This window comes from Salmo trutta, chromosome 33 (assembly GCF_901001165.1).
Source record: "Salmo trutta chromosome 33, fSalTru1.1, whole genome shotgun sequence".
Taxonomy (NCBI): Eukaryota; Metazoa; Chordata; class Actinopteri; order Salmoniformes; family Salmonidae; genus Salmo; species Salmo trutta.
In genome coordinates this window covers 33591231-33735409 of record NC_042989.1, presented here as the reverse complement: position 1 = coordinate 33735409, position 144179 = coordinate 33591231, and the positions used below count along the sequence as shown (strand labels likewise).

The window sequence follows — 144179 nt, the reverse complement described above, 5'->3', positions numbered from 1 at the left end:
CAAACACTGCTATTCAATGTATGTATCAATATTTGATGCACAGTAGTACTTTATAGCATAGGTTTGTAAAGTTTAAGATTTTAGTGTAAGCCTGTGGCACATCAATGTCAATACAGTTCAATTGACTGTTCCTCCTCTCCCCTTAGGCAGTGTGTATGCAGGAGTCGCAGGGTTGGTGCTGGTTCTCCTTGCCGGGGTCTTACTGACCTTGTTGCTGCTGTGGCTCTGGAGGCAGCGGGCCAAAGAGAGGGCCGGTCAAGAGACCTTGGCCACCAATAGTGCACCGGCCAAAGGTGAGTGACACTGTCAAGTATACTGCACTGTATCAACAGGTCTGCCAAGTCTTCAGCTATACTGCGGAGTTATTATTATAACATGTAGGCTACTGTAGTTAGAGGAAGTAATGTGTTGTTGTAAATGATCAAAATATAGGACTATAGTAGGTTTCTGAAAAGCCTACAATGTTCATTCAGACATTGTGAGTGTTGGTTTGATTTACTGTGATGTATTTTCCATGTACTTCCAGGATTTACTGGACCTGCAAAAGCACCAAAGTAAGAGCATGATGAACAAATCATATTTGTATGTTTTACATTTGTCTTCCTGTGTATGAGATTATAATTAGCATTATGCTGGTCACTATGCTGATCGCTATGCTGGTCACTATGCTGGTCACTATGCTGATCACTATGCTGATCACTATGCTGGTCACTATGCTGATCACTATGTTGGTCACTATGCTGATCATGTGTCTGCTGTCACCACTAGGGGGAGGAGTCAGGCCCAGGCTGGGGATGAGGGAGAAGTCTACATGAACTGTGGTGAAACCAACCAAGCCTACAGCGACCTGTCCCCCGCCTACATGACAGGGGATGATACCTATGCCACCTTGGGATGATTCCTACGCCACCTTCAAATCACATCAAATTTTATTAGTCACATGCTTACTTACTTACGAGCTCCTAACCAACAATGCAGCTCCTAACCAACAATGCAGGATGCTCTCGATGGTGCTGATACCTACGGGATGGGATGATTCCTATATTTTGTCATGAGAGAGGGTGATGGGACTTACCCAAGGACAGGAACAACATATGCATATGTGACATGAATGTAACACTAAAATAACCTGCTTGATAAATCACATACTGTAGATAACAGAAGAGTTAAATCATCCTTTGCTCATTCTAAAACACTGTGGGGCAGTTTCCCAGACACAGATTAAACATAATCCTGGACTTAAAAACTATTTCAAGAGATACTCTATTGACCATGCTTTTTCATCCAGGACTGTGTTTAATCTGTGTCAGAGAAACTGTCCTTAAGAGAGTTAGAGTTTGTTTAATATTTGAAGAGAAGCTAGACTTGATTTTTAAAAAGTAGAGGTTTGAAAAGTATTTTTCTTATTTGTCTGCATTCATAGTGATATTTGTCAGAATCTTTTAATGGAAGCTTTGAATAAAAAAATTATTGTGAAACAAAAAAACAGGCATTTCAATAACAATATATCTGTTAGTTCATATTTACATTGAGAATGCAGTACAGTGTATTAAACAATATGTTTTAAATGCATCACATACATAGAGATACAGTTACTGCAACATTTATACCGGAGGTCTAATTAACTTCATAACCCACACGTCTCTGTTAATACTTCAGTAGCTGGCAGTTGAGAAGTCATCAAGTTCATCACATGGTTACCAGCCTCATACAAGGACCGTGAAGCGTATTATTCCCTCATTCTTTACTATAACAATAGCTATAACAATAACCCACTGGGCAAAAACTGGTTGAATCAACGTTGTTTCAACAAAACATTATTTTTACATTTTTTTTTACATTTGTTGATTTCACATTGAATTCACGTTAGTTGACAACTCAACCAAATGTTAATCAAAACTAGACGTTGAACTGACGTCTGTGCCCAGTGGGATAGCGATGTTCACATATTTAAAAATGCTCCCAGGATTTGTTTTGCTATGTTACAAAATTAAATTGCGAAACAAATACAGTTTCACATCTCACCACACATGAAAAGTTTTGCAATTCCATAAGTGGTGAAGACCCTGTAGGCTAAAATCAATGCAATTCTTAGTTTCACAATTACAGTTTCAGTTCATTACAAAAGGTTAGTTTATCACAACATGCATGAACTTGACGGCGAGCAAGCATCCTGAAAAGCTAACTGATATTAATATGTGTCCATATTAGGTGCTCAAGACCAAGGATTTTTTTATTCCTTGCTCACGACCAGCTATTGTTCAGCACCCAATTTAGAAGGATCCAACAGTGAAAGGACTATCTGACTATATGCACCATATCTATTTTATCTAACCATCTAGTCTAGTGGCTTGGAACTGAGTTTATAGAGCTATTGTTCAGCACCCAATTTAGAAGGCTCCAACAGTGAAAGGACAATTGTTGGTTAAGGGCTTGTAAATAAGCAATTCGCTGTAAGGTCTACACCTGTTGTATTCGGCGCATGTGATATTTAAAATGTAAGTTGATATCTATTTGATCTAAGGATCTAGTCTAGTGGCTTAGGACTGAGTTTATATAGCTATTGTGCAATCCTTTATAGATGTAATGGTCGTTGTACGTAGTGGACCAAGGCGCAGCGGGTTGATAGTAATGTCACTTTGGTTGATCTACAAACGTTGGGCTATATGTTTTGATTTTTAACGTAAGGCTGCATGATGCGACTCTAATGATGATTTGAAAAAAGTTGCTTGAAAGGGCTCCGCTTTGTTTTTCGCGCAGGCTGTACGCACTTCATCAGTCTCTCATTCACAATTTGACAAGCACTTGATAATGCCTCTAATTTCACGGTGGCATCCCCTTTGTGTGGCCGTAATGCACCCTAAAAAAATCCATTACTTTTGCGACCAGTGGCCGTTGTGCCCTTGGCCAGGAGTGTTTTGCGTTGGGCTTTCTCCCTGAGTGCTGCGCACTCCAAAGCACCTCTCACTCACATGAAGAAGACAGGCTACAAGTGAAGACAGACACGGGGACGCAACTGCTCGCGTCCTTATCCAATTCCGAGGTGCATATTGAAGATATTGGAAAAACTGCCTACATTTACTTTCGTCAGCCAACAAGATGAGTAGGCCTAACAAACAGCAAAAGCACTAGCCTATGTCAATCTACTATACCCCATATTACAAAAGTTGACCTATTCTGTGCGAGAAATAAATATTCCAAACATAGTCCAGGACAGTTGTGGGATGCGATATATCTCAAATTAATACACTAACAACATAAACTGTTTTATGCAATGTGGCTGACAAAATAGTTTAGCTTAAAATGTTGATCAACTATTTGGCTATTTCTTCACATTATAAGCGCAGCAATGCGCACACTACAGTAGGATAGAAGCATGAATGTTCCATTAGCAGGAAAACACTATTTTCAAAAGTGACCGCAAATGCGATTATGGATGTAATGCTTTAATTTTAAAGGTGCATTTTTATGGTGAAAATGATCTTCCCCAAACTTGAAACTCATGCACTGCTTATGTATGCCAGTTAGGCTCTACACGCCTTGTAAAGCAGATTAATGTGCTTAATTTTAAGAAGTTATTTGGCCACTTTGTTTGTATCACAACTCTTATCAAAACATATAGGCCTATGGGCTAGGCTACATGAGGTGTGCGAATATGATTCGAAAAAGTCACACAAAAAAGGCATTGTTTCTTAAGCTGAGCATCATTCACAAGTGATAACATATAATTAGCTAATCTTGTCACCCATCAGACTATTCTTGATTTAATCTTGTCTTTACATATACTAAATAATATATGTGTGACATTTGTTTTGATTTAGAATGGACCATTATCATGCACCTGTCTCAAAACAGGGCCAACAGGTAAAAACACATGTCATCTATGCACTTAAATAGTGAATGGAGGATGCTTTTCCCGTGGTTCATTTTCATGCCAGTCAGGTAGACTATACTGTTGTAAAGATAAACAATGTGCTTAATATTAGTAAAGTTGAGAAATAAATATAGTAGGCGGTCACGTGTGCTCCCTCTCCGGCCTCTAGGTCACCAGGCTGCTCGTTATGGCGCACACAGGTCACCATTGTAACGTGCATTTGCGCATAATGACACTCACCTGGACTCCATCACCTCCTTGATTACCTGCCCTTTATATGTCACTCCCTTTGGTTTCTTCCCCAGACGTCATTGTTTCTGTTTCTCTGTCATGTTGGTGCGCTGTTCGTGTTTCTTAAATGTATTCACTCCCTGAACTTGCTTCCCGACTATCAGCGTACAACGTTACATAGGCCTAGCCTATAGAAAGCTGATGGGATCCTCTTGTTTGAAGAGGCCTTCCCTCTGTTTTCTTGTCCAATTACATAGCCTATAGAAATGTTGCGCAACATGAGCTCTTGGGCTCTCATGAAGTGTTTGATTAGATTTTCGATTGCATTTGCATTGATGTCAGAGTGATTAGAGGGACTAGAGTGCTGAGTAGCAGGCAGTTAGCAAGTTTGGTAGGCTACTCATGACCATCAGCAGCCTCAGAGCTTGGAGAAGCCTAATTACTGTGACTAAAGGGTCACATGGAATTTGGCTGCCTTCATGACTCGTGACTGCTGGTGTAACGGTAATATGGTCACCTCAACAGCCCTAAGTGGGATGAAGAAATCGTCCCAGACAGGACTTCTAATATGCACCGCGACAGTGAAGCCGAGGAACATTAGAGCTGTTTATTACTGTGTCAGTGTGAAAAGTAGATAGCTAGCTACAGAAACTGACAGATCAATAACGTTACATTGACATACTGACTAATACAACTCACATTGCACTGAAAAAACATCAGAATATCAATCTTCAATCATTTGGCTGATGGTTTCATCGTTTAATTAAGGTCTAGTTTGATTGAGGCAAAAATAATAGATAATGTAAGCCAACTTTTGGCAAGCTCTCTCTCTAACGGTACGTCAACTGGCAAAAGCTTGCCTTTACTTCTGAAACAGGACAAAACAAAGTCTATAGCACATTTCCATAAAAGCAACTGCTGTTAGATAGTAATAATAGCAACCTCATATCGCTATCTGACAGATTGCTAGAGCTGACCTGGCTGTGGTACCTACTCACTAGCATAGCTTATTCCTTCATCTCAGTTGAGAGGGGATAAAACATTACCTAACGTTACATGTCAGTTGCAATACTAGCTCAGCACTGCGAATAAACACTCGTTTTTTTCTCCTGTTAAGTTAAACAGCAGTTACCTTGCCAGCTACAGTGGGAAGAAAAAGTATGTGAACCCTTTACAATTACCTGGATTTCTGCATAAATTGTATCTGATCTTCATCTAAGTCACAACAATAGACAAACACAGTCTGCTTAAACTAATAACACACAAACAATTATAATTGTTCATGTGTTTATTGAACACACTGTGTAAGCATTCACAGTGTAGTTTGGAAAAAGTTTTCAAACCCTTGGAATTAATAACAGATTGACCCTCCTTTTGCAGCAATAACCTCAACTAAATGTTTTCCGTAGTTGCGGATCAGACCTGCACAACGGTCATGTTGGACCATTCCTCTTTACAAAACTGTTTCAGTTCCACAATATTCTTGGGATGTCTGGTGTGAACCGCTCTCTTGAGGTCATGCCATAGCATCTCAATCGGGTTGAGGTCAGAACTGACTGGGCCACTGCAGAAGGCGTATTTTCTTCAGTTCAAGCCATTCTGCTGTTGATTTACAGTGCCTTGTAAAAGTATTCATCCCCCTTGGCGTTTTTCCTATTTTGTTGCATTACAATCTGTAATTTAATTGGATTTTTTGGGGGGGATTTCATGTAATGGACATACACAAAATAGTCCAAATTGGTGAAGTGAAATGAAAAAAAGAACTTGATTAAAAAAAAATACAAAAATGTCAAACGGAAAAGTGGCGCATGCATATGTATTCACCCCCTTTGCTATGAAGCCCCTAAATAAGATCTGGTGCAACCAATTACCTTCAGAAGTCACACAATTCGTTAAATCAATTCTACCTGTGTGCAATCTAAGTGTCACATGATCTCAGTATATATACACCTGTTCTAAAAGGCCCCAGAGTCTGCAACACCACTAAGCAAGGGGCACCACCAAGCAAACGGAAATATGAAGACCAAGGAGTTCTCCAAACAGGTCAGGGACAACGTTGTGGAGAAATACAGATCAGGGTTGGGTTAAAAAAATATATCTGAAACTTTGAACATCCCACGGAGGACCATTAAATCCGTTATTAAAAAATGGAAAGAATATGGCACCACAACAAACCTGCCAAGAGAGGGCCACCTACCAAAACTCATGGACCAGGCAAGGAGAGCATTAATCAGAGAGGCAAAAAAGAGACCAAAGATAACCCTGAACGAGCTGCAAAGCTCCACAGCAGAGATTGGAGTATCTGTCCATAGGACCACTTTAAGCCGTACACTCCACAGAGCTGGGCTTTACGGAAGAGTGGCCAGAAAAAAGCCTTTGTTTAACTTGTTATGGATAGGGGGCAGTATTTTCACGGCCGGATAAAAAACGTACCCGATTTAATCTGGTTATTACTCCTGCCCAGAAACTAGAATATGCATATAATTATTAGCTTTGGATAGAAAACACTCCAAAGTTTCTAAAACTGTTTGAATGGTGTCTGTGAGTATAACAGAACTCAAATGGCAGGCCAAAACCTGAGAAGATTCAATTTTAATTCCAGGTTGTAAGGCAACAAAATAGGAAAAATGCCAAAGGGGGTGAATACTTTCGCAAGCCACTGTACTTCTGTCTTTTGGATGGTTGTCCTTTTGCATCACCTAACTTCTGTTGAGCTTCAATTGGCGGACATATAGCCTTATATTCTCCAGCAAAATGTCTTGATAAACTTAAGAATAAATGTTTCTGTGGACGATAGCAAGCTGTCCAGGACTTGAGGCAGCAAAGCAGCCCCAAACCATGATGCTCCCTACACCATAATTTACAGTTGGGAGGTTTTGATGTTGGTGTACTGTGCCTTTTTTTCTCCACTCATAGTGTTGTGTGTTCCTTCCAAACAACAACTTTAGTTGAATCTGTCCACATAATATTTTGTCGGTAGCGCTGTGGAACATCCAGGAGCTCTTTTGCGAACTTCAGACGTGCAGCAATATGTTTTTGGACAGCAGTGGCTTCTTCCAAGATGTCTTCTCATGAACACCACTCTTGTTGAGTGTTTTACGTATTGTAGACTCGTCAACAGAGATTTTAGCATCTTCCAGAGATTTCTCTAAGTCTTTAGCTGACACTCTATGATTCTTCTAATCCTCATTGAGCATTCTGCACTGTGCTCTTGCAGTCATCTTTGCAGGATAGCCACTCCTAGGGAGAGTATCAACAATGCTGAAATTTCTCAATTTATAGACAATTTGTGTTATCGTGGACTGACTTTTAGAGATACTTTTGTAACCCTTTCCAGCTTTATGCAAGGCAACAATTCTTAATCTTAGGTCTTCTGACATCTATTTAGTTCGCGGCATGGTTCACATCAGGCAATGCTTCTTGTAAATAGCAAACTCAAATTTTGTGAGTGTTTTTTTATGGGGCAGGTCAGCTCTAACCAAAATCTCCAATCTCGTCTCATTGATTCGACTCCAGGTTAGATGACTCCTGACTCCAATTAGCTTTTGGGGAAGTCATTAGCCTAGGGGTCCACATACTTTTTCCAACCTACACTGTGAATGTTTAAATTATGTATTCAATATAGACAAGAAAAAGTAACTAATAACACACAAATTATTGTAAGCACACTGTGTTTGTCTATTTTTGTGACTTAGATGAAGATAAGATCAAATTTTATGTAAAATTTATGCAGAAATCCAGGTAATTCCAAAGGGTTCACATACTTTTTCTTGCCACTGTACATTAGTCAACTAAAGAGTAGCCAGTTTCTGTTCATTTTACAACTTGGTGAAAGAGCGCAACGCGTAAACACGGAACTATGCTCAACTCTCTCGTCCTGGATACTTAGCTGACTCATTCAAACTATCTGCACACTTCCAATCAGATGCAAATGTACTTTAATAGAAGCTAAGCTTTTGGTCAGATTACCTTCATTAAAGACCCACTCCAGCTTCCATAGAACCTCTTTTATCACCTGATTTCCTCTGACATAGCACAAGTGGGGTGGGGGCCTTTCCGCGCTTTTGTCCTGAATTGGTCCTCTATTGTTCCCACAAGGAATGCGGAGGGCCAATTACGTCAGAGTGCACCATCAGACCAACTCCTTGAATTGGCAAACACTTGCATTTCACGATTGTGTGTAAAAGAGACTATTTTCCTGAAAACATATTTTTTTACCCTTCATTGTGTGTACTTTACTGTAGTTATACTTGGAATCTCGTTTTTCAATAGGAAAAGTAAAACAATATGTTCCTGTTTTTCCAGATTGGCATTTTGCATCCAGCACCTTCACTAATCATTTGTTTGGGGTGTATGGAAGATTCTGCCAATTATGCCTATCTGTGGTGGCAGGTAACCTAGTAGTTAAGGCGTTGGGCCAGTAACAGAAAGATTTCTGGATTGAATCCCTGAGCTTACAAGAAAAACGTGTTGTTCTGCCCCTGAATAAGGCAGTCAACCCACTGTTCCCGGGTAGGCCATCATTGTAAATAAGAATTTGTTCTTAATTATTATTATTAGCAACAAAGAGGTTACCCCACCACTTTTTTGGTAAACAGCTGAGGGATGTTGCTGGAAAAATGAAACCCCTCTCAAATTCATTAACGGAGCTATGGATGCAAGGACTTACCATCCATGAGATCAAAATGATATTTTAACCATTTGTAAAATGTTACAAATACAGTAGTGTTTTATTCCATTGTATACAAACAATGGAATAAAACATGTTTAGGCAATATTTTGGGTTTTGATGGGGTAGGAAAGTTGAACTAAGCTCATGAGTTATTTATAAATTCTTCAAGAATGAATGTAATTCATGTAAAAGTCCATACATGGACATACCAATCCAAGATTTCCCTTTTAAGAACGGCTTGTTCAATGTTTTCTAATACTGTATGATATCATTTAGGTTTCTTGGCGTCAACTCTGGCTCTTGTAGAGACTCATTATTAGTGCAGTGAAAGACGTTAGACGTGTACATTTGTTTAACATTTTTAAACACGAAATACTTGTAAAATAACGGAAATGTTCACAGGTAGGCTAATAAAGAAAAGCTAAATATATTTTAAATCTCAATCAGAATGTTAACGCGAATCCTAGTCTGTGTAAAGCATATACTCTATTTAGCTACTTTTCCTGTAAAAAATGAATACATACATTTTCTAAGAAAACAGCAAGAAATGTGCTCTTACCTGAGCGCGTGGCTCCTTCCTCGATGCGTTCTGTATTTCTGTGTGTGTGTTCTAGAGATTAACGCTATTAGGTTACCTTGAAACCAGCATATGTTAGGCTACATCGTAAACATCTCTTTAGCCTAATACATGTGCGCGAATGTACATACTATGTAATCCACCATGAAGAACGGAGGCGCGCGTCTGACAACTCCGGCTGTGTGTACTAGACAGACGCAATGAGGTTCAGGATATCCTGCCCTACCCATTTAAGGAGGTGTGAGCTTGTGTCAACTTTTGCACCACTGGTGGAACTTGGGAAGCCCATGAGCATAGACCTACTGTCAGTGAAGTAAAGTAACTAAGTATAAATATTTGAAGCAGTACTTACATAGTTTTTGGGGTATCTGTACTTTACTATTTATATTTTTGACAACTTTTACTTCACTACATTCCTAAAGAAAGTACTGTATTCACTTTTTACTTCCAATACATTTTCTCTGACACCCAAAAGTACACATTATTTTAAATGCTCAGATTGGACAGAAATATGGTCCAATTTACGCACCTCTCAATAAAACGTGTTTCATCCCTAATGCCTCTGATCTGGTGGACTTAGTGTGACTGGGTCAACACAACATGACAAATGACAGCTGCACCATCCACTCCAACTCAACAGTCAGGAACCTCAGTGTTACATTTGACCCCACTCTGTCATTTGAAACCAACACCCTCTCTCACTGACCCCACTGCTGAAACCCTCATTCACGTCTTGGTTTCATCACACCTGGACTACTTCAACGGCCTTCTCTATGGACTCCCTGCCTAAACACTGGACAGACTGGACAACATATTAAATATTCTGCTGCACAAGTCCTCACACACACCAGACCTTGGGACCACATCACCCCCACCCTCATCAAACTCCCCTGGATCCCAGTTCAATACAGGATCATATTCAAATAGCTCATGCCCACCTACAAAGCAATCAATGGACTGGCGCCCTCATACCTTACTGACCTCCTGCACTCCCACCTGTTCACTGCGCTCCTCTGACACTGAACCCCTGCAGTCCTACACTAGAGTGGTGTAGTCCTATCCCTAAGCCACATTTCAGAACAAATAGCTTACTTGTTTCACTGGTCATTAATGGCTATTACTCTTCTGCTTCTCTGGGGAATAATTCAGTGAAACATCAATGGCTTAAAGCTACAGTCTGTGATTTGAAAAACAACAAAACGGACGCCCCTCTACTTCTTTTGGTAAACAGCTGAACTGAATAATGGGCCTAGGTAAAAGTAACCCTTCTAAAATTCATATACAGAGCTCTAGATACAAGGACTAACAGTCCATGGCATATAGAAAACAAGTGTGCATTTGGGTTCTGATAGGGTGCTGCTGCACCACCTGAACAATGAGAATGTAAAAAATGACCAGAAAAGTAGTGCACTGGGCCTTTACTAATCCTGTATTACCGGACTGATATAGCAGTCTGTAGCGCGGACAACAAAACAAACTCATCAGTTAAATGCAACAAAACATTTCTACAAATAAATCTATTCATATGTTTTTTAAACACTATAATTTGTTTACAAGCATTAAGGCTGTACTTTTAGATTGAATGCATCCAACTGGTATTTACAACTTCACAACTGGTAATTACCATCTTCCCACTTGGTTATGAATGCAGCATCAGGTACATTAAGTAATCCAGGATAGGTACATACATTTTTTTACTTTTAAATTGATGATAATTAGCCATGGATTCTTAGAGAACATAACTTAGAAATGCATAATGAGCTTAGTTCAACTGTCTTCTCAGCAGATTGCCCTTTTAATATTTGTTTATGACCTTAGTAATATTACTAACATTCCAAGAGTCCCTCAGGGCTCTACAGATGCACTTTGCAGCTGCCTTTCTCTGAACACACGTTTTAATGAATTAGTCCATTGTGGTAATGGCTGCCATTCCACATTATAACCACAGGGTGGCTCAAAAGATTTCAATACAAGCTCTGTGACTTCATCTTTTTTTTTACTTTCTCTCCTCAAATAAACTATATTTGAGTGAGCGTATGGTAGAGTGAGTTTGTGAGTACTAATGTAACCAGTGTGTGTGAGCGTTACACTACTTCTACCCAGAGGCTTGGGCTTTTGTGGTGTAGTCCGTATGATGCTTGGCTCTGCGTTATAGGAGTTAGGTTCGAGTCCCCGTTACAGCTCTAACTTTCTCCTGCTACACTATTGCCTGATTGGCACTGTAGAACCGACCTGAACTCTACTGTGCTGGCTCAGATACTGTCTTTTCACCTTGACCTCTTTTAGCATGGTTCCAGCAACTATGATGTATGCTTAACCAGGCCAGTCCAGTACAGCTCTGCTTTGAATGGCTCGTTTGGCCCTAAAGTCTGAATCAGGCTTATGACGGGGGTTATTGTTTCCCCATCCAGATCACAATAAAAGCAGGCCAGATAACCTAAGACTAAGTGGTAGCCATTTACACTTATTGCCTTCCCTGGTGCCTGCCTACAATGTAGTGCCGAGTCACAACAGAAATGATGAAATGCTGTGTGTCCCGCTGTGTGAAGTCCTGTTTTATGACCCTTAAAACTGCCTGGATTTCTCTCTGTGGTTAATGCCAGTCTCTTTGCACTGCTTTCCCCTGGTTTCATATCAAAGTCTATGTTTAACTACATGGGTCCACACAGGCACCATATGTACCAATATGCCCAACATCGCGGTGCCCAACTGCCAACAACATCATTCCTGAATTAAGGTTAAAGGTGCAATGCAGCCATTTTTATCTCAATATAATTTATGGGTAACAATTAAGAACCTTACTGTGACTGTTTTCAATTAAAATGGTCCAAAATAGCTTCTTAGCAAAGAGCAGTTTCTCAAGCAATAATTTAGCTAGGACAGTCTGGGAGTGGCCTGAGTGAGGGGCATAATTGGATGAGCCTAATGGGAGGGATATGTAACCAGACAACTGTCTGTTATTGGCTTAATTTATACTGCCAGGTGATGTTACCAGGCAGGCCAAAAATCCATCCCACCTAAACAGGCAGACATTTCAGGTGGTCTTTTCAAACAACTTTTACACTAAAAGAGAATTATCATCAGTTTTAACAATTTCACAGTATTATTCAACCTCATATTGTGGAAATATATATAAAACACAGTTTTTTTTTGACTGCACTGGGCCTTTAACGATTGGCTCTAACTATATTGCTGTTATTAAGGTTTGCAGAGAACACGATAAAGAGACTTTGTGGTTATCCAGGCAGACATACTCAGAAGCTTGACTGTATACAAGTGAAAGTGCTGTGCTTACTACGTCTTGAGAGTGAACATTGGGTGTGGAGCGACATTTTTGAAGGGAGTTAAGATGGGGCTTGGAGGGCTTAATGTTTTTGGTGGTTAGGTGGGAATAGAATTATCTACCAACACTAATGCTTTGAGGTCAGCTCTGTCTGATGATGGTATGCATTGTTACATAGGTCAACCTATGGAATTCACCATCATCTCCCAACCTCCCAAACCCTTTGGACAAGTTGAGGGCGCCCCAACTGGGCCCAGGTGTGCAGCGCACCGGGAGAATGTTGGCAGGAGCCCAGAGGTTATATGGGCTAGCGTGGAGACGGTCGGGAGATGTTTGGGGTTGCATTCCAGAGGGAGGCTATTGGAGGCACCTGGTGAACACCTTTTACGGTTGCTGCCGTTTCATCCACAGCCTTTCCTTACTGAAAGACATGAATGTCTAGCAATACATTTTATCTCCACGGCCCTCGACATAAGCGCAGGCCCACTTAAAACGAAGGAAGAAAAAAAACAAGATAAATGGATAGTACTTTGCTTTGCCTGGCAGTAGCACTTCTGGGCCTGGGATGAAATGTTTTTGGCAGGCTATATACTGTAGTTGCCAAGACAGATTTACCACAATGGAATGTGCTTCAATAGTGATAGGGCATGCGAGGGCAAACTGTTGAAGACTGATGTGCCTTCATCTCCAGATAGGAGCTGACACTGAGGTTTACTGTACATACCTCAAGAGTAGCCAGGCTACATATCTACATATGTACAACCCCGGAGTCAGAGTTCAATCCCCGCCTTCCAACCTTCCCACTGTTTCTCCCGTAGAAATAGAATGAATAGAACGGGCGTCCACATTCAAGTCAATGATGGCATAATGGGTGGACTGGCGGCCATTGCGAATGTACCCGTAGGAGCAAAGCAGGAAGTGTGTACACATCAGTGTGTGCTGTGATTGGATAATTAAACTCAACTGACATGACCTACAATACATTCCATTGCATGAGCCACACAGTTAACTTCTTATGGCCATCATCCAGTGAAATTGCAGAGCGCGAAATTCAAACTACAGAATTATAAATATTTAACTTTCATAAAATCACAAGTGTAATACATCAAAATAAAGCTTAACTTCTTGTTAATCCAGCCGCTGTGTCAGATTTCAAAAAGGCTTTACGGCGAAAGCACACCATGCGATTATCTGAGGATGTACAAAAGCATGAAAAACATATTTCAACCATGCAGGTGCGCCACGAAAGTCAGAAATAGCGATATAATAAATGCCTTACCTTTGATGATCTTCTTCTGTTGGCACTCCAAAAGGTCCCAGACACATCACAAATGGTCCTTTTGTTCGATAATGTCCTTCTTTATATCCATAAAAACTCAGTTTAGCTGGCGCGCTTCAGTCAATAATCCACCCAGTTTCCCTCCATCAAAATGCATACAAAATGAATCCCAAACGTTACTAATAAACTTTTCCAAACAAGTCAAACAACGTTTATAATCAAACCTTAGGTACCCTAATATGTAAATAAATGATACAATTTAAGACAGAGAATCGTTATTGTCTTTACCAGAGAAAAATACCAAAGAACACGCTCTCTTCCACACGCTTGGAAACACTACAGCCAAAATGGGAGCCACCTAGAAAAACTACAATTTCTGGCTCATTTTTCCAAAAACCAGCATGAAACTCTTTCTAAAGACTGTTGACATCTAGTGGAAGCCCTAGGAACTGCAATCTGGGAGGATTTCGACTTGTAATAAAAGTGACAGCCATTGAAAACAGTGGTAGGCTGAATTTTTCTTTTTTTTGGGATGGTTTGTCTCTGGGGTTTTGCCTGCCATATCAGTTCTATTATACTCACAGACATCATTTTAACAGTTTTAGAAACTTTAGAGTGTTTTCTATCCAAATCTACAAATATATGCATATCCTAGCTTCTGGGCCTGAGTAACAGGCAGTTTACTTTGGGCATGCTTTTCATCCGGACGTGAAAATACTGCCCCCTATCCTAGAGAGGTTAATTAACATAATTTGAATGAACATTCTACATTACCATGGGAATTATTGCATTACATTACCAGGCAGCCATTGCGAGTGTACCCATGAGTTTATCAGTCAATTTGCCAGGGTTAGAGGTTCCAAGCCCATTCTATTCATTCAATTTCTATGGTTACTCCCACTTGCTTATCTCCACCTTTGCGTTCATAAAGCATCCAAATACGAGAAGGAGAGCAGAATTACAATCTCCTTTAAACTAAATAAGATAAATCAACGTGCCTTCAACATCCAATTCAACTCGTGGCCTATGTGAAATTATCAAAGCTTTAAAGTAAGGATATGATTTTACTCCATTGCTGTATTACAGTGCCTGTTGGAAATATGTTGAGATTTCCTAACACAAATGCATGTTTTGCCTATGTAATGTAAATACATGAGCGCATTTAAATCCTGAATATTTAACAGTGTTTGACTGCAAAGTACATTTTAATCCTTTTAATCCTCTATGATGACAGGCATACAGAGAGCAGAGTAACAGAATCATGTCCTCTTTCTACGATATCGCTTAACCTAGCCTGCAGGAATAACGCATCATCATGCAGTTATAATATATTACATGGTAAGACTTGTGCAACCCACTTACAGTACCAGTCAAAAGTTTGCACACCTACTCATTCAAGGGTTTTTCTTTATTTTTACTGTTTTCTACATTTTAGAATAATAGTGAATACATCAAAACTATGAAATAATACATATGGAATCATGTAGTAACCAAAAAAGTGTTGCTGCTGCAGAGGATAAATTCATAAGAGTTACCAGCATAAGATTGCAGCCCAAATAAATGCTTCACAGAGTTCAGGTAACAGGCACATCTCAACATCAACTGTTAACAGGAGACTGCGTGAATCAGGCCTTCATGGTCGAAATTGCTGCAAAGAAACCACTACTAAACGAAACACCAATAATAAGAAGATACTTGCTTGGGCCAAGAAACACAAGCAATGGACATTAGACCGGTGGAAATCTGTCTGTCTTTGTGAGACACAGAGTAGGTAAATGGATGATCTCCGCATGTGTGGTTCCCACCATGAAGCATGGAGGAGGAGGTGTGATGGTGTAGGGTTGCTTTGTTGGTGACACTGTCTGTGATATATTTAGAATTCAAAGCACACTTAACCAGCATGGCTACCACAGCATTCTGCAGCGATATGCCATCCCATCTGGTTTGCGCTTAGCAGGACTATAATTTGTTTTTCAACAGGACAATGACCCAAAACACACCTCCAGGCTGTGTAAGGGCTATTTGACCAAGAAGGAGAGTGATGGTGCTGCATCAGATGACCTGGCCTCCACAATCACCCGTGCTCAACCCAATTGAAATGGTTTTGGATGAGTTGGACCGCAGAGTGAAGGAAAAGCAGCCAACAAGTGCTCAGCAAATGTGGGAACTCCTTCAAGACTGTTGAAAAACATTCCTAATGAAGCTGGTTGAGAGAATGCCAAGAGTGTGCAAAGCTGTCATCAAGGCAAAGGGTTGCTATTTTGAAGAATCTCAAATATGAAATATATTGTGATTTGTTTAACTGTCACGTCCTGACCATAGTAAGATGTTATTTTCTATGGTAGAGTAGGTCAGGGTGTGACAGGGGGTGTTTTTCTATGTTTTGTATTTCTATGTTCAGGTTCTAGTTTTGTATTCCTATGTTGGGTTTGTTTGGGATTATCTCCAATTAGAGGCAGCTGGTCCTCATTGTCTCTAATTGGAGATCATACTTAAGTTGGGTTTTTTTCCACCTGGGTTTGTGGGATATTCATTTTGAGTAGTGTCTGTTTCACCTCTGCGTCACGGTTTGTTGTTTTTTTGTCATTGAAGTTTATTTATGTATTGCATAGTTTCACAGTATAAATAAAATGTGGAACGACACACACGCTGCACTTTGGTCCGCTCATTCATACGACAAACATGACATTAACACTTTTTTGTTTACTACGTGATTCCATTTGTGCTATTTCATAGTTTTGATGTCTTCACTATTATTCGACATTGTAGAAAATAGTAAAAATAAACAAAAACCCTTGAATGAGTAGGTGTCCAAACTTTTGAATGGTTGTAACGGGTGTCGTAATGATTGGACCAAGGTGCAGCGGGAACGTGTATACTCATCTTCTTTAATTGGTTAAAAGAAGGAAAACAAACAAAACATATACAAACGCCACTAACAGTCCTGTCAGGTGCTCAGACACTAAACAAGGCGACAACTACCCACAAATACCATAGAACAAACACCTCTCTTAAATAAGACCTTCAATTAGAAGCAACGAGGAGCAGCTGCTTCCAATTGAATGTCAACCCCATTAACTAAACATAGACATAGAACAACTAGAACTAACATAGAAATAAACTAACAAGAACATAGCCCAAAAACCCTGGAATACTCTAAACAAACACCCCTCTTACATAATTACATAACCCAACAAACCCCGAACCACATAAAACAAACACCCCCCTGCCACGTCCTGACCAAACTACAATAACAAATAACCCCTTTACTGGTCAGAACGTGACAATGGTACTGTATATACAGTGAATTCGGGAAAGTATTCAGACCCCTTCCCTTTTTCCACATTGTGTTACATTACAGCCTTATTCTAAAAGGTATTCAATTACATTTTTTCCTCATGAATCTACACCAAAAAAAAGAATTATCCAAAATATTACAAATAAAAACCAGAAATACCTTATTTAAATAAGTATTCAGACCCTATGCTATGGATCTCGAAATTGAGATCAGGTGCAACTTGTTTCCGTTGATCATCCTTAAAGTTTCTATAACTTGATTGGAGTTAATTAATTTGATTGGACATGATTTGGAAAGGCACACACCTGTCTATCTATATAAAGTCCCACACACAGTTGACAGTGCATGTCATAGCAAAAATCAAGCCATGAGGTCGAAGGAATTGTCCGTAGAGCTCCGAGGCAGGATTGTGTCGAGGCACAGATCTGGGGAAGTGTACCAAAAAATGTCTGCAACGTTGAAGGGCCCCAAGAACAAAGTGGCCTCCATCATTCTTAAATGAAAGAAGTTTGGAAGCACCAAGACTCTTCCTAGAGCTGGCCGCCCGACCAAACTGAGCAATTGGGGGAGTACGGCCTTGGTCAGGGAGGTGACCAAGAACCCGATCGTCACTCTGACAGAGCTCCAGAGTTACTCTGTGGAGATGGGAGAAACTTCCAGAAGGACAACCATCTCTGAACCTCTCCACCAATCAGGCCTTTATGGTAGAGTGACCAAATGGAAGCCACTCCTCATTATATGGTTTGCCAAAAGGCACCTAAAGGACTCAGACCATGAGGAACATTCTCTGGCCTGATGAATGTTCTGGTCTGATGAAACCAAGATTGAACTCTTTGGCCTGAATACCAAGTGTCACGTCTGGAAGAAACCTGGCACCATCCCTACGGTGATGCATGGGGGTGGCAGCATCATGCTGTGGGGATGTTTTTCAGCCACAGGGACTGGGAGACTAGTCAGGATCAAGGGAAAGATGAATGGAACAAAGTACAGAGAGATCCTTGATGAAAGCCTGTTCCAGAGCGCTCAGGACCTCAGACTGACGCAAAGGTTCACCTTCCAACAGGACAACGACCCTAAGCACACAGCCAAGACAACGCAGGAGTGACTTAGGGACAAGTCTCTGAATGTCCTTGAGCGTCCCAGCCAGAGCCTGGACTTGAACCAGATCGAACATCTCTGGAGAGACCTGAAAATAGCTGTGCAGCGAAGCTCCCCATCCAACCTGACAGAGCTTGAGAGGATCTGCAGAAAGGAATGGGAGAAACTCCCTAAATACAGGTGTGCCAAGCTTGTAGCGTCATACCCAATAAGACTTGAGGCTGTAAATTGCTGCCAAAGGTGCTTCAACAAAGTACTGAGTAAAGGGTCTGAGTACTCATGCAAATGTGATATTTCTTTTTTTTTTATGCATTTGCACAAGTGTATTAAAAGCTCTTTTTTCTCTGTCATTATGTTGTATTGTGTGTAGAGTTTAAATCCATTTTAGAATAGAATAGGCTGTAAAGTAACAAAATGTGGAAAAGGTCAAGGGGTCTGAATACTTTCCGAATGCACTGTATAACTTAACGTAATTTTTTATCAGTTGACTTTTTGATACATAGAGATATCACATTTTACAGCCTCATTTTAAGACATTATAAAGGCTAATTCAGGCTTATAACAAGTTATAAAGCATTATACCGGCAGACTTTCAGTATTGTTATCAAGGTTTTTTTGTCTTCTACCTCTCTCCAGTCTTACTTTCACTAACCCTCAGTCTCCCTCTCTCTCTCTCTCTCTTTTTTCTCAGTAATTTTCTTTCTCTCTATTACTGTTCTGCTTTTCTTTCTCTCCACCTCTTCTCTCGTTTCTACTGGGCTGTCGTCCTCCCTCCTTTAGCCCTCTCTGACTGTGGAGGACACCAGTCCCTACGGATTTTGATGGATATATGCCCTATCTGATGATTTTATTTCCCTCTACACTCACATGCACATAAACACACATATGCACACACACAGTCTTATACTCATATACCATAGACACACACTCATGAGCGAGCATACACACACACACACACAAAAATTCTTTCCTGCAATGGGTGTCTGGGTATGCCTGGTGTTTCTCATCCAACAGTTTATAAGACTTAAAATGGGATTTAATTTCTTAATTTTTCATTCAAGGCCTTTAAACCTATTTGGTGTCTTCAGCATACACAGCTAGTCAGCTAAAGTATGAATATTGCATTCACCTCCCCTTGTGTTAAAGAATATGATCACTCGCAGCAATTTATACAATCTACCGAGAGCATCTCATTTATACGGGGTTGAATGCAGCTTGGATTCTCTGAGATTCTATCAAGATGTTTATTACACAATAGTATAGTCACCGCAGCCTCGTACAAGATCATGGATACGTGGGGACTGTGGATATGACATTTTTTCCACCCACTCTGTTTCACAGATCATAATGATGTCCAACCACTGGTTTTTAATTACACTAAGCTAGAATGAAAGACTTTGTTTTTTTCCTGTTCAGGTGAACAACGATTTGAAGGAGAAAATAAATAGTGCTCTTCCCTACTCTGCTTTGACCTCTGTTTGAAGCCCTGTTTGAAGCCCTTACATGAAAATGACTCAAGAAATAAAAACTCCTGATACACAATTTTTGATATACATCATGTCTAGTCTACATATCCAACTGATAATTCCTGTTGGCTGAAAAGTAGGATGTACTGTTGAAATAAGTCAATATTAAATGCTTTCCACAGATAAAATACTTGATCTACTTTATTTCCTGGTTAAGTTACGGTCAGAACAACTGGACCTTAATTAGAACAAGGTGTAGCCATCTGGTGCTTTTGGTTAATAAATACCCAATCAAATGCTTGTGGTGGTCAATACTTGAGCCAAGACTATGGGCAGCGGGAGGAGTCAAATAACACTTTGTGGTCAGGTACATTGTGATTGGCCCTATTGTCACATAATTACAGTGAGACACAGATGTACTTTGGCCTCTGCTGTGTGATGACAGTTGTTTATATAAGTCTAATGGAGATGACAGTGTTGGGGAAGTTACTCTGAAAATATAGTTTACCAAGCTACCAACTACCTCACACTGGGAGAAGTTAAGCTACACAAATCAAGTTAAATCAAGCTTTATTTATACAGCAAATTTCAGACATGGAATGCAACGCAATGTGCTTTACAGGAAAAAAAATAATAAAACAAATATTTACTACACAACAAACATAAGATAATAAACAAAAGAATGACACTAAAGCTACCATTAAGAAGCGTATAGTTTACTTAACTAAAGTTACTTTGAAAAAGTAGTTCACTACATCCAAACTACTGTGTGATAAATGATCATATCTACATATGAAATGTCATAGACTACAAATTGCAAGAACAGATCCCTCTGGTGTCATATGTTAACGTAATGTGCGTCAATCTAAGTAACATAGTTTTAAAAATCCCACCAAAACCTGTCAGTTTAAGCTAAAGTTATCTGTTTTTTTTGTTGCATGGGCTGCGTCTCAATCCACCTATGGTGGACTTTCTGCATCTGTAGCCGGAGGTGGCCGAACTACAGCATCGTTTGTCAGACCATGAAACATCCCGAAAATCGGTCTTCTCATGAAAACATCTGTATCGTACACTCTATGGAAAGGGGACATTCTCACAAACACAATTTTTATTTATTTCTACCTTTATTTAACTTCTCTGGGCTAGGTGGGACGTGACTGTCCCACTCTATTCAACAGCCAGTGGAACAGCGTGGCACGAAATACAAAAACCTCAAAAATGCAATAATTTCAATTTTTCAAACATACGACTATTTTACACCATTTTAAAGATAAGACTCTCATTAATCTAACCACATTGTCCGATTTCAAAAAGGATTTCCAGCGAAAGCAAAACATTAGATTATGTTAGGAGAGTACATAGACCAAAATAATCACACAGCCATTTTCCAAGCAAGCATATATGTCAATAAAACCCCAAACACAGCTAAATGAAGCACTAACCTATGATGATCTTCATCAGATGACACACCTAGGACATTATGTTATACATTACATGTATGTTTTGTTCAATCAAGTTCATATTTATATCCAAAAACAGCTTTTTACATTGGCGTGTGATGTTCAGAACGTGTATTCCCACCAAAAACTTCCGGTGAATTTACAAAATTACTCATCATAAATGTTGACAAAATACATAACAATTATTTTAAGAATTATAGATACAGAACTCCTTTATGCAATCGCTATGTCAGATTTTAAAATAGCTTTTCGGCGAAAGCACATTTTTCAATATTCTGAGTACATAGCTCAGCCATCACGGCTAGCTATTTTGACACCCGCCAAGTTCGGGGCAAACTAAACTCAGAATTAGTATTAGAAATATTGTATTATCTTTGCTGATCTTCGTCAGAATGCACTCCCAGGACTGCTACTTCCACAAGAAATGTTGTTTTTGTTCCAAATAATCCATAGTTATGTCCAAATACCTCCGTTTTGTTCGTGCGTTCAGGTCACTATCCAAAGGGTAATGCGCGAGCGCATTTCGAGACAAAAAAAGTCAAAATGTTCAATTACCGTACTTAGAAGCATGTCAAACGCTGTTTAAAATCAATTTTTATGGTATTTTTCTCGTAAAATAGCAATAATATTCCAACCGGACAATAGTGTATTCATTCAAAGAGGAAAAGAAAAAACAGCGTGCATGCGGGAACACGCATATCTCTTTGTCCCCAGGCAGACCACTGAGAAACTGAGCTACTATACTCTGCCCAGAGACAGGAGACGGCTCAATCCGCTTTCTGAAGGCTTTAGACAGCCAATGGAAGCCTTAGAAAGTGCTACGTAACCCCACAGATACTGTAGTTTCGATAGAGAATCAAAAGAAGAACTACAAATTCTCAGACAGGCCACCTCCTGCTTGGATACCTCTCAGGTTTTTGCCTGCCATATGAGTTCTGTTATACTCACAGACACCATTCAAACAGTTTTAGAAACTTCAGAGTGTTTTCTATCGAAATCTACTAATAATATGCATATTCTCATTTCTGGGCAAGAGTAGTAACCAGTTTAAATCGGGTACGTTTTTTCATCCGGCCGTGAAAATGCTGCCCCCTATCCTAAACAGGTTTTAACTAGGCAAGTCAGTTAAGAACAAATTCTTATGTACAATGACGGCCTAGGAACATTGGGTTAACTGCCTTGTTCAGGAGCAGAACGACAGATTTTTACCTAGTCAGCTCGGGGATTCAATCTAGCAACCTTTCGGTTACTGGCCCAACACTATAACCACCGCCCCACAATGGTATTCTATGTTTTTGCTCTACAACCCCCACAAGTGTTACGCCATCCTCTGAAGGTAACCAATAACGGTTTTAAAAATAGATTGAAGGTCTGGAGGTGGTTTTGTGACTAAATATGTCAAAAAAAGAAGATATATTTCTTGAGCTTTCTTATATATATATATATATATGTTCTTGTTGAGCAAAATCCACAATCCACCCCTCCAAAGAAAGCATGGCTCGGGGGCTTCTCCAAAATGCCACCAGACCCCCAATCGGAGCCAGGGCCGATGCGTCACATTTCAGTTTAGTTGCTCTATACAGTAACAGTGACCTCTGTCTTGACCAAAACTACTCTTTCCCATAGGCTTGCACTATTTATAATATGACAGCATCCACTTTGAGAAGCAACTTCTTGCTGAAGCCCTCCTTCCATTGTTAATTAATGTTGAAGTTCTCAAGCATGAAATGTGCCCTGCAGATTGATGAGTAGATACCCCATTTGCCCGCCTTATTCACACAAATGTATCCCACTTTCTTTTTTTCTTTATTTTACATTTTATTGTGTGATGCTGACCGAGGGGCGTTGTGGGATTGTTTCTGAAGTTAGAGCTGATTTGAAGAAAACCTCAAACCCAACTTTTACAACAACATCATAATGTTTGTAATTTGGGAATGTTTTCTTGTGGTGCTCTAAGTTACTAGCATTGAGAAATGGTGCTACAAAACTTTTAAAAATCTTCTTCTCATGGACTAAAATTAAGATTCCCCCCAAAATGTGGTCTTTGGACTCATCAAAATAGTCCCTTAAGAGTTTAAAAAAATAATGTTGATGCATTCAAAAATGGCCACACTATACCAGTAGATGTTTATTAGCACATACGCTAATATGCTAAAATATGCCAAAAATACTTGAACAATCTTCTTCTCATGAACCATAGGCGCAAATGACACCAACTTTGGAATGTAGGCCCATGGTACATGTCTTTAGATTAGTTTGGGATTGGTCAAAAGATGGCAGAGTTATTGACAAATCAGAAAATCTGATTTTACATGTTCTTTTAAACCTCTGTTAATCCACTCAACAGTGGCCTATCAACTTGAAACTTGTGATCGCTTTCATGGACTTCCCGAAGATAAACCACACTGAATGTGGTATTGCAATCTCATAAAAAAAGGAAACTATATGCATTCTTTGCATGTGTAACGCTAATGCTGAAAATCATCTTCTCCTCATGAACCATACGTCAGATTCACTCCAAATCTTGTATTTAGACTCATGACTGTACATAGAGGAAGGGAGTGCTAACTTTTCTGTCACCCTGTGAACCCCGTTCTTTTCTTTTCGCTAAAAAAGTAGTGTGTAGTTAGCTACACAGCTACATGGCTAAAAAGTAATAAACTACTGAAAACACTACAAAGATAGACATTTAGTTCAGCTACCACCAAGCTACTGCAAAATGTAGTTCAATTACTAGTTGAACTACATGTAGTTCCATACTCTCCATGGTCCTCTTTTGGGTCCAGATTGCTTAGCACTGTAAATAAATATATAGATACAGTACCAGTCAAACGTTTGAACATACCTACTCATTCAAGGGTTTTTCTTTTTCTTTTCTTTTTTACTATTTTTACTATTTTCTACATTGTAAAATAATAGTGAATACATCAAAACTATGAAATAACACATATGGAATCATGTAGTAACCAAAAAAGTGTTAAAGAAATCAAAATATATTTTTGATTCTTCAAAGTAACCATCCTTTGCCTTGATGACAAATTTGCACACTCTTGGCATTCTCTCAACCAGCTTCACCTGGAATGCTTTTCCAACAGTTTGAAGGAGTTCCCACATATGCTGTGCACCTGTTGGCTGCTTTTCCTTCACTCTGCAGTCCAACTCATCCCAAACCATCTCATTTGGGTTGAGCACGGGTGATTGTGGAGGCCAGGTCATCTGATGCAGCACCATAACACTTCTTCTTGGTCAAATAGCCCTTACACAGCCTGGAGGTGTGTTTTGGGTCATTGTCCTGTTGAAAAACAAATTATAGTCCCACTAAGCGCAAACTAGATGGGATGGCGTATCACTGCAGAGTGCTGTGGTAGCCATGCTGGTTAAGTGTACCTTGAATTCTAAATAAATCACAGACAGTGTCACAGGCAAAGCACCCCCAAACCATCCCACCTCCTCCTCCATGCTTCATGGTGGGAACCACACATGCGGAGATCATCCGTTCACCTATTCTACATCTCACAAAGACACGACGGTTGGAAAATCTCAAAGTTGGACTCATCAGACCAAAGGACAGATTTCCATCGGTCTAATGTCCATTGCTTGTGTTTCTTGGCCCAAGCAAGTCTCTTCTTATTATTGATGTCCTTTAGTAGTGGTTTCTTTGCAGCAATTCGACCGTGAAGACCATGAACTTATCCTCTGCAGCAGAGGTAACTCTGGGTCTTTCTTTCTTGTGGCGGTCCTCATGAGAGACAGTTTCATCATAGCACTTGATGGTTTTTGCGACTGCAAAAAGTTATTGAAATTCTCTGCATTAACTGACCTTCATGTCTTTAAAGTAATGATGGACTGTCGTTTCTCTTTACTTATTTGAGCTGTTCTTGCCAAAATATGGACTTGGTCTTTTACCAAATAGGGCTATCTTCTGTGTACCACCCCTACCTTGTCACAACACAACTGATTGGGTCAAACACATTAAAAAGGAAAGAAATTCCACAAATTAACTTTAACAAGGCACACCTGTTAATTGAAATGCATTCCAGGTGACTACCTCATGAAGCTGGTTGAGAGAATGTCAAGCTTGTGCAAAGCTGTCATCAAAGCAAAAGGTGGCTATTTTGAAGATAGATTTGTTTAACACTTTTTTGGTTACTACATGATTCCATTTGTGTCATTTCATAGTTTGATGGTCTTCACTATTATTCTACAATGTAGAAAATAGTAAAAATAAAGAAAATGCTTAAATGAGTAGGTGTGTCCAAACTTTTGACTGGTACTGTATATAAATATATATATATATATATATATATATATATATATATATATATATATATATATATATATATATATATATATGTGTGTGTGTGTTTTATTGTCACATATACCAAATATGTGCAGTGAAATGTGTTGTTTTACAGGGTCAGCCATATTATTACGGTGCCCCTGGAGCAAATTAGGAGTAAGCGCCTTGCTCAAGGGCACATCGACAGGTATTCAAACCAGTGACCTTCCGGTTACTGGCCTGACAGACTAACCGCTAGGCTACATGCTGCCCTGTACTGCAACAACTTGCTGTGAGATATTAGCCAGTACAGGGGGACTTAATACATAGGGACCTAAGGGACCCTATTTATGGAAACAGCCTAATCCTCTTCCCAAAAACCAGATACAAATATTTGTATCCTTTCATAAAATAAATTGTTTTATTATATGACATACCATATTGTCCATTGACCGTCCAAATTCAGTCAAGTTTTTTCTGCAAAGTTTTCTGAAACGGCTGACTTCTTTAGGTTACATTCTCTTTACTGCTCTGACATTAGTTTTTTAGGTCATTGCAATGTGCGGAAACCTACGCTCTAATATTCCGAGGCTCATGTCATTTTCTCTCTGAATTCGACATATTTCGTTCTACGTCCATGAGGAGAGGCGGGACTCTACAGCAGGGAAGGGCGTTCTTGCTGCGGTCAGACCCAGGCTCGTCACACAAGGGGTGGGTCATCCGGCGCAAAGGAAAACCCACCTTTTTCATTGTTAGGGACAAGGTGGAATGTGTTGGTTTGATCCTACAGCTCAGGCGGGGAATAGAGGGAAGAAACAACGAACGCAGTTAAGTAGGAAAAAAAAAGCTTTCTTCCGATGGTGTACCAGAAATCTGTGAAATAACTTGTGTCTTTGGTTCAAACCTAGTCATCTTATCGGCACTAACCGAATGAATTTGGGGACTATCGCAGATTCTCTCATCGCAAGGTAGGTGAACTAGCTATTGTTTTGATCAATGTAAAACTCCACATATTACTATATGGAAACATTTAACTGTGCTAGGATGCTGTAACTTCCTGAGTTCGACACGGGAAGACTCCGAACTGCGGCAAGTTTTGACCCCTCCTCCCCCTGCTCTTCTGCTGGCGCAGCCAAAAGGAAGCCTCCACGAAACACCAGACTGCGGTTAAAAACCTGGGCCACGTTCAGTAGGAAAACGGGGTGGAATGTTGCACAAATAAAATATAACGACGAATAAGAACTGACGTGATTCCATATTCATCAAGTCAGACATGTTTGTCCAGTGGTACATATTTCCATAGCCAGGTATTTGCATATTACTATCTGAACTTTCTACAACGTTGTCTTGCTGAGCGGCCAGGTGGTTAAATTGTGTAACAGTTTGAAGTTTTCCTCGTTCGTAGCTAGTTAGTTGACCGTTTCAAAATATTACGAATAGCTAGGCTACTTTTGCGTTCAGTGGCGACGTAACGTTACCGCTATCTGGACGGTATGTTGGGGGTTTCTGAACTGGACATTTTGATGTTTTCCTCGAGAACAATGTATCCCGATAGAACGATTTCTTGAAATGAATTCGCAACACTATTAACCACCCACCTTAACACAAATCGAAAAAGTCCACTTTTTTTCTTAGTCAACTACACAGTCCACTGTCACCTTAAATATTTAGTGGCCTAAAGTAGGCCGCTTTTTTACAGGTCAACTGTCAAGGTAAATAACGATTGCAATGTTCTGAGCAAGATGGCAGTAAAAACCCTTTCTATATTGATACTTGACAGATAATCTTTTAGCTGGCTCCCAAGTAGTCTGTGTTGACACAGCCATGGGTAAGGTCCTTCAACTTGATCTCTATGGATAAATCATCAAATGCATTTAGGTCAATGCTGAAATTGTGAATACAGCAGGGAATGAACAGCCTGATACAATTGGAGATTGCCTTGATTGTTGGCATTATTTTTGCAAAGATCCATTTGACATGGGAAGGGAGTTTCCCCAAAGATAGCTAGTGTTAATTTCACTGCACCAATATGGAAATTGGGCAGTGTTACAGAAATCTGCAGGTCTCATCAAAGTGAACACCTAATGGCTTTTTAACACAGTACATTTGGATAGTCAAGCTTGATTTGCCCTCCTGTTGGCTCATGTTGGTGCGTGGAAGCAGGTCAGGTAGTGCTAGGTATCTACAGCCAAGCCAGTAGGGGCTGGAAATTACAGTGAGCTTTGTTTGGTCAATAGCAACATGATGTCGCAGAGTATTTGCATAAAGTTCAGCTTTCCCCAATTTTGGTCCCACTCTTTTCACACTCCGTCGCCCAATGGTCTCCCACCCACTTTGCTTCAGTTGTTGGCTCCGTTGTTTCATTGCCCCAACGTTCTAGGTGGATTTCCGGTGAAACAGCTGAGATCCACAAATCATGTTGGGGGTGACGAAACAACCATTGGGCGTGAGCATGGGCGAGAGAAGTGAACAGGGAGGGACCAAAACTGGGGAAAGCTGAACTTTATGCAAATACTCTGACTTTGCTTTGCTATTGACCAATCGAAGCTCACTGTAGTTTTCAACATGCCCCGTTCCTTATAGACCTGGTCAGATCGAGACCCGGTCCGATCCGAGTGTGGGGAAACGGTAGAAAAGCACCATTTTAAAGATGCGTTATTAACCGGAGCTGAAAAAGTGCCAGGGAGAGGAGGTAGAGGTGATGCTCTAGCATGGGCCGTGCTTTGTGTGTAGGCTACTGTGAGCGAGTGACGTGAGAACGGAGAGCAGGGAGGAAGAGACCGCAATCAACCAAGCCGACTCGTGTTATAGTAGACTAATATCTGCCATAGCTAGGTTATTTATCATTCAATATGATTACTAGTACCTGTCTTGACTGCATCAAACCGGGAGAAGCTAGCTAGCTAGGCTGAGGTTGCATGCTCTTTCTGGTCTTACACAGTTACATTATATTCTGAATGGAGTTGTTTGTAACAGTCTACTTGTTGGGTCTCGGTTGTTGTACCCTATCTTTCTCGTTTAACTTTTAATTCCGTCTTCCATTGATTAGATATCTCCTAACTTTTGCCCCACACGGAGGCTCTTTTACTGTAGCCTATTGCCGCTTTGATGACTTATGATTGGCCAACAACAAGCTACATGTGCCCCTCTCGTAAAAATGTCTCTCTATCGCTCTCCCCCGCAGCAGTCATGTTTGGATCTACAGTATATAGGTCCTTCCAGACAAGTCAGTTAAAATTACACATACCCGTGACAATCATATCAGATCCGACCCGCTCGGTCCCGAATCGGATCTCAGGTATCTGGGTACAGGTGGATCTGTGAAGACCTGTAATTGGAATCATGTAGACAATGTAGGGTGCCTGTGAAGTTAGCCATTCCAAATGGACTTTTTATGATCAAGAGTGAAAGCAAGCAAAGGCGCAGAGTTTGTTCAGTCACCAAAGTAATAATTCCCACCACCGCCCTCTTGTTTTACGACCTGAGTTTACACATGATTAATTTTCCACTCGAAGGAAGCATGCAATGAAATGGCATTTGCTGCCTTTGGCTGAAACTAAAGCGTAATCATTATGGGTGTCCAATAAGTGTAAATATCAGAGTTACTATGTGGACCTGAGAATTACAGAGTGGCTAAATGACTAGTCTGCAGATTAAATGGAAAATGTTCGTTTAAAAACCATCGGGCAGGTCAAGTGTTCCGGTGTTGGTGTATTTCATAGAACTGTAATGGCCTATAGCCCTAGATTTTATGTCTAAAAATTGTATTTTAGTGAAAATACTTTCACTCTTCCGGGATAGCGACGTCAACGATGTAGAGAATGATGTTCCAGGTTTCTTTAATAAGGACCCCGTTGAAATGGCGCAGATGAGTCCAATTGCGTTTAGTGAAGCACACAGCACACATTTATTGTGATAATGAAATAATGGCCTGAGTATTCTGGACAGTGACTCGTGTTGATGCCAAGCAGGCCAGATGGACACTGCTGCATGAGCTCCGGCAAAGGGTATGTACTATAGGAGAGTTCTAAATGCTTCTATGGAGTTTGCTAACACTAGCTTTGCCTTTTTGAGGTGTGTTTATTGGTGTTTTTTCCCAATGCTGCCTTTGTTTAAGACCCTGCAAAGTGTTAGTGGTCCTCAACCCTTTTCCCCCAGCCGCGCTTTTATCAGTGGTGGGTGGGTGACGGTCTTGTCTCTGTGATTTCAGCTGGAGTTCAAACCAATTGTGCGCTGTCTGTACTTTTCTTGCAGCACCACTGATCTGATATCAGTAAAGCGTTCACAGTTCACACTGTTCATGCTGTTCACTCACTCATTAACTTCTATGGGCTAGGTGGGGCGCTAGCGTCCCACCTGCGGGACACAGCCAGTGAAATATCAGGGCGGCAAATTAAAAAACAACAAAATGTCATAATTCAACTTTCTCAAACATACACCTTTTTAAAGATGCACTTCTTCTTGATGTAACCACATTGTGGCGAAAGTAAAACATTAGATTATGTTAGGACAGTACATAAACACAAATAATCACACAGCCATTTTCCAAGCAAGCATATATGTCACATAAACCAAAACCACAGCTAAATGCAGCACTAACCTTTGATCTTCATCAGATGACACTCCTAGGACATTGTTATACAATACATGCATGTTTTGTTCAATCAAGTTCATATTTATATCAAAACCAGCTTTTTACATTAGCATGTGATGTTCAGAACTAGCATACCCACCGAAAACTTCCGGTGAATTTACTAAATTACTCACGATAAACGTTGACAAAATACATAACAATTATTTTAAGAATTATAGATACAGAACTCCTTTATGCAATCGCGGTGTCAGATTTTAAAATAGCTTTTCGGCGAAAGCACATTTTGCAATATTCTGAGTAGATGGCTCGGCCATCACGGCTAGCTATTTTGACACCCACCGAGTTTGGGACAACCTAAACTCAGAATTACTATTAGAAAAATTGGATTACCTTTGCTGTTCTTCGTCAGAATGCACTCCCAGGACTTCTACTTCAACAACAAATGTTGTTTTGGTTCCAAATAATCCATAGTTATATTCAAATAGCTCTGTTTTGTTCGTGTGTTCAGGTCACTATCCGAAGGGTGTTGCGCGAGCGCATCTCGTGACAAAAAATGTCTAAATATTCCATTACCGTACTTCGAAGCCTGTCAAACGCTGTTTAAAATCAATTTTTATGCTATTTTTCTCGTAAAATAGCGATAATATTCCAACCGGGCAACGTTGTATTCAAAGGCTGAAAGAAAAAATGGAGTAGTCTCGTGACCGCGCATCTCCAGTGTCACTGTCCCCAGACTGACCACTTACAAATTCTGCTGCTGTTCTTTGCCCAGAGACAGCAGACACCCCATTCCACTTTCTGGCGGCTTCTGAGAGCCAATGGAAGCCTTAGAAAATGTCAAATACAGCATCTGTGCTGTAACGTTTGATAGAGATGCAACAGAATGACAACAAATTGTCAGACAGGGCACTTCCTGTATGGAATCTTCTCAGGTTTTGGCCTGCCATATGAGTTCTGTTATACTCACAGACACCATTCAAACATTTTTAGAAACTTTAGAGTGTTTTCTATCCAAATCTACTAATTATATGCATATTCTAGTTTCTGGGCAGGAGTAGTAACCAGATAAAAAAACGTACCCGATTTAATCCGTCCGTGAAAATACTGCCCCCTATCCCAAAGAAGTTAAGTCCTCCATTTTGGGCAGCACACGTAGGCTACAGAGGTGATTAAAACACATTGCTTCAGATTAGAGGTCGACCGATTTATCGGCAGGGCCGATTTCAAGTTTTCATAACAATCGGTAATCGGCGTTTTTGGACGCCGATTACATTGCATTCCATGAGGAAACTGTGGCAGGCTGACCACTTGTTACGTGAGTGCAGCAAGGAGCCAAAGTAAGTTGCTAGCTAGCATTAAACTTATCTTATAAAAAACAATCAATCATCACGTAATCACTAGTTAACTACACATGGTTGATGATATTACTAGGTTAACTAGCTTGTCCTGCGTTGCAAATAATCAATGCGGTGCCTGTTAATTTATCATCGACTCACAGCCTACTTTAACTTCGCCAAACAGTTGATTTAACAAAAGCGCATTCGCAAAAAAAGCACAGTTGTTGAACAAATGTACCTAACCATAAACATCAATGCATTTCTTAAAATCAATACACAGAAGTATATATTTTTAAACCTGAATATTTAGTTAAAAGAAATTAATGTTAGCAGGCAATATTAACTAGGGAAATTGTCACTTCTCTTGCGTTCATTGCACCCTGTCAGGGTATATGCAACAGTTTGGGCCGCCTGGCTTGTTGCGAACTAATTTGCCAGAATTTTACATAATTATGACATAATATTGAAGGTTGTGCAATGTAACAGCAATATTTAGACTTAGGGTTGTCGCCTGTTCGATAAAATACGGAACGGTTCTGTATTTCACTGAAAGAATACATTTTTTGTTTTCGAAATGATAGTTTCCGGATTTGACCATATTAATGACCAACGCCTCGTATTCCTGTGTTATTATTAAGTCTATGATTTGATAGAGCGGTCTGACTGTGCGGTGGTAGGCAGCAGCACGCTCGTAAGCATTCATTCAAACAGCACTTTCCTGCATTTGCTAGCAGCTCTTCGCTGTACTCCAAGCATTGCGCTGTTTATGACTTCAAGCCTATCAACTCCCGAGATTAGGCTGGCAATACTATAGTGCCTATAAGAACATTCAATAGTCAAAGGTATATGAAATACAAATGGTATAGAGAGAAATATTCCTATAATAACTACAACCTAAAACTTCTTACCGGGGAATATTGAAGACTCATGTTAAAAGGAACCACCAGCTTTCATGTTCTCATGTTCTGAGCAAGGACCTTAAACGTTAGCTTTTTTTAAATGTTAGCTTTTTTACATTCCACGGCCACAGTTCTTTTGTGTGTCCCTTGAATCTTCTGGACAGGCCAGTATTTCTCAGCGTTGGCTCCCAATGATTCTTATCTACGGCTTCTCGACGAGTCCCTCGGCTGTTCTCACACTGAGTCCTCCCTCCTCTCCGGCCCGCTGTTTTCACATGAGTCCTCTCTCCTCTCCGGCCTAGTTCCAGGGGTTCATAGGGTCCTCTTCAGCCCAGTTCCAGGGGTATTTTTGGAAGTTAATGGGAAGAGAGATCTGAAGGGCTTAGGGATGTCTGGGTCAGGGTGGAAAGTTATGTTGTGTGTAACATTGTGTGTGTTGTACCAGTATTGAGAACACTGGAATGCCGTGGGTTAGTGGGCTGGAAAGAGTGGGGGTGGGGTGGACACATGTTTGGAAAAGGGAGAAATATTTGGCGTTTTTCATTCCAGTTTGGTTCAAGGTGCATTCTTCATGTGGGGGAAATGACTAGTGAGGAAGGTGAACATCGGACTCTAATTCGCAGGATATCTCATCTATCCACAGCAAATTCTTATTACAGGACTGTACCTGTCTACATTACATAACCTGTTTTTGAATGATCGTCTCAGATGACTTCATGTAACACACTCACTGGTACTTTACACAGTAGGCCTATCTCTGAAGTCAAAAGTATCTCAAAATCCTTTAACATTTACCCCTGAGTATTTTAATTCAGAAAAGTAAACCCAATTCCACATTTTCCTCATTGAAAAGCATTGGAAGAGAATTGGAGTTGGAATTTCATTGTACTTTCTGAATTGAAATGGAGCTGACTCCAACCCAGCCGTGTATTTTCCAGCCGTTTTATACTCGGACCGTTGTACTACGTTGAGTATTGTAATGGGTCTTTCAACTCCTGTACCATGGTAGTTGAGCTAGACACATTTTCCTAAGCATCTTTTTCTTCACTCTCAGGATTTAAGATAAACCTCTTATTTTCTGTTGCTTTTTCGGTCGAGACGGTCCTCTGTTTTTAGTTCTCTAGGCCTGTGGTTGGCAGATGGCCGGTTGGTCCAGCCTGGCCTCGCCAGCATACCACAAGCTACAGGAGTTCATCCCAAGGGCTCTTGTTGACGTTTGGTCTCCCACAGCGCTAGCTTGCTGCTGTTCTAGGAACTCTGAGATGAGAAGACGTTGACAGCAAATGTGTGGTTGACAGACTTTGCCAGAGGTGTCTCTCGTACTCACACTTCAAAGTGTGTGAGGGGAGGATGGATGATGATGATGAATAGGGAGAGACATGGGTAAAATGTGTAATTTTCTATTCTTGGCAGTTTATTCTTAACTCGTAACTAGCCTTGCTGCTATGTTTTGTGTTTTACTTCTCAGGCAGCTGGATTCTAGTCTTAACCAGAGAGAAAGAGGGAGTGTTGGAGTGCGAAAGAGAGGTTATGGGGGAGGAACCGCAGGCTGCTTGTTAAACATGACCTCTAGAAGGATCGGGAGCTGTGATTAGCGTATTTGGTGTCAGTAAGAGGGCATCTAGGCAACAACCTGGAGCACCTAGCAACCAAACCCACCTCATTTGTTCAGAGAGTGACAGCCCTGCCTGCTGTAGCCAATTATGCCATAAGAAATATAATCTAGTCATTTTATTTCTGAGGTAAGCCAACATAAGCACCAGGCATAAGACTACTGTAACCTAACTGTCCAGGGCCAGTATCCACAAAGCATCTCAGTAGGAGTGCTTATCTAGGATCTGTCCATATAATCTTATTAAACTAATAGGTTAAACTGATCCTAGATCAGCACTCCTACTCTGAGACTGTTTGTGAATACAGGCCCTGATCTTACACTAGGAGTGTGAACATTTAAACGGTAAAATATTTTAATGAAATTGGGACGTTAAGCTTAAAAAAAATCCCTAACTGAATTTATTTTTTTTTCCTTACATGTTGTTTTTTTTTAATCACAGTGCAGTTATCACAAAACTACCACTAAAAGGGCCTGATCATCATAAAGGGAAAAATGTAAATTCGACCAATACCTAACGCAACAATGCTGTAACGTTAGAAGGAGATATGGATCTTTCAAATGATTTGCCACAGATGTAAAGCACTCCACCTCATCTTAGTTTGAAAAATGGCAGAGAAAGGCAAGTTGTCAAACTACCGTTAATAAGTGACAAGTGACACGCTGTTTATCAGTGCCGTGCCCAACATCCTTAACTAGCTAGCTAAAATTCCATCCTTGTGTTTATCAGTATCGCAGGGTAGCAGCAGGCAGGCTACAACAAGCTAAATCAGCTGATTTAAATCACTAGCGACCAATATACTTGCACATAATTTGTGCAGGAGTCATGCCTGGAATTTCATGATATTAGGGGCAAGGACATTTGGTCCCAATCTAGTGAGGTGCCCAATCTGCCAGCGCGCCAAGGCCATTAACCAAAATAGCCAATTGCAAAAAAACACTAGCTATTCTGTTAAGAAAAACATGTGTATGTAAATGTACATAAATAATTAGCCTACTTTTTAGTTTTTATTGTTTTTTGTTTTATCCTCTTATGTTTTGTGTAGTAAATATTTGAAAATAAAACCCGTTTTTTTTCCTTTTTTCCTGTGACGCACATTGCGCTGCAATCCATGTCTGAAATGTTCTGTATAAATAAAGCTTGATTTGACTTCAGTGTAGGTGATAGCCTGTGTGTATTGGCTACAGTCGGTCATGTCCAGACCGATACTGACAGGAGGGAGGTGCCAGAAAATGTAGCCAAACCGCACCACAACATCACCCACCTTGCAATCTGAGCGGAGGCGGTCAACATTTTGAAACTATTTAACCATAAACACAATTGTTTAAAATCTGGATGTTTTTATTTATTTATGAGGCATGTCTTACGATGTTCTGACCATAGGATTGTTAAGGGGATTATTTTAACACTTCCTCATATGCCATTGAAACCAGTTTCTCTCGTGTTCTTAACTTTCTTTTGTTTTACAGCAGCCAAAGACACCTTCCTAGTCATATTAACAACACATGCGGTGTGCTTTGGAGAACGGTGTTTGCCCGCTAATTGCATTTTGGAACATTCCTGCTTATAGCCTTAATGCCGTGTGCACATTGCTGTGCTCATAATGTGAAGAAATAGCCTAATAGTTTATCATCATTATAAGCTAAACTTTCTGATCTGTTGCATCAGCCTCATTGCTTTTAAAAGGTGTTTTGATTTACTGTGGTTGTATTAATTTGGGATCTATCGCCCCACAACTGTCCCAGAGTCTGTTTTTGGAAGATTTATTTCTGGCACAGAATGACAAACTGACCAATAGAATAGGTAAACTTTTGTAATATGGAGGAAAGTAGATTGACATAGGCTAGTGCTTTTGTTGTTTGTTACTCATCTTGTTGGCTGACAAAGTAAATGTGGACAGTTCATCTACCATCTCCAATATGCACCTTGGAATTCAACGTGCACTGTTGCATCCCCGATGTCTGTCTTCACTAGTTGCCTACTTCGAAGTTGCGATTCCTGTGAAAAGGGCACGATCACGTGACGGTCATTGGCTAATAAGAATTGCGATATCTGAGAGAGCCATGTGAGTGAGGGGTGCTTTGGAGCAGGGCGATTTGGCAGCCGGGAGTAGGGAATTATAATTATTATATTCAGGCATGGATTTTTGTTGTTGTGGGCATTACGTCCACACTAGGGGGCATCGACGGCCATGGCAATTCGAGGCCTGGCAGAAGTAGAACTATATATATATTTTTTGTTTTTACAGATTTCTCACTGTCTATTTCTGCCCCAGTGCCCGTGTTTCATAGAGCGAGTCAAGTCGGGCACGGCAGACCATGTTTCATAGAGGAAGTCATGTACAAGACGGGGCGTGGGAGACCATGTTTCATAGAGCGAGTCGTGCACAAGACGGGGGCGCGGGAGACCGTGTTTCATAGAGCGAGTCGTGTACAAGACGGGGCGCGGGAGACCGTGTTTCATAGAGCGAGTCGTGTACAAGACGGGGCGCGGGAGACCGTGTTTCATAGAGCGAGTCGTGTACAAGACGGGGCGCGGGAGACCGTGTTTCATAGAGCGAGTCGTGTACAAGACGGGGCGCGGGAGACCGTGTTTCATAGAGCGAGTCGTGTACAAGACGGGGCGCGGGAGACCGTGTTTCATAGAGCGAGTCGTGTACAAGACGGGGGCGCGGGAGACCGTGTTTCATAGAGCGAGTCGTGTACAAGACGGGGCGCGGGAGACCGTGTTTCATAGAGCGAGTCGTGTACAAGACGGGGCGCGGGAGACCGTGTTTCATAGAGCGAGTCGTGTACAAGACGGGGCGCGGGAGACCGTGTTTCATAGAGCGAGTCGTGTACAAGACGGGGCGCGGGAGACCGTGTTTCATAGAGCGAGTCGTGTACAAGACGGGGCGCGGGAGACCGTGTTTCATAGAGCGAGTCGTGTACAAGACGGGGCGCGGGAGACCGTGTTTCATAGAGCGAGTCGTGTACAAGACGGGGCGCGGGAGACCGTGTTTCATAGAGCGAGTCGTGTACAAGACGGGGCGCGGGAGACCGTGTTTCATAGAGCGAGTCGTGTACAAGACGGGGCGCGGGAGACCGTGTTTCATAGAGCGAGTCGTGTACAAGACGGGGCGCGGGAGACCGTGTTTCATAAACTGCAGTTGATGTCAAGTGCGCATTGTCTCAATGCAAATTTTAGCCAAAACACTTGCAAAACTAGTGTGATCACTATCGAACACAACAGCAAGTGGCCACTCGATAAAGGACTTTATGGGCCAGGTGTTCAGTAATGAGATTCAGCCTATGACTGCGGTAGTTAGAACTTAATTCCCCCCTTAGTGGTCATACGCAGTAGGACAATACTCTGCATTGTGAATTCACATGGAATTTTCAGATTTTTAACAGAAAACGTTTTTATTTTTTTTAAAGGTTTTTAAACAGCACGAAAATAAATCCATTTTTCACATGCCTATCTTACAGCCACTCTCTCTGTGTTATCAGCGCGAAGGGGGAGGGAGAGACCTGCTGGACTCTGTTATCAGCCCGAGAGGGTGAGGGAGAGAGCTGGACTACATGTGAATGAGTCCTCACTGAGTGATGTCGCTCGGACCCTGAGATAAGTCTGTCTAGCCTTGGTATCCATGAGCGGGGGCGGGGGAGTTTTATGACCCGTTGGCTCACATTTGCTGTGGCAACCACCCGTCATGTTTTACACATCCCTCTCTGGCCCCCTCTCTCGGTGTCTGACGCTCGACCATAACGCATGCGTGTGAAAGAGAGGGAGCGCTCCTGGATGTCTGCTTAGCCTTTCTGAATGACAGACAGATCGCCTCCTCTCTGGTCTGCCCCCGCAGATAGAGGGAGAGAACAAGAGGAAATGGAGGGAGAAGGGGAACGAGGAGGAGGGTGAGAAAGAGAGGGATGACGGACACCTGTATCCACATCTCTGCTGATTCACAACTAAGTTTTGAAATGTCACCTTGTGTATTCTGCTATTCCCGACTGTGTATTCTGAGTCCCCGACTGAGTTGCTAAAAATCCATTCAAATTTTAAAAAACGAGGTCCGGACCTTGGTGTTCTCATGTGTAGTTATGGCCCTGCAGGCAGGTACTGTGGTCTGTGTGCTGGTTGCCTGGAAGTGTGTGGGGCAGTAAGTAACAAAACACTGAGAAAGCACAGGGGCAATTCCATGCTAACAGAGTGATGCTGAGACAAAAACCAATGATTGCTAAGTTAAACAAAGCATACAACTTTATGCACAAGGACTACTTTTAACAATTTCCACTGAAAAAGGAAGTGTTTATAAAACAATCCCTTTAACAATCCTATGGTCGGAACACGGTAAGACATGCTCATAAATAAACAAAAAGATCCAGATTTTAAACAATTGCGTTTATGGTTAAAAAAAATTACAAAAACACATTTTACTTGAACAGAGCATATGCAAAGCTTGGTAACAGAATGACGGCACCAACAGCACCAAACTTTGCATCTGCACTGTTTTTCAAGTAGATGTGTTTTTGTAAATTTTTGGGTGGAAGTGTTCCTTTGCAATCATCGGTTTTTGTTTGACATATACAGTACCAGTCAAAAGTTTGGACACACCTACTCATTCAAGGATTTTTCTTTATTTTTACTATTTTATACATTGTAAAATTATAGTGAAGACATCAAACCTATGAAATAACGCATATGGAATCATGTAGTAACCAAAAAAGTGTTAAACTGTTGGAAAAGCATTCCAGGTGAAGCTGGATGAGAGGATAACAAGTGTGCAAAGCTGTCATCTAGGCAAAGTAGGCTACTTTGAAGAATATCAAATATTACAATTAGTTTGATGTTTAACATGATTCCATAAGTGTTATTTCATTGTTTTGATGTCTTCACTATTATTCTACAATGTAGAACATGGTAAAAAATAAAGAAAAACCCTTGAATGAGTAGGTGTCCAAGCTTTTGACTGTTACTGTATATTTTTAAAGTGGAAAAATCAGTCTCAGCATCACTCCGTGACCATGGAATTGCCCGCAGCACCTTTAAAGATTGAATAGGGCCTTCCCTCTTTCTTCCCCTGTCATTCGTAATACTCCCACTCCAAAACCACACATTTTTATTCTAGTCTGGATGTGAATGGTCTAAAACTACCTTTGAGTGATTGTGTCCGTTATGTTTACTGTTGACTTTGGCCGTGCTTCTGTAATTCTATGTGGATAATTGCTTTGGGCCTGTATTTCTGTCAATCTCCCTTCTGCACTGTACTGTAGAGCATACATGTGGAGTCACTGCTCCCCTCTGCTGTCTCTCTCTCCTGTGTCCTAAACCTAGGATCTAACAGGCGGCTTCCAAAACAAAATTCCTTCTCTGGATTATTTTTCTTTTGATCAGTAAATATACATGTTCTCAGGGTGACGAATGTTTAGACGCTAGGCTTCCCTTTCCTCCCTTTCCTCTATTTTACTCTATTTTCTTCTGATGCTACCAAAAAAGTGGCTTCTTTACTATTTTACTTTCCATAATCATATGTGCTAACATGTCTGGATGGAAGCTTTCGTCAGTGTTATTTTTCTGCCCGATCCATCGCAAACTCCATCAGCTCTTTGAAAAGGGCCAGTGCGTAACGAGTGGGTTGGGTGTCTCTCTCGCGCTCCCCCCCCCCCCCCCCCCCCCCCCCCAGCCAGCCGGTTGCTTTTGGAACTCCATATGCTAGCAGTCTCGTGACGCAAAATAGCTGTAAAAATAGAAATGTTTGAAGAATTTTAATGAAGAATTTCGAAGCCTCGTTTCAAGTCGCTAGGTCCCGTCTGACTGCTGTATCCAGGCGTTGGGGGGACAGAAATAGGGCCGTCATCACTGTGTGATCCGTTCTCTCTAACCTCTCTGGTTGGAGTGCCGTGTTGTCTTTGGCCTGGTCTAGCGAAGGAGTCTGCTGAGGAGACACACACACTGCCCATGTGCGAGGCATCATCGTCCTGCCATCTGGAAGGCCCTCATGCAGCCTCATTTATACCCGTCCTTCCTTCCCTTGTTTTTCCATGCCCATCGGTTGGTCGCTCATCACAGCACATATGCTGTTTTAGGTTCCATGTAAAGCTTCCAATGTCCTACTTAACCCAGAGTTAAGTATGAAATCTCTGTTTATAGGGCTGGTTGCCCGGATACAGATTTAAGCATTTAACCTGGACTAAAAAGGACATTTAACTAGAGAATCCCATCGAGTTGCAAGAGCGATTGTGTGTTTTCTTCAGTCGTCTTGCTAGTAGGTTTGAAATGCTTACCAATCACTGTTTTCCCTGTACAGTAGGCAACTTTCAACCTGTCGCAAGGTGATTTACTCTCATTATGTAAGCATTTCGTTAATGTATATCATGCATGTCCCGTACGACTAATAAAACTTGGAACCTTTATTGGACCTGCATACAGCCATAATAGGATAAGTAAGGCACTTCCTTGTCTGGTGTTCCTGCCTCTCCCTGCCTGCCTCGGTGACATGGGCCTTCCTTTGTCCTGACTAATAATGCTACAGGAAGACCTGGCTACTGCGGCAGCTCGCTCCACAGGAATCCTTAACACTCCTAGACCTGACTAGCTCATTTGTGTTCTGGAATACTCTGCTTTTATTTTTTTAGGATCCAACATTCTGGCCTTTTTATTTTTTCTTCTTGTGTGTCTGGATGTATTTGTCCAGCTAAGCTGCCCCTCCTCCCCTTTGCTGGGAACTGAACCATGCCTTGTCATGGTTCTACACGTTGGGTTCAGTTACTTGATTGAGCCACAGTTTGCTCTTTCTCATTTTCTGACTGGCATTCAGCTTCACTCAGCATCCTCGGTCCTTCCCTCCCCACTGACAGAAGTCAGCTATTTTACTGTGTTGGTGCTCTTGATAACTTTGATAAACATGCCTCTAAGTGCCAGATGTGAGTATTCCCCTCCCTGGTCAAACAAGGGCACAACAGTGACTGTGGCCAAGAAAATCCTTTGCCCACCCACTTGGACCGACCAACTCATTGTAATTCTCCCTTTTTCACAATCTCCCTTCATTTCCCTTTCTCCTTCCCTCATGCTGGTCTGAGGATGGGTGTGGATAGGTGGGCCCCAGCGTCGGCCATGAAGAATGCAGTTAAAGTCCTGTTTTATCTGCTCTCCCTCCGAGCTGGAGGTCTAAGAAGCATCTGGCCCCTCCGACATGCCAAACACAAAAGCCCTTAATGGGCAGCAGACCTTATAAGGAAGCAATACGAAACAATTCAAGTCCAAGAAATACCTTTTTTACCCAAGTGAGTCACCTTATTGTGTGGGTTGGCCTGGAGAATGTTCTGTAACTATTTTAAAATGAAGAGGAGCAGCAATAGCAGGAGGCTAATATTACTGCTTTTTGGGATAACGATGACAATTGTCAAGTAACTAACTGTACATCGTTTTGCTGCTTTTACTCCCTTCTTTCCATTATGGGGTGTACAGTGCAGAACAAAAGCTTTTTGAACAAGAGGAATAAAAGAGTTCTAGGTATACTTTAGGATTTTGGCAATGAGATCCATACTGGACGCAGATATAGAAAATACTATCCACGAGTTCCTCTGACTCTGGGGAAGTACATCAAATCCTGAAGTATCCCTTAAAGATGTCCTCCTGCTATTTTTGAGCTTTTACTTTTGAAAAGCAATATCCCAAGTATAAATACATTAAAAAAATAAAAAATACAATAAAGTGTACACACACACACACTAAAGGGTAAAACGCATATGTTTTCAGGAACTGCAAACTTCAAGGAGTGGGTCTAATGGGAATCTGTGATGTCACCGGCCTCTCCCCTTGCTTCAAGAAGAATAGAGGAACAATGGAGAACAAAAGAGGAAAGCCTCCCCACTTGTGCTTTGTCATGACTGACTTTAAAAAAACAAAAAAGTAAAGCGGGTGTTAAATGAGGTGAAAAGGAGACTGGAGTGCCACGTTAAGGTTGCTTTTCATCTTGGGATAAAATATTATAATACATCAAATCAGTTTATTGGTCGCATATACATTTGCAGATGTTATCGTGGCTGCAGCGAAATACTTGTTTTTCTAGCTATAGCAGTGCAGTAACACCTAGCAATATATACAAAATCCCCAAATAAAGAAGTTAAGAAATGTAACAGTACTCCAAATGCAATATATACGTATCTACACCTGATGAATTTACACAAGATATACTTGGAATGATATGTACAGCAGTAGATATATTAGTGAGCTATGTTAAATCCAGTGTATAAATATGCTATGTGTATTAACAGTGTAACTAAAATGCAATGTACAGTAGTAGAAATATTAGAATGAGCCATGTAGCATACAGGGTATTCGGAAAGGTTTCAGACCACTTACATTTTTTCCACATTTTGTTACATTTAAAGCCGTATTCTAAAATGTATTAACCTCTCTGGTATCATTGGGACGCTAGCGTCCCACCTTGACAACAGCCAGTGAAATTGCAGGGCGCCAAATTCAAACAGATATCCCATAATTAAAATTCCTCAAACATACAAGTATTATACACCATTTTAAAGAAACTTCTTGTTAATCAAAAAGGCTTTATAGCGAAAGCACACCATGCGATTATGTTAGGACAGCGCCTAGCCACAAGTAACCATAAAGACATTTTCCAGCCAAGGAGAGGACTCACAAGTCAGATATAGCGATTTTTAAATGAATCACTAACCTTTGATCTTCATCTGGTGGCACTCCCAGGACTCCATGTTACACAAATGTTTTTGTTCAATAAATCCATCTTTATCTCCAAAAACCTCAGTTTAAATTGGCGCGTTATGTTCAGTAATGCATTGTCTCAAATAACATCCGGTGAAATTGCAGAGAGCCAAATCAAATTACAGAAATGCTCATCATAAACATTGAAAGATACAAGTGTTATACATAGGATTAAAGATAAACCTCTTGTTAATCCAGCTGCTGTGTCAGATTTCAAAAAGGCTTCACGGCGAAAGCACACCATGCGATTATGTTAGGACAGCGCCAAGCCACAAAACACCATACAGACATTTTCCAGCCAAGGAGAGGACTCACAAAAGTCAGATATAGCGATTAAATTAATCACTTACCTTTGATCTTCATCTGGTGGCACTCCCAGGACTCCATGTTACACAATAAATGTTAGTTTTGTTCGATAATGTCCCTATTTATGAAATCACATTTACAAGACTCTTTACTCAGTACTTTGTTGAAGCACCTTTTGGCTGTGATTACAGCCTCGAGTTGTCTTGGGTATGATGCTACAAGCTTGGCAGACCTGTATTTGGGGAGTTTCTCCCATTCTTCTCTGCAGGTCCTCTCAAGCTCTGTCAGGTTGGATGGGGAGCGTCTCTGCACAGCTATTTTCAGGTCTCTCCAGAGATGTTCAGTCGGGTTCAAGTCCCGGCTCTGGCTGGTTTGCCGCAACAAATACATTTTTGTAAGGGTTTCATCTATTCTGTTTCAGTCAACCAAGACTACAGCAGCCAATCAGAGCCTTGTTCTATCCCATGCTTACCACACCTGTTGTTGGCGGTTCTCCCAAGTGATGTTGCGAGTAGCTTAGTTCATTAGCTGGGGGATATGAACTGAGATGAAGAAAATGAAGTACCAGAAATGCAAGAACAGTTACTGCCAACGAAATATGCTGTGTCTGTTGTTTTGGCTTATGTTTGTTTTAAACCTAGTAATATCGAGCAGAATGAGGCGGTGTGCTTGAACTGTTGCAAAACTATAACAACCACTTGTAGTAACACAAGCAACTTATTCTACTATTTGAAACACAGGGATGTAAATACAGCATGACGAATGCATGGCGAAGAAAAATGAGGTCTAGGCCAACAATCGTCATCACGAGCAAAGCCCAGGCAACAATCCATTACGGAATCGTTTGCACACACAACTCCCTATGCAACACACTCACCGACGGAATGAAATAACAGGTGCCATATCACATTGCAAGCAAAAGACATGGCCCTAAATTCAACAGTTGAACACAGTAGGTTCCGAAGATGCTCCCTTCACCACACTGTGTAAAGGGACCATTTCAGTCATCTGTGATTTGCACACTGAGAAACTTTTCACCCTCTCCACTGGGGCCCCATCGATGTGGATGTGGGCATGCTGTCTCCTGTAGTCCACAATCAGCTCTTTCATTTTGTTGACGTTGAGTGAGAGGTTATTTTCTTGGGACCACTCCGCCAAGGCACTCACCACTTTCCTGTAGACTGTCTTCGTTGTTGGTAATTAGGCCTACCACTGTTGTTGTCAGCGAACTTAATGATTTAAGTTGGAGACGTGCGTGGCACCACAGTCATGGGTGAACAGGAAGTATAGGAGGGGACTGAGCACACACCCTTGTGGGGCCCCCATGTTGAGATCAGCGTTGGGGAGGTGTTTCTTACCTTCCTCTTGGAGTTGTCCCATCAAGAAGTCCAGGACTCAGTTGCACAGCAAGATGTTCAGGCCCTGAGCTTAGTGATGAGCTTGGAGGGCACTATGGTGTTGAAGGCTGAGCTGTAGTCAATGAACGGCGTTCTTTCATAGGTATTCCTCTTGTCCAGGTGGGATTGTGCAATGGAGATTGCGTCATCCGTGGATCTGTTGGGGCTGTATGCAAATTGTAGTGGGTCTAGGGTGTCGGGTAAGGTGGTGATTTGGTCCTTAATTAGCCTCTCAAAGCACTTCATGATTACAAAAGTGAATGCTATGGGGCGATAGTCATTTGGTTCAGTAACCTTCGCGTACTTGGATAAAGGAACGATGGTAGACACCTTTACGCAAGTGGGGACAACCAACTGGGACAGTGAGAGATTTTAATATGTCTGCAAACACACCAGCCAGCTGGTCTGCGCATGCTCTGAGGACACTGCTTGACACTCTCTGGCCTGGTAGCCAGAAGGTGTTTAGATTGTCTGTCTGGAAGTGAGGCGTCAATTTACACGAAGTGGCTGGCTTTCCCTTTGTATTCCGTCTACAGTCCCTACAAGTTGTTCAGGTTTTGAGTGAAATAAAGGATCTCGCGGCCTCCTTCTGGTGGGGCATATGACTGCTCTATCAACACTATACAACATTCCTGTGCACCGTCCCTATCTGATGGAATGTGAGTATGAGTGGGTGGCATTGCACTTGCGGTTTGTTAGTTGCCTGAAATTGAAAAATATATTTGGTGTTCTATTCTTTTCTTTGTTGTTTTCCGCTTCCCTCCCTTCACCCCCCTCCCCCTTCCACCCTTCCCTCTCTTCGCCCCCTTCCACCCTTCGCCCCACCCTTCCCTCCCTTCTCCACCCTTCCCTCCCTTCGCTTCTCTCCCTTTGCCTCCCTTCCCTCCTTTCGCCCCCCCATCCCCCTTCCACCCTTCCCTTCCTTCGCCCCCCTCTGGGCATCCTGTTCAGCATGTTTAATTTGGGCATTCCTTTCCTTTGCTCGCAGACAAAACAATCCAAGAACTCTCAGAGCGAACCACAGCCCCCTCCTTATCCACTTCCCTGCTAATCACTCACAGGAAATGGGCTCCCATGCAAACTAGCTCCAGCGCAGAAAGAACCCTGCGTGTATTTTAATGCCCTGAAATGTTGCGGTAAGGAAATTGAACATGAGCTCTCCCCCCGCTCACTTTCTTTCTCCCTTGCTCTCTGTGTCGTTACATAGCTGTCTGGCTTTCAACCCTGTCTTTATATACATTTTTCCCCCATATTGTTTTGACTGATCAAGCCTTTTTCTCCATCTATTTCTTGTCTCTAAATGAAATGAGTGCTTTGGTACTTAGCTGTTTCAGTCATTTGTGCAACCTGAAAGGATAGTTTGCATACTCCGCGAAGCAATTACGGATCAAGTGCCCATGTCAGTGTTAATTGTAGCTGAAACCTCTGCTTCACAGGTTCAATCCTCTGCCTTTCTGATATCCTATCACTGTTACCATCACTCCATACTGCAGGCCCTCCATAACATACCCCGACTGGCATGTAGAACGCAACTTCTGTTACATCTGTCATGGGCTGATTACTTTGGACTCCAGAGATCTGCCCTTTACCAGTAAGAAAAAGAGGGTACTGATCCAGAAAGATTTGATCACATGATATCAACAAATATGTCTCCTGGTTTAAGCTAAAACTGTACAGTGTCAGATGACCAATGAACTAGGAGAGGTCATTTTATAATGGCCACCCACAAACTACATGAGAAGATGTATTCGTTGTTACGTGTAAATTCTTTGTGATTTGCTGCTCTGTACTCGGAACACAATACGACGAGATTAGAAACCAGCTTGCTCTGAGGGAGGTAGGGGTAGCAGGGTTTGCACGTTTGGTAGTTATTGGTACCAGCCATGACAATATTTGGGTCAAATCTCTCCCCAAAGGACTCACGCCAGGTGGGTCAGAGGGTCTGGCTGGTTTGATGTGCACGGAGAAGTGTGTGTGTGGGAAAGACGAGGTGCTTAGAAATATACACACCGGTAGAGTGCTTTATCAGCCTGGATTTGACTTGAGTCAGAGGCCAAATGTTGATAAGTTCTTCAAGGCGGCTCAATGTTGTTTATTAAAGGTCCCAAAATGGGGTGATTGTAGCTCTCTGCTTCGTGCCGTACTTTGCCCCCTTGCGTAATCATAGAAAGGGAACATTTTGTAAGAAATGTGGTGTACTTTCTGAAGCTGTCTTTCCGCTAGTGGTCGTAGTTTAAATTGTAAACAGCATGATAATACTCCCTTCTATTCAACTGACGTAGAGGGAGGATCCATGTCTGAGTGTAAAGGTAGCAAGGCCTGTTGAGCCCCACAACTTGGAGTCAACGTTGAGACAACGCTGTGTGGTCATTTGTGTGTTTGCTGGGCTCCTTGTGACAAACTGACCTGATGCGTCACCTTACAGTTAAACAGAATGTCCAGTATGCGTGCCATTATTCAGCAGATCTGTTTGTTTATTCAATGACTACTGTGTGAGAGCTCATGAATGTACCATGAGCTGCCCAATACTAAGGGTTTATCCTTGAATTAGCAACATCCTTGTAGTGAAGGGTGTACTGGAATAGTCCTACTGCAGGCACGGTGGGGGTTTACATTAAATACGTATGTCTGCAGTTACCAGTGTGGCGGGGGGGGTCCTGTTATTTCAGTCTCTCTTTTGTCTGTCTGTGAGAACTTGTGTTCCTTCAATCTTTCCTCTCTTCTCCATAACATATTTTCCTTTTCTATGTCACTAAAGGGATGTTTCCCCCCTCTTCCCCACTTGAAAATCCATACCAAACATATAGTCTTAACGGTGGATTCTTTGTGCTTAATGAAACATATGGAATGCTACTGCACAAAAACGGTTCATGTGTCAGAAGAAAGAAAAGAAAATCTCCTGGTCTTCTGTGGCAACCCATGTTTGAGAGGAGAAGTAGTGCTCGACGTCGGGCCAGAATGGAATGAATGGAGCACTGTTGTTGAGCCAGGCCAGCCAAAAACGATTGTCTGGTCATGCATGAGACAATTGCTGAGCAACGAAATGTGGCACATATCTGACTGACTTCTCAGTCCTCAGACCACCTCAAGTCAATGGCTGCATTTGCACAGGCAGCGCAATGCTGATCATTTGCCCAGATCAATTGGGCTACCTGTGTAAACACAGGTAAGATGCCTTCGTATGAACGCATCTTTTTACACTGATCCCATTGTCAGTTGACTACCAAGCGCAACAATGGTGAAAGGATGCTATGAATCATTACTAACTCATATTATGGTTTGCCCTGTGTGTCCCTCAGGTTATAGGGTTTGTGGATAGAGCTTCATGGTGAAACCACCTGGAGACAGAGGCCTTGTTTACCAGCTTCTTAGCACCCAAATAAGCAGCAGGTAAATTGTCTGTGTCAAGACTGTGTACACTTAAGATTACAGTATCTACATCCTAGTTCCTGTATTTGTTCAGTGTGTGTGTTTGTCAAGACTGTCTTTCGTACCCTTACCGGATCTACATCTGTAGAGATTGTATTTTTGTGTGCGTGTGCGCACTGTAGCCAAATGTTTGTGTATTGGCACTCCTGTGCCCATATGTGTGCGGCAATTAGTTTTTTTTTGTCCAGCTGGTCAGTTGGAAGAGGAAACGCAGTGTGAATTTGGTAGGAAGGTTCCGGATTCCAAGGCCGGTTCTTACCTCTGAACCCTTTGTAAGCCTGTTTCCTAGCGGGCCTGGGCAGTGTTGCACTAAAGCCAGCGTTGTGCTTCCTTCCCTATACCCTTAGGTCAGCGAGGAGTGGCACACATACACACGCAGTGCAGGGTTTCCAGGTCAAAAGCGCATAGCCCAAAACCCACAAGGCCTGAAAACTGTTGCAACATTTATCCAATCCTGTTCTCATAACTTTATCGAGCTAATTAAGAAGCAAAATTTGGTTTTCCATCAAAATTAATAATTATTACGAGCTACAATAAATAAATCCCTTTTGCCCTTGTACATAATTCTAGATAAATCTGACAGGAGGGTTTGTGATGAAAGTTGGACAGAAGATCTCAATCTCTGTGCAAGAAACACTTGGACGAACTTAAAAAACGAATGTTAGGAGGTTTTGTGGCAAGTTTGCCGTTATGTGTCAGATGTTAAGACTACAAAGTACAAACTGTTATAAATGGCCTATTTGCCAGATTGACTTTTAATAGGCTACTAAATCTGGGTTTATGATTGTAATTAAACGTTGCCATGGTTTGCTTAGCTAGATGCAGGTAGCCTATGTATATTTTTTGTTTATTTATTTAAAAAACACAACTGTTAATGTTATGCCATGTATGTTTTTTCTGAAAAAAGTGGCCTATCTAATTTCAGATAGCTTAGTCTAGGTAAGATGTAGTAGGTAAGCTGAATGACTAGGCAGCTTGCTTAGTTCAAATTGGTAGACAAATTTATTTCACATGATTAAGCGAGGCGATTTCGAGGTAAGAAGTGCTTGTGTTTCCCAATAGCCTGCTGGAATAGGATACTGAGGATTGGGATGTAATTTCAGTCACTGAATTATATATTAATATGTACAGTACCATTTTTCAAGGCTTTTTCTTAATTATTTTACTGTTTTCTACATTTTAGAATAATAGTGACGACGTCAAAGCTATGAAATAACACATGGACTCATGTAGTAATGAAAAAAGTGTTAAACAAATCAAAATATATTTTAAATGTGAGATTCTTCAAAATAGCCACTATTTGCCTTGATGACAGCTTTTCACACTCTTGGCATTCTCTCAACCAGATTCATGAGGTAGTCACCTGGAATGCATTTAAATTAACAAGTGTTCCTTGTTAAAAGTTGATTTGTGGAATTTCTTTCCTCTTTAATGCTTTTTAACCAATCAGTTGTGACAAGGTTGGTGTGGTACACAGAAGTTAGCCCTATTTGGTAAAAGACCAAGTCCATATTATGGCAAGAACAGCTCAAATAAGCAAAGAGGAATGACAGTCCATTACTTTAAGACAGGAAGGTCAGTCAATCTGGAAAATTTCAAGAACTTTGTAAGTTTCTTCACGGGCAGTTGCAAAAACCATCAAGGGCTATGATGAAACTGGCTCTCATGAGCACCACCACAGGAAAGGAAGACCCAGAGTTACCTCTGCTGTAGAGGATAAGTTCATTAGAGTTAACTGCACCTCAGATTGCAGCACAAATAAATGTTTCACAGAGCAACAGACACATCAACTGTTCAGAGGAGACTGCGTGAATCACGTCTTCATGGTCGAATTGCTGCAAAGAAACCACTACTAAAGGACACCAATAAGAAGAGGAGACTGGCTTGGGCCAAGAAACACGAGCAATGAAAATTAGACCGGTGGAAATCTGTCCTTTTGGTCTGAGTCCAAATTTGAGATGTTTGGTTCCAACCGCCGTGTCTTTGTGAGACGCAGAGTAGGTGAACAGATGATCTCTGCATGTGTGGTTCCCACCGTAAAGCATGGAGGAGGTGTGATGGTGTGGGGGTGATTTGCTGTCTGTGATTCATTTAGTATTCAATGCACACTTAAACAGCATGGCTACCACAGCATTCTGCAGTGATATCCCATCTGGTTTGTGCTTAGTGGGAGTGTCATTTGTTTTTCAACAGGACAATGACCCAACACACCTCCAGGCTGTGTAAGGGAAATTTGACCAAGAAGGAGAGTGATGGATTGCTGCATCACATGACCTGGCCTCCACAATCACCCAACCTCAACCCAATTGAGATGGTTTGGGATGAGTTGGGCCGCACAGTGAAGGAAAAGCAGCCAACAGGTGCTCAGCATATGTGGGAACTCCAAGACTGTTGGAAAAGCATTCCAGGTGAAGCTGGTTGAGAGAATGCCAAGCATTTGAAAAGCTGTCAAGGCAAAGGGTGGCTACTTTGAAGAATCTCCCATATAAAATGTATTTTGATTTTAACTTTTTTTTGTTGGTTACTACATGATTTCATATGTGTTATTTCATGGTTTTTATGTCTTCACTGTTATTCTACAATGTAGAAAATGGCAACCCTGGTGCAGTGGCACACAGACACAGAAGCTCACACACGAAGTGCCAGTTCACACGGATGCCCTCAATAACACCCTCCCAGTAATGTGCTCTCTCCGTAAAACTTACTCAGCACTGGGAAAAGCCACAGAAAATGTGTCACTGACTGTCCAAGTCAAGTCTACTCAGGCTGCGGGCACCGTCTGCTTTAGCATGCTAATAACTTTGGATAGTATCTATGAACACTTATCTATGGAGATTGGTACATTTAAGCAATTTAGCAAGAAGGGGTGTGGTATATGGCCAATATAGCACAGATTAGGACTGATAAAAATACCTGTGATGTACGGTCTGATATAACACTGCTGTCAGCCAATCGGCATTCACGGCTCGACCCACCTGGTTTATAAAATCAAGTATCCAAAGGAGACTGTTTAATCCCATAGAGGCTTGATGAATTGCTTCCCATTCGGTTGTATTCTTTCTTCTAATGTAAATTATAACATGGTCAATGTGGGTCGTTGTCATGGTAAAGGACGTCGACTGCGTATTGTTGTAAATACTGCATATACAGAAGTTTAAGAAGAGACTGTATGAATATGATATGCTGTATCATATCTCCCAGTGGTAGTGGCTAGAACTACTGTATCCATTCCAAACATACAGCTACTGTCACTCTGACAGTAATGAGTCAATCAACAACCCAGACATTTTATCGGTCTTTCTGTCTCTGTAGACTCAAGTAGCAGGCACATACACTGTAAGATGAATCCTCCACCTCCTCACTCTCTGTATAGTTCCACCCCTGTCCTCTGTTTATCTCCATGGGTTTATTCCTTTGTGTCTTTTTAAATACCGCTGCATTATAAGGTAAGGGGAGGGGGAATGAGGCACCAGTCTCTGCTCTGTGACAGAGCCACGCTGGCCGGTGTGATGTCTATTCCCCTGACTGCAGGCTGGATGCACCTCCATCCACCACCCAACCTCTTCTGTTTATTCTAAACAACATCACATTACTCCTGCTCTGTTTCTCTCTCTCTTATCACTTCTACTGCCTCTTTTTCTCCTCTGCCTCACTTTCTCCATTTCTCTTTATTTCTCTCCTTCCCCCTCTCTCTCTAGCCTATGATGATGATGATGATGATGATGATGATGATGATATGTGCTGCATTCCTGCTGCATTGTTCCGGTCTGGCAAAGTCCTGCTCAGCATTCTGTGGGCTCACTCCCCATCGCTTTGTAGCTCTTTCTCTCTTTCTCATACCCTGTCTTTCTCATACCCTGTCTTTCTCATACCCTGTCTTTCTCATACCCTGTCTGTCTCATACCCTGTCTCTCTCATACCCTGTCTTTTTCATACCCTGTCTCTCTCACTTAGTTACTCATCCCTCTGTCAGCCTCTCACACAAGAGATGCAGTGATTCTGAAGCTCCCACAGTGCCGTCTTGCAGCCGCTGTGGGTATCTAATGCCAACACTCGCTGCCAGGCTGTGCCAACGGGAGAGGGCTGGCATCCAGACGGACTGATGGGAGGGAGGGAGAGAGAGAGAGGATATGTTAATCAATCTTTGAAGTATCTTTGACTAGTGCCCGAGGGCATCTGTTCTGGCTGTTGCTGACACACGAGAGCACACACACTCAGACATGCATACTTACCATCTACTTGAGAGACACACACACACACACACACACACACCGTCTCAACAGTTGTGCACTGTACTACACTCATATGACATGCCCCACAAATGTTCCATCAGAATTCAATCTGGGCCTTGGTCCCAATAGCCATTTCACTGGGCTCTTACTAGCAGGGGTGGGAAATGCAAGTCCCCGGGGGTCTGATTGGTGTCACAGTTTTTCCCCAGCTAACACACCTGACTCCAATAATCATCTAATCATGATCTTCAGTTTAGAATGAAATTTAATCAGCTGTGTTTTGCTAGGTATGGAGAAAGTGTGCCCCCAATCAGGCCCCTGAGGACTGGAGTTACCCACCCCTTTTAGAGGGTCCTCTCACTGTCCTATTGTATTGTCCCTGACTCATGTATTGTGCTGTAACCTTGAACTGGTGGAGTGCTTTTGGGCATTGGTGCCAGTGTGCATACCCTCCCTGTTTTTTCTGACCTTGAAAGTGGATGGTAGTCAATAGAGGAGAGAGCAGAGATAATTCTTGGAATTAGAAAACCAATGGAACGTCTCAGTTTAAGGAATGTATTTATTTGACAGGGACAGTAGACATTCCTCAACAGCATTTCAGTCTTCGCATTAAGTCCAGGATACTAAGTACCAGTTAGTATTGTTATAGCCCACTTAAGTTTTTTTTTTTTTCTTTTTACAATTGGAGTTAATGTTTTATGTGAAAATGCTTGTGTATTTCATTATAGTGGATTTATGTTCCATCTTGTAAGAGACGTGTAATTTTGGAGCTGTGTGTTTTAGTCTGATTCTATGAGACCTAATGGTATGGAGCTGTGTGTTAGGTTTCATAGAATCAGACTAGATACTAACACACAGCTCCATACCATTAGGTCTCATAGAATCAGACTAGATACTAACACACAGCTCTAAACCATTAGGTCTCATAGAATCAGACTAGATACTAACACACAGCTCTAAACCATTAGGTGTCATAGAATCAGACTAGATACTAACACACAGCTCTAAACCATTAGGTCTCATAGAATCAGACTAGATACTAACACACAGCTCTAAACCATTAGGTCTCATAGAATCAGACTAGATACTAACACACAGCTCTAAACCATTAGGTCTCATAGAATCAGACTAGATACTAACACACAGCTCTAAACCATTAGGTCTCATAGAATCAGACTAGATACTAACACACAGCTCTAAACCATTAGGTCTCATAGAATCAGACTAGATACTAACACACAGCTCTAAACCATTAGGTCTCATAGAATCAGACTAGATACTAACACACAGCTCTAAACCATTAGGTCTCATAGAATCAGACTAGATACTAATGGTATGGATGAGTTTCAGTGCATGCTGTAGCTTGGAGCTTGGCATGTTCATGTATGTGTGTTAATGGTTGTCGGGCAGTCTGTGTGGGGGTAGAGACTGAGTCATAGTTCTAGAGTCTGGGGGGGTAGAGACTGAGTCATAGTTCTAGAGAGTCTGTTCTACCCCTCACAGACTCTAGAGACTGAGTTATACAGTAGTTCTAGAGAAGGGGGAGAGAGAGAGGGGAAGTGCTCCCGATTGCTTGCTGCTGACCAAAGTAAACAGTAGGTTGCCAGTTGGAGTGGGACACAGTGTCTCTCTGTGTGTTTGTTCACGAACGATCATGTGAGTGTATTAGATTGTACATTATATACAGTCTGTTCCAAGCATCTGTACAATGTGCTCAGACAAGTAGCCAAATGTAAGTGATGCAGGACAGGAACATGCTCGGTCTCCCTCCCTCTGCCCATCTGTTCCCACTCAGTGAACCTGCCTGTTGCCTAAGCTCTTCTCTTTCCTTTTATCTGCCCAAGGCTGCCTGTTTCTGATGACATCATTACTTAGTGAAGGGGAGGGGCGGGACTCACAATGGCTGGCCCATGTCCTCTAAATACTAGTTTCACAACAGGACTTCCCTCTGATCAACACACACACGCACCTACATTCCCAACACTTCCATTTATTTTTATTTCACTTTTTATTTAACTAGGCAAGTAAGTTAAGAACAAATTCTTATATACAAAGACGGCCTACCCCGGCCAAACCCGGACGACGCTGGGCCAATTGTGCGCCGCCCTATGGGCGAGTAATAAAAGGTATATCTTTATTACTCAGATCATCCTCATTTGTTACAAAGGCAACACACACACAGGAGCCCTCCTCTAACGAATCATCAGCTATAATATGAATGGTCATCACACTTCTTCCTTCTCGTAATCGATGACCACGTTTATGTGCACATACTTTCCATTATTATTCAGGATACTCAACTGTTCTGTGTTTGAGTTAAGGCGTGAACATCATGTCCTGTTTACAATAACCTGAAAAAGCTTTTATCCCGGTTATGAGAAATCCGGATAAGATGCCTGGGATATGCTGATCTTAGACAGGATACTGTGGCAGGTAAACATCCTATCCCGTTTATTGTTGTTTTTCACGGTCTGCTCAGGCTCAGTTTCGCATATCATGGGTGTTGTGTGCCGTGTTCATCTGATTGTCAAATAAATCATTTTAAAAAGTAGGCTACGTGAGCAGTTCCATCATTTATTTTCTTGATACTCCATACAGGCTACTTTCACCTGTAAACTTTCTGCTTATAATTTCCGACATTTGGTAGACTATTTGTTTGTCAACTATAGTTATATACATGCAGCTTCTCTTCTGTCATAACTTGTTGTCCCAGAAGACTAACTAAAGTAGTGCCCACCAGAATAGTGTCTTACATTGATAGAATGAATTAGCAATGTAGTTACAACTATTAAAGTTGTCTGTTTTTTTATTTAGAGACCGGGGAGAGAACTCTAACTCCAAAACTGTTTGACCGGTTTTAAGGAAATGAAAAGCTGAGAATTATGAAACGTTTCTGATAAGACGACTTGGACTTGGGTGCATATTTTATGTGGTTGAAATACTGCCTGCTCAGCATCTGCTTGCGTCAGTGTCAAAGATAACACATTGCACTAGGGTTGGGTGCTATTGAGTTTCATATCATACCGTTTTTCTCTCATCTTGGGATTTACGGTATTACCGGTTTAGTACACAAGCGGCGTGAAAAAACAGAAAAAAGCCCCTTGTGTGCCGATTTACCAGAATTCTAACAAAATTAGCACAAGTAATAGCACATTTTTAATGGAAACTGCTAGCTAAATATGCTAAAACGCACAAACGAAAATAAACAAATTGCAAAGACAGGCATTCCAGCTCATGAAGTTATACATATAGAGTACCAGTCAAACGTTTGGATACACCTACTCATTCAAGGGTTTTTCTTTATTTTTACTATTTTCTACATTGTAGAATAATAGTGAAGACCATCAAACTATGAAATGACACAAATGGAATCATGTAGTAACCAAAAAAGTGTTAAACAAATCAAAATATAATTTATATTTTAGATTATTCAAAGTAGCCACCCTTTTGCCTTGATGACAGCTTTACACTCTTGGCATTCTCTCAACCAGCTTCACCTGGAATGCTTTTCCAACAGTCTTGATGCAGTTCCCACATATGCTGAGCACTTGTTGGCTGCTTTTCCTTCACTCTGCAGTCCAACTCATCCCAAACCATCTCAATTGGGTTGAGGTCGGGTGATTGTGGGGTCCAGGTCATCTGATGCAGCACTCCATCACTCTTCTTGGTCAAATAGCCCTTACACAGCCTGGAGGTGTGTTGTCATTGTCCTGTTGAAAAACTAATGGTAGTCCCACCAAGCGCAAATCAAATGGGATGACGAATCGCTGCAGAATTCTGTGGTAGCCATACTGGTTAAGTGGGCCTTGAATTAGAAATAAATCACCGACAGTGTCACCAGCAAAGCACCATCACACCACCACCTCCCTGCTTCACGGTGGGAACCACACATGTGGAGATAATCTGTTCACCTACTCTGCGTCTCACAAAGACATGGCGATTGTAACCAAAAATCTCAGTTGTACTCATCAGGCCAAAGGACAGATTTCCACCGGTCTAATGTCCATTACTCCTGTTTCTTGGCCCAAGCAAGTCTCTTCTTCTTATTGGTGTCCTTTTAGTAGTGGTTTCTTTGCAGCAATTTGACCACAAAGGCCTAATTCATGCAGTCTCCTCTGAACAGTTTATGTTGATGTGTCTGTTACTCTGTGAAGCATTTATTTGGGCTCCAATCTCTAATGAACTTATCATCTGCAGCAGAGGTAGCTTTGGGTCTTCCTTTCCTGTGGCGGTCCTCATGAGAGCCAATATCATCATAGTGCTTGATGGTTTTTGCGACTGCACCTGAAGAAACTTTCAAAGTTCTTGAAATGTTCCTTATTGACTGACCTTCATGTCTTAAAGTAATGATAGACTGTTTCTCTTTTCTTATTTGAGCTGTTCTTGCCATAATATGGACTTGGTCTTTTACCAAATAGGGCTATCTTCTGTATACCACCCTACCTTGTCTCAACACAACTGATTTGGCTTAAACGCATTAAGAAGGAAATTCCACAAATCCACTTTTAACAAGGCACACCTGTTAATTGAAATGCATTCCAGGTGACTACCTCATGAAGCTGGTTGAGAGAATGTCAAATGTGCAAAGCTGTCATCAAGATAAATGGTGGCTACTTTGAAGAATCTCAAATTTAAAATGTATTTTGATTTAACACTTTTTCGTTACTACAGGATTCCATATGTGTTGATGTCTTCATTGTAGAATAACAATGTAGAAAATAGTAAAAATAAAGAAAAACCCTTGAATGAATAGGTGTGTCCAAACCTTTAACTGGTACTGTATATAGAGTGCATTCAGAAAGTATTCAGACACCTTCACCTTTTCTTCATTTTGTTACATTACAGCCTTATTCTAAAATGGATTTACTTTTTTTTTTATCCTCAATCGACACCCAATACCCCATAATGACAAAGCAAAGACAGGTTTTTAGACATTTTTGCAAATGTTTTAAAACAAACTTATGACATTTTACATAAGCGTTCAGACTTTTTACTCAGTACTTTGTTGAAGCACCTAAGGCTGTGATTACAGCCTAGAGTCTTCTTGGGAATGACGTTACAAGTTTGGCACACCTGTAATTGGGGAGTTTCTCCCATTCATCTCTGCATATCCTCTCAAGCTATGTCAGGTTGGATGGGGAGCGTCGCTGCACAGCTATTTTCAGGTCTCTCCAGAGATGTTCAAGTCCGGGCTCTGACTGGGCCACTCAAGGACATTACAATTCCGAAGCCACTCCTGCTTTGTCTTGGCTGTGTGCTTAGGGTCATTGTCCTGTTGGAAGGTGAACCTTCACCCCAGTCTGAGGTCCTGAGCTCTCTGGAGCAGGTTTTCATCAAGGATATTTCTGTACTTTGCTCTGTCCATCTTTCCCTCTCCTGACTAGTCTCCCAGTTCCTGCCACTGAAAAATGTGATGCCGCCATCACCATGCTTCACCATTGGGATGGTATTTGCCAAGTGATGAGCGGTGCCAGGTTTCCTCCAGATGTGACGCTTGGCATTCAGGCCTGAGTTCAATCTTGGTTTCATCAGACCAGAGAATCTTGTTTCTCATGGTCAGAGTCCTTTAGGTGCCTTTTTGACCATCTCCAAGCAGGCTATCTTGTCTTTTTTTACTGAGTAATGGCTTCCGTCTGACCCCTCTACCATAAAGGCCTGATTGGTAGAGTGCTTCAGAGATGGTTTTCTTTCTGGAAGGTTCTCTCATCTCCACAGAGGAACTCTGGAGCTCTGGCAGAGTAACCATCGGGTTCTTGGTCACCTCCCTGACCAAGGCCCTTCTCCCCCGATTGCTCAGTTTGGCCGGGCGGCCAGCTCTAGGAAGATTCTTGGTGGTCTTCCATTTAAGAATGATGGAGGCCACTGTGTCCTTGGGGACCTTCAATGCTGCAGAAATTGTTGGTACCCTTCCCTAGATTTGTGCCTCGACACGTGGACTCCCAAGTTATAGAAACATCAAAAGGATGATCAATGGAAACAGGATGCACCTGAACTAAATTTCAAGTCTCATAGCAAAGGGTCTGAATACTTATGTAAATAAGGTATTTCTGTTTAAAAAATATATTTTTACATTTGCAAAAATTCTTAATACCAGTTTTCGCTTTGTCATTATGGGGTATCATTTGAACATAAAAGTAGTTTAATTCATTTTAGAATAAGGCTGTAATGTAACAAAGTGTGTTTGTGGGAGGGGGTCTTAATACTTTCCCGAATGCACTGTACAGTAGGTAGGAGCTTAATGTTATTTTTGGTGAGTTTTGACATTTACTATCAAAATGTAAGTGAGACATTGTGCAAATGAACAACATTTTGACGCATGCTTCTCTTAAGGAAGAATAGTACTGACTCTGGAGCAGCACGTGTACACGCTGTGCCTGTTTGGAGTCTGAAGACTCTATAGGGCAACAAGCCTGCCTGCTCTGCTCGGGGGAAGCTGTAGCCTACAGATAACTCATCCAAAGAGCTTTGACTTCTCAAACATGGCAGAAAGTTAACATAATGCCCCGTCACCTTATTAATTCAGCCACTTACTTAGATAACTAGCAATTTCATTTACTTGTGTGGCTGCTAGCCAAAGAGCGTTGCACTTCTATTTTCAGCTGAATGTGCTGCACTAATGTATTTTCTGTGTAGGAAAACTATATTTGCACATCCCTGATCACTCTATTGAATAAAATACTTGACATTCAATATAAAATGTAACCGGAGTCAATACACAACTGGACTCACCTGCTCCCGCTTTCTCACGTTGCGCCATTTATAAACAAACATGAGACTGGCTCAGCTGTCTTGGGGAACTACAGTAAGCTTCATAATGTAAAATGTGACAGGTGAAATGAAGAACACGATCTGCTTTGTCTGATAACGTATTGCACAAGTTAACTGCAGGTATAAACTTAACCTCTCTAGGGTATGTGGGACGAAATCGTCCCACCTACTCAACAGCCAGTGGAATCCCGTGGCGTGATATTCAAATACCTTAGAAATGCTATTACTTCAATTTCTCAAACATAGGACTATTTTACACCATTTTAAAGACAAGACTCTCGTTAATCTAACCACACTGTCCGATTTCAAAAAGGCTTTACAACGAAAGCAAAACATTAGATTATGTCAGCAGAGTACCCAGCCAGGAATAATCAGACACCCATTTTTCAAGCTAGCATATAATGTCACAAAACCCAGAAGACAGCTAAATGCAGCACTAACCTTTGATCTTCATCAGATGACACACCTAGGACATTATGTTATACAATACATGCATGTTTTGTTCAATCAAGTTCATATTTATATCAAAAAACAGCTTTTTACATTAGTATGTGACGTTCAGAACTAGCATACCCCCCGTAAACTTCCGGTGAATTTACAAAAAATTTACTAAATTACTCACGATAAACGTTCACAAAAAGCATAACAATTATTTTAAGAATTATAGATACAGAACTCCTCTATGCACTCGATATGTCCGATTTTAAAATAGCTTTTTGGTGAAAGCACATTTTGCAATATTCTAAGTACATAGCCCAGCCATCACGGGCTAGCTATTTAGACACCCAGCAAGTTTAGCCTTCACCAAAATCAGATTTACTATAACAAAAATGTTATTACCTTTCCTGTTCTTCGTCAGAATGCACTCCCAGGACTTCTACTTCAATAACAAATGTTGGTTTGGTCCCAAATAATCCATCGTTATATCCAAACAGCGGTGTTTTGTTCGTGCGTTCTAGACACTATCCGAAATGGTAAATCAGGGTTACGAGCATGGCGCATTTCGTGACAAAAAAATTCTAAATATGCCATTACCGTACTTCGAAGCATGTCAACCGCTGTTTAAAATCAATTTTTATGCAATTTATCTCGTAAAAAAGCGATAATATTCCGACCGGGAATCTGCGTTTCGGTAAATAGAGGGAAAAAAAGAAAGACGGGGCGGCCAGTGCACGAGCCTAAGCCCTTTGTCCTCTGATCGGCCACTTGACAAAGGCGATAATGTGCTTCAGCCTGGGGCTGCAATGACGACATTCTGTTTTTTCCCGGGCTCTGAGAGCCTATGGGAGCCGTGGGAAGTGTCACGTTACCGCAGAGATCCTTTGTTTTGGAAAGAGATGTCAAAGAAAGCCAATAAATGGTCAGACAGGCCACTTCCTGTAAAGGAATCTCTCAGGTTTTTGCCTGCCATATGAGTTCTGTTATACTCACAGACACCATTCAAACAGTTTTAGAAAGTTTAGGGTGTTTTCTATCCATATCTAATAAGTATATGCATATTCTAGTTACTGGGTAGGAGTGGTAACCAGATTAAATCGGGAACGTTTTTTATCCGGCGGTGTAAATACTGCCCCCTAACCCTAACAGGTTAAAGTAGATACAAATATAAAAATATATTGAAAAACTTAAAAAAAAAAAAAAATTGTTTCAACCTTATTGACGTTTTTGAAAAACCATCCCTTGGCTATTTCCAAATACCCCGGTGTACAGTATAGAACTCACAACTTCATTACACACGCATTTGTATTTTTTCAAGAGATGCTGAAAGAAAGAAATCATATTTTTCCACTCCTGTTCCCAAGAAAAAATGAACGTTTGTAAAATTCTACTGCAAGAAATACATCATTCTGCAGGAGTTCATATTACATTATGCTACAAGGTGAGAGGTTATAGGCCTACAGTCAGTGTCCATATTTTAGTTACTATTCCATTTAACCCATATGAACTTAAATGACGAATGTTATGTTTTCATGGATACAGGGAAACTCGTGAGCGGGATATCAAAGATGCATGTAAACATCGTTTCCCGAAATTAGACCTTAAGCGCGATATGAGCTACTATCCAGAATACTGTGCACGTGTAAACATGGTCAATGTGTCTGTCCATGACTCCAACCTGAGGACAAGGGCCTAGTAATTGTGTGGTTTTTAAGTTGTCTTTCACTGGCCCTTCAGCCCCAGATGGTGTCAGAGTTGTAGAGTTGGGCAATATCTCAAGAGACACTAACGCCATGTCACCCTGCAGCACTGTGAATAAGTCTAGGATTTATTCAGATTTAAGCACGGACCCTTACTGCACCCCAGACAGTGTGCTGGTACGTACAGTTTGTCCTATCCCACGTACTAACTAATTAAGTGTTTACTTTGTTAATATTACACTAAAGGGCTGACGCTCAAGTCACTCACTCCAGTTGCTGTTAGTTTTTCAGCCCAATTCCACCTGACAGTTTAAGTTTTTCGAGCGCCTTGGCTGTCATTTCAGACATGGTTAAAGTATGGGGGAACAAATATTTTGAATTGCAGCTGCGAGGCCCTGGGAAACGGTGGCCATTGTTGTCGCTGGAGGAAGCTGTGAACACATCCTATTAGAGACTACAGCCATGACGGCTCGTACGGACCGCATGTCGCCTGCAGACGCTCACAAGCGGCTGGGACTGGCGTGCGAACAGGAGGAGTGGTGGTCGTGTCAGTGGTATTCATATCCTCCTCATTTGATCAAGATCAGATCTCCATATCTCTTCCCAGTGTTTTCCCTAAGGACATGGAGTAGCCAGCCAAATAGTCTACTCTGTTTTTGCCACAATAAATTAAGTTAAAAAATCTAGTGTACTCTTTCAATTTTAGTTTGTGGCAAAAACCTAAGAAAAAAGTTTGTTCTGTCAAGTAAACATTGATTCCCTGATGAGACACTATATATAGAATTGCAGGAAAATGGTTTTAGAAATGCAAACATTTTCGTTAGCTTCAATCTGTTTTATTTTATCATTTTGGAGCGGAATGAGGCGCTCCACTACCTATTGATCAGCAGACAAAAAGCAGCAGTAGCCTACCAGTATGCAAATTATGGAGCCACATGAACTGCTCGCTCACCGATGCGGTTGCCGACATTGACCTCAAAGATCCGTTCAACCCATGACGAGTCACTTTAGCGGTCACTGGCAAGTCGTGACAGGAGCTTAGGAAAATACAAACGAGATCTTTGGTTGTCCCGACGCGATACCATGGATGTATAACTACGTTGTAAGATTTATGAATGACAAAGGGATAGGAGATTGACTTTATTCCGTCATTTCGACACCTTTTTATGAACTTGTCAACACTTGCTGTTCGGTCGTCAGGCTATTTACTGTGCTTTGACTGCGCCCCAACTCCTTGGCTGGCTATATGAAACATGTGAATGAAAATAAATGAATGTGCCACAAAACAAAAATTATTATATGGATTTCAACTCATCGTTACCACTTACAGGATATGACAAAGAATCATCATGCTCTCCCTCCGCCGTGAAAATAAATTTGACTGCAGCCAACCACAGCGCACACAAATAACATGGGTACCGGGAGGCGGGACAGAGTGTCGACTGACAAACCAGCAGTTTCCTTGTCATTGCTTGTTTTTAGACTGACAGGTGCCTTTCCTATCACGAGAAGATGCATATCTTAGCGGGAGAAAGCTACAGACTTCTCACTAGCGGATTGACACTGAAATGAAAACAAGCCTAGGAAAAGGCACTTAGCCTCTCTGGGCCAGTGGGACGTTTGCGTCCCACCTAGTCAACAGCCAGTGGAATCGCGTAGCGCGAAATACAAATACCTCATAAATGCTATAACTTCAATTTCTCAAACATATGACTATTTTACACCATTTTATAGATACACCTCTCCCGAATCGAACCAGGAGAGGTTCAGCAAAAGCAAAACATTAGATTATGTTAGGAGAGTACCAGGCCAAAAATAATCACACTGCCATTTTCAAAGCAACTAGCATGCAACACAAATACCCAAAACACAGCTAAATGCAGTACTAACCTTTGACAATCTTCATCAGATGACACTCCTAGGACATCATGTTACACAATACATGCATTTTTTTGTTCGATAAAATTCATATTTGTATATAAAAACAGCAATTTACATAGGCGCGTGACGTTCAGAAAATATTTTCCCTCAAATGCTTCCGGTGAACCAGCGCTACAATTTACAAAATTACTATTCGAAAACATTTTAAAAATGTAATATTGTCATTCAAAGAATTATAGATTAACATCTCGTGAATGCAACCGCATTGCCAGATTTAAAAATAACTTTACTGGGAAATCACACTATGCAATAAACAAGATGCTATGCTCAGAAAAATAGGCTAGGCGATACAGGTTAGCGCCATCTTGGAACCATCTAAAATCAAATATATACTATTGTAAATATTCCCTTACCTTTGATTATCTTCATCAGAAGGCACTTCCAGGAATCCCAGGTCCACAACAAATTTAGTTTTGTTTGAAAAAGTTAATAATTTATGTCCCAATAGCTCCTTCTTGTTAGCGCGTTCCGAAGGCTACTCATAATGTATGAGGCGCGCCGGACTTGTCGTCACGAATGTGCAATTTTTTATTTATTTACGTTCGTTCAAACATGTCAAACGTTGTATAACATAAATCTTTAGGGCCTTTTTCAATCAGAGCTTCAATAATATTCAAGGCGGACGATTGCATTGTCTTACTAAACGTTTCGGAACAAAAGGGTACCCATGGGCGCCCGCGTCATAGTAGTAATGGCCCTCCCCCTGTGACCAACTTTCCAAGCCTCTCTTTCGGTCAGTTTCTACCATAGAAGACTCAAACCACTTTGTAAAGACTGTTGACATCAAGTGGAAGCCTTAGGAAGTGCTAAATGAATCCTAACTCGCGGTGTGTTACATAGGCAAAGTGTTGAAGGTGATTCCACAAATCAGATTTCCACTTCCTGCATGGAGTCTTCTCAGGTTTTGCCCTGCCATATGAGTTCTGTTATACTCACAGACACCATTCAAACAGTTTTAGAAATGTTTGTGTTTTCTATCCATATCTACTAATTTTATGCATATTGTAGTTACTGGGCAGGAGTAGTAACCAGATTAAATCGGGTACGTTTTTTATCTGGCCGTGCAAATACTGCCCCCTAGCCCCAACAAGTTAGAGAAAACAACACTTTCTTCCTCTATGGTCTTCTACTGTCAGAGGGCTAGCTAGCAACAGGATAATGTTTTGGTTCTGTCTTTTGATGGCTAATATTGTTTCTGTTCAGTTGCCAGCCGTGCTGCTAGGGACTCTGAGTTATATTGGTGCTGTTTAAAGTCATGACCTTAATCAGGTCGTACATTTCGGATGGACAGAATAATCTCTGGCATGAAAGCTGACGTGGCTCTTGTTATAAATCCCCCGTAAACCCCCTCTCCAAAGCTCCCCTGTACATACACTCTCTGTTTTCATCTCTCTTTTGCTCCATTTCTTACCCGCCTCTGTCGCTCACTCTCCTGCTTTTACTCACTGTCTGTCTCTGTGAGTGATATGCTGCTGGCAGATGGAGGCAGTGCCTGGGTGTATCTGTGCCTGGGCCTTGGCCATAGACATGGAACACAGCAGGGAGGCTGCATACCCAGATTTATGTGGGACCCAGAAAAGGCTCTGTTTTGCTGGGGAGGTTTTGGAGGGGAGTGATGAGCCTGGGGCAAATACATTTCATCCCTGATCATTATAACCATGTAAGGACTTCACCAGGCTGTTTTTGTGTCTTTTTATTAAATTCATTTTTATTTCTTTGATTCTGCATTGGTCTGTAGCACGGACGGACCTGTGACGATGTGAAAGGAGAACTTATTTTGTACTTTTTCCCCCTGAAAAGGCAAAGCGAATACTGTAACTAAGGCTGGCACAATTATTGTGTAATCGCGTAAACAATAATTATGGACTATAACCGGGAACATAAAACAATCCTCTTAATGCATTTGTTTTAGTAGAAGAGGGATTGAACTTTATATTCAAGTAGATATAGTTTACCCATTGGCAGTTTTTCACTTCTATATGAAGTGGGTAAATTTGATCATTTTATGGGCAGAACGTGCATGGTCAGGAGGAGAAGCTTAAAACCATTCATTTCTGAGACCGGTGTGTCACTAAAGTTGTGTTGGATTCATTAGGTATGTCATAGCTCAAAACATGTTTTTACAATTAATAACCGTGGCTATTTTCATGACAATTAATCATTACCTAAAATTCCATAATCATTACAGCCCTAACTGCAACATTGCAGTTTTAACAATTGCTGACATTGCGCAATCAATATTGTTAAGGGACGTGTCCACTCTTGTCTCCCCTACAGGCTGTTATCAAGTCTTGATGTTACCAGGAAGGAAAGAAGTAAACATGGTTGATTTGTCATTGATTTTCAGGTCCATCAAGTTTGTTTTATTCTGTCGGTTGGTCCGTACTTTAGTTAACCTGGCATATAACCAGGGACAGAAAAACATAGTTAAGTATTTGGCTCATTCACAGAAACATTTTGGATTTCCAATAGGGTACGAGAAAGCCACAAAGACTTGACAGAAAGCTTGCAATTAAACACCTGAGTTGGTATTGATGTCAACCCAGAAAGGGGCATCTGCTTTGTCGCCATGTTGCTATGTGGTCAGACTAAATTTACTTAAGTATCAACAAATTCTTGAGCGACATTTTGTTTACACAGTATTACACCACATTTCTTTACTCATACTAAGCAGTCATTTCTCCCATTTCTCAAGAAGGAAAGCAAAGAACATGTATTTAGTTTTTGTTGTCCAATTTCAGTTCCCTTTTATGAACTGCTACTACAGGCTTTCAGTTTGAGTTGTGGCTCTATTGAAACGTCAAACTTCCTTTCATTTATTTAACATTTTTTTGCCACAAAAAAAGAAAGCAAGGAAAAGTGACATGACAGGAAACGACACAACCGAACATTATAGGATGGTTTTCTTTCTTGGAAAAACAAAAAAATGCAGCACAGGCATCAGGTTGCCGCCATCTTGTGGCTTCCACTGGCCTGCCAGTATCCAGCAGCAAAACTGAGGACAGCCAAGAGTCCCACAGTTTGAGTCCTCAGTGTCTTAGCTAATATTACAGACACAGACAGACCATCTAAAGATGAGGTTGAAGCCATTGTCATTGGCTAGGGGCACCGAGCCGTCGGAATAAGAACCCGAGTCTAGACTTCCAAATAAGGTTGCAATATTCAAGAAACTTTCAATAAATTCCCTGGTTTGCCCGAAATCCTGGTTGGAGGATTCCCGGAATCAGGAGGGAATAAGCAGGGAATCTGGATCCTCCAACCAGGATTTGTAGAAAACCAAGGAATTTATTGAAAGTTCCTGGAATTCTGCAACCCTACTTCCGAAGTAACTTCAAGTGCAGGAGAAAGCTGTCCTTTTTTTCTCTCTTTCTATTCTTCCCTCTTTCATGGAGGGAACAGAATGTACTGGGATCTGCAGGCAGGAAGAGTAGCTAAGGCCCTAATGATATGGTGCATGATTGTAACCTTGGTACAGCACAGCGGCCCACTTTAGTTTACCGGTGGCTGGGAGTGCTTTCACTTCCAAAACGCTTTGGCGTCGTTGGCGGCAGTACCCGATCTGGCCCCTCTCTCTCACTCGTCTCTCACTACTTCTCTCACTTTGTTTCTCTGTCCCTTTCCTGGTCTTGATGACGCTCTCTTGCTCCTCCAGTTTTGGTTTCTTGTGTGTTTTCTACTCCCCACTTCTATCTTTTATAATCTCTTTGTCCTGTTCCCTCACGCTTGTTTTCACTTTTGGGTGTAAGCAGCCGCCTCTGATTCCAAAGGTAGCATGTTCAAATCCAGCATATAGAAAGTTAACCATTTTGGAGTTAACTCCAGATTTTTAAGGTTAGGCATTAATGCCCAAACATGAACTTAAACACTTTGAAATTTGGAATAAATTTAACGTTTTGAGAAACATGGATGAACATCTCATTTTGATCTGAGACTGTGAGAGCTTGTAGTGGAGAGTCAGTGCATATGGTCAGTCCAGTTCAAGTGTTCAGCAGTCTTGTAGATACCAACAGGCTCGGAGACAGTTTCTATCAGACCTCATGCTCCGATACCATCTGCCCGACAGTAAGGGAGTAAACAAATAAAATAAAACATTTGGTCAAACATATTTAGCAGATGTTATTGCGTGTGTAGCAAAATGCTTGTGGCTGGGTTGTGTAGGTTCCTTGATGATGCTGAGACGGTCTTGTATTGGTTAGAAAATTGCCCTAGTGATGTACTGGGCCATCTTCACCACCCGCTGAAGGGCTTTTTGGCAGTTGCTCGGTGCCCCCTTCCCCCTAGCTCCCATGCCGTGACCTTATTCATCTCAATGACAGTAATTAGAGTTAAAAAGGAGGTGAGGTGATAAGTTATGCACTGCCCCTCCCAGATTTTAGGAAATGGAGGGAGCCTAAGCGGGAGCTGAGTACAGGTGACCCATTTTCAACTTTTTTCCTTTTTCCTCTGTTGTTCACGGTGCAGAGTACAGTAGAGAAGCAAGTTCTGGACATGGTTTTTCTAGAAGGGTTGTGAGAATGGATGCACTTGTCGATACATTGACCGGAAATGACTGTCAATCAAATGCCCGGCACAGTAAGGATGCTCGTTCTGTCTGTCCCTCACAGGCTCCCATCCCTCTTGCTGCAGTGCTTTGGTTGGTTCAACACAGACACATTTGTGAGGAATGTGTTCAGGAATACTGGCATTTGTCGCTGCCCCCCTCCAGGTTTTTCATAATCGACAAACAAAGCAAAGCTTTCTTGGAAATGAAATGGGGTGTTCCTTTGTCTCACCACCACCTCCTTCCAAACCTGTTCTTGCCCAAACAACTCCACACCTGTGGAATTGTGCAAAGATAATGAAGACACTTTTTGTGATAACATTCGAGCAATCATTCAGAATGCTTGGCATTTGGCACAGGCATCAAGAGAAGCCAACATATGAAAGGGTGTAGCTCCTCTCGTTCCTCGTGGGTACCCAGGGGTGTGCAGTCTTGTGGTTTCACGTTGTGCCTGAGACTCATTCCTTTGCCCCTCCATTGGACTGGCATGATGCAGCTAATGAGGCCATGGCTCTGAGCGTAGGTATGTTGATTGCCTTGGCAGAGGTCGCCGTGCCAGAGTCGCTTTGCACGCACTGCTGGTTCTGAAGTCTTTCCCTGGCATGGTTGGCATGCGTGTCTAAGAGAGGAGGCAGGGACCGACCTGGCACCGCGATGGGGGGGGGGCGCGCGCGCGCACAACTGCCAAGATGGGAGTCCGGCCCCTGGGGCCATTTGGACCAGGCCTGGACCGAGATCGGAGTACTTTCATCTGTCCTGACCTGAGAGACTTGACTTTATGAGAGATGCTCAAGAGGGAATGGCATCAGTGAATACCAGAATTAACAGGTAATGTTAAATGAGAGTAAATGTGTTTTATTTCGTAAGGTGTTTTGGCACAGGACAGGCAGTTCTCGGAACCCTTGCTAATACATTGTGCCTTATTTTCAATTTGAAAGCTAAAATGATTTTATAGACTCCCAACAATCCCTAAAAGATTACAAAACAGCCAGACCTCATGAAAGAGGAGAATAATTAAACCTCGGTAGCGAAATGCTTTGATTTTAAAATGTGATGTTTTATGAAATAATCATTGCCATATTTACACTATGGGAATGTTGGAACAAGCCGTTTAATGAAATGTGGGCGGAGTGGTTGTGGAGCATTACACAAAATGAAAAAAAAAAATTGGTCTCTGTTGAAATGGGCCTTTTTTAATAAGTTTTACAGTAGGCCAACATTCAAAAGACAGATGGAAGGATTCAAGTTAGGCCTAAGAGTGTTACTCCTAAGGGTTATTGTAGTGCGATGACTAGTTTGTTGGATAAAAGGCATTCACGGGTTTTCGTCATTGACCTTGTGGGATTCACAAACTCAATCCCTCTAGTATTCATTTTTCTGTACTACCAAGTTCAGCCCTCTTATTTTGACGTATCACTTTCCTTCTCCTGGCTCCCTTACTGTTAGGAACAGCTGTGCTTTTAGAAAGGCTAATTGAATCGGGAGGAGGGGGCGCAAAGGAAAGGTATGGATGTGGGTTCTGTGGAGTCGATAAGTGATTGTGTGCGCAGATGACGTCCGCTCCTAGTTCGATATTCCCAGTGGGGGAGGGGAGGTGGTTTTAGACAAGCACCTGAGTCATGCATAGGAGGAAAGCATCAACGATTAGATTTATACAAGACGTGCTGCCTGACAAGCTGGTTCTTTGTGTTAATGTCCCACATTACCATCATCAGAGAGGGTTACCATTACCAGGTGCCTGTACCAGGTGCCACCAGGGGGTTACCAGGTGCCTGTTCAGTAGTTTTGTGTAGGTTTCATATTCCTATTTCATATAAACAGTGCTGTTGTAAATGGTAATAGGTTGAGGACTTATGTCCCCATTTTATAGTTTGAACATCCAATAGAAAAGGACGCCTGCTGATATTCCTGGTCTGCCTGTGAAATATGGACTGTTTTTATCTACGTTGTCCTAATCGTGAGTGGTGTGTAGCAATGCCCTATGGCCGTTGCTGTCAGCAGAAACGCCAGTGAGAAATCCATGCTGGGACATTGGAGGCAGCAGGATGCAAGAAGGTGGGAGTAGTGTTCTTTTGAATGCTACCATCCAGTCTCCAGTGTCCTTAAGAGAAGGCAAGGTGAAATGTATCCTCGTAGAATTGCAGATTTTTAACTTCCATGGTCTGTCAGTTTGGTTGTCGTGATCTTGTTAATCTTCAGTCTAGGTTACTGTGTACATTTGACTATATGAGCACCTGCATGTGTGTACGTGCAGAATTACGTTGCTGCTCTTCTCACCCATCTGCTGGTCCTTTGCGTTATGTTGTGTATTTGCCTGGGCCCAGCTCTTCTCATGGTTTGTGTTGCAGTAATCGGGCGTAACTGTGAAATCAATTACAGGCAAACCAGCCCTCTCACTGTCTCTCTCGCACTCCCTGTTTCTCTCTCTCTCTCTCTCTCTCCCTATCACTCTTTCTCCCTCTCTCCCTCTCTGAGCTACACGCTTTCACCATATTCAGGCCTCTTTTTTACATCTCAGCAAACTGGACTTAATTATGTTAGTGTGTGATGCCTGCTAATGAATGTAGGGAATTTCTTATGTGTTATTTCTCAAGTTACTTTCAGTTTTGCTAATACTCAACGACATTTGGGTCAGTGAGTAATAATTCAATACTGTGGTGAATTCTGTTATAACTCTGTTCCTTTTTTTTTCTCTCTCAGATGATCGACACCCATGTTGACCATCAAGCTGAGGGAAGTTGAAGGAATAAGACCCAACCAAAGGAAAAAGGGAGAAGACATTGTGGGGAAAGGATAAAGGGACTGAACACAACCCATCATTACAAGCTTGTGACATTTTAACCAGAGAGGGATTGCCATACAAATGTGGACCTCCCAAAAAGTGTTCAAATAATTTCCCCTTTGCATCAAGAGGACAACAGCAATAATCTCTGCGATGTCTGAAAACAAAGACATAACGAGTCGCCACCTGCAGCACAAGCTGCAGAGCCTGGGGCGGCGGCTGGACGAGCTTGAGGAGGCCACCAACAAGCTCCAGAAGTCAGAAGATGAGCTGCTCGATCTGCAGGACAAGATCATCCAGGCAGAGGGCAGCAACTCCTCCATGCTGGGCGACGTTGAGGGACTGCGCAAGCGCTTGCTAAAGATTGAAGGCAAGGACGAGGAGGTGTGCAAGGCAGAGGACCTCTGCCGTACGGTGCGGGAGAAACTGGAGGAGGAGGAGAGCTTGACCCAGGACCTCAAGTCTGAGATTGAGTGCCTGCAGAGGAGAATGGCTGAGCTGGAGAAGTTGGAAGAGGCCTTCAGCAAGAGCAAGTCGGACTGCAGCCAGCTGTACCTCAGTCTCAACGAGGAGAAGAATCTGACCCGGAAGCTATCCTCAGAGCTGGAGGCCCTTAAGGACCGTGTGAAGGAAGTGGACACGTCAGAGGTAAGGCTGGACCGGGCAGAGCTGTTCCTGGCAGGGGAGCTGGAGAAGCTCAAGGGCCTCACTCAGACTTTTGTGAGTGAGAGGAAGAGACTCCTGGAGAAGCAAAAGGAGGATGAGAAGCTTATACTAAAACTGACAGAAAAGCTGGAGCATCAGAACAGGGTTGACCCGGTAGATCCCAGACGCATTGAAGACGACCTCTCATCCGGCCTGACCGGCAAGCTGGGGCGCAAGAAGAGCCTGGACTACCTGAAACTGGGCGACGACTTTGGGCTAAGGAACAAGTCAGAGAATGAGAAGAACAGATTTGATGGCCAAGAAGACAACAAAGTCAAGGAACTCACCCAGGAAGTGGAGAGGCTGAAGAACCGGCTGAAGCAGCTGGAGCTGGTGGAGGAGGATCTTAAGAACACAGAGTCCAAGAATGGAGAGCTACAGGAGAAGTTCCAACAGGAGAGATCCCGTAGCCGAGCACTCAACGATCAGGTGGAGCAGCTTAGAATGCAGCTGTGTGGAGGCAGCAGTCACGGCAATGGAGGACCTAGCAGTTCAGCAAAGGTCCTTGAGAATGGCAAGGCAGAGAATGAGGAGATCAATGTCCGGGGTGGGTTCAGGCAGGTCAAGCCCAAGTACAGGCCTGCTGCAGAGTCAGCCACCCCCAAGTACAAGGGCAGAGAGCTGTCCCCGCAGCACAAGATGGAGACCAAGCTAAGGAGCAAAGAACTGAGCAACTCTGAGGAAGGTTCTCCAAAGTCTGTCAGGAGGGCACTCAGTCCTGCACACAAGAGCAGGAGGACACCCAAGACTGGAACCTCAACTTCCTCTGACAATGGAGTGAAAGAAATAGGCAGAGGGGTAGAGGAGAAAACAACAAGAGGAGCAGCCCATACTCCTGTCGGCACATCTTTGAGTGACCGCAAGAAGCTCTCTGTTCTTAGTCGCTACCCTCCAGCAGCTAATGACCAGAAGCCATGGAAGATATCTCAGAAACCAAGTGAGAATGAAAGCAAAAAAAGCCAAGTTGATACGTTTTCTAGATTGTATGTCGGTAGTGACAGTGAGTCGAACAATTCTGATGTGGTGCCTGAAAGCTCAAGCAAGAGCAACAGTGTCTCCCCACTTGAAAAGGATGCATTTGTGTCTGACCTGGAGTCTGTGGACCAGGTTCAAGAGGCTCTTCCAGTGTCAAACCTCTCCAAAGCCAATGGGTCGTACATTGCCTACAAGTCCCACGTGTCTCCAGTGGTCAGTGATCATGGCTCTGAGGGCCACTCCTCGGCCTCTGAGACTGAATCACCTGGGTCCAGGCCCTCGGAACCAGAACCTGTGCCTGAGGTGACAGCACTGAATAGCAGAACCTCCACCACTCCCAAGTGCTCCAGATACTCTCGCATACAGGACTCTCTGTCAGAGGGCTCCTCCACCAGGAGCTCGATTGACGAGGAGCAGCACAGACTGTTGGTGGCAGAAGGAGAATCTCTGGAGCCCACTCACACCCCATCAGGTATAGAGCTCCGCAGGGTCTGCAGCCCACGGGAAGCCCTGAGGTCAAAGGCAGTCATCAAGCCAGCCATCGTGGAAATTGATAGGAAGGAAGTCATGATATCCAGAGGTGGGGCAGAGCCCTTGACCTCCTCCAATGGCAAGCCCAAAATCTCCACGAAACCAGTCCTTACCAGTAGCATCACTATCTACCCCAACGATCCCAACTCTTCCAGGACCAGCAGCCGCAGCAGCAGTGTATCCAGCGAGCCACCAGTCAAGGAACGCCACACGTCCACCAGCAACATCATCATCGGCCCCAGTGAGCACAGGGGAAGTATCTCCATCCCCGAGAGAGAGATCACACCCTGGCCGTCCATGGATGGCCCTGACGAATCAGGGGTGCTAGGGATGACCTGTGCAGAGACACACCTACTCCCCCGAAGCAACTACAGCCTCCGGTCACCGGAGACCACCTACGACTTCAACAACGACACAGAGTCGGGTTTCGAGAGCAGCAGTAGCAGCACTACCACCGTCACCAGCTGGAGGAGCCAACACCATGGCCACCACACCTCCCAGGACGACAGCCTCCCAGAGATGAGAAACGTGACGGTGCGAAGCACCTGGAAGAACAGGGGGGCGGCATCCGTGGACGAGCCTGGCCGGGGGGCCAGGATGTACGGGATGGGCTCTGAGGACGAGGCAGAGTCGGCCACCACGTGGAGGGCTTACCGCGCCACCACCATCCTGGACTCGGAGGAGACGGTAAGCGCCACAAGGGCTGCTACATCACGGACAGCCAAGCCTTCCCCAGCAGAGGTGTATATGCGCAGGATCAACAACAGTGTGGTGACCACCAGGGACGTCGCAGAGCCAGTGTGCCGGAGCAAAAGCTCCCTGTTGCCCACAGAGGGAGGTCTGCAGATGAGTATCCTCCACGAGCCTGTCAGCTCTCAGAAGCTTGTTCCCTGGCGGACACAACCCATGGTGAGGACAACTTCTGTACTGTTTACAAACCTGTTTAAGAAAACTAGTGTTCTTATACTTCCACCATTTGCTTACAATAGCTCTTGAGCCTGTTGCATATCTGGTCATTGAGTCTAGGCAAGGTTCAGAGATATTTGTCTCTTATTAATATGATTAGAATGTCTTTGCAGTGGTGCTCAACATATATTTTCATACGGTTTACATTGGATGTCTAAGCTTGGTCTTGACACATTACATCGAACTTTGACATGAGGACAGATCATTTGTAAGCCTCAAACAAGTAATTTTTTAGTTATTTCTAAGGAGTAAGAGGGATGTTTTCTGTTTTTACTGTAACTAAATCTCTGAACATGTTGGGCACCAAAACGGCCTTGAGTCTTGGCTCCGAGTGCATTCCTACATTTAAAAGTACTCTCTTTACTTGTACTTTGCCAATGGCAATACAGCATATACATGTGTACGTACATTGCTAATCTTTGGAAATATACTCCAGAAAACACCAACTGTAGCTTTCTGGTGTGTCCACTTTGAATGAGTGTTCAGGTGCAATTTTTGTTCACTGACGCCAGGCCTAAAACTTTAATCTTAGCACAGCAGTTATCTGAACCTGATTCCTAATGCCGAAGTAAGCACAAAGAGAAAAGGGTAGGACAACAAAAGAGAGGGAGGATGAAAATGAAAAGACCTCAACAGGAAAAAGGTTAGAAAAAACACAAGGGAAAGAAATAGCTTGCTTGTATTTTTTGTTCCTGAGCTTACCAAATGTGCCCTGCCAAGCCGGTGTCCTATTCCTGACCTAATTGAAGATGAGCATTGTTCAAAGGCTCACCTCCATGTATCTCGACTCCGTTTGACTCCATTTCCTACAATGCACTGCAGACGACTGTTTTTCGATGATTTCTTCATTGTAATTCAATTAAGTCTCTGGTGTCAGATTTTCAGATTAAAATTTTAAGCATGACTTGTAGTCTGGTCGATTTATGTGTGAGAGAAGGCCTTGTGTCAGCTGTTTTGACAGGGACGCTTGGTCATTCATCTGTCTGACACCTCTTTTATTAAAGCACAGACGAGATGCAAGCTTGTTCACACTAAATGGTAGACAGTGAGTCAATCTGACATGCACTGGGACAGCGAGATAAGAATGTATTTGACGTGAAGAAAAAGATGCATTATGTGAATTTTGAGAATGCAGAAAGTGGAAGATTTAATCGCATTGCTGACTTTTTAGAATCAATGTGAATGTACCATGCTGAGTACCATGCATACGTGAGTCTACCCATCAATGGTTAGCTCTGTCCACACTTCACACTCCCCCCACTACATAGAATAACAAGCTTTTAGTTTCACACACAGTTGAAATGCATGTCTAGAACTGTCTGAATACTCTCGAGCCAAAAGGGCCTCATCATTCCACTCTTATCCACAGCCACTTAGTGGGGAGATGTACAACTCTAGACGTGTTAAAGATTATACAGGGCATCAAATAGATGAGGTAAAAATGACAACTGCCTCACAGTAAAATGACTTGTCCAATAGTGTGCTGTTTGTCAAGTGGCTACGCTAAAACTAGCAAACCTAGGGAACTGGCTACAATAACATCTCAATTTGTCACACTGACAAACTAGCCTAGTGGATGGGAATCTAGTGTTTTCCTGCAGATAAACTGGACATAACCAGAGATGAAGATTGATGTTGCCAGTCACAACCCCCCCATGCCCCTCACCCCTATCATCCATCAGCCACATTCATATTCATCTTCCATGGTGCATATCCTATGAAGGGGGGAAAAACAAGCTTATTGATGAAGTTGTCATTGAAATGGTCTTCCTGGGCTGTTTTTGTGTCATTCGTAACTGCTTCATAACTCCTAACTCAAGTTGTGTTTATTTAATACAAGCAATAAGCAGGATTTTGTAGATCTGATGGGTCATCACACAACAGTGATGCTTGTTGTTGTCGTCGTAGCCACTGAACTGTACTTTTCTGGGGTCCAGCTGATTAGGAGGGGATTAGGGGTCGCAAACCCACAGTGACCTGCCTGGTCAGGGGTCAAGGCGGTCAGGATTCCCTGTTTTCACAAATCTGCAGATGGGTCATTGTCACTCTGGGTTATCTGGTTTGCCGATGGGGTTCGGTTTGATACTGTGCAACACACCCAGCTCCTCTCAGTCAGAACAAACAGAGGGCTCCAGCACCAAGCCCTCCACCAAGCCTTTCATCTCCAGCCAAGCGAGCCATTAAAAAAAGAACATGACGGCAACATGGCCCTTAGATCTATAATTACAGTCACTCTGCCTTATAAAGCCCCTCCCCCCTCCTAACCATTTTAAACCGTGTTGTTGGAGTCCTGAATGCTGAATGGCTGAAAGCCGTCGTATGTCAGCCAGTATACCCCGGGTATGACACTTTTTTTTTTTCTGCTCTAATTATGTTGGTAACCAGTTTATAATGGCAATTAGGATCCTCGGGGGGGGGGGGGGGGGGGGTTGTGATACATGGCCAATATACCACGGCTAAGGGCTGTTCTTACGTACGACGCATCGCGGAGTGCCTGGACACAGCCCTTAGACGTGGTATATTGGTCATGTATCACAACCCCCCCCCCCCCCCCACCCGATATACCACACCTCCTCATGCCTTATTGCTTAATTGATTTATAAGCCAGCACAAGAATAAATAACACCATACCTTGTAAACTTTTTACTGCTTTCGAAGCTGTCTGAGTGGATTTGAAAGATGACTTACCAGTAAGTTGCTTTTAGAAAGCTCCCGAGGGCGCTGCGGTCTAAGACACTGCATCTCAGTGCTAGAGGTGTCACTACAGACCCTGGTTCAGCGGTCTAAGACACTGCATCTCAGTGCTAGAGGCGTCACTACAGACCCTGGTTCAGCGGTCTAAGACACTGCATCTCAGTGCTAGAGGTGTCACTACAGTCCCTTGTTCAGCGGTCTAAGACACTGCATCTCAGTGCTAGAGGTGTCACTACAGACCCTGGTTCAGCGGTCTAAGACATTGCATCTCAGTGCTAGAGGCGTCACTACAGTCCCTTGTTCAGCGGTCTAAGACACTGCATCTCAGTGCTAGAGGTGTCACTACAGACCCTGGTTCAGCGGTCTAAGACACTGCATCTCAGTGCTAGAGGCGTCACTACAGACCCTGGTTCAGCGGTCTAAGACACTGCATCTCAGTGCTAGAGGCATCACTACAGACCCTGGTTCAGCGGTCTAAGACACTGCATCTCAGTGCTAGAGGCATCACTACAGACACCTTGGTTCGAATCCAGGCTGTATCACAACCGGCCGTGATTGGGAGTCCCATAGGGCGGCGCACAATTGGCCCAGCGTTGGCCGGAGTAGGCCGTCATTGTAAATAAGAATTTGTTCTTAACTGACTTGCCTAGTTAAATAAAAAAATAAATAAATAAAGGACATATGGTGATAAATGACAGAAAAGAGAGAGAAAGGTTAAAATAGAAAGTCCAAGGTTTAGCAGAGAAAGCCTCAGATATCACAATGAAGTCTCCGCCTCTCCAGGTTACTCATAGTTCCTTATTGCTTAAATAACCTTCAATTTATCATCCTGACGCCCAACCGTTCTGATGAACGGCCTAATTTGTTTTGCTTTCTGTGTGTGTTTCAGTCACTCATTGTCGCTTGCCCTTGGCACCCTCCTGCAGGTAATGGGATTATAAGTAAACAGAGCTTATTTCCAAGATGTTTCTCTGTGAACTTCACTAAAGGCAGTCGTCCTCTCTTATTCCGGTTGTGTATTTCCTATTCGTTAGTAAAGGGCTTGAGGCATGAATACCACATTGTCAAATGGTAGTGCTTTTACAGTTCTGATTAATCATGGACAGTGATTGCAGTGTCAAATGTCAACTGTTAGTGAGATGTGCATCAATAACCGCCGTGGACATCTCTCATTGTTTGTCTATACACAGCTCTGCTGTCTCAGGGTGATGTTTCATTTATTTGGTTGAGTCTGAGTTTATTTTTCTGTTTGTAGGGACAGTGCACATTTAATCAACGTTTCAGTAAAAGTGCTGGTTTGCCATATCAATCAGTGTTTGACAACAGTGTATGGCAGGTTTGCCTATCATGAAGCCTCTATCTCCCATCATTGATCAGCCAAAGTTTTTGCACCCAAATTTTCCTATCAGTTTTCGATTATAGAAATTGAATTTGACTTCTTAACCACTGTCTGTTATTACCCAAAGTAAGTTAGCCAGGCTAGCCCCACACAATCGTCACTTCAGAGAAGACACAGCACTTGATGTCCTTGGGTATCTAGGGTGACGATCGATCAGTAGATAGCTTGTTGATTGGCTATTCATCCCATATAACAGGTGTACTCCAGTACCATTTGAGGTGGTACGGTCACACACATTTCCTAGGTGGTAATGGTCCGGATGGATTTGGCATTTATCAGTGTAGTTATAAATCCCCACCTGTTCACATTACTCTTGTTGGCAGAACATTTTGCTGTTATAAATCACATTTCCTGCAATTTTACACATTTTGCATGGGGTTTTAACACTCCTTTCCTCCAAATCTACAAAATGTTCCATGTCTTGTGTGTTTATGATACCATGGGTGGTAGCCCGACTGAGTTCCCAACCATTTTTATTTTGGTAGTTGGGACTTGCGCCCTGTTTTGATCCCGTTCTGGGTCCGGATCTGGACCGTGGTCCGCCAGTTGAGTATGAAGGTCATATATAATTTATATGGTTGTCATTTGTTTGACCCCCTCATCGTAGAGGGATATCCTAGAGGGACCTCTTCATCCATTGAAATGTCAGTCATGACAGCAGTATAGCATCAGATTATAATGGTCTCTGTGGTTTTAATGTTGACTGGCTGCACACAGCCTCACTAACCCTCCATTCTTACCTTCAGGTACAGCACAGAACGTCAGTGTTGTTTTTTCAGCCCATTGTAAAACTTAGAAACCTCAGATGGGTATGTGAATGGGCTGTGGACCATTGGTTGATCTGGCTGATCGAGATACAAAAACATCCTTTGTGCAAGTCAGTCAAACCCAGTGGCAACAAAGTGAAACGCAGGGCCCTTGTGGTCATTCTGGTTGGTTTCCGACCCTGACTTTAACCTAAAAGCCTGGAAAAACAATCTGTGCTGGAGTTGAACTTGGAGGATTCCACGGACAAGAGCTGGTAGGTGGTTAAAACGTCAGACGGAGGAGATGCCAATGGCCTGTAAGAAAGGTTTTGAGGAATGGTTTCCACAAGGTATGTTAGAGCTATTAAATTCTTTCCTGGACAAAGTACTCGAAAACATTCATGTTAATAAGCAGCTTGAATTAAGGCTTCTGTGAAACGTATTACCTTGGGTGTATTGAGCATTGTCTGCTTGTAGCCGAGCTTTGGCACAGTTCGCTTCTAACAGGGAACACAAGTCATGGACTTTTAAAACACAACCAAGACGAGACATATTTCATGTCGAAGCAATGGTTTGTTCTGCAAGGCATGTAACACTCCAGTTGTGTTGTCCTCGAAGGTCAACTATTTCTATGATGGTTGGCCTTTGATTCCGTGCTGTATAAGACAAACATGTTGTCATGAGTGACTACTGCCTAAAGGGGTGTTTTGAGAACTGAGTGAATTTGAGACTTTAAGTCTGTTTTAACTCAAGAAAACCAATGTACTATTTTCCGTAACACATACGGGATTAGCAAAGATTTGCACAAGGAGAACATTTTTCACTTAATCTCAAAACAAAAAGTGGGTCTGGATTTGATATTTTTAATTTTTTATTGTTACTTTCGAAAAATACCATTCATAAGATATTTGAGTGAAGCGTGAACAAAGCAGGTTTGTGAGGGCTTCAGCACTTGGCGTTCCTAGGACATTTCCTCTGCTCATGTGGCAGATCTAATTGCCTAACAACGTTTAAAATGTGACATTCATCCAGCAGAAATATTTTCTGAAATTAAGATTTAGTAATGTCCCTAGTACCTCACACAGAGGGAACAGACTTGGAGAATGTTCCTTCTGGTATTTTTGCACACATTGCTTATTTAGGTCACTGAACTGGAAGACTAGACTTTAGTGTAGGTCCACCCAAACTGCAAACTTTTTCATTCACTTTTGTTAGAATAAGGAGTCGTGTCAACTATCCGCATCCACAGGAAAATGTCAAGATGGCTCAGAAAATAATGCTGTGGTTTGGTGTACATTTGGTGTTCCATTATACATTTGGTGTTCATGAAGCCTAATTTACATATGATTACACTCGAAGTACAGCGGGACCCAACTGTTCGGTGGTAATGCTGTAATCAATGCAGAATGTACTCTGGTCATTTCCTCCCTTTGGGGTGATAGAACAGGAAGTTGCCATGTTTGGCAGCCCCTCGCGTTGTAGCGGGCTTCCTGTCTGCCTGCCCGTTGTCCCTGGGAAATGCAGAGCGGCCATTAAGGGTAATTGGCAACGTTCTGCAGCGGCAGGAAGGATGGGATTCCAGCCAACTGTTAATAGTTACAGTACTGCAGCCTTTTTAAACTGAAATCATAGGCCTTCGCTTTCAGACGTTTAGGAACTGCACTGTCATCTATCACTTTACTAGAACAATGTCATTTGAGGTTGCGTGAAAGTACACACGTAGGTTTTATAGGGGGCTCATTTGCTAGTCGAAGCCCATGTAAATGATATCACTGGGGTATCTTGTTTTTTCTCCCCATGTTTAGAGGCCATATCCAAAGTCGCCTCAGCTTGCCAAGATTTCCCTTCTCACAGGCTGTTAAGTTAATGATCTCTCTAAGTGTTGTTTCTGTTTCGCTGTGACTAGGCTGCTGACGACACGGACCCCAACCCTGGGTCGTGGAGGACAAGGCCGGCGCCCGGTGACCTAGATCCCTATGAGAGGGAGAGCGAGAGGAGCTCCAGGACAGAGGTAGGGTCCAGCAGAGGGACAAGGACCACAGCTGCCAGACCAGCGCTCTTGTCCAATAGGGGTCATACTGGCCGGGCGGAGGGAAGGACCGGGCGCGGCAATCGACAGTGGAGCAATCGTCAGACCGACGACTAAACCGGCCAACCGTCTTAGTCTCTCCGCTTCATAATATCCAGGTAGGATATGTCAAAGCAAAGTTCCAGGAACCTGCTGTCTGGCCTAGCATTGCTTATTGATAAGAGTATGTTTAATGTCTGAGGTTGATATATATTGTCTGATAAAGTTTAGTAGGGGTGTAACGATACACGTATTCGTCCCGAACCGTTCTGTATGGGGGAGCTCGGTTCGGTCTGCACTGTGAACCTGACAGAATTTTTATTTTTTATTATTTTTTATATATATATAAATAAATAATCAGCAAAAAATGAAATATCCCTTTTTCAGGACCCTGTCTTTGAAAGATAATTTGTAAAAATCCAAATAACTTGACAGATCTTCATTGTAAAGGGTTTAAACACTAATGAATGAACCATAAACAATTAATGAACATGCACCTGTGGAACCGTTGTTAAGACACTAACAGCTTACAGACGGTAGGCAATTAAGGTCACAGTTATGAAAAGTTAGGACACTAAAGAGGCCTTTTTACTGACTCTGAAAAACACCAAAAGAAAGATGCCCAGTGTCCCTGCTCATCTGTGTGAATGTGCCTTGGGCATGCTGCAAGGAGGCATGAGGACTGCAGATGTGGCAAGGGCAATAAATTGCAATGTCCGTACTGTGAGATGCCTAAGACAGCGCTACAGGGAGACAGGACGGATAGCTGATCGTCCTCGCAGTGGCAGATCATGTGTAACAACACCTGCACAGGATCGATACATCCGAACATCAGGTACAGGATGGCAACAACAACTGCCCGAGTTACACCAGGAATGCACAATCCCTCCCATCAGTGCTCAGACTGTCCGCAATAGGCTGAGAGAGGCTGGACTGAGGGCTTGGAGGCCTGTTGCAAGGCAGGTCCTCACCAGACATCACCGGCAACAACGTCGCCTATGGGCACAAACCCACCGTCGCTGGACCAGACAGGACTGGCAAAAAGTGCTCTTCAGTGACAAATCACAGTTTTGTCTCAGCAGGGGTGAGGGTCAGATTCGCGTTTATCGTCGAAGGAATGAGCGTTACACCGAGGCCTGTACTCTGGAGCAGGATCGATTTGGAGGTGGAGGGTCCGTCATGGTCTGGGGCGTTGTGTCACAGCATCATCGGACTGAGCTTGTTGTCATTGCAGGCAATCTCAACGCTGTGCGTTACAGGGAAGACATCTTCCTCCCTCATGTGGTACCCTTCCTGCAGGCTCATCCTGACATGACCCTCCAGCATGACAATGCCACCAGCCATACTGCTCGTTCTGTGTGTGATTCCCTACAAGACAGGAATGTCAGTGTTCTGCCATGGCCAGCGAGGAGCCCGGATCTCAATCCCATTGAGCAGGTCTGGGACCTGTTGGATCGGAGGGTGAGAGCAAGGGCCTTTGCCCCCAGAAATGTCCGGGAACTTGCAGGTGCCTTGGTGGAAGAGTGGGGTAACATCTCACAGTAAGAACTGGCAAATCTGGTGCAGTCCATGGGGAGGAGATGCACTGCAGTACTTAATGCAGCTGGTGGCCACACCAGATACCGACTGTTACTTTAGATTTTTGTTCAGGGACACATTCCATTTGTTAGTCACATGTCTGTGGATCTTGTTCAGTTTGTCTCAGTTGTTGAATCCCATGTTTATACAAATATTTACACATGTTAAGTTTTCTGAAAATAAACGCAGTTGACAGTGAGAGGACGTTTCTTTTTTTCTTTTTTATATGTACACAGACACTACCGTTCAAAAGTTTGGGGTCACTTAGAAATGTCCTTGTTTTTGAAAGAAAAGCAAATTTTTCGTTCATTAAAATAACATCAAATTTATCAGAAATATAGTGTAGACATTTAAGGTTGTAAATGACTATTGTAGCTGGAAACGGCAGATTTTTTTATGAAATATCTACATAGGCGTACGGAGGCCCATTATCAGCAACCATCACCCCTGTGTTCCAATGGCACGTTGTGTTAGCTAATCCAAGTTTATAATTTTAAAGGCTAATTGATCATTAGAAAACCCTTTTGCTATTGTTAGCACAAATGAAAACTGGCCTTTAGACTAGTTGAGTATCTGGAGCATCAGCATTTGTGGGTTTAATTACAGGCTCAAAATGGCCAAGAACAAAGCACTTTCTTCTGAAAGTCATCAGTCTATTCTTGTTCTGAGAAATGAATGCTATTCCATGCGAGAAATTGCCAAGAAACTGAAGATCTCGTACAGCGCTGTGTACTACTCCCTTCACAGAACGACACAAACTGGCTCTAACCAGAATAGAAAGCGCGGGAGGCCCCAGTGCACAACTGAGCAAGAGGACAAGTACATTAGTGTCTAGTTTGAGAAACAGACGCCTCACAAGTCCTCAACTGGCAGCTTCATTAAATAGTACCCACAAAACACCAGTCTCAACAGTGAAGAGGCGACTCCGGGATGCTGGCCTTCTAGGCAGAGTTCCTCTGTCCAGTGTCTGTGTTCTTTTGCCCATCTCTTAATCTTTTATTTTTATTGGCTAGTCTGAGATATGGCTTTTTCTTTGCAACTCTGCCTAGAAGGCCAGTATTTTGCAGCTGGGAACTAGTTCTGTACTATGGCGAGTGGTGGGGTCGATAAACAAGGGAGATTCTCCATCGTTTAAATCTCCACTTTGGGAACATTTTGGCTTCCCAGTAGATTACAACGGGGATGGACAGAGAGAGTATATGTCTCCACTGCACAACCAGAATAGCCTATGCAGCTGCCAACACCTCAAATATGTTGACACGTTTACTTCGACGTAAACGCACAACAACAAAAGAACACAACCTATGCATTCAAGCAGCCCTTCACAGCTGATTCTGACCGGGCCAAATAAATTGCAAGAGCGGTAGGTATGTTTATAGTCGCGGATATGCGCCCATTCTCGGTGGTTGAAAATAGGGTGTTTCAGCACCTAGTGAAAGTGCTCGAGACACGTTACGAACTTCACCCTCTCGCACTCATTTCAGCAAACAGGTAGTACCCTATATATATATATATATATATATATATATATATATATATATATATATATATATATATATGCAAGCTAAATCAGCTGACGTTGTCAGTGAATTGACCAGTGCACCCTGTGTAGGGCTTACTACAGATGGATGGACCTCCAGGGCTACAGACAGCCCATCACATTACCCCGGAGCAGGAAATGAGATGTATCTTGCTAAAGATGCCCCCTTTATGAGAGTCAGTGCGCATATTGTTCTCTTTGTAAGGAAACATAATAGCATAGACCTATAAAATGTCTGAACCATGTTCACATGTTGATTTCACATGCATATTGAACATTTATTTTAGTGTTGAATAATCGTGTTTTTTCATTTAAAAATAATACTAAGTGTTGGTACTCCTGTTGATGCTCTCTTCAGGCATTATATAACTCATGATCATATATGGAGTTAAGAATACCAACACTTTGGATTTTCTTAAATAAACTAAAATTAACTACAGTGACTGTTGGCATTTCATTTTTCTGCTCATCCGAAACTGAACTGTAACCGCAATAAGTACCGAACTACGACCCCAAAACCGCAATAAGTACCGAACCACGACCCCAAAACCGCAATAAGTACCGAACCACGACCCCAAAACCGCAATAAGTACCGAACCACGACCCCAAAACCGCAATAAGTACCGAACCACGACCCCAAACCCGCAATAAGTACCGAACCACGACCCCAAAACCGCAATAAGTACCGAACCGTGGGTGTGGTTATTGCTGTATAGTGTTGTCAACTGACGAGACAACAGGAAGGGTCATCTTCTCATCTCACTGAAGCTCTGTGATAGCCATGACTACTACAACAGGAAGGGTTGTTACAGAGCTTCAGTGAGATGAGAAGATGACCCTTCCTGTTGTAATAGTCATGACCATCAACTGACGAGACAACAGAAAGGGTCATCTTCTCATCTCACTGAAGCTCTGTAATAACCATGACTACTACGGTATTTCTATGGTGGGAATCTTTTTAGAACTCGACCAGAGGATAAAAATCTGATTCCAGACTGAGCCACTGGACTGCTTGACTACACTTGTTACTTAAATCAAAGGATGCGCTAGTTTAATTACTCCTACTCTAATGATGCCAGCCAGCCCTCTCTGAGTGTACGACTTGTGCTCTCTTTTCTTCCAGAGCTCTCCATCCCCCCCCCAAACTGCACAACAAGGAGGAATGTACTGCGTCCCACATCTCTAACTCCCCCCCCCAGCAACAGCAGTGGCAGGCAAGTTCCTGCCAAGTCCCTGTCCAGCAACAACCCATGCTTCGGAGTCTAAAAACAAGATGGCCACCTGTAAAACCTTCCACCACAACGTCCATGTATAAACCCTGGATGACTGACTGGTTGCTGTATTGAAGCCACCGCGCAGCCATCTTGATTTTGGAAGCTATGGAAATGCATTAATGTCTACATACGTTTTTGACATTCTATTACAGACACCTTTGGCAATACTTTTAAACTATATTATGTGAGCTAAACATAAGAATAAAAAAACTTGATAAAAATATTCCTTTAAGTATTTTTTGTAGAGTACTAATGTTTACTCTCCCCACTACAACAACAAAATACTTAAATGCATGTAATGTAGAGCTTAAAACATTGAATTGAAATACTCTAGAATAGATTCCTATGGAGGACTGCTCATACTAGGGAGTGCCAATATGGCCGACCGGTGGCTTCAAAGCCTCTCAGTGGTTTATACAGAGTGTCAGCAATCCAGGGTTTATATACGTCATTGATCTGCACAGACCACTTCAGTTGTATTATAATATGCCCATATACAGTGTCGCGATGGAGTGGACCCCACCACCAGCCAACGTACCCTGTTCCGCTTCTTCTCCTACCTGATGTATTATAATGTATTGCTCCAACTTGACAAGGGAGAGACGCTCACTCGGGTGACTGGGTCTGGAGGTGTGTATGTGTGTCTGGGGGGGGACCGAGAGAAGAGGGGAGTGACACAGGAAGGAAGGATTTGTTGTCTTTCAGAATGGACCGTTACAAGACCTCACTTTGGAACTTCCAAGCGGAGCTCCCCCAAGCTGCACCAAGATGTGACCAAAAACAGGGAGTGAATTACTTCGATTTTTTTTTTATAAATGTCCTCTGATCTCGGAAATGTATATATATATTTTTTACTTCATTTGGTGAGCTTTTGTCCATGTGTTTGCTTCATACTGACAACCATAGCAGTTTTTGCAGGGTTTTATTTTGCACATCGTACACATACACCTATATCTATTTTTAACCTACAAACATGACTATCGTCCCAGAGAATGCATAATGTGGGCCTAAAAGAGGGTTGACTGTAGGGCTTTGAGGAAGTTTGCATGTTTCAACATAATGTATAAGAGGAGCATTTTGGAGTTATGTGCCTCCAGTTTCCCAGCATGTTGTCTGCTTCAAGAACAACAAAGACAAGGACCCTGTCATAGACCCATTCTTATTTTCTTATAGGCTGCAAACTCAATATCCTCTTCAACATCTGTCCCTATGCAATAAGGAAGATAATAGCTAAGTACTTTGATCAACAACCTTCAAATTGTGCTTCATTTGGTTACTCAGTAATTCGCTCCCTGTTGCTCGCCACCGTCTCTTCCCCCTACTCAACTGGACTCTAGAATTTGTCTATTGGGACACACAGCAGGAAGGAAGGTCCATCCCCCTTTGTCTGCACTCAATGAATGATGGAATGCACTTATTTAAGCTTGGGGGACATGCATTTGTCATCTGGAACAGGACTACTATTCCCATGGTGCTCTGCTTCAGCGCACTTTCCTCCAACTGTAACTGATGCCCTGGATCTAGCAGTAAAATGTGCTGCGCTGCTGTGAACAGCCAATCAAACATAGGAATTCTCCAATCACCACAAGGAACAATCAGTCGAGATACATGCGACTGTGTTTGCGTTGCGATTCGTCTCAACTTCTCCCTGTTTCTATAGAAGTGTATTTTGTTGTAATATTTAAACTGGACTTTTCATTGTTGGATTAGGGAGGGTTCTCGGTCACTCTGGCCAGAAACGGAGATCACTGGGTTGCCATAGAAACACAACCAGTCTGGCAGGTGGTGAGGCCTGATGTACTCATACAGGCAATACTCTGAACTCTGACCTACAAACTCTGGTAGGAAGTTTCCCCTTGATACTGGTCAGTCATTGTCATTTAGCCTTGCCTGTGTAGTAGCAGCCGACCAGCCGTTTCACTGTTTAGCTTTCATATTTATTTGTTATTTACCACAAAATGCATTTACCTATTTTTTGTCATTGTGAATGTTACAATTTGGTGATGGGGACCTACCATTTACAGTCCTTTAGATTTCATAGTGTATTGATTATGGGAAATGGAAGAAGTCATTACACACAAAGAATACAAATATAATCACCCCTAACACCGAAATCACCACGTTGTATTCCTCTAACCTTGTGGAAATGTGAGGTGCAATTCCCCTCCTGCTGGCTACACATTACTAAGCTGTTGAGCCTAGGCTGTGTGAATTACTCCCTAGTATTTCAGTCAAGGTTGGTCTAAAGGTTGTGTGGACAAGTATAATGAATGCAGTCATTACACATTTGAAAAGATTTTCACATTTGTAGAGAATATTTTATTGAAGACCATTGTGGTTTCAATTGAAGAAAAATCTACAGACGAGTAAAAGACCCCCAATCTTTTGAATTGAATCGTTTTTTTTGTTTTCCCCCTCAAAAAATCTTCAAAGGACCCATTAAAATAATGTTCGCTGCCCAAAATGTTCTGACCTTTCTATTTGCCGGTCAGAAGTGCTCCAGCTCGGCATCATAAAGCATTAGTGTTGCCATGTGGCCTCTTACACGGTTACTGGCCCATCCTGTGAACATGTGTTCAGCGCAAACACACACACCGCTTGATGTTGTTCAGAAGCCCGGCGCTGGTGTGCCAAGGGCTACGTGATGACTTATCCACTTCAGAAGGCTTCTGTTGTTGACCAGCTCTCGGTTACCAGGATGACAACCGCCAGAAGGCCACTCATTCCAAATCTGTATTTCCGACCTCATCACTTCTTTCCTGCACAGTGGTTCCAGTTTCCCCTCTTCTTCCTCCTCCTTCCCCTCCAAGAATGCCACGATTCTTAACGACCGTGATAAGTATTGCTAGTTCTGAGAGCCGTTTTACAGTCTGCCAAGGCTTGCCGGCAGACACTGATATACAGCCCCCGGGTAGCCGAAAGGTCAAAGGTCAAGGCTGGAGCTAATCGTGTCTTTCCCTTGGACTTTGGGGGTTATAAATACTGTGAGGAAAGCAAAACGATTTGGCAGCGGCCAGCACTAACCCGAAATGGAGGCAGTTGATGAGTGCCAGTCAGAACTGGCTCGCGCCGATGTGTAAACCAAAATCCACGTGCTGGTTGTCCATCATAGCCAAAGGTTTTATGTGTGATGCTCATATAAAAGTGTCTGTGCAGACTCTTGTTGCGATTCACTCACTGGGGACAGTTTGATAGTCTGCAGTTAGCTAGTGAACTCCAGCCCATCTTAATGAGATGCTGATTTCAGAGGTCCGTGTCAAAGTTGAGCCCAGGAACATCACAGGCTGTCATTCCCATAGACCTACATCACCATGGGTCGGTTATCATCAAATTTCATTGATCCTATGATGCAAGGCCAGCACCCCTGTCTGCTCAGATAATCAAGAGCGATCGCTGCTGTAGGGAGATTGACCTTCTCCGATCATACCTAATCTGACAGAGGGAGACTAGGTTTAGACAGGATAAACCTCAGCCAATTTTTCAGATGAGAACTAAACTCTTAACATTCCTCATTATGTAACTTCTGGTGTATAAACATCTGTTATTTACGAGCCGTTGTTTTTTCCTCTCTTACAAGGTAGCGTAGAATGTAGTTAGTGGAGCGGGACCAGAGAGAAGAAATGGCTCTTTGGAGTGACTTGCCATTGGTCCTGTAAGGCCTCTTTTGTAAGGTGAGGGTTCATGGTGTCTTTGGACATCAGAAACGGCAATCTGCACTTAACCAGCACTTAAATTAAGACCCTACATAAGTAAGCCCCCTTTTAGCTGCCCTTTTGTCAAAAGTTGCTTTTGCCCCTGAGAATTGTAATTCCACTCTTTGTGATTTATTTTCTTCGCTGAATGTATGGTCATCAAAGATGATATATATATATATATATATATATATAGTAAATGTGTGTTTTTGCACCGGCCAAATTGAAAAAGTTGCTTGGAGCAATTGCGAAACAACTCGTCTGATAATGTGAGGAGTTGTGGACTGTCACATTTATTGTACAGATTATTATAAAGTGCTTCATTTTTTTTAATTTTTTTTTACGATTGATTTCCTGAGTCATGGCACTTGTGTGTGGCCCTGCCTTCTAAAATTGTGCCATAATCATTCCACAGTATTTCCAGTTTACAGTCTGAGACAGCGCCAGTGTTTTCCAAGATGGAGACCCTGTCTCTTCAACTATTTGTGCTGAAATAAGGGGAAATATTCAATTTGAGGGTTTCTTTTGTTTTCAACTCATGTATTTTTTGTTTCAACAAAAGATGTCTTATTTTGGAAGCTGTATCGGATAGATTTTATTTAAGAAAATCTTGTAATTTTGTAAAGTGGGCCTTATTGAAATATATGTAAGATTTTGTTGTTGCTAGATATGCATCTTTCTCATTAATGCACTCCTGGAGAGTACTTCCTGTTTTTGTTTTTTTTAATGTGAGAGATGTCATGATCTCGAGCTATGACATGAGATGGCAAGCCAACAGAGATTTGTTGTAGTCTCTGTCGATTTGAGAGTAATGTACGTTTTATCAAGAGCGTGTCTGCTCCGTCCACGCGGTCTAAAGTCATTCTCCATGTGGCGTCCTGTTATTAGCGCTTCAGGAATCAGTCATTCTAACAGGTTCTCTGTTTTCTCTCTCATGCATTCAGGGTTTATTCATCTTGTGTGCTGTATGTAAGTGCTGCCAAAGAAAGAGATGTTCAGGCCTCGAGACACACACACCTACACACACTCCAACATGAACAACTGGATATTCTCCACACACACCTACTCACTCCCACATATACACACAGAGGAATTTCGTCCTGTACGATCAAGTTGGAAATCATGTATTTTATATTGCAGTGTGTTTATAAATGGATAGAAATGACTCTTAAGCGGCTGGAGGGAACCTATGGTCGTATCAAAGAGAAACATTTGTTATGAAATCAGATCAAAAGGATTATTGTGGATGTCGCTGCTCTGAGCTTCTCTCTGTGTGTCAGTGATACACGGCAAACTGTGCGGGATGCTTTTTCTGTCCTAGGGTAATATACGTTTGTGCATGTTTAACCTTACGGTGTTCTGCATGTAGGTCTCTCTAAGCTGCCAACTGTACAGTGGATTATGTATTCCAACAAAAATAAAAAAAACTACCTGTTTGTAACCATGTTTTTGTGTCTATCTTGACTATACTTTGTTATGGGAAATTGGAGAACCCCACCCACTCATTTTAGTTTAACAATTTGACAGCACCTTACCCCAGAGTATGTGTGTGGGTGAGAGCAACACTTCCATTGCTTTATACCACCTGCAATTGAGGCTTGTCTAGAGAGAGGCTTTTGACTGTGTGCAAGATAAGCAAACTAGCAGACAAATTAGGCAAATACATCAGGTGATAGGGGGGAAACTTGTGGAATGCCTAGTCAGCACACACCTCTCTGTTAAACAGCTCCACCAGGTAGTGAGAAGGCTAGGCTTGTTCCCTGACAGTCTTACGGCCAGCAGGTCTAGTAAAGGGTTATAGACTTATTCTGGAGACTTGGATTAGTAACAGCAGTTGTACAACAGTGCATTTGATAGCATGTTGTGATAGCATGCATATTGCTTACGAGTTTGTCAAAAAATGATTTTAAAACGGTTGTGAAGACACCCGGCACATCAGTTGTACAAACTGAGTGTGAATTATCCCATTGAGTTCTGGAAATGTGCTACGTGGCTTTAGTTTGGGTCACAAAGCAGAAAAGGTTTGGGAAACCACTGTGGAGGTTGAATCAGATCATAATCACCAGGTCGTCTGCTGGATAGGGACTTCACTGTGAACCACTGAGGATGGTACGCAGGTCCCATCTGGAGTGGGTGACCTACATGTTGTGTGTGTCAAGAATACAAATAATCATCCTCTATGCAAGTTCGTAATGGTGAGAAAGAACTGTTTCAACTTCCAAGAGCAAAACTTTTTAATATAAAAACTATGAATATTTACTCCATTGGTAGAGCATGGAACTTGCAGCGCCATGATTCCCACAGCGAACCATTACGAACAAATATGAAAATGTATGCACTCACTACTGTAAGTCACTCTGGATAAGAGCATCTGCTAAATGACTAAAATGTAAAACAAAAAAACAGGATGCGGATGTCTGTGCAGTACTTTCCTGTATACAGACAGATGATTTATGTTTCAAAGTGGTTCTAGAACAATAAGGAACACAAGCTTACATGACTCGCAACCTGTTAGTGCCTGCATTTTGACACTTTATGTGCCCATAGATTATTTTTCATTAATTCTACTGTCATCCTGACTGGTCTGAGTACCTCGTCTACGAGTTGTTTCTTGGAACTGCTGTCACATCTTGTGACTGGCATCCGCTTTTTTTTGTTCTTTTGTTTTGTGTGTGTACACATTTTTACCCCACCTGTGACGTCTGTACATGCTGCAGTGTGAGTCACAAGGCTGTTGGAGGAGATGCGTTCAGACAGGCCTCAGCCTTGTGTAATTAACCTCGACCAGCAGAGAGACATACACCTGCCAGTAGGAGAGCAAAGTGGTGTTTGAGATCTCCAATGGAAACTGTTGTGTGTGTATAATAACGTAAAGCCCACTAGCCACCAACTTCTACCCTGGCCCCATGGTGAACCACACATGGAAATAACCCAGTGCCAACCTTGATGAGAGCTATTTCAATATATTTCCCAACCAAAGTTACTATAGTTATGTCAAACCGCCCTACTGTGGTCGAGGGGCCATCATGCCCAGGGAAAATCTCACTAATAATATAGGGGTACTGGTACTAAACTATGTTCCCAAACCGACTAGTGCAATTTCTCCTTGGTCCATCAGACCCCCACAATGGCGTTGGTTGCCAAATCCTTGCCCAGCCACCACAGACATGCTCCAGGGAGCAGGCCAATGGTCAGAAGGGTCAGAGGACTGGGAGAATCAGTGCTACATAAAGAGGCCACCCAGGTCAGAGATGTGTGGCTAAATCCCAATTATCTCTCTTTCTTCCCAAAGTGTGCACTTGTTCACTGCCCTTTACTGATTTAAAAGGAAATGACTGCTATAAAATCAGGCAGGTCACCCATGATACAAATCAGGATTCAACATCCATGTCTGAGGATGTCGGGAGATGACATGGAAACCCAACGTGCTCTCAGAGCATTTCATATTATTCTGTATGGAAATCCGAGACACTCCATTTAGTATGTTACATTTTGTACGGTATGTATTAATTTGTGGATGTACAGTTGGAGTCATTAACTTGTTTTTCAAACACTCCACAAATTATAGTTTTGGCAAGTCGGTTAGGACATCTACTTTGTGCATGACACAAGTAATTTTTCCAACAATTGTTTACAGCACTTATTAAATGTCCGGAATTGTGAAAAACTGAGTTTACATACACCTTAGCCAAATACATTTAAACTTCCGACTTCAACTGTACGTTCAGAATTTGCAAAAAGTGAATTGTTAAATTCCAATTTGTGGCAAACGTTAGCTAGGTGGATAAAACTAACATTAGCTTAAATTGTCCTTGATGAGATTCAAACACGCAACCTTTGGGGTGCTAGATGTTTGCATTATACAACCTTTTGTTTTTGCCTTCAGTATCCTATTTCATGTAACCATACCAAACACTTTTTTTTTCCTGGATTTATGTTTACTATGTTACATCTAGTCTGGGAAACAGTGAGCATTGTTGGAAGTAGGAATCATGGTTGAATGTCTATTTCTGACGTGAGAAAGCTTGTCTAAGATATATAGTGGAAACTCCCACTAGCCCATGACTCCACTAAACCAATGCTTTCAGATTTGTTGGAAGTAGCCAAGTGAGAGGATTTACTCCACCCAAAATGTCTGAGATAAGCCCTTTTTTGTATGGCGGTCTATCAGTGTCAAATTACGTGAGGTTTATTTGATCGAATAGAAGTTTCCACATTTTTAGGCTGTTACAAATGTTTTGATATAAGTGGATGCATGTGGCATTCTGGCAACTTTGAGACAAACAATTTACATGTGTGAACTACAGCCACAACTATCTGCCCTCTCATTGGCTAGAATGGTCCCACCTGCTCTTGCCTTCCTTCAATCATTGACATGTATTTCCATGGTTAGAGCAGTCACCTCGACCAACTTGTCAATATAATAGATCATCTTTGAAAGTAGTGAAAGAGATGATTGGGAAGCACCCTCTGGGTGTGGACACTGGTCAGGAAGCAGGTCATTGACCATCTCCACTCATAATTGCCTGGGTTGTGTTCACGAGGCATGAAATGGAAGAAGTGAAACAGGGAGGTACTATCTTAACCTGTTCAATAACAAAAACAAATTGGAGACACACATGCATTTATTAGATTTGTATACCCAAATGTTGAAAACATATCAAAAAGGTATGCAACGCCAACAATAAAATACACCAAGACAAGCTGCTAAGTACAATAAGTAACAAAAACATTCACGACTTTTTCTCAACATAAATCATTGTATTGAAATGCAAAAAGATAAATACTAACTGCTATTTTTTCCCCCACTACTCCTCTATGCATCATACCCTACACGGTACAGGTCCTATTCAGTAGGAGGCATACAACTAACATTAGCCTTAAAACAATCAATACAATGCACTTGTAGGCTACAACATCGTAGCAGCTAGAATATTTTTAATAGAAAAATACATCAGGTTTAAAATGGGAGTGAAACAGTGCTAAGGTGTTAATGCTAGCTAGGGATGGATCAGCGCATGATTGGCTGTCCTTTGTGGCTTTGTCTGTGTTTCTGGATTCCATTGGCTGCTGATCCTTCTTTTCAGCCCCTCCATCCATTTAATGTTAGGGAGGTGGACCAGTAACAGGAAGGTCGCTGGTTCAAGTCCCGGGATGGGCGACAATAAAGTGGACCGGGGTTAGCATGACACCTAGTGTAGTGTCTTCCTACTGGAATAAGACTGGGAAGTGGGAACCAGATCTGTCCTACCAAAGAGGCTTTCGTTACCTTCAACAACCAGATCCTAGCATGAGCCTGCTCAAACAGCACTATGGTTAACTAACGGCGCTGGAAGGGACACTAAACCAGCTGAGAGTTCCATTGGAGGTTCCACTTAACTGCATTGACTGTCGAGTTATGAGGAGGAACGATGCAGGATAAGAGATGTGCCCGAGACATGATTGGTGCTGGCTCGGTCCTTTGGGAATGTGCAGTTTGTTTGTCCAGTAACATCGATGGTGGTTAAACATTAACACAAAATTACAGGCACATTTTTTTACATCTTAGTTAGCGGGAGTCACCGACATCACTTGAACATAGAAGGACACTGGTATAAGGGGCAGGGTTCTAGACACTGGGGGAGGGCTGAGGGGCGGCAGTGGGTGTGGTTTGTCGGGGGAGGGTGTACATGGCGCCCAGGAACTGGTCGGCGATGCGTCCCGCCTCTCGCAGGCCGCTGAGCAAAGCGCCGTGCACCGTGGCCGGGTAGTTGCGGATCGTGTGCTCGCCGGCGAAGAACAGACGTGGGACGGGCTGCGAACAAGGGGGGGGGGGATGACAAACATCAAAACGACAAACTCATCAGCCAACACAGAAATATGAGTGTTCCCATGTCAGAACGACTCAGTTTGGGGGTTGGCTAAGGAGGATGAGATTTTGCAAATATGCTCTGGTGGTTCCGGGTATGTTTTTTAAATATAAACTTGCGCTAATATCCAGTGTTCTCATTGGCTTAGAGCGAGGTGAAGGTTCTGATGATGTAATAGATGGGGCTTTACACTCTTTATTCATAAGGACAACATGCATGTGGGCAAAATAATGTCGGGTTCGGGCCTTTGCCACTCCATTCACTATATACGAATCAAAAGTGGGATGCCAGTACTGAATTAAGTAGTGGAGTGTGTCATTAGGGGTTCAGCAGTGATGGTGACACCTTATCGTATTTGATCTGGTTCATTATTTCTCAGATCCGACATGTTGAGAAAAACACTTAAAACGCTACTCTTCTGGCAACAGAATCTTGCGTTTGAAGATGTGCATCCATAGATGTTATACTAAATTTGGTGCCGATTGGTCCAGTGGTTCTGGATAAGAAGACTTTTAAAGTAGTCAACCTCATTGAAAATTATCAAATTGAATTCTGATATTTGGCAAGCGTGGTAAACATTACATAAGTAACTTGTCCTAGGGCAAAGTTAAATTTTTCCTGATCGTGGCACATAGCTGAACCCCGGCATTGCTGCTTGCATCTATATTTATATATGTAGTGTTCACAGCCTTAATCACAAAGCAGAGTACTGCACAGAATTAGCCTATTCCTGGACCTGAAAGCACTTTGAATGGAGATTTTCCACTGAGTGTACTTATTGACCCAGGACTAGGCTTAATTTGTATCTGGCAAACTGTCTCGTAATGTATCGTATTTCTTAGTGGTCAGATAGTAGTCCCATGTGTTACCTGTGACGCTCCGGGGATGGCGGGGCCGGGGGTGATGGGCTGGGCCATGAGGTCATAGTCGTTACCGGAGGAACCGGCCGCCACGTACGAGTAGGAGCCCCGCGCCCAGGGGTCGGCACGCCAACGCGTCACCACCGTTTCCTTGGGCTGCCGTGACAACAAAGAAAAGACAGATTCCATGCCGATATTAGATTCCAGTAAACATGGTTGGGAAACACTAAACAGTTCCAACGCTAACCAACATGAATAACTACATATAAACGCTAACCAACATGAATAACTACATATAAACCATTTTTTCATTATGTATTTGACTGGTGGTGGAAAGGACTCAAACTATAGAAATGGATATTATGATTCAAGTTTACGTTACGTTACGTGGTGGGAGGACCGGTGGCGGCCATATTGAGTGTTATTCTATTTTTATGTACAAAACAAGCAAATTCACACATACCTGAGGTACTGCGCTGCTTCCGAAGATACCTTTGAGGATGGCAAGGCAGCGTCCGACAATGACATCGTCGCTGATGTTCTCCATGATGCCGGCCGCCTCTCCGGCCATCAGCGCCAGCAGTATGGGGGCTGGGAGGGGGGGAACACATGGGTCAATTTCGCAGTAACACTGTCAAAAAGGCATATGTGAAAATGCAGTTGTGTAAACTAACTATGTAAAAATTCTTTAAAGTGCTACTTAAGTCGTTTTGTGGGGTATCTGTACTTTACTATTTATTTTATTTAACTTGGCAAGTCAGTTAAGAACAAATTCTTATTTACAATGACAGCCTAGGAACAGTGGGTTAACTGCCTTGTTCAGGGGCAGAACGACAGATTTTTACCTTGTCAGCTCGGGGATTCAATCTAGCAGCCTTTCAGTTACTGGCCCAACACTCTAACCATTTGGCTACTTGCTGCCACAACTTTTACTCCCCTACATTCTTAAAGAAAATCAGTACTTTATACATTTTCCCTGACACCCAAAAGTACTCGTTACATTTCAAATGCTCAGGCAGGACAGCTATATGGTCCAATTCACGAACCTATCAATATAGCGCTATGTCATCGCTATGGCAGACTTACTAAACACAAATACTGCGTTGGTAAATTAATGTCTGAGTGTTAGTGTGCCCCTGGCTGTCCGTAAATAAAAAGCAGCAAGACAAGTGTGCCATGTGGTTTGCTTAATATGAGGAATTTGATGGATGGCATTTACTTTACTCAAGTATGACATTTAAGTAATTTTCCTACCACTGTACTGAAGTACATTTAAAACCAGATACTTTTAGACTTTACCTCAAGCAGTATTTGAATGCGTGACTGTCATTTTCTATTAAGATATACTTGAGTAAAAGTAAAGATGACAATTGAGTAATTATTCCACCACTGAAAATGTAATGTTCATTTAGAGAAGGAAATTCTGTCCCAAGTCAAAATGTGTGACTACATCCAAATATCAACACGTCTCTAACTCAGTTGATTATACATCTAAACTCTCCTTTATCTGCCACGAGAGAAGACCTGACAAACCACATGGTGGAAGAAGCTTATCATTAGGCTTTCACCTGGTCAGTTCTTTCAGATCAGTGCAATGAAGGAGATGAAAGGATATCAAAACAAAGAGTCAAATTAGGCCCATCACAGTTCAGAGAGAACTGACTAGTTCACTGTGCTCACCTTTAGGGGTGGGCGGTATACTGTATTTTACATGGTTTGAGTTTACTTTACCTTCTATAATGGTATTTGAATGTTTGGTTTGTTAAATGTGATATGCCGTGTATAATGTCCACTTTTATAGTTTACTTTGCTACTGGAGTCATCTCTCTCTCTCTCTCTCTCTCTCCATGCCGCTTTCCATAGATTTAGCCCCGCCCCTGACACTCAAGGAGCACATTTGTTTTTCCTTGAGCACGAGACACTTGCGTTCAGTCTGCATGGTCAATGCAGCACATGCAACAATGTTGATGACAACGATGCTGTTTTCACTTTGCTTCTTAATATAAATCCACTAGCGTTCTATAATTACCTTATTAGTTTGTTTCTTACATCTGAAAATAACTAGTTTGCCTTTTCTTAGGAAGTTGGGCCTAAACCTTGTTAGCCGCTAATAAATGTACTGAGTCAGAGCAAACGTAACTAGCTATACAGCCTGATAATACCAGTGCATGGTTTGTGCAACAGTATCTTCTAAATCAACGAGGAATATGTGAAGCAAGAATGTTGGCTACATGAAGTTGCTAAGAGAGAACATTCAATGTAGCAAAAGATTAGAGTCCGCTAGGAAACACTTGTCAACACTTCAGTTCCTACCCTGTCACAATAACTCCTCCCTGGCATTTTCATTTGTTGTCAAGTCAAACACTGTATTCAGTGTCCACTATTATATTCTACATTTAGAATTTGAATAATAATTCAATTTCAATGATTCCAACAGTTTCACCCAAGTGTTTTGCTCTAAATCACAAGACAAGTCGCAATTGCAACATTTGGTAAAAAAATAAGGCCTAGATTGTTTGCCTATATTGTGCAGCACTACGTGTCAGTGTGGAAATTATCTCAAATGAGTGCAGCAAATTGTTAACTTTTATTATTAAAAACATAACTTCAATTTTTTGACCATATGATATGATATTTTGTCCATATCACCCAGCCCTACTTACCTTTGTAAAGGTTCCAGAAGAGGAAGAGTTCTCCCCTGCTGGCTGTAGTGCTGCCCACATGGCCAAACAGGTTCACACTGGGGTCCCAGAACACACGGTCAAAACACAGCACCACCTGGTGACGGGAGGAACACACATCAGCATGAGTACCTCAATACACCCCACAGATACCAGTCTAGTCAGTCTATTCAGGACAGTTTCCCAGACACAGTTTGGAGTTGAGCAATGAGTCAATAAATTCGGCAGGGAGCCAGAGATTGCGGGAAATTCTGAGCTCTAGGCCTTTCTGATGACGCTAGTGATCAGAACGAAACCAGAAGTGTCAGAAATCAGAACTGTTTTATAAGGAGACACCAGAGGGAAAGCTGGAACCGGACCAAATGTGAAGTCTGAGCAACAGCATTTCAACATCGTTCTGACCCACACTATTAAACGCAACTGAATTATATAAATCTCTATTGTTCCAACTGCCTATTCTATATTTGTAAGAGGTTGTTTAAGACCCATTTCACGCACAATAATATTTTCATATGCAAACACTGTCATTAGATGCAGATTGCTCCATTCAAGTGATCCAGAGACAGAGCTCCCTCTGGTGGCCACGAGGTGCCACAAAAAGGTCTCATTGCATAATAATGCAGCATTTTCTGCTGCAGCCGAATTAGCAGATTGAAACTCTGCAGTAGATGATGCACATCAGGGCTCAGGAAGAAAAAAAAGAGGAACGAGAGAGAGTGGGGGAGGACTCATCTGATTACTAACAGATTTCCAAAACACTCACTCACCCGCACACATTCCTCCCTCCCTGGATTGCTATAAAGCAGGATAAATAGCTTTGTTGGGGAGAGGTAACCTTGTACTTTTTTTAAACATTTTTAATGAAGCCATGAAGAGTTGGTTACAATCCCAATTTCATCCTTCAGAAAAGGTAGAATAAATAAAAGAGCAAATAATGGCTAAAATCCAATGTACTAATACAAATGTATGAGGGAGGTATCATGTTTATGAACGACATCGTAAATAAGGACTGTAAAACTGTTACACCAGAAATTCAAGGTGTATGGCGAGGTGTATAACCAACTCATCGCAGCTCTGGCACAAAAATGGAAGAGGCAATTGCTCAAAGTAATGAATTGGTTTTGTCTGCCTCCAATGAAAAACCATGCATAGCTTAAAATGACTAGTATAAATCAGAAAATGTATGAGTTTCAGTTAAGGTCGATAGGTTTGACAACTATGATGAATAAAATTCATGACAGTTGGGAACAAGTCTAAAGGTCCCAATACCATGGCAACGGGTTTATGAGCTGATTTACAAGTGACGCATCGAGCCGTTCTTTTCAATTTAAACTATTATATAAAATTCTCGCCACAAAAGGAATGCTTAATATATATAGGGCTTTGGACAGTCAGCCCAGTGCAGACTGCCATGAGGGAACAGAATCAATAGATCATCTCTTTTGGTACTGCTTTTGGCATCAGGTCAAGGAGTGGTTGTTCAGTCATAATGTCTGTGTTCACAAGGACCTATAAACAGTACTGTTAGGAGATCCGGAAAACTATAATCAATCAATGGGAAATATGATTATACTCTTAGGTAAAGTGTTTATTTTTAGGGCAATCTCTGTAGAAATGGTCCAAATAGAGAGGTTCAAGACCCCCGTAAGACATCAGTAAAATAGAAGGACGTGTTGCAAAAGGACAGAGTAAAATGGTAATGTACTGGGAAAGATGGGTTAGTCTGAACATCTAAGGGTTGGAATTAAGACTGGAGTGATTCACTGATTGGCCGATACACTTGGAGTCCAGTCCAATTAAGAAAAAAAACGGTATATATATTTATACACACACACAACCAGTCAAAAGATTGGACACACCTACTCATTCCAGGGTTTTTCTTCTTTTTAAAAAAAACTATTTTCCACATTGTAGAATAATAATGAATAATAATAATGAAACCTTAAACTATGAAATAACATTTGAGATTCTTCAAAGTAGCCACCCTTTGCCTTCTCTCAACCAGCTTCATGAGGTAGTTTCAATTAACAAGTGTGCCTTGTTAAAAGTACATTTGTGGAATTTCTTTCCTTCTTAATGCGTTTGAGCCAATCAGTTGTGCTGTGAAAAGGTAGGGTTGGTATACAGAAGATAGCCCTATTTGGTAAAATACCAAGTCCATATTATGGCAAGAACAGCTCAAATAAGCAAAGAGAAACAGTCCATCCATACTTTAAGACATGAAGGTCAGTCAATCCAGGAAATTTCTAAAACTTTAGAAGTTTCTTCATGTGCAGTCACAAAACCATCAAGCGCTATGATGAAACTGGCTCTCATGAGGACCGCCACAGGAAAGGAAGACCCAGAGTTACCTCTGCTGCAGAGGATAAGTTCATTAGAGTTACCAGCCTCAGAAATTGCAGCCCAAATAAATGCTTCAGATTTCAAGTAACAGACACATCTCAACATCAACTGTTCATTAGAGACTGTGTGAATCAGGCCTTCATGGTCGAATTGCTGCAAAGAAACCACTACTAAAAGAACACCAATAAGATGAAGAGACTTGCTTGGGCCAAGAAACGACGAGTCCAAATGTGAGATTTTTGGTTCCAACCGCCGTGTCTTTGTGAGACGCAGAGTAGGTGAACGGATGATCTCCATATGTGTGGTTCCCACCGTGAAGCATGGAGGTGGTGGTGTGATGGTGCTTTGCTGGTGACATTGTCTGGCACACTAACCAGCATGGCTACCACAGCATTCTGCAGCGATACACCATCCCATCTGGTTTACGCTTAGTGTTAGGGCTATTTGACCAAGAAGGTGAGTGATGGAGTGCTACATCAGATGACCTGGCCTCCACAAATCACCCAACCTCAACCCAATTAAGATGGTTTGGGATGAGTTGGACCGCAGAGTAAAGGAAAAGCAGCCAACAAGTGCTTAGCATATGTGGGAACTTGGGCTGGGGACAATAAACAGCCAGTAAAATGTCCAGTTGTGTCACACAACGCCACAGAAGTCTTAAGTTTTGAGGGAGCATGTTTGTGCTTTTCTAATAACCAATTCGACTGTGACTGATTGATTGTGCCTTGGAGGAATCCTCACTATCAGTGTCTGCAATACGCCCAGAAAATTGTTGTGAGAATGAAAGGGATATTTCAGTTTCAAGTTCTCAGCTTGGAGAGAAGAAGCCTTGTGAGGTATTTGTCGGTCACGTGCATGAACCAAACATTAATGATTAATTAATTATGAATAATGAATAAGCTAAATCATGCAAATATAACTTGTCTGTGTAGGCAGTATATAAAACAACGGGACTGCCCTGGCAGAGCTCACTTCAGACAGGTACTTTATGCATCTAAATTTGACTGTGACCTCTCCAGCATGCTGTTAATAAACAATGATTCATTTAAGATTGACTTTGAGTGTCCCTGTGTAGAATTTCCACGACAATGTAATTGTAAATTCTCAAAAATCAATTTAAATTACAGGTTGTAATGCAACAAAATAGGGAAAAACACCAAGGTGGGGTGAAAACTTATGCAAGGCACTGTATACATTTCATTTCCATTTTTCAACAAGTCCTCCAATCAGGGGAGAGTGGTGCAGGGGCATAATAATAAAAACAACCTTGTTCTCTGCACTATGTATGTAAAAAACACCCGGGCTGAATAATGCTTGATACAATGTAATAAAGATGCTCATGTAAATTGACAGGGTGACTGAATGAGTGAAATACATGTCTTGACAGCGGGAGAGATTATCATAATTTTACTTCACTTCCTGGTAGTTTAGTATCAAGTGAGCCAAGACGCTTTTTTTTGTCCACACGTCCATTTTTACAGCTACAGGCTGCAGCTGAAGGTCAAGTTCCTACTTCAAGGACACAGCAGCAAGACTCCAAAATGAGTCTTCCATCCATCTCAGTCCAGATGGGTAGAAACACCAAAAATAACAGACACACACCAAGACAACAGAGACACAAGATGTCACAGCACCCCAGTGAGGGATTTTCAGTACCTTGTTTTAGCAGCAAGACTCCCAAAGGACTTGCACCTCAGTACAAACACCAAACATAACAGAGACGCCAAGTGTTACACCACCAATTGGAGGGGGTGTTCTGTACCTTGTTGAGGTTTCCAAAGCCCATCCTCTGGATAGCTGCGGTCTTCCACTCGGGCAGGGGGGGAACAAACTGCACGGCGGGGGGCTGTTGTTTCATGACACCCAGGGGTAGGGTGCACAGCACCGCGTCACACTTGTATATGAACGTCTGGGTGGTGGAGCGCGTGTTGACTGCTATCACCTCACAGCCTGGAGATATACACATGGTTAGTCTAGTTTAACACACAAACAAAAAGAGATGCACAGATTGACAAACAAAGACAGCTACTCACACACATCCTGTAAACTCACCAGAGGCTGTGTATCGGACCTGTCGTACTGCAGTGTTCAGTTTGATGTCCAGGCCCTCGGCCAGAGCCACGGGGACACAGGAGTAGCCGTTCCTCACTGTCAGGTGGCTGCCTGTGAACTCAAAGTCATCGTCCTGGATAGGAGAGGGAGGGAGAGAAAAAAGAAAAAAAATGTGGGTTATATATGGTTTACAGGGATTAGAAAACATTGAAACGGACTCATAATGTCAGTTATGTGTGGTTCATGGCGACTATAGTCCGGTGGTTTGAATGGCCTAGATTCAACTGGACCTGGTGTCTAATAGCAGTTTATAGTAAGTGCATACTGACGTCATCATCTGATCTAGTGTGGATGTGCTTACTAGGAGAGAGAAGTGCCAGGACAAGACAGATTGGTTTTGTGGAAGGGCAAGAAGAAATTTTAACGGTAGACTCAGCCAGATGACGTTGCAACGAGCAGCACCGTAGATAATGAGATGCTCGTGATTCAATCCTTTGCTCTCACACAGTCACACAGTATCTGCGCTTCACGCTGCTACAACCTGGTAGCTACTGGAGCAAAAGAGCTGACAAGTTTAGCCTCGAGCTTCAACGCTCTTAGCTGTTACCAAAATTCACCCGATATTGTGTTTACTTTTAGCATGCAACTCATCTCGCTAAGTCAACCTTTAATGAGTAAGTATGAGTGGGAGTGTACCTGGTCCCAGTGCTTGAGCGAGAGGGTAGAGAGGGGTGTGGCGTTGGCGAACTCCAGGTTGGCAAAGTGCCAGTCGAGGATCTGTCTGTCCCGGGACGACAGGTACACGTCACTGTGGAGAGATTATCAGAGGGTTAGAAAAAGAAAGGATGGATGCGAACACATCTAGCCTGCTCCCAGACCCATCTGTAGCCTGCTCCCAGACCCGTCTGTACTGTAGCCTGCTCCCAGACCCGTCTGTACTGTAGCCTGCTCCCAGACCCGTCTGTACTGTAGCCTGCTCCCAGACCCGTCTGTACTGTAGCCTGCTCCCAGACCCGTCTGTACTGTAGCCTGCTCCCAGACCCGTCTGTACTGTAGCCTGCTCCCAGACCCGTCTGTACTGTAGCCTGCTCCCAGACCCGTCTGTACTGTAGCCTGCTCCCAGACCCGTCTGTACTTTAGCCTACTCCACTGTCATTGTAAAGCCAAACATTGGCATGACAATTCCATAAAGAGCTGGCAAGAGAGCAGAAACAGCCTGGCAGCCAGGCTAGAGCACACCCATGCTTAAACCTCTACGGGATCGGTGTCCCTATACCGGGACAGTTGAGCTAACATGCGCTAATGTGATTAGCATGACATTGTAAGTAACAGCAAACCTTCCAGGACATAGACATGTCTTATATGGGCAGAAAGCTTACATTGTTGTTAATCTAACTGCACTGTCCAATTTACAGTAGCTATTACAGTTAAAAAATACCATGCTATTGTTTGAGGCGAGTGCATAACAACAAAAAACTTATCACAGCAACTGGTTTGATACATTCACCTCTAAAGGTAAACAATGTACTTGCATTCAGTAATCTTGCTCTGATTTGTCATCCTGAGGGTCCCAGAGATAAAATGTAGCATAGTTTTGTTTGATAAAATCTATTTTTATAGTCAAATGTAGGAACTGGGTTCTCCAGTTTGAACCCCTGCTGTCTCTGGCTCCACACCCATCTGGCCCGGCCATCTAGATGTGTGAAAGTTAGCGTATAAGCTAATGATCCATCATGTATGACATTCCAGGGAAAGTGTAAACTTAAATGTTGTATTAGCATATCATTTTTGTATGATCTCTATAGTTATGTACTTGAAAATGTATCAATTGACCAATTCGGCACATTTGGGCAGACTTGATACAAAATATTGTCAGGTATTGCAATGTTTCACTGGATCAATCTGAAACTTTGCACACACTGCTAAATTGAGCCTAAACTGCAATATTATATTATGGCCTTCTGCATTTAAAAAATTATGGAACCAAAAAAATAGAAAACGGGTCCGATCCTTAAGAGGTTTTAAGAATACGCTGGAGTTCAGGAGTTTCAAAATAGGACCACAACAGGCCTTTACGCTGGAGTTCAGGGGTTAAAGGTTTACCTGGGTGGGTTGGCCTCTAGCTCCTGGAGCTTCTCCTCCAGTTTGACCTGCGACTCCACCAGCTCATCATACTCCTACAAGAGACAGGGGACAGCAAGGTATAAACACTGTGGGACATACAGAGGTGTGTGTGTGTATTGGACGCTAAGTGATATTAAGGGAAACAGGGGGGTGTATGTACTGCGCTGCACACACCCCCAAGAGGTTGTAAGTCAAGTAGGAAGTACAGCAGCTTAGTCAGTTAAATGGGCTGACTCACCCTATCCAAATTTCCCAGTTTCACCACTTACCCCTGCAGTCATTAGGCTGACACAGCCTAACAAATATGTCCAACTAAACCGTAAACCCCACAAGCCCAAGGCTTCCCTGACCATGACCTAGCCTGTACGTGTATCAAACACGCTCTCAGTGTGTGTGTGTGTGTGTGGGCCATTTCCAACCAGACAGACCAGCTTGAGTCACGCCTTAGAAGTGACTTTTTCAGGAGGCAGTCGACCGAGGCAGTCGACAAGTTCAGACAGCAGCTGTGTTTAAACTTGCCTCCTGAAAGTACACGTCTGAGGTGAAGCTTTATTCGTGCATTTAATGACACACACCAGGAAAGGCATTAGACTAGTCAAACACGCTGCTGAAATTGTCTGTTTTGCTCAGAGCTAATGCCATTGTCACGACTTATAGAATTTTTTAAGTCTCTATGGCGCAAATCCTAACATTCTATTTAAGTCGAATTCTCACTTAGTCATGTGTTGATGTCAATAGGAGGCTGAGTGAAAATTGGACTTAGGTGAAAGTTGGGTATCGAGTACACTTCTTTGTCCTTGGCTTAATGGCCCAAATCCAATCTCCCCATTTGTTACGTTAACATGATTTCTGTTAAAGCTCTTAGGCTGCGTTTAAACAGGCAGCCCAACTCAGATAATTTTTCCACTAATTGGTCTATTGGGCAAACGATCTGAATTAGGCTGCCGGTGTAAACGCAGCCATAGTGTCACAGGCAGTAGGCTATAGTCATTAGTCTCTATATTTCTCCTTGCAAATTAGTTTACTCAAATGAAGAAAATACTTGAATGGGGGAGATCCTTGCTACATAACAACCACAAAAATTACAATGGAAAGTCTTCATGAGTTGATGGAAAGTAATTCAAGAGTGACTGGTAGAGACACTAGGCCTTTACCGTAGCTGCAGGCCATTCTGCTATTGGGAGTTCCAGTCCACAGAAAACATACTCTGATAATCACATGAAAGTGGCTTAAAATTGGTGCGATTCAAAACACATACGTTGATAACACATTTAATTGAATCAAATTGTGTCTGGAGCCTAGAAATAGATGATTGCTCCAGCTGTTAGATTTATAGCTTATCCACGTGGCGTGTGAGTCTGGAGAAAGTACCACACCTCAGAGGAATGGAATTAGTTTGTTTTGGAAAAACAAATAAGTAAACAGGAAAGTAATGTGGCATTAACTGCTTGCAGCTTGAAGTCATTTGTATGGAACAAGTCAATTGAGGTGATGAGGATTTCAATCGCATTTTGTTCCTATCCACTTCAAAAACCACCATTATCAATCATCCCTTAATCTATTTTTATCCATACCTCCATCTATCCTTCCTCTGAACCTCTACTCTGCCTCTACTGTAGGGTGGTATGACTGAGAATGTGAGTGGTTGACTTGTGGTCTCACCTTGCAGAGTGCGGTCAGGTCGCGGTGCTTGCTCTTGACCAGGAACTCAGCGGTGATGTCTCTGGGGGGCTTGACCTCGCTGGCCTCCTTGTGCTGCTGATGCAGCTCTTTGACCCTCTCCTTGGTACCCACCATCTGAGGACATGAGGGAAAGCGAGAAAGGTAGATATACAAAAGAGGAGAAAACAGATTAAAAGGAGGGACAAAGTACATCTACAGGCATCTACAAGCAAGCTACTCGTTGTTATTTTGACCTGAGATAGTGTCTCTCATGTTCACCTTGTTCAACAGCTCCTTGAGATCCTCTTGGGTCTTGACTATCTTCTTCCAGTGCTCTATCTGCTCATCTTTCACATGTTTTTCCTGCAACCTATTGGACGATACCAGACAAAAGAACACCTCAGCCTATTGGACGATACCAGACAAAAATGAACACCTCAGCCTATTGGACGTTACCAGACAAACGAACACCTCAGTGATTATAATGTGCCATTGAGAAAGAGAGATTTTTTTTAAATGAAAAACTAAATACAAGCACCATCACAGAATTTGTAGAAGTTGCTCAGCCGTTAATCTCTAGTGGACAGATTCAGCACGTAATCCGAAGAATCTGTCACGACGGGATGGAATGCGCAGGATAGGGTTTGGGTTTTCAACGATTATTTGGGTATGTCAGGATTGGGTGAAAGCGGTGCTTAAACTTCAACTGCTTCGCACGAGTGGTGAAATTAGTGAAGGGAACTCCAAATTTCTAACACATATGGACCCAGAACTAAATCACGCAGCTCACCAAATTGCCCTAGATTTTATTTCTGGGTTAACTGAGATGACCTGGCCAAAGGGCTAAACACTTACTGAATGACCACCTCCAGGGCCTGTCCCAGAGACACAGGCTTGTTGTTAAGGAAGTTGAAGTCCAGCTGGTGGCTGAGGTAGGAGGTGGCCTCCAGCAGACGGTTAAACTCCTGCTCCACCATCTCATCCTTCTCCTTGGGCACCTGGGGGAGCAGTCAGTCATACAATGACATGTTAACAATCAACCATAGGATTACAGCATTTGATACTAACAATTTGATGTCAATCATGAACATGAAGTCAGCAGGGAGGGCAATCCAATTTAGAAAGCGATCCTTATTTTCTCTACAAAAAAGAAATTGACCTAAAGGAAGTATCGTTTACCATTAAGGTATCGGATCGGAAGGGAAAAAAAATAGCTGACTACAAACATACTACAGCCAATTGAACCACTCAAGAACAGACCCAGTTCTATTACGGTCTACTACACAGTTGATTCATTGGGAACTGACAACAGATTTGACATTAATTATTAACAATAGGTGAACAATGTTATCATGTAGTAAAACAATCCCAAAACAATACATACACTTGTGCATCGTTCGCCCTTTAGCAGTCAGCCAGGAGATGAACCAGGAGGTGACAGAGGGAGGGATTGAGGCCAGGGGTCAAAGAAATAACAAATTAGATAAACAAAACACAAATTTAACATTGAACAGATTTACATACACTTGAAAATGACAATTAGCGTCCCCTGCAGGAAAGGAAAACAGTTGCACGTGGTGTGGGAAGCAACCTTACGCGTGTCTACCACCTCTGTGAACTTTGTCATATTCATTAGGTACAAAACAGAAGAAAATGGACTGAAACAGGGAGGGACTACCTCAACTTGTCTAATAAGAAAGGCGTATTTCAATTTTCTGTAGCAAAATGTTTTGCCCTAATGAATACAACCCTGGCCTGAAAATAACCCCAAACATCCTACCACTGCGTGACAGAGAAGGAGAACATAATAGTTCAGAAAGGAGACTGCTGTTTATTTCCAGTCTAACAGTATTACAATGGGAGAGTCCGGTCTCAACCTGGAGAGGGCTGAGCTATCGGGCGATGCTAGGCTAAGCACTAACTGAATCCACCCTGCTAAGCGGCTAACTGAATCCACACTGCAGACAAAGTGAAGGGCCCTGCTAACACAGCACATAGTTGTGTCCTGAATAAAATCTAAACATCATAAGCACAATAGGTAAATAACAAATGGAGCAAGTTAACATAGGGGAATGAGAACCAAATAGTGATGTACCCAAATAGTGATGTATACAATAGTAATAGGTTCCAATGGTAATAGGTTCCAATGGTAATAGGTTCCAATGTTAGAAAGTTGCATCTGGAGTAAGCAGACATTTCAACTGCTGAAATCGAGCACGCTTGAACAAGACACCAACATGCCAATGTAGGCCTAATATGACAATTCATTTTGGTATAATGTTCTATCAACATACAGGCATTCCACTAAACTGCAGTTCATTGGCATCAACGGGGGGGTGGCATAAACCTCATAATACAAAGTAAGTTAACCAAATAGTTAGCGATGCAGCACTCACAGCTTGACCGTTCGCTTCGTACAGAGGGCACTTCTGTTTAATCTTGGCCAGCTCCATGTTGACCTGCTTACTGACCACTGCCATGGGATTCCCTCCTAGAACACACCAGATAGAACATCAAGACATAGGCCTACACAACCATAGAACCATCACATAGCCTCTATTTCAACTACAAGGCAGTTCACTTGATGATGACTATTGTGTACATATTATGAACACGCAACAAGCTGAATATGAACAAACTTGTTATCTATTAAAACACATCTTAGGAATCTCATCGTCCTGATATTCAATAGTCGTTTTTGTATCGTTTTTAAGAAACTATGGAGAAAAGTGGTGAACAAGTACTGTTTTGCCTGTCCAGTCCTATTTATTCAGACTACATTTGATTCGACAACATTGAAATGGTCAACACCACCCTCTGCTGGTGAGAAGCTGTCCTAACAGGAACACTGACCAATTCAAAGTAGAGGTATCATGAAGTCAATAGATAATTCAAAGTAAATTGTTCCTTGATAATAGGTGAGAGGAATTTGTGGCGAATTGGAAATTTCACAGGTTTTCTAAAAATCCCAGTTAGAGGATTCCCAGATTTCCTGCTTATTCCCCACTGATTCTGGGGATCATCCAATCTGGATTTCTGGAAAACATGGTATTTTTGGGAGAGTTAGCAGAATTTTGCAACTGTAATCCTTACCCAGTCCTGTCACCACCATGGCCCCCAGATCAGCCACGTAGTTGCCCTTCCGGAAGGTGGCCACTCTCCCCCCAACGCGGTCCTGAGGAGACAATAACCATATTACACAACTACCATAGTGAAGAGGAACCTTAACCATTTGCTGTTACACCAGGTCAAAACAGGACACAAGGCTGAAAATAATACACTGCTCAAAAAAATAAAGGGAACACTAAAATAACACATCCTAGATCTGAATGAATGAAATAATCTTATTATATACTTTTTTCTTTACATAGTTGAATGTGCTGACAACAAAACCACACAAAAATAATCAATGGAAATCCAATTTATCAACCCATCGAGGTCTGGATTTGGAGTCACACTACAGGCTGATCCAACTTTGATGTAATGTCCTTAAAACAAGTCAAAATGAGGCTCAGTAGTGTGTGTGGCCTCCACGTGCCTGTATGACCTCCCTACAACGCCTGGGCATGCTCCTGATGAGGTGGCGGATGGTCTCCTGAGGGATCTCCTCCCAGACCTGGACTAAAGCATCCGCCAACTCCTGGACAGTCTGTGGTGCAACGTGGCGTTGGTGGATGGAGCGAGACATGATGTCCCAGATGTGCTCAATTGGATTCAGGTCTGGGGAACGGGCGGGCCAGTCCATAGCATCAATGCCTTCCTCTTGCAGGAACTGCTGACACACTCCAGCCACATGAGGTCTAGCATTGTCTTGCATTAGGAGGAACCCAGGGCCAACCGCACCAGCATATGGTCTCACAAGGGGTCTGAGGATCTCATCTCGGTACCTAATGGCAGTCAGGCTACCTCTGGCGAGCACATGGAGGGCTGTGCGGCCCCCCAAAGAAATGCCACCCCACACCATGACTGACCCACCGCCAAACCGGTCATGCTGGAGGATGTTTCAGGCAGCAGAACGTTCTCCACGGCGTTTCCAGACTCTGTCACATGTGCTCAGTGTGAACCTGCTTTCATCTGTGAAGAGCACAGGGCACCAGTGGCGAATTTGCTAATCTTGGTGTTCTCTGGCAAATGCCAAACGTCCTGCACGGTGTTGGGCTGTAAGCACAACCCCCACCTGTGGACGTCGGGCCCTCATACCACCCTCATGGAGTCTGTTTCTGACCGTTTGAGCAGACACATGCACATTTGTGGCCTGCTGGAGGTCATTTTTCAGGGCTCTGGCAGTGCTCCTCCTTGCACAAAGGCGGAGGTAGCGGCCCTGCTGCTGGGTTGTTGCCCTCCTACGGCCTCCTCCACGTCTCCTGATGTACTGGCCTGTCTCCTGGTAGCGCCTCCATGCTCTGGACACTACGCTGACAGACACAGCAAACCTTCTTGCCACAGCTCGCATTGATGTGCCATCCTGGATGAGCTGCACTACCTGAGCCACTTGTGTGTGTTGTAGACTCCGTCTTATGCTACCGCTAGAGTGAAAGCACCGCCAGCATTCAAAAGTGACCAAAACATCAGCCAGGAAGCATAGGAACTGAGAAGTGGTCTGTGGTCACCACCTGCAGAACCACTCCTTTATTGGGGGTGTCTTGCTAATTGCCTATAATTTCCACCTGTTGTCTATTCCATTTGCACAACAGCATGTGAAATGTATTGTCAATCAGTGTTGCTTCCTAAGTGGACAGTTTGATTTCACAGAAGTGTGATTGACTTGGAGTTACATTGTGTTCTTTAAGTGTTCCCTTTATTTTTTTGAGCAGTGTATATTACTGGTCAGTTCAGTGTATTAGCTAATGGGTCGTGTTCAATTAGCACAATACAGAAGAAATCCATCAGAGGCGGAGTGAAGCAAACTTTCTGAGCTTGTCCAATAAGAATTATTTGTTTTTCTACAGTTTGCCCCAATGAACATGACCCTCTTTATTGTGCTCGTGTTGACATGCAATGTGCTGTTTACCCACCCTGGCCTCCAGTACTGTCACGTCCATGCCGAAGCTCTGCAGCTGCCGCGCCGCCGCCAGCCCAGACACCCCCCCTCCGATGATGATTACCTTCCCCGTCTTCTTCGCTGCAGGGACACAGGAGAACCAGAGTAGTTGACAATCACATCATATTGATGTGGGATGAAATCGATAGTTGCATATCGCAATATTATTTTTGACCGATATTATATTGATACTTTAGCTCCAAGTATCAATGTTACTTTTTTTGCTAGGTAGCATTAGCTAGCGCTAGCCGTCTGTACCTGCGCCAAAACGCTGGTATTTTTTTTTTTTCTTTTTAAATAGTGAGTCAACATGTTTTCAGTATTTTTATTTCCCTGACTGATCAAAACTCATTATCATACCATCTTGTCTCTCTGCAACAGACATATAGTGAGCAATACGTTTTGAAAATTAAATCGCAATAAAATGAGTACCGTAATTTCAGGACCATTAAGCGCACCTGAATATAAGCCGCACCCACTGAATTTAAAAAATATATATTATTTTCAACATAAATAAGCCGCACATGTCTATAAGCCGCAGGTCCCTACCGGTACATTGAAACAAATGAACTTTACACAGGCTTTATGAAACACGGCTTGTAACAACAAAAAAAAAACAAATAGCAGTAAGCTTTAGTTGTCTTTTTGCACTGAGTCAATTCCTCAAGCTGCTGTTTCCAACATCTTATCATCGACTCATTAAGACCAAGCTCCCGTGCAGCAGCTCCATTTCCTTTTCCAACAGCCAGATCAATCGCCATCAACTTGAAAGCTGCATCATATGCATTTCTCCGTGTCTTTGCCATGATGAGGGTGACAAAATGACTACCGTAATCAGAATGATTGGAAGTTTGAGAGCGCTCGATTTAATCTTAACAGTAAACAAAAAAGTTGTTTGACCTTAACCCGTTCGGCAATTTCATTGGTCTAATGAAAGCTTCATGCCGCCAAAAAAACTGACCACGTCACAGAATGTGTTTTTTTGGAGAAAAAAAAATTGAAAGAGGGAAAAATCCATATATTAGCCGCGTCATTGTTTAAGCCGCGAGGTTCAAAGCCTGGGAAAAAAGTTGTGGCTTATAGTCCGGAATTTACAGTACTGAATCGCAATACATATAGAATGTTGAGAATTGCAATACATATTGTATCTGCATCTATGTATCGTGATAAAATCGTATCGTTAGGTCCCTGTCAATTTCCAGCCCTATCACATAAGTTATTTTGACACACACATTGCTAAAAAAAATACTTAATTTCATGTCATACCGTATCTGAGGGTATGCTTCAGGAAAATACCTATATATGCAGTGTTTTCCACTAGTGTTGGCTATACAGCCGATTAGACTAATTTTCAGCAAGGTACCTTTTCCACTTAAATTAACTAGGCTACTTTTCAATTAGCAAGTCAGAAAAGTCTGCCGAGCCCTCTCCCGCTAGAATGAACGATATGCATCTTCTGTGGTTCTAGTCAAATTTCTTTACACGGAGAGCATGAATTTGCACGTCCCATATAACGTGAGTGAATTTGCATGTCCCATATAATGTAGTAACGATTATTCAAAAATCCACTTAGCCTATTGTTTTCTGGCACATTAATTACATTTATTTCACGTGCAGGGTCCGACATTAACGATGTCCCGCTGGTCAGGGCCCATAAAAACATGTATCGGACCAGTGGATCTCATCAGTCACTGGCCCGATAGGACCACTACATTTTCGGCGCATTTTTGCATTCCGGTTCAACATTTACCTGCTCATTCGCAGTCTATCATTGAAAACAAGTGAAGACTACACCAGTAAACGTCATGCTATTTGTATTTGAGCATATGATTGGCCGTTCATTCAAGCATCCCCACGCTCACGCGGGAGCATTACATGAGTTGATGCCTTCACACACAGCACACGCCAGCAGTGTAGAACAAAAAGATGCTCAATTTTATACCTATTATTGAAAAAAACCAACAAGAGGTTGAACCATTGGTTGCAGAGGGATTTATCCTTGAAAGGTTGACTATTGCTTTCTAAAGCTGAAGGTATCTCCAGACTTACTTATGCAGCCCAGTCCCTACATCTTGATAACAGAATAGGTAAAGCTGGTCAACCCAGATGCTTTTCAACTTTATCTGGAAAAAAATCGTACATATTATATTAGGAAATCTGTCGTTATGAACACATATGAATATGGTGATCTCAATGTTTTAGATTTTCCTACTTTTAATAATACTTAAGATAAATTCGGGCTAAACATTCCTTAAAAAATCCAACTTCAATTTGGAATTTCTTCATATCTTCTCCCGTTTTGGTTGCTTCAATTATGTTACTTTGTAACTATAACATTGATAAGATTCTTACAAAATGATCTGCTTTTCATAGACAAGTATTCTTACCTTGGTCATTAATATATAAACATAATTTCCCCCGCATAGGTATTTCATTTGGAACAATAACGATATTTTGTATAGAAAGTCTTTATGTTTTAAGAACTGGTTCAATTATCATATCCTGTTGGTAAGTCAACTTTTTAATGCAGAAGGACTGTTACTCAATTATGAGGAATTTTTATCTCGTTACAATATCCCTGTTACACCTAGCGAGTTCGCCATAGTCTTTGATGCTATTCCATCTGGAACTCTCATGTTATTTAGAGGTGTAGCCAGACCTCACCTTCTTGACCTACGCTCGCTTAATCCAGTTGACTCTCCAATAGGAAAAATGTGTTTCTCCTTGCTCCCTCAGAACAACAGACCTATACATGCCTTATTTCAAAGGCATATTTTATTCATTCCTTACATCACAACTTACTGGAATACATTTGTCAATAATATCTGTTGGGAAAAAGTCTGGTTATTACCACACAAATACCTGCTTGTTAACAAGGTCAAAGAGGCCTCTTTCAGAATGATCCATAATATTACCCATCCAGGAACAGTTTTGCATTTATTTTGGAATTGTCTACATGTTAAGAAATTATGGAAAGACATTCATAGTTTTATAATTATTATTGTTAATATTCTTGATGACTTTTGTTTGTTATGGGAGAATGTGCTGCTCGGTTTCCTTTACTATAATAAGGATAAAGAAAAACAATTTTACCTCAAATCTAATTGCAATAATGGAAAATTGTCTGTGGCCAGGTCGCAGTTGTAAATGAGAACTTGTTCTCAACTAGCCTACCTGGTTAAATAAAAGTTAAATAAAAATATAAAAAATATTCATAAATGTAAATTCACAACAAAAAAAACGATTTAGTAATTTCTATAAGGAATTTGGGCAGTCCATTAAGACCATTCTACAATCTTCTAATAAGAAAGCTGTTAAAACAATCAATGTGTGTTTCTTTTAAAGTCTTTGTATAATCTGTAATTTGTTGTACCCCGTAGCATATGTTGGTTTTTCTGTAATAAAAATACATATATACATATATACATATATACATATATACAAAAAAGAAGTAAAAAAACAAACAAAACAACAACAAAAAAACTGTCAATATCTCTTTTGGAACGTCTGTCTTAAAGGGGCAGCATCCTATTTTCAAATCATCTCAAAATGACATTTCACAAACAAAAACAAGGTAATTAATACAATGCTAATCTAATGAATAGACTAATGACTTGCATTGCTAAATTATTACACAGCTTTTAAATACATTTCATAATAACCAAATGTAGCCTATTAATAGCTGAATATAGAGAGAAAACATGCCAACCTATAGGCCCTGCATGATCCCAATGCATTTAAGAACTACACTATGTCCGGGCCTGTAGAAATTCTGTTTGGGCCAACAGATTTTTGGCCAACTGGACCGACCAGGCCAATGAGGAAAAACAGTTAACATTGGACTCTGGCATGTTTCATATGTAGCCATGAAGTGGTGGCGTAAAGGCTATATACTGTGCTTCGATTGACAAACAGCAAGCATGACTCGTTTATAAAAAAAGTTTTGAACTGACTGAATGAAGTCGATCTCATATATCCTTCCCATTCATAGATCTTACAACGTAGTTATATATCCACGGTATCGCATTGGGATAACTAAAGATCTTGTTTGTATTTTCGATATAAAGTCCATTAGGACTTGCCAGACAGTGACGTTAAAGTGAGGGACTAGTCAGTAGCCTACTGAATTGAATCGGCTGTTCACTTGGCTCCCTCATTTGCATACCTGTAGGCTTTTTGGCGATTATCTACAGATAAATTATGAAAACATTAGATGCAGATGGTGAATCCTCCTTACTGCAGAAACAATAGGTAGGCTAGTGGAGAAAGAGCCTCACTCTGGTCCAAAATATTATAAAAGAAAACAGATTGAATTGTTTTAAAACCTAATGATACATACATGGTATTTTCAGATATTGATGCAGGGTCTACTGATTTAATCAAAGTGCTGACAATGGAGTAATCAACTGCTGCTTTCTGTGCAGCAAAGCCAATGTTAAACACCTGCTTCATTCTTTAATCATCCCTGTATTGCAGGTAGCTGAGAAAATGCCTTTTTAAAGGAAGAGTGAAGCCTGTGGAAGTCAGCAGACTCTTACAAGATTATATAAAAGGCCCAGTGCAGTCAAAATTAAGTTTTTCCCATGTTTTAAATCATATTGTACAACAACTGATGAAACTTACACTGTAAAAGTATGAACATTTGATGATTGTTGCTGATTGAAAATACAATCTAGCGTGAGGATGTACCAGAGGACACCAAAATAAAGCTTGTTCAGCAAAAATGTCTTAACCCGGGGAGCCTGACTGGCTACTTTCTCTTTTGTCTGGCTACTCCATGTGCTTGTGGAAAACATTGTATATGCATGCCTAAATACCTATAAGTACTACTGGTGTGTTTAATATGCACATTTCTAAATGAGTGTAGGCATTGTACATAAAGTTTATGTATCACGCAGATAGTGGAAAGCTAACATACTCACTTGGTAAAGGCTTGACTCTCTTGTAGATGCCAAAGTTGATGAGGCCGTGTCTCTCCAGGTAACTGTGTATCCTGTGCACCAGCACTGTATCACTGTTGTATGGAGCTTCAAGTTGCTGTGCTGTGGCTTCGAAGGTCAGCTGGATTTTCGGGTTATCGAGCCAAAGTTGGAGCTAGAATGGAGAATTCGCCACTACTTCAGACCAAAGCCCAAAATGTACAATATTCTCCAGAATGAAGCAAGTCGTGTTAATGAAGCAAGTCGTGTTAATGCAGTAAGTGTGTGCGCGTGTGCATATGGGGCGGCAGGTAGCCTAGTGGTTAGAGCATTGGACTAGTAACCGAAAGGTTGCAAGATCAAATCCCTGAGCTGACAAGGTGAAAATCTGTCGTTCTGCCCCTGAACAAGGCAGTTAACCCACTGTTCCTAGGCCGTCGTCGAAAATAAGGATTTGTTCTTAACCTGTTGGGGCTAGGGGGCAGTATTTTCACAGCCGGATAAAAAACGTACCCGATTTAAACTGGTTACTACTCTTGCCCAGAAACGAGAATATGCATATAATTATTAGATTTGGATAGAAAACACTCCAAAGTTTCTAAAACTGTTTGAATGGTGTCTGTGAGTATAACAGAACTCATATGGCAGGCCAAAACCTGAGAAGATTCCATGCAGGAAGTGCCCTGTCTGACAATTTGTTGTTGTTTTTTTTTTTTTTACAGCATCTGTGCTGTTATGTGACACTTTCTAAGGCTTCCATTGGCTCTCTAAAGCGTTCAAAAAGCGGAATGACGTGTCTCCTGTCTCTGGGCAAAGTACAGCAGCAGAGTTTGTTAGTGGCCTGCCTGGGGACAGTGAGACTGAGATGCGCTTTCACGAGACTTCTCAATTTCTTTCTTTCAGCTTTTGAATGAACACAACGTTGTCCGGTTGGAATATTATAGCTATTTTACGAAAAAAATTGCATAAAAATTGATTTTAAACAGCGTTTGACATGCTTCTAAGTACAGTAATGGAATATTTTGAATTTTTTTGCCATGAAATGCGCTCGCGCTTTACCCATCGGATAGTGACCTGAATGCACGAATAAAACAAAGGTATTTGGATATAACTATGGATTATTTGGAACCAAAACAACATTTGTTGTTGAAGTAGAAGTCCTGGGAGTGCATTCTGACAAAGAACAGCAAAGGTAATCCAATTTTTCTAATAGTAATTCTGAGTTTAGGTTGCCCCAAACTTGGTGGGTGTCAAATTAGCTAGCCTGTGATGGCCGAGCTATGTACTCAGAATATTGCAAAATGTGCTTTCCCCGAAAAGCTATTTTAAAATCTGACATAGCGTTTGCATAAAGGCGTTCTGTATCTATAATTCTTAAAATAATTGTTATGTATTTTTTCAACGTTTATCATGAGTAATTTAGTAAATTCACCGGAAGTTTTCGGTGGGTATGCTAGTTCTGAACATCACATGCTAATGTAAAAAACTGTTTTTTGATATAAATATGAACTTGATTGAACAAAACATGCATGTATTGTATAACATAATGTCCTAGGAGTGTCATCTGATGAAGATCATCAAAGGTTAGTGCTGCATTTAGCTGTGGTTTTGGTTTTTGTGACATATATGCTTGCTTTGAAAATGGCTGTGTGATTATTTTTGGCAGGGTACTCTCCTGACATAATCTAATGTTTTGCTTTCGTTGTAAAGCCTTTTTGAAATCAGACAATGTGGTTAGATTAACCTGTTATGGATAGGGGGCAGTATTTTCACGGCCGGATAAAAAACGTACCCGATTTAATCTGATTATTACTCCTGCCCAGAAACTAGAATATGCATATAATTATTAGCTTTGGATAGAAAACACTCCAAAGTTTCTAAAACTGTTTGAATGGTGTCTGTGAGTATAACAGAACTCATTTGGCAGGCCAAAACCTGAGAAGATTCCTTACAGGAAGTGCCCTCTCTGACCATTTCTTGGCCTTCTACACTCTCTTTATTGAAAACTGAGGATCTCTGCTGTAACGTGACACTTCCTACGGCTCCCATAGGCTCTCAGAAGGCGGCAAAACGCTGAATGATGTCTTTGCAGGCCCTGGCTGAAAAACAGTAGCGCATTTGGATAGTGGTCGATCAGAGAACAGAGACTGGAGGCGCGTGCACGAGGCGACACCATGTTTTTATTCTTTCGGCTTTGAACAAAAACAACGACTCCCGGTCGGAATATTATCGCTTTTTTAAGAGAAAAATCGCATAAAAATTGATTTTAAACAGCGGTTGACATGCTTCGAAGTACGGTTATGGAATATTTAGATTTTTTTTGTCACGAAACGCGTCGGGCGCGTAACCCTTCGTCACGCTTCGGATAGTGTCTTGAACGCACAAACAAAACGCCGCTATTTGGATATAACTATGGATTATTTGGAACCAAACCAACATTTGTTATTGAAGTAGAAGTCCCGGGAGTGCATTCTGACGAAGAACAGCAAAGGTAATCCAATTTTTCTTATAGTAAATCTGAGTTTGGTGAGGGTCAAACTTGGTGGGTGTCAAAATAGCTAGCCTGTGATGGCGAGCTATGTACTCAGAATATTGCAAAATGTGCTTTCCCCGAAAAGCTATTTTAAAACCGGACACCTCGATTGCATAAAGGAGTTCTGTATCTATAATTCTTAAAATAATTATGTTTTTTGTGAACGTTTATCGTGAGTAATTTTGTAAATTCACCGGAAGTGTTCGGTGGGAATGCTAGTTCTGAACGTCACATGCTAATGTAAAAAGCTGTTTTTGATATAAATATGAACTTGATTGAACAAAACATGCATGTATTGTATAACAACGTCCTAGGCGTGTCATCTGATGAAGATCATCAAAGGTTAGTGCTGCATTTAGCTGTGTTTTTTTTTTGTGACATTATATGCTAGCTTGAAAAATGGGTGTCTGATTATTTCTGGCTGGGTACTCTGCTGACATAATCTAATGTTTTGCTTTCGCTGTAAAGCCTTTTTGAAATCGGACAGTGTGGTTAGATAAAGGAGAGTCTTGTCTTTAAAATGGTGTAAAATAGTCATATGTTTGAGAAATTGAAGTTATAGCATTTTTTAAGGTATTTGTATTTCGCGCCACACGATTCCACTGGCTGTTGAATAGAGTGGGACGCTAACGTTCCACTGGCCCAGAGAGGTTAACTGACTTGCCTAGTTAAATAAAGGTAAAATAAAAATAAATAAAATTATCACCGTGCGGTTGCGGATGTACAGAAACACCTTCTGCGTCTGCTGGGGCCCGCTGATGATGTCCGGGAAGCAGGCGGCCTCCTGGGAGGTCATGCGATCGTGTGGGAGGCGGCTCTGGAACGCAGCTCCCTCCACGCCTGAAAAACCACAAACACACACGCACCACCCTCACCACCTGCCCTTACACATACACACACACCTTTCGCTGCCCAATGTGACATTCACGCTCGCAGACACACACTTTCGCACAGTCCGACTCACACTCACCAGAAGGCTCCTCAGGCTCGCTGTCCGGCTCCTCCTCCACGGGCGGCGCCGGCGGTGGGATCACCTGCTTTCTCTCTTTTTCTGCCTTGGCGTTGCGCTCCTCCTCCGAGTAGTATTCGTCCTCAGACAGATTGGCCAGGCTTTCGTCCATCTCGCGGTACTCCACCTGCAACAATGGGCACAATAAACGCTCCATTAAAACCATGTTCCGGCTCACCTGAGATGAGGTCAAAGGTCAAGCTCCCTGTGTTCCTCTGGTGTTGTTCACCACTAATTAGATGGCCATACAAAGATCACTATATTCTCAATAGTCATTCATTGTGCTCCTGGTCTAGGCACGTGCTTGTAGTGACTTATTCTATTTCTCTCTAAGATAGGGGGGACAGGAGTAATAGGTTTTTTACTTTTGATCGCTTGCGACGGCTTGTCCTGCGGCCCTCGGCCGTGTCCGGGTCCACGCCCCCGAGGCCGGGAGGGTGGGGCAGCGGGGGTCCGCCAGGCTCCCCGCTTGGGGAGGCCCGCTCTTTCTTCTTGATCTCCATGGGGCCTGGTGCTGAAGCAGGGGCCCCTGCCTGGGCAGTAGCCTGGGCTTCAGGGGCCCGTTCAGCTCCCCCTGCCGCCGAGGAGGAGGAAGATGCGGAGGAAGAGGTACCTGCATCTGACTTCTTACTCGACAGCATAATGGAGGAAGACAGAGGTCTCTCCTGGAAAGTGCAACCACAAAAATAGGCATGAGACAAATCCATTCGGTGCTCTAGAGTTTCAGTTTCTGTAGTTTTTTCACAACGTTGATCCATTGTGGTGTGACCAAAAACAATAAACGGCTATGAAGTTGCATATTAGCAACATTTCTGCATTTCACAAATGAAAATGACTATGAATTGCTGATCATGAATTTTTTTATTAGATAATTTTGTAGTTCAGATACATTTTGTAGTTTACCAGCTCAACTAACATTTCCCAGTCTAACTGAATGTTTCATTTTTATTCCAGGTTTCATAACTTTGTCTGATTAAATGCATTCACATTCTCACTTTCTACATGGATAATATCCATATCATGATTAAAAATATGGAAAAGTGTTCTGAACAACTCCATAACAGCTAGCTAAATACATTTATATAATTTGTATTGTTAGGGCTTTAAATGCACCTGCTAGTCACGGGAATTGAAGCGTGCCTAACTGCACTACTAGCTAGATGCGTTGACAGATGTGCATGATGACAAATGTAAGAGGACGCCACAATAACCTTGTCTTGTTTTACCCATTTCTCCGGGCACCTGGTAATATCCATTCAAACACTAAGGAATAAAGACAGAATCAGAAATATGGTCATGAACAACAGCAAATGAGAAATAGTTAGCTAAATCCACCTAGCCAGGCAGCCAGCCAATCAGTCCTGGGCTCGGTTCCCCAAAAGCATCTTAAGGCTAAATTCATTGTTAGAAGGTTCTAAATAACGATTAACTAACTTAGCCTTAATAAGTTAAGATCTCCAGTTGTATTAGCTAGCTAGGAGTTAGCAATTTAGCTAGCTAGCCATGTATCTAGCTACTTATTTTTAGGTAGCTACCTACTTCAGGTATTGTAATTGTATTTTAAACATGCAGAGAAAAACAACCGTTGGTACTAGTAATTAGGCCAGCTAGCTATCTAACATGACTTGGTTCGTACCAATCGACCTTTTCGATGGTTTCGTAACTAAAAAAAACATGTCGACGTACAGCAGCGGCCAGTCAGTCGAGCTAGCAAGCAATCTGTATGGCTAACGTTAGCTAGCTAGCTATCTTATAAAACCCAGTCTGACATTATTACTACCTAGCTAGCTTATCTGACTTAACAGGGTACATTTTCGGCGTGTTGTATGTTGTACTACCCTCATCGGATTCACAAACGAATCAATGTATGTAGATAACTAACTAGTTAGCTAACGTTAGCAGGCTAACAATGAGTCTCAGCAGATGAACTGGGTCTGTATGAGCTAGTTAGCAACTAGCTAACGTTACCCGTGTCCGTGAAAACATTGCACTCCAATTACATGTTAGTAACTTAGCTACGCTATAAAATAATATCGCATTTCACTATTCATGCAATAGTGGGCCGTGAGATGAAAAGTAAAACATAACTAGTTATATGCATAATATGATAATTTTACCTCTAGATCTTCGCAATTTGTCAACACAAAGACACCTCGTCCTCTCGTTGAATATGACCCGCCCCTCACTATCATCATATTGGTTAAGGAGGAGAACGTCTGAAAGCTCGTGAACGCAATGATTGGTTTTGGACATTGTCAATTACCAAGAAAGAGGCGATTTTTTTTTTCAATAACGCTGCCAGCAAACATTAATTGCATATTCTGTAGGCTACTAGTGTATTTGTTTTCAGAGTTAATTAAAATAATGAATTAATTGAAGTCCCTGTAAATTCCATAGAGAAAGCAACCCACACTATGTGCACATAGGGTAGGCTACTAACAAAAAATAGACAATGGAGCAAATGTATCCCGTTTAGTAGCACTTGATCTATGCTGCTCAAGCAAAAGCATTCCATGAAATCGTTACTCTAAAGCTAGAGTAATCGAGGGCATCTTGTCGGGCTGTATCACCGCCTGGTACGGCAACTGCACCGCCCTCAACCGCAAGGCTCCCCAGAGGGTGGTGCGGTCTGCACAACGTATTACCGGGGGTAAACTACCTGCCCTCCATGACACCTGCAGCACCCGATGTCACAGCAAGACCAAAAAGATCATCAAGGACCACAACCACCCGAGCCACTGCCTGTTCACCCCGCTATCATCTAGAAGGCGAGGTCAGTACAGGTGCATCAAAGCTGGGACAGAGAGACTGAAAAACAGCTTCTATCTCAAGGCCATCAGACTGCTAAACAGCAATCACTAACTCAGAGAGGCTGCTGCCTACATTGAGACCCAATCACTGGCCACTTTAATAAATGCCACTTTAAATAATGACACTTCAATAATGTTTACATATCTTACATTACTCATATCACATGTATATACTGTATTTTATACCATCTATTGCACCTCGGCCATTGCTCATCCTTTATGTACATATTCTCATTCACACCTTTCGATTTGTGTGTATTAGGCAGTTAGGGAATTGTTAGATTACATGTTAGATATTACTGCACTGTCGGAACTAAAAACACAAGCATTTCGTTACACTCGCATTAACATCTGCTAACCATGTGTATGTGACCTATACAATTTGATTTGATTTGAAATGACGTCACTGCGAGAACACCATTGGCCGGAAGAGAAAGGAAAAGGGAAGGAACAGTCAGTCAGGTAAAGGTGTTAGCGGTAGGCAGCGCCCTGTTTATTGTCTATTTACTTTACGCTGCCTATTTTGGATATCCCTCTAACGAATCTGGAAATAAAGATAAAGAGTTTCTTCTTCTTCGTTAAAACGGGTAAGTAAACTAGTTTGCAATTATTTACTTTCCAACTTCTCAGAGTGAATAATGAGGGGGTTCATTGTCTCTTGAACAAACGTAGGCGACAGGCACGCGGAAATATTAAAAATATTCTTACATTCTGCCAGTGGAGAATGCCTTGTTTGCCAAATGCTAGTCACTAATGTGGTACCACACTCGGAATAATAACCTGTATTTCAGTTAACAAAATAAGAAATGCTCTCATTTTACATCAATCGTCCCTTTTTGAAAAGACATAGTATTCATAAATGCAATCATTCAGTTGTCCATACACCATTTCTCCACACTATAAGTCAAACAAAAATACAGTTGACATAAACATAACAATGCTCATTATTTCTAGCAACTGTTTGAGGCAAATCATCAATCATTAAACCCAATATCAAAGAAGCTGTACTGGTATTTAAAGGTAGCCTCAGCGATATGACGTAATGGTGAAAGTAAACAGCATTCAAAACAAATGGGACCTCTTAAATTTCCAACTTCAGTGTGTTCAGGACAAATTGGAAATGGGGGGTGATAAAAAAAAAAAGAGCTCCAAATGGGGAAAAATATATTTTTAATGGTCATCCAACTCGGAATTCCATATCGGGAACTTGGGCCTCTTTCTAGAGCTCTGATTTAACAACTTGAAGATCACTGACGTCATGATTTGACCTTTTTTTCTGAGTTCCCAGTTGTCTTGTAAGCACTATCAATTTCTAAAGGCTTCCCATCTGTGGCGGCCACTGATTGGCTGAATACACTGGGTGAGTGGTTGGCTGGAGTTGTCATTAAAGCAGCATGATAGAATTATGATGCACATTTTTCTAACTACCAGTAGTTTCTTTGAGAAGATGTATAAAGATATCTGTGTATTTAAACAACAGTATAAATACACCTATTTTACTTTTGCAAGTCAAAAACCGAATCACAACTGCTGCACATGCTGCCACTGTTTTGAACAGATTAGATTATACCAAAGATGGTATAGTGTGAAGATGGGCATAAACTGTTTCTCCAATAGAAATCCCAGATCACGCTTGTAGGTTATGTCATGGCGACGTTGGTTAGCTAAACTCATTAGCAGAAACATTGTCAATGGGTCTAACGGTCGCCAAACTTGCGCATGTGCAGGCTGTCAAATCAGTCAGTTTGTCACTTTCACGACGTTAACATGATAACATGTTCAACTACTTAAGACATTGGCTCGAATCTAGGTTGTGCCATTTTAGATTTGTGAAAATTTAACTAAGGAAGAATTGTTCACTTCTCTCATTGACTTCTCAAACCCTGGTCTGTTTTGCAAGCATTCCCAGAAGTCTCGATGTTCCGGCCTCTGGGTTTAGAAACTCTGATTCGAATGAGCAGCCAGCTCACAAATGAACGAGTGCACCAGGAAAAATGCAACAAGCAGCATGCAGATGCAATAAGTGAAAACGCATGATCTAACTGAGGATAGCAAGCTAACATAATGTCACAAAGCATGATCTAACTGGGGATAACAAGCTAACATAATGTCACAAAGCATGATCTAACTGGGGATAGTTAGCTAACATAATGTCACAAAGCATGATCTAACTGGGGATAGCTAGCTAACATAATGTCACAAAGCATGGTGCACTAGCCAGTTAACTTTCATTCTGAAAAAACATAATATTTCAGAGTTAGTCTGATTTCACTATAGAAAGACTTGGCATGGGCCCTAATGAGCTAGCAAGCTACCAGCTAGCGAGTTAGCTGCTTATCAAAGGTAAATAAGTGTTTAATTTGACCAAAAGATTGAGCAAATTATTTCTCAATGATTCTCAATTACCTTAGTTGGCTAATTAATTTGATCATACTTTGTGATAAACCCGGTTTTATGCTGTTTTAGTGTACACATGTCACCCTGTCAGTAGAACCTGATGATGAAAAACATGGGGGGACGAGACAAATGGCCATGTTTTTTTTGTCCCACCAGATCTGTGACGCGAAGGTTCTAACTAGTAGTGTATCCCTCTGTCCTGTGACTCTTTTTGGGGTGTAGTTGTCCAGTTTATCAGGTCCCAGGCTCCCATGACTTATGATTTATTTATTTACAAGTTCATTACAATTTGCTTTATGCGCCATCTGTACCGGGGGCTGCCGCTGGTTCCCAATCTGAAACAGTTCTGAACAGTTTTTGGTCGTTTTTTGGGGGGGCTGTTCGTGCGCACAACACTTTCTCGAGCCAAGCCGAAGTTCGTAGCTGAAGTCTGCGCCCCTTCGTTGGTCAACAGTAGGGATGCTTCAATGAAGTGTTTGTCATTCAACGAGGATGACTCGTTTTCATGAAAATTTTCACTTGAGAAATACTGCACCAAGCATCTTAGTTAGATGTAAAATTACGCAACTAAGATCTCCTCTGCAAAAACGTGATTGTTAGATTAATTCTGACTTGATGAAGTGTCTACGACATCTCAAGATGGACACACTACTATTGCAACTTTTTTTCTTGTTTTTCAAGCGAAGGTCTTTTTAAGGGAGTCTGTGAGCTCACTCGTTGGGTTCGCCTAGCGGAGTTTGGCTAGGTGCCAGCTGAACTTTTACAGCGTTGAAGCACAAGGCTCAACTTCTCCAACGTTCTGGTGCCCTGGCTACCAGCGTGAAGTGAACCCGTGCACCTGCGAAGATACTGTGTGAGAGCAAAGTCTTGCATCTCGCTCATCTCAATGGGAGCGTTCGAGCTGATCACTTTTGTCAAGACGTGAACCAACGTTGGTCACCGCCTTTGTTTTGCATTATGGGTATAAAAATGGTCCGACTTGCAACTGCATGACCTTCTCAACAACCATGTGATCAAAGGTCATGAATTTTCGATTGCAGTCGACTAGAGTTTTCTGCAGTTGCTTCTCACCAACTGCAACTTGAAGTCGTAGCCAAAGCATTGTGGGAAATTAACTTCTGGGTTTTTTGGAAGCAAAAAGCAGAGATGGCACCATACTGGAAGGCCACCGTTTTGCAAGCGCCAACCCAACTTTACTATTTTTGTGATTCTTTTGTAGTTTATTTTTACTTTATTTTCACAATGTATCCGCTTCCATTTCTTACAACCGACAATAACTTTTTAACATCAGATCAGCAGTTACTTGCCTTAATTGCTGACCACACAAAATAAATTTACACATACATGTTATTCAATCTTTGCACCCACACTGCTCGCACGCGTCAACGAGCGTCTGCGTAGGCAGGAGCTAAAATAAAACTTGGTTCTATTTGTGATGCTTGATGCGCTCCAAGTCCCGCCTCTCCAATCTTCTCATTGGTTTTGAGGCGCATATACCCACTTGGGTGATTGAAAGATGAACTGAGGTCCACACTCCAGTCCAGTTGGTCGTGGTAATGCACCTTTTTAGAGTTGGTTGTCAACCGCCATAAAGTCTGAAGAAGAAGCCTGAAGGAGGCCGCAATGGGAGATTGCAAATCTGAAAAGGTGGCGGAAGCGGACCATTTTTTTTATTTAACCTTTATTTAACTAGGAAGGGCTCATTGAGATTTAAAATCTCTTTTTCAAGAGCGTCCTGGCCAAGATAGGCAGCGCCAAGTCATTACAAAAATTACAGACAAACAACATGAAAAACTACAAGTAATCTAGTAAAAACCATAGAATTAACAAAGAATATAACAAAATCAAATACAGCAAATTAAAGACATTGACGTCAGGGAATCAGTCTCAAGATCATTCAACAGTGATTTAAAAATACCAATCGGGACAAGTTCTTCCAGTTTAAAAGTATTTTGTAAGGCATTCCAAGACGATGGCGCAGAGTACATAAAAGCCCTTTTACCAAATTCAGTTCGGACATTTGGAACAGTTAGCAGGATAAAGTCCCGCGAACGAAGAGAGTACCCACCACATTTCTGAACAATAAAAATGGCCAAATAAAAAGGTAGTAAACCCAAAATGGCTTTGTAAATAAAAGTATACCAGTGACTGAGCCTACGAGTGACTAGAGGCCAGCCAACCCTGGTATACAAAGTGCAGTGGTGCGTAAGGGTTTTGCAATTTTTAAATAAATCTCAAAGTGCCATGGTAAAGGGTGTCAATTGATCTCAAACACTGAGCGGAAGCATTCATATATAAAATATATGAATCCACAAGTGGATTCTGAATCCAATGGTGGTAGAATCAAGGAGAATTGTCCAAAAGAATGGAAAACGGAGCAAAAATATTGTACAGTGATGAAAGTGACCCTTCATATCTACATTTACATTTTAGTCATTTAGCAGACACCCTTTTCCAGAGCGACTTACAGTAGTGAATGCATACATTTCATACTTTTTTTTTCTTCTCCGTACTGGTCTCCCGTGGGAATCGAACCCACAACCCTGGCGTTGCAAACACCATGCTCTACCAACTGAGCCACATGGGACATAATCTTGGTTTATGTCCCATGTGGGACATAATCTTGGATTATGGTTTGTTAATGAGGAGTAGGTGAGCAGAGTACCAATTTTGAAGAATCCATTTGAGTTATCCAAACATGGGGCAGAGAGTGCTGGGTAAAGGGAAGGCTGTGATGATTATAAGAGGCTTGCTTGTTTAGATTTGTTTTGTGCTTCGGATCAGAAGGAATGTGCATTGCGTTTCACACGATTTTGATACGTTTGAAGTGTGTGTGTCTTTGGAACAGGGCACCCTTCAAGGGGGCTATATCTGGCGTCTCGTGGGAAGTCAATTTTGAAGAGATTAAAAATATTCCTGGAGTGCTTGATGCACGTCAGTTGAATCGTATGGTGAAAAAGGGAAGTCTCTGTTCTTTTGTTTTTTGATATGGAGTCTCCCTACTTAAGTGCAGTTGGTATATAAACTAGAGTCAGAGCATTTGTCCCAAGACCAATGCAGTGTGATCATTGTAAAGCAAAACGTTCTAAAGCATTTGGTCATGTTTCAAGTGTTTGCAGAAGGAAGAAACCGAGATGTCCAAGTTGTGGAAAAGATCATGTGTTTTAAAAGTGTGGAAAATGTGATATTGCAATTGTGGTGGGAACCATGAAGCTACATCGTTCGATTGCCTGACAAGGATAAAAGAGAATGAGGTGGCCAAAGTCGGGGCTGTCCAGAACATTTCATATGCAGCAGCTGTTAAAAGGCTTGAGGTTTTGAATGGTGCTCCTGAAGGCCTTCGCTGCAGGGGTTGCCTTTCACCAGCAGGACCCTGGCATTTTTAAAGGTTAAGAAGGTGGCCTTTATAGCTATGGTGTAAAAGGGCACTGCCAAGGTGGAGAAAGGGTCCAGGAGGATAGAAATTGTGGCCGCGGCAGAGCGGTTCCTGGAACTGAAAGATTTCTCGGCGGAGGAGTTACATGGAATATTGTCACAAGCCGTACCACCGTCAGGCCCTAGAGTCTGAAAAGGGAGATGGAAATTTGAAAGAAGGAAGAAGTGGGAGTTTTGTTTTGTTTTTGACAAAGTACTATTCTTATTTGGGTGGATTAAGTTAGTTTCCCGATCACATATGGATTTTCTTTTCACCTTGTTTTGGGTTTTCAACCTGTCCAGTTGGTGGCAGCAATACACCTTTTTGGGGGTTCTAGTCCGCCATAAAACCTACAGAAGAAGAAGCCAGAAGGAGGAGAGATTACTAGAAACGGACTCGGTTTACCCTTTATCTGTCTATTTAATTGTCTGAGTAAAGGACTTGCATTTTAGGTAAAATAACAACCCAATGTTTATATCCCAGGACAAATTAACTAGCAACAGCAAGCTAGCTAAACGGCCATGAATGTTTAATGATTTTCAACCGGTCCCCAAATTAATATAATTGGTTCAGAGTTCATTTTGATATTTCAATCTGTGTGTCCTGATCGCGTCTGGTGTGGGTGGACAAAATCAACATGCGTGCGATGGCGTCAGCATGTAATCCTTTTCTGTACAGTGAGTGTGTTGTCCTTCATGTGATTGAATCAAATTCTGCTTACTGACAATATGAAGGTTGAGAATTAAAGAAATACACTGGAGGTTGTAGTGAAGCTGACACAATCAATTACCATACAGTAAGAATCTTTGGACTCCGTTTAACCACAATCTGTTCCATGTTGCACAATCACAAATAATAATAAGGTACAAGGGCATGGCGTAATGGCAACAACAGAGCATATGCTGAAAAAACACCTATGTTCTCATTCTAGTAGCCTATGAACTCACTAACTGGTTATATTTTGAGAAGACCATCACAAAAATACAAAACAAGTCTTGTGAATGTTAGCGCTTGGGCTGGTATCTAGTTTCCTTATCAGAATATTCATTCCTTGGACCATGTTGATCATGTTCGGCTTCGTGTTGGAGAAGTGGAATTTCGATTGCATCCACTTCATCGGCAATAACAAAGGTGACTACAATGTCTGCCATAGTCGCGTATCCTAGAAATGGCAGAAGTTAACCGATATGCTGACGGTGAACATGTACCTCCCCTGACTTTACTCGTCGACATCTGTCTACAGTCGACTACTTTTAAGTTTACCACTCAAACGTGCCCAACCTCTGCAGTGCTGCTCCTGGCAATGTCATTTTTGCTGAGTCTACCTTTAACTTTACAGTTGTTTTACTTATTTTGCAAAAGGTTAGGTTTGTCTTAATTGGATTATAATGGTGTTGGGACAGTTTGATAAAAAAGCTTTAATTAAAGTTAAAAATCTGTCACATGATTGCGCAAAACACAGGGCCCTAATCCTGTCAGTGCAACTGCATAGTATTATTTTAGTTTTTCCTTAGGAATTCCTGCATGGAAAAAGTCTGATAGGCATACATATGTTTCAGGGCTAGGTCAATTCAAATTGAAGGCAGTCAATTCAGGAAGTAAACTTCAAAAACAATTCAAAATGTGAACTGCATCTATTTTCAATGACTTCTCAATAAACTGAGGAGTAGAAGCTATAGTATTTATTTCAAACGTTTTTGAATATTACACTTAAATCACTTCCTGAATTTATTGCCTTCAATTCAAATTGACCCCAGACCTGATCTGCTGGTTCACAGCTCCCCGAATTAAAAAAATAAAGTCCCTCGCTATTGTTTCTTACTAACAGAATCATGATGAAAGAAGAGCTAGAAATAGCCAACCGGCCAGACAACACAGCCTTCACACAGCAGAGGCTCCCTGCTTGGCAGCCCATGCTGTCGGCTGGTATCGTTATCCCTGGGTTTGTGCTTATTGGCCTGGCATTCATTGGCGTAGGTGTTGCCCTATTCATCACCTCACAGAACATCACAGTGCTGGAGGTAAGCGTATGACTGACAAGGGCATAACTGGTCAAAAGTAACTCCTAGTTTCATGATTTATGATACCTTTTTTTTATTGTCCATTTGCATAAAATGTAATACTGGCCAGTTGTATGTTCTCAATTTAGTTATGAACTTCATCAGAGTAGCTCAATTTTTACTAGTTCAAATTAGACATTTCCTGTAACTCTTTAGGTACTTGTGTGCATCTTCTATTTGAATGTTACTCTTGCGATCTGTTCAAGCTTGTTTACTAGCTCATTCGGTCTTTGCAGGATGAAGGTGATGGTTTCTGGTACACAACATAATGGAGGTGTGAGTTGTGGTTGTATGTTGATCGGTGCTGATCAATATTTAATGCAATGCTTCATGTTAACGCAGAAAGATTACACCGGAGTAGAGACCACCTCAGACTGCTACAAGTGCTCCAACCCCAGCGACAAGAACTGTACATGCAAACTGGATTTCTCCCTCTCCAATCTGTTTGAGGTAACGTGACATTTGTACCCCTTCACTTATTTAAGTTATCACAGTAACGTGAGGTCTGCTCATTACATGTAGTACAGAGCTGGTTCTAACTAACTTTATGTTCTTCAGGGTCCTGTGTTTTTCTACTATGGTCTGTCCAACTACTTTCAGAGCCAACGCTCATATGGGGCTTCAAAAGATCAATACCAGCTCTCAGGGGATCTGGACTACTTTAAGGTGGGAAGAGATGTGAATGTGTGACCAATGAACAGCCTCAAATGTTGTGACGGACGACCTATCACCAACGGTTTTCCCCTCTTTGTTGCAGACACCTGTTTCTGCATGCTCTCCCTATCAGTATGATGCCAACCAAAATCCAATTGTGCCCTGTGGATCATTAGCAAACAGCATGTTCAATGGTACAAGCCCATAATTCATTCATTCATTCAGAACTCCAGTAGACTGTTTTATTACCACGCTGCACTTGGAGTAAATGTTCTGTTCAACGTTGTCCAGTAATTAAATCTCTACATTGTTTTTTTTTAAAGACACCTTTAAGCTCTATCAGATCGTGAACGGTACCAAGAAGCTTGTTCCCTTTGATGGAAAAGGAATTGCATGGTGGACTGACTACAACATCAAATACAGGAACCCCTCTGTTACGCCTCTGAAGAACGCATTCAATGGTAATGAGCTCAATCCAGAGACCATGACATTAATGTATACAGTGACATCCTAACTTGAGATGCCTAATCAATAATACCTTACATCCATCCATGTCTTAACACACTGACCTAGGAGTTTTTAAACTTTGTTTCCTTTGAACATGCTATACAAATAAAGGCATTTATAATTCATTCTATGAAAAGTTCCTTGGTCCTCCTTTCTTTTTGATGACCAATTTGTCCCTTTTACCAAAGAGCACCTTCTATCTACCAAAATCTGACTTGTGTACCTCAGCACCTTCTGTCTACAAAAACATACTATTGTGTACCTTAGCAACGCTTCCCTTCCTCCATTTTTTTCAACACTGACCTAGAAGATGGACGTTACATTGACTTTCATTTGTTTTCCTCACATAGGTACTGTGAAGCCATCCTTTTGGTCCAAGCCGGCCTATGAGCTGGACACCTCTGACCCATCCAACAACGGCTTCGTGAACCAGGACTTCCTGGTGTGGATGAGAAGGGCTGCCCTGCCAGACTTCAGGAAGCTGTATCGACGAATCACAGAGGGTGACTACGCCAGTGGCCTACCTGCAGGGAACTACTCCCTTGAAATCGCCTACAGTATCTTTCATTACAATATGTAAAGGTCTATGGAAATGTCTGTAAGTCCAAGTGGGCATGTGTGAAAGGGCGCAGGCTTAAGTCCTTATGAAGCGTTTGTTTTGCCTGAAGACAGAAGAACTGAGCGGTTCTGTAATTACATACGGAATGGCAGATGATTCAAATATTACAATGTCATATTATGTAATTCAATGACCACTCCTGTAAATTGATAAGCGCTTACTTAATTCTAATCCAATTGGCATTTCCACTCACTCATTCATGAGAGTGAGTGGAAATGAGAACATAAACTGCATGTTGATGCTATTACTCCAGCTAAATGCAAGCAACAGCAATAATAATGTTTTTTTACTCTGCCCGGAGTGAGTTGTATTTCACTCCCATGGGGCTAGTGTCTCATGTTACAACAGTTTGTTGCTCAATGGTTTACATCTGCATTTCAGCTCAACTGGTCTTACCAGTTGGGTTGGACTCTGCTTTTCAAACAGAGGAGAATGGCAGACAATAATACCATGACGTGGTAGTTTTTAGGCCTTGGAAAAAAGCATATGCTAGGGAAAGAGTCAATCTTTCTATATAAATTTTACCAACGGTGTCTAATTTGTATGGTCACTCTCAAATGGCACTCTTCTATGTCCTGTTCGACCTTAACACAGTTCTTCTCCAGACTATCCCGTATTGAGCTTTGATGGGAGGAAGAAGGTGGTCTTCAGCAATGTGTCCTGGATGGGCGGCAAGAACCAGTTCCTGGGCATCGCTTACCTGGTGGTTGGATCTTTGTGTGTTGTCATGTCGATGGTAATGCTCATTGTGTATGCCAAGTTCAAGTTCCCTGAGGATGATTAATGTTCGGGCTCCATTTTCGGATGTTGGTGGAAGGTTACTCATATGGATGTGTTCTTTGAGTCCAGTTTCTGACCTGACATTTTAGAGGTCAGTCATTAGCTGGGTACATTTAATCACTTTAAATGACTTATACTGCCATGTCTGTCCAATATTGCATCTTGTTGAGAGAATTATGATTTACTGGGAGAGTTGATAGAGGGCTCTTTGCATAGTTCATTAAGGGTTTTAGTTAAGAGGTGAGTGAGGTCAAGTTGGACATTTTAAAGTTTTAAAAGCTATGTTATTTGATACTCTGGGAAAAGCTGCATTTGCATCTTCTTGTATAGTTTAAGACGTTAGGATGAAAAAGCCATTCATAAAAATGTTTTTTTGTTGCATTACGTCACATTGGTAACTGCAGCTTTTATCATGTGTCAGAAAAGCCCAATCTGTTCATACTGTTTGTTATAGATTTCTGAAAACTAGAGGATCATTTACAAACGTGGAGTGATTGTTATTTTTAGACAGGACATGTAAGCCATAGAATTGTATTGCCATTCGTTATTGGATAAATTCTGAAATTTTATGTATCTGAAATGTTTTTGCTGTAACCTTTACTAATGGGAATATATCTCAGGATTGTATATACTGCACATAACTGAACATCCTCTTTTAAAAAATGTTTTTATTGCGGTATGTTTCTTGTAATGGAATGGAATTTAGAAAATTCCTTGGTGAATTTTAATTTGTTTTCTCTGAAATAATAAATGTACAACTTGAGGAATGAACTGCCATCCCTTTGTTGAGTTGATATGGAATTAAGGTTGCATCATCAATGATTGTCAAAGAAGGCTCTCACAGTTCCATGGTATTGTCACAATTACAGCTCTGAGTGGAATGTTGCCAAAGATTCTATGCTCAGTTTGATACATTATACATGTCTAATGCCTGTCTCAGCTTCACTGTGTATGGTTTAATCTGGTAAAGATGGTCTTTTCTATATGGCCCTTTTCCAGTCCCCCACCCCCCAAAAATTCTGTTTTCCCCAGCCTTCCGGCATGGGCAACGGTTGGAATAGATATAACTCCAGAGGAACTTGCTGCATTTTTCCGACCCAGTGCCAGTGGGATTAGCCAAGTTTTCAGTGCAATAGAACCTGTGCTGCCGTACCTGCTGGTGATCTTGCCATTTTTTGCCTTTAATATTCTTTACAAAATATACAAGAGGAAGCTGATCAAGACATTACTGGTAAGTAACATTATCATCCACTTGATTCACATCAGGGCAACGTCTTAGATTTTTTGAGAAGCATCACTATAGTAGATATGGAAGTCTGCTTCTTCTATATTGGTGCTTGTCCAGGTTTAGTCACAAAAAAGCTGGTTGTAAACAGACATTTCTGCCCCAAAACATTGAGGAACACTAAGGATTTAACGTATCAAAATGGTGGCTAAAAAAAAAGGTTAAAAGATTTCAGGAGGGGGGGGTTAATCTCTGAAATGTGTTTTTCCCGCAGAAGTCGGATATGCTTAACACATCTGCCATGCTGTCAGAGCATCTCCAACAGCTGAAGGGTGTGGAGGTGAGGCTGCTAGCCCTGGAGAAGAAGCTTCAGGTGGTGGATGGGGAACGTAGGAGATGGGGGAAAGCACCTCGAAATAACAGGGGCCGAGAACTAACCCGCTGTGACGCTGTGGAGTCTTCTTCATGTTGCTGCTCATCAGGAGAGAGTGAAGACGAGGGCAACCAATCAGGAGCTTTGACAACCAGAACCGCGGAGGGCTGACAACCAGCACTCGGGAGTGTTGACAACGAGACAGGACTTGGAGCCTATTCTGTTCTTGAACCTAAAATATAACTCAATTCTGAACAAAATGTTGCCTTCTTGTGTCTTGATACACCTCTGTACTGTGTTTTAAGAAAACTATTAGAGGCTTAGAATAATTAGAAAATTGTATAATTCATTATTTAAGATGCATTGTGCTTGTTACACTTGTTTTGATGAGCACACCAGGGTGCTATTTTCACAAATGATTCATTTCCATAGTTGGTATAGTTGTCACTTGGCTGTCATGATGCAATCACAGCACAGATGATGTAATAATAGGGCTGCTGAGCTTTTCTGAGGTTGCACTGGCTCAGGTCCTCATTCGTTACTCAGACACGATTGGATACACATCTCTGGCCTCCAAAGATAAGAACCCAAAGCTGTTTTTTGAGCTACTTCATTATCTGAAGATGGTCTGTGTTGGTATTGGCGTGGAGCACTGCAAACACCCAACCTGGTCAAGGGTCGGGATGGAGATCACACCCGATGAACTGAGAAAGGTAGTGGAGAGCAAGGAGTATGACACCTCCTTCTTGGACATGGCCCTGTACAATGTCGGCTGCATGATCCTGGCTCTCTGCATGGCCTTTCTGGTCATCTCCATGATTTACCTGTGGATCAGTAGGAAGAAGAGCCCTGGACAGTTGGTGAATAGTTACTCCTAGTCAATTTGTGAATCCAGTTACATCATTTTTGGTGGTAATAAAATCTCTGCCCTAGTTTTACATATGGTCTTCATTGAAAATATGCACAGCTGTGTACTTAGCTACATAGCTAGCCTACAGGTTGCTTAGATAGCTTAAAGGCCTGCTGGGACAGGTTGGTGAAAAGTCCTAAAATCATACTGCTCTCTGTTTTTCTATGCTACTGTTTTTTGAAGGACACATTTTGTTTTTTCAATGTATGTATGTCTGCCAACATTTCTGTCAGGGCAAAGGAGGATACCTTCAGTGCAAAGGCAACGTGCAGAAGCTGCGCCAGGGATTTGAGTTGCAGGAGCAGGTCCTGCTCAAGATGGATGACATGGAGCAGCGTATGGTTTCCCTGCAGGGTTTCCTCAGATCCACTTGGAGGAGGAGATCCAGAGGCGATGGCAAACAGGAGGCCGAAGACATGTACAGAGATGTCCCGGTCTTCTCTGACCGCTCCGACTAATACCTGATTAACCGCTCAACACCTGAAGACACGGTTTATGGAGACTGATTTATGGACACTGTTTTATGTCTACTGATTTTGGGATTCTGTTTTATGGACCGTTTTAGTGCATTTGGTAAAATAAGCATTTTAAAAACTTTTTTTTGTTTAAATAAATAAAAAAAATAGTGAAATTGCATCAGAGTTGTTTACCTTTTATTTAAGGTTCATAGAATATGATTCTAAACCAAGGATATATGCTTGATATATAGATATATATATATATATATTTTTTTTTTAAATGAAATGGGAAATTGGGTAAAGCAAGATATACGAATCACAGCAAAAAGGCCTAATGATTTTGAGGTTTACAGGAAATTGTTTGGCTTTGGCTGCGTTATCCAGCATTTGACAGTTTGATTTCCAAATCAATAGTGACATATCATTTAGAAATAATGGGTGGTAATTGTAAATAAGTACTTTATTTGACCAATCGCTGTGATTTTTTTATTTAATACGCGTGATGTTCCCATACGAGATATGACTACGTTTAAATTTAATGAATACTTTGGCAAATTTGTGACGAGTTGAAATGACGCTCCCACGTTGGAGGACAGGTAAACTACGTCATAATGGTCCCACGAAATGATGGCGGTGCAGTTCCATCGCTGTTCATGTTGATTAAGATATTTTTTCCTACCGTAATCTGGGACTATACTAAATATAATTAGAATTTTTGAAAGAGTCAAGTAAGAGCAAGGGAACCAATTCTCTCCATACATAGGCCCGCCTACCTGTCAGAAAAACTAAAGAAAAGCACTTGTATCGAAGCACCCGTTCTACTATCTTTGACCATGGTTTTCTCAAAGTGGAATAAAACAATGTGCATGTCTTTTGCCTCTTGATACCATTAGCGAATCAATCAATTCGTTATTTTTTATCTAAACTCGCAAACACTGCATGTGCCTCCGCCATATACACATTTCTGAACGTAGGCTGCGCTACATCCTATAATGAAATTTTGCTCTGAAGACTGCAATGGTTATACTTGTCCAGTAGATGGCACTGTAACACACCTTTCTAACATCAAATAAAGTTTTATTGGTCACATACGCATTTTTTGCAGATATCATTGCGGGTGTAGCGAAATGCTTGTGTTCCTAGCTCCAACAGTGCAGTAATATCTAACAATTCACAACAATACACACAAATCTAAAGTAAAAGAATGGAGTTAAGAAATATATAAATATTAAGACGAACAATGTCAGTGGCATTGAGTAAAATACAGTAGAAAGAATACAGTATATACATATGAGATGAGTACAGCAGTATGTAAAAATTATTAAAATGACTAGCGTTCCATTATTTAAGTGACCTGTGATTCCATGTCTATGTATATGGAGCAGCAGCCTCTAAGGTGCAGGGTTGAGTAACTGGGTGGTAGCAGGCTAGTGATGGCTATTTAACAGTCTGATGGCCTTGCGATAGAAGCTGTTTTTCCGTCTCTCGGTCCCAGCTTGATGCACCTGTACTGACCTCGCCTTCTGGATGATAGCGCAGTGAACAGGCCGTGGCTCAGGTGGTTGATGTCTTTGATGATATTTTTGGTCTTCCTGTGACATCGGGTTCTGTAGGTGTCCTGGAGGGCAGGCAGTGTGCCTCTGGTGATGCATTGTGCAGACCACACCACCCTCTGGAGAGCCCTGCGGTGGCGGGCGGTGCGGTTGCCATACCAGGCGGTGATACAGCCCGACAGGATGCTCTCAATTGTGCATCTGTAAAAGTTTGTGAGAGTCTTAGTGGCCAAGCCAAATTTCTTCAGCCTCCTGAGGTTGAAAAGACGCTGTTGCGCCTTCTTCACCACACTGTTTGTGTGGGTGGACAGGGGCTGCATAATTTGTGAGTAACAAAACATCTGCCCCACATTGAAATGAGGCACTGCAGTGCAACTCCATATTCTATAGATTGCACTGTAATCTCCAGAGTTTGTTGCATGTAGTTTAGGCTTTTCTTGTAGTTTGTCAAAAATCAGTTTGTCCATGTCAATGCCGTATATTATATAACATAGATTTTGTTGAGTTGCCTTTGATTTGATACAACAGGGGGATTGATATCCATATTTAATATCAACCATGATTTTCCAGTAACCTATCCAATTAATTCCCTAGCATTGCCATGTTTTGAATATAGACAGTCATGGATAGAGGCCTGGCAGTACGCCTGTGTAGCCTAACTCAACGTCTTTGAAGGATATGGTGACAAGCACACCATGGAGTAGCTTTTCAATTGTTCATCTGGGAAACCACTTTAAATGATGTTGTTCAATGCTAATTAGCATATTTCCACCACAGGAGATTATGCTAATTATATACCTAACTAGAATTTGCTTTACTTTCTCACATGACAGTGTAAGAGGCAGTAGCGATGCGTGGGTAAAATCACTGGGGAAGCCAAGCCAGGGAAAAAAAGCCAAATTACAACCTGTGTGTTGTGATAATTGCGTTATTTGCTCTATAATCTGTTAGTTCATTATGCCTTGCCATATTGATATATAGGCCTAAGGCTGAGACAATAAGAAGACACAGTGGCAGAATAAATTCAACCACACCTTTGTTTCATCACAAAACCGGAGAGCAACATCTGTCTGGTGAAGCCCCCAAAGTATTTTAAATAAAAACTAGCCAATTACACTTTTATCTAGCTAGCTAGCCACCAGAGGACAAAGACACAACGGGATACAACAATTCAAGTTTTTTGTGTAAATTACGTTCTGCTTTTGATGTGATGTGATTGGTGTGAAGCCAAATCCTAACTGGTTTCCCTTGACATTTTTTTTGGTGCGCCACGACCATTCACAGTTGAGCTCGCTCAGTTTAGCTCAACGCTGATTGGCTATTATTTTATTTTTAAAATTATCAAGGGAGTGCAAATGCTCGCTGGCTTCCCTTGCATTCAATGCTGTGGGCGGCAACAAAATCATACTCTTTTTGGCCAGACAGCATCAGATAGATAGGCTACACATACAGAGAAAGAGGGGTGCTGTTTTGCTCGCCGGAATCTTTCTCCGGTGAGATACATTCAAACTCTTGCAAAAAAATGAAAGATTATGAAACACAGAGACGAAAGATACCACATTTCTGTAATAGTATTTTTTTTATTGGTAATTTTTTGGGGGAAGCCTGGCTTCCCTTGGTATCCATGAGTACATGCCAGTGGTGAGAGGGAGAGAAAAAAAAAGAAAAATGGCTGAAATCCCACATGGCCTACCTGTGCTCACGTCATGTCTATCCACCCTGCATGCGAACTGTGATCATGACAAAAAGGTGAAGTGTGGAGAAGATGAGAAAATAGAAATCCATGCTGAGTGCGTTAATCAAAGTCCATCATCTTGAAGTAGGGCCGGACCACCCATTAGACAGGATTAGGCGGCCGCCTCGGGTGGCAGATTAGTGAGGGCGGCATTTTCTGAGCTAAACAGTGCCCACTTTGTCAAAGGCAGGGTCGCAAAATATTTAGCTTCTCCATTCCCAGCGCGCCTCTCCAGGGTGCTGTTGGAGAGACACATCGCTGCGGCACTCCAACGTGAAAAAAGAATCTAACATAAATCATGTACCAGATACAGCTTATGGTAGAAAGAGTAGGTCATGGCCTTTTCTGTAGCCTACAGGCTGGAGATAAAATGAATGACATTGTAATGAGATGGACCCTTTTTAAACATCATGCACATTTCTCAGATCAAATAGCCTTACCTAAATGATGCCCAATCAAATAAAAAAATGCGCTCACATGTTAACGAACACCATATCCTTAAAACAGAACAGATCAAATTAAAAATAACAATATGGAATGGACAATCAGGCTACTTACAACTGCTGTCCAGGAGTTTTAACCCATGGGCTAAAATGTCATGATCAGTGGTGTCAAGTTTGTATCCGTCAGCCGATCATAGCGAAAAAGAAAATACTTCTGAATTTCCTGCTGTGTAAACAAATTTATTCTCATTGAAAATAAGCTCAGGATAACTCCTGATAAAGTTGTATAGCTGATATTCAGAGCTTAAATTTGATACTGTGAGATTTCAAAACTTTTAAAACCATCAGTAGAGAGAGACTCAATGAATACAGCAAAGAGCTGCTGTTTTTATAAGTAAGTTCATGTTTAAGTTGTTTTTCAGCACTGTCAATACTTTGTTCACCACTTTGATAAGCCATAAAATGCTAGTTCTCCCTATTTCCACTCACGCTACAACCAGCACTGCAGCTGCAATGAATGAGTCTAGCAAGGTGCTTCCATAAGCTTGTGTTGTTATTAATAGCGGCTTGTGTCTTTTTTAATATCGAGGAATAGAGCCAGTTTCATCATATCGCTTGATGGTTTTTGCGACTGCACTTGAAGAATCTTACAAGTTCTTGAAATGTTCCGTATTGACTGACCTTCATGTCTTAAAGTAACGATGGACTGTCGTTTCTCTTTGCTTATTTGAGCTGTTCTTGCCATAATAATAGCCTATTTTTACCAAATAGGGCTATCTTCTGTAAATTAATCCTACCTTGTCACAACACAACTGATTGGCTCAAACGCATTAAGAAGGAAAGAAATTCCACAAATTAACTTTTAACAAGGCACACTTGTTTATTGAAATGCATTCCAGGTGACAACCTCATGAAGCTGGTTAAGAGAATGCCAAGAGTGTGCAATGCTGTCATCAAGGCAAACGTTGGCTACCTTGAAGAATCTCAAATATAAAATATAATTTGATTTGTTTAACACTTTTTTTGTTTACTACATGATTCCATATATGTTATTTAATTTAATTATTCTACATTGTAAAAAATAGTAAAAATAAAGAAAAACTCTTGAATGAGTAGGTGTGTCCAAACTTTTGACTGGTACTGTTCGTCATAAACGATTTCATCCGTGTTCATGCGCCTGAGTGTGGCTGTAGCCTTACGATGCATTTCCACATAACACGATGGGGGATTTGAAACAATGGAGCCCCATTCATTTTCAGTGGAGGGAAGTGAAGTGGGTGGGGGGATCGTTGGGTGATGCGAGGGAGCGTGAACAGTGCAGCACCAAAGTTGGGGAAAGCTGAACTTTATGCAAATACTAAGCAATATTGTGAAGCTATTGACCTATCGAAGCTCCCTATAGCTTCCCCTACTGGATTTGCTGTTGATACCTAGCACTACGTAGCCTGCTTGCTACCTTGCTAGCACCCACATTAGGGCGAAGCTAGCGTGTCTATCTGAATTATTGTGTTATGTGTCAGCGTGTGTCCATTTTCCCTGCATGTTGTGCCGAGCCTCGTCATCAGTGTGGTGTTGTTATTACTCTGCGATACGGCTCCCTTCATTTCCTGTTTCTCCAGCCGTGTGAAGGCAGAACGGCAGCGTTATTGAAAGGGAAGGGTAAAGGAGCAGAAGCCGTCTCCTGTCACAGCTGATTGTAAGACATATTGCACTGTCACTGTGCGCGTGTGTGTGCTTGACACACACACACACACACACACACACACACACGCACACACACACACACACACACACACACACACACACACACACACACACACACACACACACAAACACACAAACACACACACACACTAAGAGCGCAATATGTCATATCTTTTCAAAATAAATGAAATAAAGCAATTGATGGTGAAGCATGACGATGATGTAGAGGCCAGTTTGTATTCCTCACACCGCAAAAATTTTGTCATGTCAATTTGTCCAACGTACACCCCCACACAGACACAGGGTCATCATTATTAGAGTGAAAGTAGTTCCTATCTTGCACCATACGTTCATGAATACTGGCTCATCTTGTGGTAGCCTGTACCCACATGACTTCTCGTCAAGCAACATGTTCTTTTTCCTGGGCTAATTATGATTCGTGTTGATGTTGGACAAGTTCACACAGCAATACCTGGTAACCCTACTGTTGTACACCACAGTATTATTGATGTGGTGTGAGTTGTCATAACAACAGCTGCTTTATCGGTAGCGAGCTGTCAGGCAAGCTGGGCCCCAGAAGAAAGCTTGTTTACTGTTCAGAGAACCAGAGTAGAGAAAGAGAGGGAAAAATAGAGGGAGAGTGAACGCGATGCTGTGTTGGTCCAGGTGTTTTCAGGAATGAAGCGATTGAAGCGGGGTGAGGCTGAGTTGTTTGTCAGGTGGGAGCTTGATAGAGTGAGAAATAGAAAAAGCTCAGTGCGATAGACTCTTGATCGCCGCGGCATGAAGTACGTTCCCCACACCCCTTTATTTCCACGCCAGCACAAATTAGCAAAAATTGTTCTCTGTCAATGGTTTTCGCAATTTCTGATGCTCAGTCTAGCTTTTGTTTCGATGACTGTTACCAGGCTGGACAGAGTGAAGAGACTATAAATGACTGTTACCAAGCTGGACAGAGTGAAGAAACTATACAGTTGGGGGAAAAAGTATTTGATCCCTGCTGATTTTGTACGTTTGCCCACTTACAAAGAAATGATCAGTCTATAATTTTAATGGTAGGTTTATTTGAACAGTGAGAGACAGAATAACAACAAAAAAATCCAGAAAAACGCATGTCAAAAATGTTATAAAATGATTTGCATTTTAATGAGGAAATAATTATTTGACCCCTCTGCAAAACATGACTTAGTACTTGGTGGCAAAACCCTTGTTGGCAATCACAGAGGTCAGACGTTTCTTGTAGTTGGCCACCAGGTTTGCACACATCTCAGGAGGGATTTTGTCCCCCTCCTCTTTGCAGATCTTCTCCAAGTCATTAAGGTTTCGAGGCTGACGTTTGGCAACTCGAACCTTCAGCTCCCTCCACAGATTTTCTATGGGATTAAGGTCTGGAGACTGGCTAGGCCACTCCAGGATCTTAATGTGCTTCTTCTTGAGCCACTCCTTTGTTGCCTTGGCCGTGTGTTTTGGGTCATTGTCATGCTGCAATACCCATCCACGACCCATTTTCAATGCCCTGGCCGAAGGAAGGAGGTTCTTACCCAAGATTTGACGATACATTGCCCCGTCCATCGTCCCTTTGATGCGGTGAAGTTGTCCTGTCCCCTTAGCAGAAAAACACCCCCAAAGCATAATGTTTCCACCTCCATGTTTGACGGTGGAGATGGTGTTCTTGGGGTCATAGGCAGCATTCCTCCTCCTCCAAACACGGCGAGTTGAGTTGATGCCAAAGAGCTCCATTTTGGTCTCATCTGACCACAACACTTTCACCAGTTGTCCTCTGAATCATTCAGATGTTCATTGGCAAACTTCAGATGAGCATGTATATGTATTCTTGAGCTAGGGGACATTGCGTGCGCTGCAGGATTTCAGTCCTTCACGGCGTAGTGTGTTACCAATTGTTTTCTTGGTGATTATGGTCCCAGCTGCCTTGAGATTATTGACAAGATCCTCCCGTGTAGTTCTGGGCTGATTCCTCACCGTTCTCATGATCATTGCAACCCCACGAGGTGAGTTCTTGCATGGAGCCCCAGGCCGAGGGATATTGACAGTTCTTTTGTGTTTCTTCCATTTGCAAATAATCACACCAACTGTTGTCACCTTCTCACCAAGCTGCTTGGCGATGGTCTTGTAGCCCATTCCAGCCTTGTGTAGGTCTACAATCTTGTCCCTGACATCCTTGGAAAGCTCTTTGGTCTTGGCCATGGTGGAGAGTTTGGAATCTGATTGATTGATTGCTTCTGTGGACAGGTGTCTTTTTTACAGGTAACAAGCTGCGGTTAGGAGCACTCCCTTTAAGAGTGTGCTCCTAATCTCAGCTGTATTAAAGACACCTGGGAGCCAGCAATCTTTCTGATTGAGAGGGGGTCAAATAATTATTTCCTCATTAAAATGCAAATCAATTTATAACATTTTTCACATTTTTCTGGATATTTTGGTTGTTATTCTGTCTCTCACTGTTGAAATAAACCTACCATTAAAATTATAGACTGATACTTTCTTTATCAGTGGGCAAACGTACAAAATCAGCAGGGGATCAAATACTTTTTTCCCCCACTGTATATGTTTAATAGATGTACAGCACCTATATGTTTAATAGATGTACAGCACCTATATGTTTAATAGATGTACAGCACCTATATGTTTAATAGATGTACAGCACCTATACGTTTAATAGATGTACAGCACCTATATGTTTAATAGATGTACAGCACCTATACGTTTAATAGATGTACAGCACCTATATGTTTAATAGATGTACAGCACCTATATGTTTAATAGATGTACAGCACCTATACGTTTAATAGATGTACAGCACCTATATGTTTAATAGATGTATAGCACCTATATGTTTAATAGATGTACAGCACCTATATGTTTAATAGATGTACAGCACCTATATGTTTAATAGATGTACAGCACCTATATGTTTAATAGATGTACAGCACCTATATGTTTAATAGATGTACAGCACCTATATGTTTAATAGATGTACAGCACCTATATGTTTAATAGATGTACAGCACCTATACGTTTAATAGATGTACAGCACCTATACGTTTAATAGATGTATAGCAC

The 144179-nt window shown here is 42.0% G+C and overlaps 4 protein-coding genes across 13 annotated transcripts in view; 3 read left to right on the top strand and 1 right to left on the bottom strand.

The window, feature by feature from the left end:
• Positions 1–1486, top strand: part of LOC115172877 (peroxidasin homolog) — a 4601-nt gene extending 3115 nt beyond the window's left edge. The window contains exons 4-6 of the mRNA XM_029730702.1: positions 147–293; positions 527–554; positions 769–1486. Of these exons, the coding sequence (XP_029586562.1) occupies positions 147–293; positions 527–554; positions 769–898 (305 nt within the window). The 3' untranslated portion in view covers positions 899–1486. The remainder of the gene's footprint in view (positions 1–146; positions 294–526; positions 555–768) is intronic.
• Positions 1487–26192: 24706 nt separating this feature from the next.
• Positions 26193–89831, top strand: LOC115172876 (leucine zipper protein 1). Of its 6 annotated transcripts, none has more exons than XM_029730697.1 (5): positions 26193–26344; positions 47687–47777; positions 70136–73337; positions 80140–80420; positions 84543–89831. In XM_029730697.1, exons 3-4 carry the CDS (start codon positions 70371–70373, stop codon positions 80377–80379), a joined length of 3207 nt encoding a protein of 1068 aa, XP_029586557.1. In that variant the 5' UTR covers positions 26193–26344; positions 47687–47777; positions 70136–70370; the 3' UTR covers positions 80380–80420; positions 84543–89831. The 6 variants fall into 6 exon arrangements, with proteins under 6 accessions (XP_029586557.1, XP_029586559.1, XP_029586556.1 ...); XM_029730696.1 differs by having other exon boundaries at positions 26197–26485; XM_029730698.1 differs by lacking the exon at positions 26193–26344 and adding an exon at positions 45305–45523.
• A 3161-nt stretch (positions 89832–92992) lies between these two features.
• On the bottom strand, positions 92993–121651 carry kdm1a (lysine (K)-specific demethylase 1a). Of its 5 annotated transcripts, XM_029730693.1 has the most exons (21): positions 121576–121650; positions 120670–120721; positions 119824–120123; positions 119414–119588; positions 119156–119289; positions 115920–116091; positions 110972–111078; positions 109050–109131; positions 108353–108447; positions 107341–107358; positions 106812–106954; positions 106236–106326; positions 105957–106091; positions 104274–104347; positions 102867–102978; positions 102171–102303; positions 101881–102068; positions 97758–97872; positions 95558–95685; positions 95104–95250; positions 92993–94179 (listed from the first exon to the last, which is right to left on the bottom strand). In XM_029730693.1, exons 2-21 carry the CDS (start codon positions 120712–120714, stop codon positions 93994–93996), a joined length of 2580 nt encoding a protein of 859 aa, XP_029586553.1. In that variant the 5' UTR covers positions 120715–120721; positions 121576–121650; the 3' UTR covers positions 92993–93993. The 5 variants fall into 5 exon arrangements, with proteins under 5 accessions (XP_029586553.1, XP_029586550.1, XP_029586552.1 ...); XM_029730690.1 differs by lacking the exon at positions 120670–120721 and having other exon boundaries at positions 119414–119585; positions 121576–121651; XM_029730692.1 differs by lacking the exon at positions 120670–120721 and having other exon boundaries at positions 119420–119585; positions 121576–121651.
• Positions 121652–122671: 1020 nt separating this feature from the next.
• Positions 122672–133467, top strand: tmem30b (transmembrane protein 30B). The gene is made up of 8 exons (XM_029730687.1): positions 122672–122855; positions 129909–130101; positions 130483–130590; positions 130699–130806; positions 130898–130988; positions 131118–131255; positions 131652–131858; positions 132526–133467. The coding sequence occupies exons 2-8, from the start codon at positions 129913–129915 to the stop codon at positions 132702–132704; spliced, it is 1020 nt and encodes a 339-aa protein (XP_029586547.1). The 5' UTR covers positions 122672–122855; positions 129909–129912; the 3' UTR covers positions 132705–133467.
• The last annotated feature ends 10712 nt before the right edge of the window (positions 133468–144179 follow it).

Coding starts and splice junctions, on each gene's coding strand:
- LOC115172876 (XM_029730699.1), top strand. CDS start 70,371: ATGTCTGAAAACAAAGACATAACGAGTCGCCACCTGCAGCACAAGCTG. Junction 73,338..80,139: donor CCTGGCGGACACAACCCATG/GTGAGGACAACT, acceptor CGCTGTGACTAG/GCTGCTGACGACACGGACCC.
- kdm1a (XM_029730688.1), bottom strand. CDS start 121,650: ATGATAGTGAGGGGCGGGTCATATTCAACGAGAGGACGAGGTGTCTTT. Junction 102,979..104,273: donor CTAGAGGCCAACCCACCCAG/GTAAACCTTTAA, acceptor ATCTCTCCACAG/TGACGTGTACCTGTCGTCCC. Junction 95,251..95,557: donor GAAGCAGCGCAGTACCTCAG/GTATGTGTGAAT, acceptor TTGTCACGGCAG/CCCAAGGAAACGGTGGTGAC.
- tmem30b (XM_029730687.1), top strand. CDS start 129,913: ATGATGAAAGAAGAGCTAGAAATAGCCAACCGGCCAGACAACACAGCC. Junction 130,102..130,482: donor AGAACATCACAGTGCTGGAG/GTAAGCGTATGA, acceptor ATGTTAACGCAG/AAAGATTACACCGGAGTAGA. Junction 130,989..131,117: donor AGCAAACAGCATGTTCAATG/GTACAAGCCCAT, acceptor TTTTTTTTAAAG/ACACCTTTAAGCTCTATCAG.